This window comes from Natrix helvetica (assembly GCF_964273705.1).
Source record: "Natrix helvetica genome assembly, chromosome: 2".
Lineage (NCBI taxonomy): Eukaryota > Metazoa > Chordata > Lepidosauria > Squamata > Natricidae > Natrix > Natrix helvetica.
In genome coordinates, this window is record NC_138552.1 from 119609629 (window position 1) to 119753807 (window position 144179).

The window sequence follows — 144179 nt, forward strand, 5'->3', positions numbered from 1 at the left end:
TTGTAGCCAGTGGCCCTTTTTTTTTTCTTACACCAATTACATCGACCTCTGCTTTGGGCTTTGGAATTATTTGACAATGCAACTGTCAGCAATTCAGCTTTACTTTGCATCCTGTCATCTCTCTTTCTCTCTTTTACTTTTCACAAAGACCTTTCATGCAATTTCCATTTTATTCAATCCACACAGACCTACATGCACAAATAGTCTGAAACAACACTTTCAGACCTGGGGAAGAGTCTCTCCCTTTTAATCTCCAATTTTTCTTTCCTTGGGAAACGTGGGTTATTCTCCAAGCATGGGAAAACTTAGAGATTAAAACTTTAAATCCCACTGTTCCCCACAACTTCCAAGTCCAAGCTGAGAAGCTTACTTATTTTGCCCGCTGGTCAAACATATCAAAATTAATTGAACACCATTCAATTCTACATGTTATTAGTATAGATACACACCTAAGAATTACATCAAATTAATCAAGTCCAATTGCCTAGATCTTCCTATTCAATAGGCTTTACCTTTTTTTTTAATAACCTGCTAAATTTCTTACTTTTGCTCGAAGTTATGCCTGTTTGTTCTATCTCCTTAAGCACTAGATGATTAATACCTGTCTCTGCCCTGGGTGTTCCGTTTTCTATCTTGATCTCCCAGCTGCGCTGGCATATTTTTAAAGATCAAGATGTATACAGACAATGTATAGAGATGTTTGTCCATACATTGTTTGCATTCAGCCAAGGTTCTAGGTTGGATCTCCCAGCCACGCTGGCATATTTTTAAAGAGCTAGATGTATGGAGACTTTCATTAACACATCGTTTGCATCTGGGTGGGGCTCTTGATTCATCTGATGGTGGCCAGAATCTGAGGCCCTATTCAAAGGCACTCCAAATCTTGGCACAATGTCTTTTAGTACACACAAAACCAAGAGATCTCTAAATCTCACTTTCTGGGGAAATTGTGGGGACATCTATTTGCCACACGGCACCCGGGAGCCTTGTAGAAGGACCTCCAAGGGGAGTTTCCATCCTGTCTTTAGGTTGTTTTGTCACAACAGAGACAGGCTGCAGCAATCTGATTAACAGCATGTGTGCCTCTAACTACTGATCCCCGCAACCTCCTCGACAATTCTTCCGGCAGGTCCCCTTGCCTCCCACTCTATCTAAGAGCCTTGGCGAGAAAAAATGTGTTTCCTCTTGCCTTTTGAAGTTCCTTCTTATCTGAGGTTTTGAGCCCTTGTATGCTCATTCCACAAATTCAGAGATGCCTTTCCTGGCCCCCCTTTTTTCCCTAATGTCATCTGCAGAGTGACCAATGAAGATACAATACAATACAATAGCAGAGTTGGAAGGGACCTTGGAGGTCTTCTAGTCCAACCCCCTGCCTATACCATTTCAGACAAATGATTATCCAACATCTTCTTAAAGACTTCCAGTGTTGGGGCATTCACAACTTCTGGAGGCAATTTCTGTTCCACTGATTGATGGTTCTAACTGTCAGGAAGTTTCTCCTCAGTTCTAAGTTGCTTCTCTCTTTGATTAGTTTCCACCCATTGCTTCTTGTTCTACCCTCCGGTGCCTTGGAAAATAGTTTTTGACTCCCTCTTCTTTGTTGCTCTTTTCTGCACTCTTTCTAGAGTCTCCACATCTTTTCTACATCGTGGTGACCAAAACTGAATGCAGTATTCCAAGTGATCTTTATTCTATCCCTCTGTTTATGCAGCCTAGAACTGTGTTGGCTTTGTTTGGCAGCTGCTGCACACTGCTGGCTCATATTTAAATGGTTATCCACTAGGACTCCAAGATTCTTTTCATAGTTACTAATGTTGAGCAAGGTACTTGTGTATTTCATTTTTATTGCCTAGATGTAGAATCTTACTCTTTTCACCACTGAATTTCATTTTATTAGATAGTGCTCAATGTTCAAGTTTGTCAAGATCCTTCTGTATCTTTAGCCTATCTTCTGGAGATCATATTGACCATTCTCTTATTTTCTTCAACCTCAGGATCTAATGTTGTATATTGCCTGAAGGTTTGATAAATGCATTCTAGGAATTCCCCTGGATTTTCATCCTGTTTCTGTTGAATTTAATAGACCTTCCCTAAATTCTTAACTTTTGTTTGAATCCTAACAAAACTAAGGTCCAATAGTTTTGCAGCTGAATGTACTAGGTTCCTAATCTGGTTCCTTCAGTAACCATGTCCAGTCTGGATTTTTTTTTCCATGATCCTTCTGCAAAGGGTTAGGGTTAGGGTTAGGGTTAGGGTTATTCTTTTCTCTGTGGTTAATAAAATTTCCATCAGACTTTTTATGTCAGCTCAAGCAGTGGTGAGTTCAGAAAAATGGATGCAAAAAGGACATGCATCTCATCTGGATTTTCTCTATAAGTAGGAATTTTACTTTTCCAATTACATAAATCAGCCATTGAGAATGGAGCATATATCCAGACCTTACGTAGCTCCCCCTCAGCTTCTGGCAATAAAATTCCCTTAGGACAATTTGAGTTTTTATCTCAACTGCTCCCTTGGACCAGGTTTGTGGTCCACTTGATCTATCCCTTCAATAACCTTTTTTGGTTTTCTTTCTCCTGGCCCCACCTAATGGGACCGTTTGTTCTTTCTTTTTAACAAAACAAAAAAACACTTAAACACATCATCAAGGCAGGAACTAAATGTTTCGTTGAGACTCTCTCAAAGCTTTTTTTTTCTTTCCTCCTTGAGGCTTTTATAATTGGGGTCAGGGTAATTTCTCTGCCAGAGACTTTTTACTAAAACTCTCTCAAGGCTTTTTTCCCTCAACATGCATTGGAGAGGTGTTCAAGGAACGCTCCCCACCTTCCCATGTTCTATTTCTAAGACACTGTCACCGACCTGGGGTGCCGGAATACCACGGTCGCCTTCAGGAACTGCGATGACTTAACCACCCACACAAACCACGAGCCTCATTAGGATATGCCGGTTCCGTTTGGAACGGACGCTATCCCGGGCTCAGGGAGATGATCAGGCCCCCTCTTCCACTCCTAACCGAGTGGGTCCACAATTCTTTTAATACTTGCCTGCAGGCGTCTTCTTTCTCAGCCGGCGTAAATTTTATTAACTTGTCCTGATCCTGGTCAGATTCTTGGATCGGTGGTGTCCTCCGGATGCCCAAGAGGGGTCATCGGCCCCCTTCCAGAGAAAGATCTCCGTGGCGCCTGAAGAAGGGCGAGATGGCCTCGATGGGGCACCGGTCGGTCCGTTCCGTCCTCAGCGAAATATCGCTCTAAGTCCTGCCGCCACGGTCGCCAGAATTGTTGCAGAAAATGACAGGCTTAGACTTCTCAGGATACAGGAAAAGTTTATTTGGCAGCCAGGTTCAGAAAGCAAGCACATAGCTAGCATTGGAAATTCTGAACAATCTTTATTATCGAAGCATGCATTCTTATACATTCTCAAAGACAGTGTAACACGGAAACACTTAACTCATTTCTTATTGGTTACCTTGGGGAAAAAGCCCTATAAGGAGATGGGGGTCTTACTTCTCCTTTTGTTACAGGTAAGGGCTACATGTCATTAATGAATTTTATTTGAACCTTGTGGTTTTGGACTTTTGACATAGGGACTTTTACTGGAACATGTTGTGGTTGAGGGCTGATGACATTTCCCTGTCCCTTTAAGCAAGTTTCCAACTGTCCCTTTTATGCCACGTCTTCATTCTTATATTTTTAATCCATATTTTATTCCACTTTACAGAGGTATAGGGCATGTGATAATGAAAACATGGTACTATCACAGGTAGACCCATATTTTACTTTATTGTATTTCATTTTATTTTTATTATTTCTCAATTTATTCAGGGATGCTTCTCATTAATAGGAATAATAAGCCTGAATCTATTTCCATTCATTTCTGATCCCAAATCAGCATATCATCTGCTGTTGAATTTCAATGGCACGTCTTTCAATGACTCCAGGAGCTGCAGGAGGCCTGAAAAGAATGAATTGTCCACCTCTGGATACCCAATCCCAGCAGACTATCCCAAATATTCCTGTGGAATAAGGTTATAAGAGGTACAAGATCACATCAGCCATCAGAAAGAAATTTCCTATCAGGACGTCTTGAACACTAGATTGCCATCATGGAGGTTGGTTTAGATCAGTGATGGCTATGGAAGGCAGAGGCAGACAGTGAAGACCACGGTGCGGTGAATTCGATGATTTGTGAATACTGTGTGACCAGAGGGGACAACAAGATGGTGGGTGCCATTCCAGCTGGAGAGGCGAGCTCTCCGGTGTCCTCTGGAGCCCTCAGTCCAGGGGAGGGACCTTCACGGCCCATAGCTCCGAGCACTAAGAAAAAGCCTTCATACCGCAAGCACCCTTCTAGGGCTGTGGAGAAGGATGAGCAGTGCAGGCACAAGGCTCTGAACAAACATATAATAAGGACTGAAGCGGAAAGACTTACCAGAGGTAGCAGAATTAGCCCTTCTCCGTCCCAGTCCAGGTCTCCCTGCAGGCAATCCCCTCAGGCTGGGCACACACATTGCTCCCCAAGTTCCCACAGGGGTTCTATTAAAGGCAATTTTTTTCTTTCTTTTTTCTTTCCCCTCCCCTGTCTGCTGGGGATCCAGATGGGAGATTCTTTTGATTGCCTTGCACCAGGCTCGGTGCGTCTCCAGAATAGCACCAGTCTTGCTCCTCAAGCAGGCCAACCTGGACCTGACTTGGATCGCCCCAACCCTCCTCCTCTCTTGCCTGACCTCCCTGAATGCTTTAAACAACTGATTTCACAGGCTATAGCTCAGGGGATAGCCTTGGGGCTGCAGCATAGAGAGCCACCAAATTTGCAGTGGGAATCCCATGATATCCAATGAGGTCATCTAGACCCACCCAGCATTGAAGCAAGCCAGGATTGGAGACCTTCATCTCCATCAATTGCTAGTGAGGGTTCCCTTTTAGGGGAAGAGGGTCAGAGGGATGTTGACCTCTCGGATGATGAGGAAACTCTAGCTCCTGATCGTCCTGCATTCACTGGCCTTTTTTCTCCTGCTTTATTTAAATCCCTCCTTCGCAAAGCAAGAGCCACCACCAAGCTGGGGGGTGCTGCTGTTCCTGAAGAGGGCGCTAACACTCAGCAGGAGTTGGGCAGATGTCTTTTCTCGAAACCACAGATAGAGAAGAAGGAAATTCTGGCCCCACAATTTTTTCTGGATGTAGTCAAAAATCAGTGGGCATGCCCTGGTGCTTTTCCAAATCCTGGAGGTCATTATCACAAGTTTTACAATCTGGAATCAGGGTTTTCCCAGGCATTACAAATGTCTATCATTAATTCCCCAGTGGCTGCACTGGCTACTTCCACTTCCCTGGTCACAGGGGACATTGCAGATAACTTGAAGGCTGAGGACAAGAAGGTTGAATTATCATTACACAAAACATTCCAAGCAGCAGCTTGTGCCATTAAACGGCCACCTCAGCCTCATTTTTCAATAGGACGACCGACCACCTTTGGTTACACCAAATGCAGGAGCGCATTCCCTCAGATGATGTCAGACTACAGCAAGATGTAAGCAAACTAATCGCCGCCACTCAATTTTCTGCTGATGTATGCTTCCAGGGCACTTTCTTCTTCGGTCACCTCTAGAAAACTGCTGTGGCTTCGTGGCTGGCAAGCTGACGCCAAATCTAAGTGGAGATTAGCTTTCTCATAATTCTCAGGTGGGTTCTTGTTTGGCGCTTCTCTGGGTCCCATCTTAGTGGAGGACAAGAACAAGAGCAAAGTTTTTCTCACGGTGACCAGACGTTCAGATCAACGACCTGCCCCTTATTTTCGAAGGCCTTCTTTTGTCCTTCTGAGCAGGAATCACAATAGCACAGGCATTAGCACAGGTCAGACAGACAGACAGATAGGCAGTACCACAGGGATAGATCTAGATATCAACCCCAGGTAAGCAGCTCTTCCGTGGTGGAGACGGCCATTCTTTCCACTGGGCTAAGTGATCCGGGACTGGATCACCCGATTGGTGGTTGCCTTGCCTTATTTGTGGACTATTGGGAGTCCATCTTGTCCGAAACATGGGTCCTCAACATGGTCAAATTTGGACTAAGATTAGAGTTCCTCTCCCACCTCACCAGCTGATTCAGGACTTTATCTCCATCTTGGAACAGAGTCAAGTGACAGATTATGAAGAAGGCTATCCAGCATCTTCTGGATATCCAGGCAATTGAGCTTGTTCCTCTGGATCAGAAAGGATCTGGGGTTTATTCTAATCTTTTCATTGTTCCTAAAAATTTGGGGGGTTGGAGAGTGATTTTTGATCTAAAACTCTTAAATTCTCACCTAGTATACAGGCAATTCAAGATGTTCTCCTTGAAGTCTATCCTCGAAGGGATCAGGGATGGAAATCACCTAGCTTCTATTGATCTCATGGAGGCTTACCTCCACATTATGATCCTCCAAGAATATTGGAAAATCCTCAGATTTTCCTATGGGGGAATCCACTAGCAGTATAGGAGTTTGCCTTTTGGCCTTGCTTTGGCACCCAGGACCTTTACTAAGGTTCTGGCAGTCATAGCCACTTGTCTACATTCTGTCCCAGTTAGGTTGCAGTACTACTTGGATGATATTCTCATCCAGGCAGCCACACCAGGCCAGACCAGAAGGGATCTCTGGCTGACAGTTAGCACTCTTCAGGATCATGGGTTCTTCATTAATTTCCAGAAGAGTCACTTAGAACCTTCCACTAGATTCCAGCACTTGGGGGCTATAATTGATTCAAAGGGGGGCAAGGTCTTCCTTTCCCCTGATCGCAGAGATAGCATAGTGAAGTTGGTCAAACAGATATGCAGGACACGCTCTGTTCCTGTAGCGCTTCTGTCCAGGCTGCTGGGGAAAATGATTTCCTGCATCACGATTATTCTCTGGGCTTGTCTCCACGCCAGAGCACTACAATGACTCCTTCTGCCACACCAAAAACATGGAACCAGCGCTGCTGCTTTCAAGATCCGTGTGCCATCCCAGGTCTTTCTGTTACTACTCTGGTGGACATCTCTGGCTTTACACAAGGGATCAGTGTTCAAGGAACCAGTCCATCTGACCTTGACCACGGATGCAAGCCTCTTCGGCTGGGGAGCACTTCTGGATGCGTCACAACATCAGATTTTTCTCCCATAGCTGATTTTTCATCTAGCCTGGTTGTCGAAGTTATCGGCGTTTGGAAACTTGGAAGCCAGCGTGAAAAGTTTTCTGTCTCTGTATCAGAAGGGAGGGAACCATCGGAATGTGCCTCATCTTTGTTTTTCTTTTTCTTTTTTTAATAAATTTTATTATTTTTTCTTTTAAAAAGACAAAACAACACATACAGAACAAGAGCAAGGAGGAAAAAGAAAAAACACAATTTCATCAAGCATGTCGTTTGGTTACAAGTTTTTGTGCAACGATTTTTACAATTAAGAATTAAGTCACTGATTATCCATTAAACATAATTAAATATTTCATTGAGCATTGTGTGTTCAAGTTACCATTAATATTCTTTCATTTGTGACAACCCTTGTTTCCTTACATCCATAATTATCTACTAGGTAACAATAAGTCTTTATAAAATTATATCACCAATCTCTAAAAAATAAGAATAAAGATTAAATCAAAAAATTCCTATTAATTCATATAACACATTTCTACTTTCCGTTAACCATAGAATTTCCAATCATCCACAACTTCAAATATAATTTTCCATTATTAATTGTCAATCCATGTGGTATTTCAATCTATATTTATATCCATTATTCATTATATCATTGTTATTTCATTTTATATTATAAAATAGTCACCAGCTACAGTCATACCTAACAATTTAAATCATCTCACTCTTATACATTAAATACATTATTATTCTTATATCGTATAAGTAAGTAGTCTGTTTCATAGTAAAAGCTTAACATATATAGAAAGAGAAAAAAGAAAAAGAGATTTTTTCAAAACATTAAGTATAGCTTTCTATTATTATTACATATAAGATAAGATAAAGGGGAAAAAAAGATTCATTTCCAGGTTTTTTTATCCAGCCATTGATAAAACAAATCCCATACTTTATAGAATTGCTCATCCTCTAGTTCTCTAATTTCAAATGTAAGTTTACTCATTTCAGCACAGTCCATTATTTTCCGAACAATTTCTTCCTCTGTTGGTAATTTCTCATTTTTCCATTTTTTAGCAAATACAATTCTAGCAGCTGTTAACACATTTATGATCAAATATTTCAAGTCCTAATTGTATATTTCTGGTATTATTCCCAATAAAAAAAGTTCTGGTTTCAAGTCTATATGTTTATGTATCATTTTCTCCAACCACATGTGTATTTTAGTCCAGTATCTTTTAGCTTCAGAACAAGTCCACCACATGTGGACAACTTGTATGTTGACATTTCCAGCATTTTTCAGACTTATTCTTAGACATTCTTGCTATTCTCGATGGGGATAGGTGCCACCTATAAAACGTCTTATACAAATTCTCTTTATATGCAGTTGACATTGTCATTTTATAATTTTGAGTCCACAATTTTTGCCATTTTTCTAAGTCAATCCCATGTTCAAAGTTTTTTCCCCAAGCTAACATAGTTCCTTTCACTTGTTCTTCATATAATTTCACCTCTAATAGATAGGCATAACATTTTTGAATTACTTTTTCATCATTACCTGTTAAGATTTTATCTAATTCAGTCATTTTATCATAAAAGCCCTCATTTTTTCGATCTTCATTATATCTAGAATGTATTTGCACATATGAATACCAATTGAGTTCAATACCTTCCTGTTTCAATTCTTGTATAGATTTGAGTTCACCCTCTGTATTCAATAATTCAGCATATCTAACTGTTTCTTCCCTTTTATATACTATTGGATATGAAAAAGCTTCAATAGTTGATATCCAGACTGGAATTTTCAAGTAGTGCAACCTCTTAACCTTCTCCCAATTTGATAACAGAGCCTCTCTTATAAAATGCCTTCTGAAATAACCATGCGTTTTAGTTCCCTTATACCATAAATATGCATGCCATCCCAACAACAGGTCATGACCCCTAGATTCAGAAGCCTAGCATTTCTTAGCATTATCCATTCCTTAATCCACATCAGACTAGCTGCTTGGTAATAATACTCCCAATCGGGTAGGCCCCACCCTCCCCTTGATTTGGCATCTTGTAAGAATTTACGTTTTATTCTTGCTTTTTTCCCTTGCCATATGAATTTCAACACCATTTTATTTAATTCTTCAAAATAGCCTTTCCCCAGCTTAATTGGAATAGTCTGGAACAAATATAGCAGTCTAGGGAGGATATTCATTTTGATTGTTGCGATTCTACCAATCATTGATAATTGAAGATTCTCCCATTTTGCCAAATCTGTTGCAATTTGTTGCTTCAATCTAAGATAATTATCTTCTTTAAGAGTGCTGCATCTGGCTGTTAGCTGAATCCCCAAATATTTAACTTTATTTGTAATTTGCATTTCCAAAATTTCCGCCAATTCTTCTTTTTGTTTTAGAGGTATATTTTTTGTCAAGATCTTTGTTTTGTCTTTATTTATTTTCAAACCTGCAACTTCTCCATACGCCTCAATTTCTCCTATCAATTTAGATGCAGATTGAAATGGCTCCTCAAGAATGAAGACTAGATCATCAGCAAATGCTTGCAGCTTGTATTCTTCCTTTTTAATAGTCATTCCCTTTATTTCTTCCTCTTCTCTAATCTTTCTATTTAGTACTTCTAATGTTAAAACAAAAAGTAGTGGTGATAGTGGACAGCCTTGTCTCGTGCCTCTTTTGATTTCGATTGGATCCGTCAGTTCTCCATTTATCATTATCTTGGCTGTTTGCTTGTGGTATATCGTTTGTATGGCTTGAATAAAGTTCTTACCAAAGTTCATTTGTTCCATTTGTTGTATCATAAACATCCAATTCACATTATCGAAGGCTTTCTGCGCATCCAGAAACATCAAAGCCATTTGCTTCCCAGAGTGGACCTGATAATATTCCAAGGTATCCAAAATTGTCCTTATGTTGTCTCTAATTTGCCTCTTTGGTAAAAAGCCATTTTGGTCCGGGTGGATAAACCCATTTAAGTATTTTTTCAGTCTCTCCGCCAGTATAGAAGCAAATAGCTTGTAGTCTGAATTCAACAAAGAGATAGGTCTATAATTCTTAATTTGCGTATGGTCTGCCTCCTCTTTGGGTAGCAATGTAATATATGCCTCCAGCCATGAGTTAGGTATTTTGCTTTCAATCTTCATTCATAACTTCTAGTAGTGGAATGGCCACGGATTTCTCTAGTGTTCTATAGAATTCCACAGGAAGGCCATCCGGTCCCGGGGCCTTCCCATTATTTTGTCTTTTAAGGGCCTCGGTTAGTTCCATCATTGTTATTTTATCTTCTAATATAGTTCTAGTATCACTTGGTATTTGGGGGAGTTTGGCATTTTGTAGATATTGTTTCACTTCTTCCTCTTTTATGTTCTCTTGTTCATACAATTTAGCATAGTAATCTTGTATAATTTTCTTCTTTTCCATATTTCCATAGTGCAATTGTCCTTGTTCATCTCTTAGTTGTAGTATTTTCTTAGTCTCTCTTTCTTTTCTCAGTTTATATGCCAGCCATCTGCCTGGTTTATTTGCATTTTCAAAATAGTTCTGTTTAGCGCCTGGTTTTTTGAGCCAAGTCCTCCTTTTCCAGTAGGTCCATTTTGTGTTTTATTGTGTCCATCTTTATTTTAATCTCTTTCTTTTGTGGAGATTTCTGTAGTTCTTTTTCCAATGTGCTGTAGTCTTTTTCTAGATCCTTAGACACTTGTCTTTTCTTTAAATTTCTCTTTCTTGCATAGTCTATTATCAAACCTCTAGAAAAGGCCTTCATTGTATCCCAGAGATTCTGTAAGGACGTATCTTCTTTTTTGTTTTCTTTAAAAAAGAAAGTCAATTCTTTTTCCATTTTCTTTACAAATCTTTCTCTTTCAATATCATGTTATTTAGTGTCCATCTAGATCTTATTCTTTGTTGTCTCCAACCTATTGTCGTTGGATTGTGATCCGCCCAAGTGTTCGACTCAATCTCCACATCAAGTGCGCTGCTGGATATGTTCGTTGAGGCCCAAATCATATCAATTCTAGAGAGCGATAAGTGTCTATTTGAATAGAAGGTGTATTGTTTTTTAGTGGGGTTCCTTTCTCTCCAAACATCTTTTAGGTTTATTTCATCCATCATCCTGAAGAAGGACTTTGGGAGTGTTTTTCTATTTAATTTTGTTGTTTTATGGGTTTTATAGTCCATGTTCTGGTCTACAATGCCATTGAAGTCTCCCATCATACAAATATCAACATAGTCTAGGTCAGAAATTTTCTTGTGGATTTTTTTATAGAATTCATCTTGTTTTTCATTAGGTGCGTAGATTCCAATTAAAAGTATTTTCCTAACATTATCCATTATTTCCACCATTAAAATTCTTCCATCTTCGTCTGTATAGATTTGTTTCACAAGGATTTTATCTTTAATGTAAAAGGTCAATCCTCTTTGCTTACAATCCGCTAACGAAGTAAAATTTTTCCCCAGTTTTGGTTGTACTAATAGATGGCTATTTCTTTGCTGGATATGTACTTCTTGTAGGCAAATTACGTCTAATTTTAGTTTTCCTAATTTATGAAATATTTTCTTTCTTTTATTTGGTGAATTAAGTCCATTTATATTAATTGAAAGTAGTTTTATTCCTTCCATCCTTATGTTTTATATATAGGATTTATAGCTCTAGTTGATCTTGGTTCCCGTTGTGCTCTGATCTCTACACCCCCAACAGCACCTTCTTCAATGTCAATTCCACCTACAGCACCCTCTGTCCTCTCAATTTCAATTATAGGTAAATCCAGCAGTTGCACCGGTAGTTCTTCATTTCCAGGCTTCGCTGCCTTTCCTCTCAAATGTTCTGCATAGAAAGCTTCTGCCTTCTCAATTGTATCAATTCTGTATCTCTCTCCTTTCCATAAAAATATTAGGCCTTCCAGAATCAGCCATCTATAGTTAACTCCTATTTTAAGTAAAACTGTAGTCAAAAATTTGTATTTTCTTCTCTTCTCTCTCACCCTTCTTGGTATTTGCTTTAGAATTGCAATCTCCTTGCCTTTATATTCCAGTTTTTTATCTCTTGTATTTTGCAGAATTTGTAGTTTTAATGCTTTTTTAGTAAATCTTACGTGGACTTCCCTTGGGAGGGAGTTTCTCGTTGCACATCTTGTATTAACTCAAAATGTCTCATCTATACCATCCAGTATCTTCTCTTCAGGTATCTCTAATATTTCTATGAGAATTTCAGATGTTATTTGTGGCAGATTTTCTCCCTTTTCTTCTGCTATATTTTGAAACCTCAGAAAATATTCGGAATGCTCCATCTCCCATCCGATTATTGCACTGCTTTCTGTTTCCACTTCACTCAATCTAGAATCAAATTCTTCATCCCTCTTCTCTCTTTGCTTCTCTCTTTCAGCAATTTTTTGCATATCCTCTTCTTGTTTTTTGACCCACTGTTGTATATCTTTTATATTTCTCTCTGCTTCATGTGTTTTTTTTTCTATGTTCTCCATCTTCATTTCCATATTGCCCATTTTCTTTATAAGTGTATCCAATTTTTCATCGGAGCTTGTTTGTAGTTTCTGTATTGATTGCATAATTGAATCTAACGATATGGTCTTCTCTTTTTCCTGTTGGATCATAGATTGTATTGATCTTTGTCCTCCTGCCGGTGAGGAGGCAGGGGTTGTTGTTGTTGTAGAGCCCACTGGTGTTGGCTTTCTACTCATCTTGCTAATTTATTCTCTCTTCTTCTTCTTCTTCTTCTTCTTCTTCTTCTTCTTCTTCTTCTTCTTCTTCTTCTTCGTTTTGTAGTTCAATCCAATTGCAATAAACACTAGGAGAAAGAGAAGATAATAAGAAGAAAAGAGGAAGGGAGAAGGAGAAAGGGAGAAAGAGTATATAGTAGTTAGATAAAAGTAATAAGCAGAGAGATCAAGATTAAAATAGAGAGCACAGAATATGGGAAATATAATAAAGGATACGGAAAAGAGGTAGAAGAAAGAGAGGGGCAAGAAAAGAAAGAAAAAAGCAATCTGTATAAGAAAGATAAGGGTAGATGAAGGGAGTGGGAGGAGAGAAAGAAAAAATGGTATCTCTGTTATTTCAAAAAGAAGAGAAAAAAAGGAAAAATTTAAGGACCAGGAAAAAAAATTATTCAGCGCTTCCAGGCTTCAGGACTTCGGGAAAAAAGAAAAAAGAGATTTAGAGTGTGACAAACAGCACATGCACCAACCAGGAAAAGGAAAAATCATCACATCCCCAGCAGAATAGTATAAACACTCGATGTAGTTTCCAAAGTCACTCCAATTTTCTCTTATAAGTCTTCCAAGATAAGTTTCTAGACCTTAAAGCTCCACAAGAAACAGTCTGCAATAAACAGCTGTACTTCTTGCCTCTTATCAGGTCTTGACCTTGAGAAGGAGGTTTTTTCTCAAAATAGTCCCAGCAGTAGGAATTAGTAATAATGTTTCAAAGTCCGCTAGATGGCAGTGTTAAAATGTATCCAGTCCCTAGCCCCTTAAAGCGCTGCCTTTAGTAAAAGGGAAAGGGACTAGGCAAAAAAAAAGAAAAAAAGGTCTTTCAGGCATTTTCTTTTTCTTCGGCATTGTTAAAGAGGATTTGAATCGGTCTTCAGTCGATCGTAAATCATCCTTTCTAATTGGCCTATTACGCTTATCTGTTGGAAATAGCTAACAAGGAAAAAGCCATATATATAAAACCATCCTCTTGCTACCATTATTGTCAGGGGAAGTTTCACCCTGAATTAATGAGGCGTGGACCGTTGGCTCTCCTAGCAGTATATTTCCAAATAAGCAGAAATAAAACCCGGAGCATATTCTAATAAAAAACACTTTAATATAAAATAAAATAAAATACTAATCTTGCTAACTCAATTAACTACATTTTGGCAGAGTTATGTGCCTGCGTCCTCTTGGCAGGCGAACGGAAGATCAGAAGGAAAGGAAAGAATGTGTGACGTATTATGTCTGACATGCGCATTAATCATTGTCAGATTAGAAACAGTTCAGTCTACTGTATAACTCAGAATATAAGCACAAGTTGGCAAACCAATTAACGCAGTGACATGGAATTCCTTCGGGATGGGTTAGATAGGGATCTTTCACAAAGCACAACTTGTAGGCAGGTGGCTGCCCTGACCATAGTGCTTGATGGACTAGGGGAACGTTCGCTGGCTCACCATCCGGTCATCAAGAGGTTTTGTAGGGGTGCTGCCAACATTAGACCACCCAGTAGTTCATAGGTTTCCCTCCTGGGACCTATCCACAGTCCTTCAGTCTCTAACTGGGGAACCGTTTGAGCCATTATGGTCAGTTAATCTCCAACTCTTGATCCTTAAGGTGGTATTCTTGGTGGTGGTTACCTCTGCTACATGCATTTTGGAGATCAGTGCCTTATCCCCCTTTCATAGGGCTCAGGAGGTGGTGATTTCTGATTTTTGTCCAGAACCCTCCAGGGAGAGGGAGCGTTTATGGCATCACCTAGACATTAGGAGGGCTCTGCGCATCTATTTGAAGTGCACCTCGACCATCAGGAAAACGGAAGCACTTTTTGTTTCCTTCCAGCCTTTCACAATGGTGGAAAGGGTTACTCCTTCTACTATAGGTAAGTGGATAAGGACTGCCATAGTCAGGGCTTATGAGGTTCAGAGCCTTTCTGTGTCAGCAGGCATTACTGTACATTCCACCAGTAGTGCTGCCACCTCAGCGGTTTGATTGACTCAGGCTCCAATTAAGGACATCTTTAGGGTGACTACATGGGCATCTCCATCGCCCTTCATAAAGCATTACCAGCTGGGAGCTTACATATCAGCTGGGGTATTCTTTGGGCGAAGGGTGCTACAAAGGGTGTTAAGACATCTCAGGATCTCAGGACCAGTAGATTCCCACCCTAGGATGCCAGCTTTGGTATGTCCCATTCCTGGACCCTCCCACAAGCTACTCCAGAGAAGAACAGTTGGTCTTACCTGAACTGTCTTCCTCAGAGTCTTGTGGGAGGGTCCAAGCCCCACCTGATTTGTAGGTTCTTAGTGACCCAAGTCAGATAGGATAGATCCTGTTGACCTGAGACAGAAAGTGACCTGGGAGGGGGAGGTGTGTCTTCTAACCTTACCTCTCCAGGTATCCCAATGGAGCTAAGACCTCATGAATACTGGAGCCAAGCAGAGAGAGCAGAGAGGTGTGACTTCAATTCTAATTCAGTCTCTGGGCAGTGATAATACCCATTCCTGGACCCTCCCACAAGACTCCAAGAAAGACAGTTGGTAAGACAATTGTTCTTCTAATACAAATCATAAATACAAAATGTATACAGCTACAGCTAGGCCAGATTCTACAGTATGTATAAGCAACTCGAAGTCTGCTTAGCACACATTGGCAATGAGAAAATAATAATCTGAATAATATAGTTTGGGAACAAACACAAGACTACGTTTTATTTGGTTTTCCTGCACATTGCAGAGGGTTAGACTAAATCAGCGGTTTCAAACTAAAAGGCCTGGGGCCCAGATCTGGCCCAGGGGTGCTTAGATGTGGCCCGCAGGGTGGTTAGATCTGGCCCATGGGGCCGCCCTGGAAACAGCAAAGGCCTGGCCCGCAGTAACTCTGCCAGTGAAAACGGAGCTTGCAAGGCTGCGCGTGGCCCTCCTGAGCTCTGTTTTCACTGGCAGAAGATTGCAGGACACTTCAGCCAAAAATGGAACTCAGGAGTCCATTTTCATTGGCAGAATGCTTGAACTGCCACAGGCAGCCCCAACATGAGTGACGTCAAGCTGACCATGCCCACCCTGGCCACGCCCCCCATCCCTCCCCCTCCCCAAATCAAACACAACCCTGATGCGGCCCTCAGTGAAATCGAGTTTGACACCCCTGGTCTAGATTATCTTTGTGAAATATTCAAACTCCAAAAATATGTGTTTGTACAAGACTATAGAATAGAATGTTCTTTCAGAATACAAAGAAGGGATTTTATTGTTGTTATTTATGCAAGTTATGTAAATTATCTGCTTGTGAGCAACTATGCTAAAGATATTCTACAGCTGTGCTTAATCATAATGCTGTTTATTTTCTATTTTCAACCAAGTTCCCCTCCCCAATTCTGAAATATTCAGAACCTGAATTGCCTAATGTAAGTTAAAAGACTACTTTTTTGCCTGAGACTTCAGATTCCATTCTGTGCTATGTATGTATGTATGTATGTTCAAAATTTTTTAGAACCTATTCTGTAAGTGTGGGAGTGGCTTGGCAGTCATGTGACTGGGTGGGTGTGGCCAACTTGGAAAATGTGGTGAAACTCATGTCAGCGTTCCAAATATCATGCAGAATTAAATCAGAATTCAAGGCAGAGCTATCCTTAAAACTCCAATTTAATAAGACAGACATGTTGGCATTGTGCTATGAAATCCCAAATCTGATTTGCTTCCTGGGATTCCACCCAGTTGAAAGTTCATGATCTTATCCTCACACCCATAATCCATCACATGGTCCAATCTTCTTTTTCCACGCTGGCATCTACACCCTTCTGCTTCCGGTCAGGTGTCGAGGTGCAGAGACAAAAGATGATCTTGAGCTTCTAGAAAAGAATGACAACAATACATTCCATAATTCTACTCCTTTCTATTCCCTCCTCCCAACTACTACAATAATGAAACAGCATAGGAAAATATTAGAAAGTGTGGCAGGCCAAAGATCCTAAAAGAAACATAACTACAGGCCTGACAACTCACTTAACAATGCTCTTGCTTAGCAACCAAATTTTGGGCTCAATTGTGGTCATAAGTTGTCTTTCTTTTTCTTTTCCTTCCTTCTTTCTTTTTCTTTCTTTCTTTCCTTTCTTCCTTTTGTCTCTCTCTCTTTTTCTTTTTTTCATCTCTCTCTCCCACTTTCTTTTTCTATCTTTCTTTCTTTGAAAGAAAAGAACATTGGTCCTTACCTGAATGATTCTTTTCTGTAGCGTAGGCAGGAGGGGCTACAACTGGGTTTAGTTACAACCTGATTGGTCCAGAGACTGAGGAGTTTTTCTTAAGTAACTTCCTTTTCCTCCTGGCTCCCAGTTTCATGAGGTCGAATGGAAAAGCTGCGAGCGGTATGTAAGGAAAACCAAGACACACACAGATACATTCCCGACCGCCCCGACCCCTACTGATCAAGACAATGGGCGGGATGTAGCCCCTCCTGCCTACGCTACAGAAAAGAATCATTCAGGTAAGGACCAACATTCTTTTTCCTGTAGCTTCGGCAGGAGGGGCTACAACTGGGACTTACCCAAGCTAGGTCCCAGGGTGGGAAGTTGATCCCCAGGGAGGGAAGGTCACTACCTGTTGGAGTACCCTGTGGCCAAAGGCCACGTCCGCCAAAGAGAAGTGATCCAGACGGTAATGTCTGATAAAGGGGGATGGAGATGCCCAAGTGGCCACCCTGCAGATATCCTCTAGTGGAGCCCTGGTGGCCCAGGCGGCAGTGGTAGCCGCTCTCCTGGTGGAATGGGCCGTAATCCTCTGAGGTGGAACCTGATGTGAGGCCTCGTAGGCCTCCTTAATAGCCTGCCTCAGCCACCTCCCAATGGTAGCGGAGGAGACTCTGGCGCCCATCGTGCTAGGTTGAAAAGACACGAACAGGGCTTCTGACCGCCTGAAGGAGGATGTCCGCCTTAGATAGATGTGTAAGGTGCGACGAACATCCAGGCAGTGCCAGATGACTTCCCTCTCATGAGAGGGAGAGGGACAGAAGTTAGGGAGAATGAGTTCCTGTGATCTGTGGAACATGGAGTTAACCTTAGGGAGGAAGGTTGGTTCGAGTCTTAGGACTACCCTGTCTTGTTGAAATTGACACAGGTCCTCCTTAGAGGATAGGGCCCCCAACTCTGAAATCCGTCTAGCCAAGGTGATGGCGATGAGAAAGGCCACCTTTAAGGTGAGAAACCTAAGATGGACGGTTCAAAGGGGCCCCCCGTGAGAGCCCTAAGTACTAAGGGAAGATGCCATGTGTGGAATCTATGGACAGGGGGAGGACACAGGTTTACCGCCCCTTTTAGGAACTTCTTGACTGGGCTAAGGACAACCGACCCTCACCCGCCAGGACTAAGGAGAGAGCGGCCGCCTGTCTCCGTAAGGTATTATGTGAGAGACCCCTATCTAACCCGTGTTGTAAGAACTCGAGAACCTGGGCCTTGGGTGGTGAGATGTGGAATCTCTTGCACCAGGAGAAGAACATTGACCACGTTGAATTGTAAATGTGCGTGGTTGAAGGGCGCCTAGCAGCTTCAATTGTGGAGATGACCTTAGCCGACAAGTTTTCAGCCCTTAGGAGGCGCCGCTCAAGTGCCAGGCGGTCAGCTGGAGCCACTGGGGCTCCGGATGCAGCAAGACCCCCTGGCACAGAATGACCTCCTCCTGGGGAATCCTCCAGGGGAGCGAGATGGACAACTGGACTAGATCCGCGAACCAGGGTCGCCTCAGCCAGAATGGTACCGCCAAGATGATGTGGGCCCCCTCTAAGACAATCTTCCTTAGGGTCCCCTGAACAAGAGGGAGGGGAGGAAAGGTGTAAAGGAGGCCCGGAGGCCACGGACTTCGGAAAGCGTCTGTGTTCTCTGCATTGCGAGCTGGGAAGCGGGAGAAGAACCTGGGCAGTTGGGTATTGGATGGGCTGGCGAATAGGTCCACCAGTGAAGTGCCAAAGTGAAGGCAGATCTTGTTGAAAAGTTCTGGAATCAGTTGCCACTCGCTGTGGTCGACCGTCGCTCAACTCAACCAGTGGGCCTGGTGGTTGGAGATGCCCGAGATGTGTTCCGACACGATAGAAGCTAGGTTTTTCTCCACCCAGAGCCCGAGCTTCTGGGCTTCCAGCCATAGGTTCCTGGAGTGTGTCCCCCCCCCCCCCATGATTTATGTGGGCCTTCGCAGCCACATTGTCCATCAGAAGCAGTACGTGATGGTTGGATAATGAGTCCCGGAAGTGGAGAAGGGCCAGGCGAGCCACCTTCAGTTCCAGCCAATTGATATTGTGGCGCAGGTTGGATCTGGACCATCGACCCTGCTCTATGCTGGTGTTTATCATGGCTCCCTAGCCAAAGAGACTCGCCTCTGTCGTGATGATTGTGCGTTCTGGTTCCCAAAATTCCGCTCCGCGGTTCAAGGCCGGAGATAGCCACCATCTCAGGGACCAACGGAGACCTGGAGACAGACGAATTGAGCGCGATGAATTGCTCATGCGCTGTTGTTGGAATGGAATGAGCACCCACTGAATCATCCAGGAGTGTAGCCAGGCCCACGGAACAATCCCGATGCACGACACCATCTTGCCCATCAGGCGGGCAAAGGTCAGGATGAAAGCTGACCGACTTGTGCGGACGTGTCATGCTAGGGATTGAAGGCTTGTCAGGTGCTCTGGAGGATTCTCAAGGAGGGAGACAGATGACTGTTGATGGAAAACCCTAGGGACTATAGAGCTCTGATGGTGACGGAGAGGTCGTGAATGGCCTGGCTCCTTGACTGGGCTAGGACTAACACGGCATCGAGGTAGCAATGGAATCTCACCGGGAGAAAGCACAGGTGAGCCGCTAATGCCGCCAGTGTCACTGCATTTTTTGTTTGCCAGTGTGTTTAGATTCTAAGACATGCGGTAGACTGATCTGACTCTTATCACTAAACTCAACTATGCATGTATACACATTCTTCCACATTCCTTCATCATTATTATTTCACTTTCTTTGTCTTTTGTTTGCCTGCCAAGATGGTAGGCCAAAATGTAATCATTTAGCTAGTAAGTTTTGTTTTTACTTTCTTTACAATAAAATGTGTTTCTTAGAATATATCTCTGGTTTATTTTGCTTAATTATCAAGTATACTTCAAGAAGAAGCCACGGTTCATCCCTCGTTAAATACAGGGCTGAAATTTACACCCTGACAGGCAGGACCTTCGTGAACATGCGGGGAGCAGAGGCTAGGCCGAATGGGAGATCCCTGTACTGACCCCTGTGAGAGAATCGGAGAAATTTGCGATGGGCTGGCTGAATCGGTATGTGCAGGTATGCCTCTGTCAGGTCTATTGAGGCCATGAAGTCCCCCCGCCGGATCCCCAGGAGAATGGACGTGAGGGAAGAAATTTTGAATCTCCTGTAGACCAGGAAGGAATTGAGGCACTTCAGTTCCAGAATAGCCCTCCATCCCCCAGAGTTCTTCGGGACAACAAAAAGTTTGGAGTACATACCTAACCCCTGTTCCTCTGGGGGAACTGGATCAATTGCCCGAACGTCCAGCAGGTGTTGAATTGCCAGGAGCATTAGGCGTCGCCGCTCTGGATCCCTGGACGAAGGGAAGGTCCTGAAGAGCATCGGGGGAGGGGACAGAAATTTGAGCTGGAGGCCGTCCCTGACTGTTGACCTGACCCAGGCATCTGATGTTATCTGGTCCCACTGATCCGCGAAGAGTGCCAGGCGGCCACCTATGGGTTGACTTGGATTGGAGTCATTTCCCCCTGCAGAAGGGATGGCCGCCCCTCCTTCGAAAGGGCCGTTTGGACTGCCCCTGATACCTATTCCTGTCCTGGTAGAAGGGCCTCTGACTGTCTATCATATCTATACAGGGCAAAGCGTTGTTGTTGGTGATCCTGGTCAGGGGCCCTGAAGTAAGAAGAGGAAGAGGCAGAAGGCTTTCGGTATGAAAACGGATGGGAGTCCGACTTCTTAGAGTTAGAGGGGAGGACCTTCTTCTTATCCCTATTCTCCACAAGGAGGGGATCAAGTGGAGCTCCAAAGAGATTGGGACCAGAGAACGGGGCTGCTGCCAAGTTCCATTTGGATCAATTGCGAAGCCACAGAAGACGCCTCGAGGTAACTGAGGTGGCCAAAGCTCTAGACACAAATTTTATAGAATCTAGAGTGGCATCTGCAGAGAACTGGACAGCTGAAATGATTTTGGAGAGGTTTTGGTGAAGACGCTCATTCTGCAGTGGGATACGGTCTTGCAGTTGGTGTAGCCACATGACCGTAGTGCGATTAAAATAAGACACTGCAGCAGCAGATTTGATGGCCCAGGCCAAAGCGTTAAAGGTTTTGCAGAGGGTGAGCTCTGCCCACTTATCCTCCGGCATTAGTTTGTCTACCATGTCGCCCGACACCACTGTGGAGGCGTTGGTGAGAAGAGCGACCGGGGGGGGGGGTCCACAGTGGGAAGCTGAAGAGCCTGGGCGAAAGCCTGTTCCATATTATAATAGAGCCTATCATTGCTCCCAGTGTTAGGTAGGGAGGAAGGCCGGGACCATTGGTTCCTGACCACTTCCAGAAACAAGGGAGGAGCTCGAATCTCCTCCTCCTTGTCCATGTTGGGATTTATGAACATGGCCAAATTTGGATCCCTATGTTGCGAGACTGGGGGAGCCCCCATGCCAATTTGAGTAGTCTTTTTGGCCTTGTGTAGGAGAGGCTTGAAGGCCGGAGGAGGAAAGAGACGTGGGAAGGCGGGTGATTCGGGAATGACTAGGTCCTCATCCTCTGAGAACCCCAACTCTGGATGAGCCACCTCCCCCAGAACAGAAACTTCGCTGACTATAGAGGGGGAAGGGGGCCTAGGATCCCTACCCCTAGAGGATGATGGGGATCTATGCCTGGAGGTCATAAGAGGCCTGGATGGTCTCTGAGGTTGATGTTCCCATTGGGCTAGGCCTGAGGAAATGCCTCTTGAAATGGCAGCAGAAATGAGTCTCATAATACTATCTGGTAACAAATCCAAATCTTCCAGATCTTCCTCTGAAGGCCCTCAGGAGGAGGGCCCTCTGGGGGCTAGCTGGGCTGCTGGTAACTAATCCTGGGAACCTTCCTCTCCCAGATCCTCAACACACACACCCCTGAATGATCTGGGAGAAATAGGGGGAGAAGGAGAAGTCACCCTTCTAGGGGGCCTTGCTGAGGAGATGGATGGAGAGGAAGGACTGAAGCCCCTGAGCATGCTGTATGCAAATATGATCTTTTTGATAATGAATTCAGAGAACTGAGGAAAGCTTGAAAACCAAAACTAAGGACATAAAAGATTACAAACATTTTTTAAAATTATTGTTTATTAAAGCAAATCTATGATGAATGAAAAGTCAGAAAATTTGGATCATATATACAAAAGACAAGCATTTAAAAAGAATTCATTTTTTTTCTAATAAGGATCTTAATAAAACCAACTCTTCAAGGGGGGAGACAAATAGTGCACAGCGATGAAATATAGATAAATTGATGAAAGAAAGTAGCAAAACGAAGTAGGTATATCTTAAGAAATATTAAAAAAAGAAAGAAGGAGAAAAAATCTTAGGGTTAGGGTTATGCACAAGTAGGGCATAAAAATGACTGGACAGAATAAAGGTGGCTAATGTTTTTCCTCTTATTTCTACTTAAGAGAGGGGAGCTCTCAGTCAGAAGAACAAAGTTCCACAAGCCTTCAAGACTCCATATTTACATTTTTCCTCAGATGTGTTTGTTTTTGCCAGATTAGGGCTTTTTTCTTCCAAATGTAGCAGAATTTAGAGACACTTTATAAGGAGCAACAACCAACAGGGCAGCAGCAGGTTTTCATTGACTTCTCTCTTCACTGGTTCCTTGGAAAAGAGTCCCTTTGACTGGCCTCAAGTTACTGCCTCAAAAAGAATCTCAGACAGACTGCAAGATTGTTACAATGAAGCAGCAAATCCTAAACTATGTCTTTGGTCATTTCTGCAGCCAGTTCTTTCCTTCTATTTCTTATTGCCTTTGTTGAGCATTTGCCTGAAAGGGGGCTGGCAGGATATAGGGAAGAAAAGCGCCCCAGGGTCCAGACGGGGAAGACATTTCGATAGGAGCTGTAGCTGATAGCACAAGTCTTGTTAAATACACCTGCATTATTCTCCTGTAAGCAAAACAAGAAATAAAATGTAAAGCTTCCCTCTCATCTTTCCTGTGCATTTCATAGCCCAAAAGATCCTGCAGGAAAGGAAAATAAAACATGCGAGTCACCTGCAACTAACATACATGACCACATACGGGAAGCTTCTAACAAGTTGACTTGCCTTGTATATCAAAAAAATAAAAAGTCTGCATATTTTGCGGATAATTTAGGAATTCAAAAAGGAGGGACTTGCTGCGGTTGAAATGGACTTAACCAAGAAGGGTATCAGAATAAATCAAAACTGAACCCATGATATTATTGCAAAGTAAAAGGCAGTAGTGGCAGATGCTTTTTGTTTTCCATCCATATTTAAGCATGATGTCAGCAACTTCATGAGAGTTTGGGGACAACCCACTTTAATGTATTTTAATTCATATATTAATCATTATTTAGCATATAGTAATAGCTTTGGGGATGGTGTGGTTATCCACTGACTGAGCTGCCTTATTATGCAGGGAAAATAGCAATAGATGGAAGCCAGACCATCTGCCTTCCTGCTCAAGAATGGCTGTCCATTATATATATGTATGAATAAATATATATATGTATGAATAAATTAGAAGATGGGACTAATGAAACATTGTTAGGCTAGGAGAAATTTATATTAAGAGTTATAGATGTTAAATTAGCTTAGAAAATGATCAATGTGTTATTATTAATTTAAGAGAAATTTATATAGTGTTTGTTGGGAGGAGAGGGGTTATGAGTAATCTATTTTAAGATGGGGGGAGGGGAGGGGGTAAAGTGTTTGGTATAATATTTGAATGTGAATTTTTGCGGGGGAGTTGGGGGGGTATAGCATTTGTATGAGATTTATATTGTATGGCGGGGGGGTGAAAAGGGGGAAAATTTGTTTGTACAAAACTCTTTTAATAAAGACTTTCCTGTCACGCCAAAAAAAAAAGAAAAGAATGGCTGTCCATTAAGGTGATGGACAAGATCCAGGTACCAAGTTCTCAGGAATGCTTTTAGTGTAGGAATATTATTGATAAAAGTCTTAGCAAACCTTGTAAGTTGTGGTTGAACTATGTTACTTCTGAAATGTGTGCATGATGTTACTTTTAATGATTGGTTTACAGTGATGTGTGTTTCTGTGACTGGTTCATGGCAATGTATGATTTTCAAACCTGCATAAATGGGAATCCACTGTAAGCAGGGATGTGCCCATTTTGGAACTTGCTTCTTGGCAATCTTTTTTTTTTGCAAATAAAAGTCTTATTGCTTTCCATCTATCTGGTGTGGCTTATTAGATCTGCTTTCTAGGAGACTAGAACTTTGAGAACGAAGCCTTTTAAGCATTAAAAACTGTTGGCATGGCAGTTCCTCAAGAGTAGCCTAAGAGTGGGAAAAAATATACCACCTAGATCAGCGATGGTGAAGTTTTTTTGGCTCGCGTGCCATAAGTGGAGGGAGTGCAGGGGGGTCGTGTGTGGGCGTGCCGCACCCATAATGCAATGCGCGACCCCCAGTGCGCATGCACGCACTACAGGCGCTCCCCCTCCCATTTTTACATGCTTTTTTCGCTCTCCCCAGGCTCCAGAGGCTTTATAGGAGCCTGGGGAGAGCGAAAACAGCCTCCCCCGCCCACTCGGAAGCCCTCCGGAGGCGTCAGGGAAGCCTCCGGACAGTCCCTGAAGCCTTCGGAGCGCTCAAAACGACCCTTTGCTCGGAGGGTCGTTTTGAGCGCTCCAAAGGCTTCAGAGACTGTCCGGAGGCTTCCTGAGGTCTCCAGAGGGCTTCCGGGGAGACGGGGGAGGCTGTTTTCGCTCTCCCCAGGCTCCTATAAAGCCTCTGGAGCATGGGGAGGGTGAAAATGGCTTTAAAAAGGGTAAACTCAGCTGGCCAGCGCATGCATGTGCACTGGCCAGCTGAAAGGGCAGTGCCTTGCGTGCCCTGACAAATGGCTCCGCGTGCCACCTGTGGCACGCGTGCCATAGGTTCACCATCACTGACCTAGATGATATGGCGTGCAGAGGATAAGTAAAAACATATAAGTAAATCCTACAGCGCAACAGAAAAGGAACTTTTTTGATGCTGAAAAATCCAGGGAGAATGATTATAAGGGCTAAGTAATTGAGGCACAATGCTTTTAAGCAAAAGACAAGTAAACTGAAAAAAGAGACATTTTACCTGTGGCCAGTCCCCATTAGGCAGCTGTTTCTCAATCAATAGTTTAATTCCCTTTTCCAGAACTCCAACATCTGGATACCTGCAAAGCAAAATGAACCAATCTGATGTAGTAGTTAAGAGGCTGGAGAGAAACTGGAAGCCAGTAAGTTCTAGTGCTCCGTTAATCATGAAAGCTGGCTAGATGACTCTGGGCCAGTCACTCTTTCCCAATCTAATTCATCCCACAGAGGACAAGAGGAGGAGGTCAGAGCATAATGTGTATTTCCTTGAATGTGCATCATAAAGGCAGGATAGAAATCACCATCACCACCTTCCACTTCTTCTCCACTTGCTCCCTATAAAACTGCTACAAGCAGATTCAGGGAACTTAACTTGCAGTTAAATTTAGAGAAAGAAAAGGTAGCAGAGAAAACATCTATGTTCAGAAAAGCTCTTTTTCCATGTGCTGCAGTACCCCAAGCACAAAAACCCAGTCCAATCTCTTGTTAGAATTTCCATCAGAGACCTGTGATTAGTTACCCAGTTCATGGCAAATATTTAAGGTTGAGGGCATTGCTGAAGGATCTTGTGTTGTATAATAGGTCTTCAGATAAACTCTATTCACAGCTCAGCACACTTTATTTGAAATTATAGAAAATTGAATGTGGATGTGAGACTATGGAGAAAATTCTGTTTCAGGAGACATCCTAAGGATACTGTTTTGCACAATCAATTACAACACCTATACTGGAAGTGGTTGTGTGGACCAGTAGTGGGTTTCAAAAAAAATTGCTAACTATTTTGTGGGTGTGGCTTATTTTGTGGGTTTGGCTTAGCGGTCATGTGACTGTGTGTGTGTGGCCAACTTGCTGTCACTCACCAGGAGATGTCATGGATTGGGTAAAATGTGGTGAAGCTCACTTAACAACACTCTTACTTAGCAACCAAAACTTTGGCCTCAATTGTAGTCATAAGTCAAGACTATCTCTGCTTTCCTCTGCATGGCAGCCTTGTCCTAGTAAACTCATTCTCCTTTCTGGCAATTTTTCTCTCTGTTAGAGGCACCAAAATAATCCAGACAATGTAAGGTTTCCTGTTGCAGCAGGGGGTTGGACTAGATGACCTCTGAGTAGCCTTCTAGCCCTAAATTGCTGTGCTGTTTTCCCTCCCTCCCTTCTTTCTTTCTCCCTTCCCTCTGTGGGAAGCAACCAACACCCAAAGGCAATGGATCCTGCAAGCTCTTACCTAGCAGCCATGAGTCCCAAGAGAGCCCAACAGGTGTTATGGATCTGCGATGCAATGCTCTGGACATATCTGCGTTGTTCACAAGACTCAAAGTCCTCTCCCCAACCACCATCCTCCATCTGCTTGGAGACTAAGAACTCACAAGCCCGGGAAACTGCCTGACAGGCCACTCTAGGAGGAGAAAGGCAAAAGGATGGAAATTCAGAGCCACCCTTGCCAAAAGAGTGATTGGAAGAGCAAGGAAAAAGATTTTATCCTAAACTGCTCATGAGAAGTTTCTTCTACTGCCAATCTTTCCTTCTAACCAGAAATGAAAGGAGAAAGGAGGTGACTCACCCGCCACAGTAGGTCTGCTGCATACAAGCATGTGCTTCCAATCCAAACCATGTGCCATAAGTGAAGCACACACCCCAGCTTCTAAAAAGGAGAAGAAATCAGTCAGCCAATGCAGACTGCTCAGGGCAGAAAGGAGGGGAGGGTAAAATACTGGGCTGTCTGTTGTTCATTCTCTGCAGCAATGAGAGAGAGAGAGATGGAGAGAGAGAGAGACAGAGAGAGAAAAAGATGGAGATGTGCCTGCCAGAAGCAGGACGGATCTTCCAGGTCCACAGTGGGTATACTTCTGCTACAATGACAAAGGGCCACTGACAAACCAACAAAAGAGAAAATAGGATCTGTGAAACAAACCAGGGATCTCACTATTTGCAATGACACATTTTCCTATCCAAAGAAATGTCTGGAATAGATAGCCCTAAAACTGTCAAGTTGTATTTATTTAGAAGATACTCACCCTTCCCATGACCCATCAGCTCTCTGCTTTTTCTGACAATACCTCAAGCCCTTTTGCAGTATCTCTCTAAGTAAAAAGGAGAACACAATGGGAAACCATTTCAACATTTCCACTCCTCTGTTCTCTCCCTCCTAAGCTTCAATATTTTCTCTCCCCTTAAGGAATCATGATTTGTTTCCTCCCCTGCCCTGATTCTGCAGTTTGTCCTCTAGCAGACTTTCTCAAAAAGAAGGTCCAGTAAAATAGAATAAAGTAAAATAAAAGTAAACTCTGAATCTTTCCTTCTATCCTCACTCCCCTTTGTTTACCTGATTTCCAGGGTTCTGTGTTCCGGGAAGCACTTGTGGAAATGCTTCAGTGCCTGCATCACAGCTGAGGTACATTCCACATATGTATAGTCAACCATGATATCACCTAAACACCACACAGCAACAAGTAGGTCAGCATGATCTGGATGTTGGATGCGGAATATACCATGTTTTCCAGAATATAAGACGCACCTTTCCCCCCTTAAAGAGAGTGAAAATTTGGTGCGTCTTATACACTGAATGTAGCCCCACCCACTGGCCCCCACCCTTTGGTCTCTGCCTCCCAGCAATTTACCTCCTTGCAGCAAATGGGGGAAATGGGGTTTGCGGAGGCTGCAATAGGCTGTGGCAATCCCTGAAGCCTGAAACAACTGATGATCGGGAGGGCCATGCTTAAACTGAAATTGAAAGTGAAACTTGCTTTTTGCTGCAGGAGGCAAATTGCTGGGAGGCAAAGGCAGATTTTTTTTCTTGTGCTAATCAGGCTGTTTGCTGCAAGGAGGTAAGTCAACAACTATAAATGCCTATAGAATGTTCAAATTATTAGACTTATTTTTTAAAGACTTTTTAAAATAAATGCTTGATCTGAAGAGGCCCAATGCTATTGTATCTTTTTTAAATAGCAGAGAAAAATGTATACTTCCAGAAAGCCATCAATTTTAACAGCATCTGTACAAGTATAGTCTGAAATGTAACACCACAAACAGTGTATATCATCTGTACTGTTTGCTGTTTGTTGCAAGGAGGCAAATTGCTGGGAGGCAGAGGGAGATTTTTTTCCTTGTTTTTCTCCCCAAAAGCTAGGTGTCTTATACTTCAGAGCATCTTATACTCAGAAAAATATGGTACTTTTCTTTCTTCCAGTGAAATTCTGGCACGTTTTACATGGTGAAGCCATCAAAAGGCAAGAAAACTACTGAGCAGTGGGAAAGTGGGGGAGGGACGGTAGATCCAACCCATCTTTATTCTACAAAGGCAACCATCCCTTGGACAGAATAAACAGTAGCAGAGACTGACATGAATTTTATTTATTTTATTTATTTACTAAGCGCTTATAGACCGCCCCCTCTCCCAAAAGGGACTCGGGGCGGTGTACAGTCCATATCAGAAATACATCATGAATAGCTATAAAATTAAACAATTAAAATTATTAAGTAGATAAATAGATAAGAGGAGGATAAAAAGGTTTAAAGAACTGTACAGCTATGTAAATAATTTAAAACCCCAACAAATATCCTATAAAATTAAATTTAAAAAACAATCCCCCTAAAAAACCAGTAAGAAATATGTTTGCCAGGAGGTAGACGTTATAATTATGCCAGGCCAGCCAATCGGAACAGGTGTGTCTTCAATTTTTGTCAGAAGGAGCGGAAGTCGGTGGTGGTTCTAATGTCGGGGGGGGAGGTCATTCCAGAGGGTTGGGCCCATCACAGAGAAGGCCCTACTCCTTGGTGTCGCCCGTTGGCATTGCCTAGTGGACGGCACCAGGAGAAGCCCCTCCCTGTGAGAGCGAATTGTCCAGAAAGGGAGATGAAGGCCCTCTAGAGAAAGTAAAGAAGCCATATAAGTTTTCACTCTTACCAAATACCTCTGAAGGATTCAACAGCTCCAGCAACCAGCCCCCGCGCATGGTTTCATAGGTTGAAAAGCCACCATCCACATTCTGCATGTTTAGCAGCTAAAGAGAGAGAGGACAAAAAACAATCTGACTTGGCCAAAGAGGAGTCTTCAGGAAGCTGCAAAAAGTTTCAGACTTTATCTGCCTTGAAAATCTTCTCTAATGGAGCCATCACTCCATCTAGATCAGTGGTTCTCAACCTTCCTAATGCCGCGACCCTTTAATACAGTTCCTCATGTTGTGGTGACCCCCAACCATAAAATTATTTTCGTTGCTACTATGTAACTGTAATTTTGCTACTGTTATGAATCGTAATGTAAATATCTGATATGTAGGATGTATTTTTATTGCTATAAATTCAACATAATTAAAGCATAGTGATTAATCACAAAAACAATATGTAATTATATATTGCAAAATATTTATTTCTAATTACAAATGAAATTTTGTCTTGAAGCATGGTGTAGCACAGGGGTCAGCAATCTTAAACACTCAAAGAGCCAACTCAACATCACTCCCACCCAGTCACATGACAACACCCCCCCCCCCGACAGGTCTACCCAGGTTTCATGGCTCAGTGTTTTCTGTGGGAATAGGGTCTCTCTTCTCTCCCTCTCATTTCTGTTTTTCTCTATTTTTCCTCTTCCTTTCTCTTCTTCCTTTCTTTCTTTCGTTCCTTCTCTTTCTCTCTTTCTTTTTCTTTCTTTCTCATTGAATACGATAGCAAATCGAAAATAAAGTTACTAATTGTAGGAAATTGCTTCTCTGTAATCTTTTCATAGTGAACTCTAAGTTGATAGCAGCTGGCAAGATTGTATTAACAGCAATAGGACATACAGTATATTTTGATTTCTTTTGAGTTTGACAATATAATACGTTATCCGAAATTATAAATAATCTTATTTTCAGCTGCATTTTTTTCCATCTGTTATTTTCTTTAAAAAATATCAGACTTGCTTCAAATTTGTGCCTTCTGGAAAACTGCAGTTTTCTTGATAAGAGATCTAGCTTGCGATTGCTTTTGTCATAGGTCTGAGAAAGTTACTTTCTTTCTTTCTTTCTTTCTTTCTTTCTTTCTTTCTTTCTTTCTTTCTTTCTTTCTTTCTTTCTTTCTTTCTTCTATCTTTCTTTCTCCTCTTTCCTCCTGAATTGTTTCCCTCTCTTTTCCCTCTCTCATTCTCTCCCTTCAGCTCTCTTTCATTTCTTTCTCCCTCTCCCCCTTCTCCCTCTAATTTGTTTCCATTTTCCCTCTCTTCCATTCTCTCCTTCCAGTTCTCTTTCATTTCTCTCTCTCTCTCTACCACTGTCTCTCCCCTTTTCTCTTTCATCTCCTTCTTGCGCGTACAAGCAAAATACCCTCCTGGGCCAGGATCACAGCGGCGGGGACAGCAACTCCTTCCGCTGCCGCCACTGAGAAGTGAGTAGCTGGCTGCGCTGCGCAGGAGCACCATGCTGCGCAGAAGACTCCTCAGCGCCAGACTCAGGTCAGCGCCAGCCGCGGTCCCCTTCGTGTTGGCTCAGGAAAGAGCCGGAGCAGCCGTCTCTGGATGCAAAGAGGGAAGAGTTCCAGAGCCCTGAGCAAGGAGAGCCCTGTGCAGCGCAGGAGAATTGGAGCTCTTCCCTCCCTGCACCCAACCAGCTTCCTGAGCCAACACAAAAGGGACAGCGGCTCGCGCCGACCTGAGTCTGGCGCTGAGGTGTCTCCTGCGCAGCATGGCTCCCCTGTGCTGAATATCCAGTTACTCACCTGATTGCGCAGTGGTGACAGTGGGAGGAGAATCGTTGTTCCCTCCGCCTTGATCCTGGCCCAGGAGGGTATTTTGCTTGTGCGCGCGCAAGAGATGAGCAGCTAACGGTCTCCCCCTTGGATCCTGGCGGAACTAAGCAGAGCCGGCTCAGCAGAGCCAGGCCTGTGCCGGGGGCGGGAGCGATGTCAGGTGGAGACTCGGTGACCGTCGCAGCCTCTCCTCAGCCATTGCCCTTCTCGCTGCCCAAGCCTCCCCCTTTGATGCAGCTCAACTCTGGTGAAGGTGTGCGCCCTGTAGGAGCTCCCGGGCAGGAACAGTTGCTGAAAAATGCCTACTGGGAAGCCCATCAGTCTTCTGGCACTTCTCCTTCCGCAGCGCGGGGAACCCGAGCTGCTCCTTCCCTTCAGGCTAGTTTCTTGCCAGCCTCTCCGCGGGAGGCTCCTTGGCGACCCTGTGAAAAGGTTGTTCAACCCCCAAAGGGGTCGCGATCCACAGGTTGAGAACTGCTGATCTAGATGTATATTCAGTCCCATACTTCCCTGTAAATCACAAGGTATGAATTCAGTCTAAGCTTATTGTTTGTGGGCACACCTTGTACTGCTGCTTTTTTTAAAATTTTATTTTGTTTGTACAAACTTCACATCTTTGCAACACATTACATTTTTTAATCTATCTATTGTGTCTGTTTTATTTATACAAATAAATCTTTTATAACTATGACTATATATAATATTCTATATGTTCTATGTATAGCAGTTTTTATTACATTTATGCTGTTTTGTATAATATATAATATATTAAATCTTTTATAACTATGACTTTATATATTTGTGCATTTACATTATTTCATACATTTTTTTCATTCTATATGTAATATTCTATATATTCTATGTATAACAGTTTTCCCTACATTTACGTCATTTTGTGTAATATTTATTTGCTATAGTCTATCTCATATTTCAATCTTTTAATCCTTTTCCGGTTTTGTAGTTGTCTATTGTTTTGTTGATCTTTCTTCCTTTCTTTTTTTCTTTCCTGCTTTTTCCCTCCTTTCCTCTAGCCAATTGTATAATAAATCCCATACGGAGTAATATTCAGATTCGTCTTTCTCTTTTAGTTCTTTCGTGAGCCTATCCATCTCTGCACATTCCAATATTTTTTTAATTACCTTTTCTTCTGTTGGTATATAATTATTTTTCCAGTTTTGTGCGAATATAATTCTTGCTGCCATAATGATATGTAAAATTAAGTATCTAGTATTTTTTTCATAATTTCCTTTTATAATCCCTAACAAAAATAATTCAGGTTTTAGTGCAATTTGATGTGTAGTAATCTCCTCTAGGCAATCTTTTATTTTTTTCCAATAGTTTTTCGCAGCTGTGCACGTCCACCACATATGGTAGTATGTTCTATGTTGCTTGTTGCATTTCCAGCAGATAGGTGAACACTCCGGGAACATTTTTGCAATTCTCGTTGGTGGAAGGTGCCATCTGTAGAACATCTTGTACATGTTCTCTCTATAAGCCGTTGCCATTGTCAATTTGTAGTTTATTTCCCATTTTTTCCCATTCCGCCAATTCTATACTATACCCAAAGTTTATCATCCATGTTATAATCGTTTCTTTCAGTTTCTTCTTCTATTTTAAATTTTAATAAGTAGTGATATATTTTTTAAATCAATTTTTCTTCGGTTCCCTGTAAAATTTTATCCAGTTCTTGTGGCTCCTTATAGACTCCATCCCTTTCCCTGTCTTTTTTATACCTTGCCTGCATTTGTAAATAGGGCCATCAGCCAATATATATTCCCTCTTCTTTCAGTTCTTGCCTTGTTTTTAGTCTTTCTTGGTTGTCTAATATGTCTTTATATCTTATTATCTTGTTTATGTCCAATATGTTCGGGTATATCAGAGCTTCCATGGTGGTTAGCCAGGTTGGAATTGTATTGTAATGTTTTGATTTTTAACCATGTTTGTAGTAGAGCTTTTCTAATTAAATGTTTTGGGAAATAGCTATGAATCTTGTCTTTCCCATCCCAGATAAAGGCGTGCCAACCCAATTTCAAATTATAACCTTCTATTGTTAATAATCTTATGTTTTTTAGATTGATCCAGTTCTTTATCCAGGTGAGAGCTGCTGCTTGATAATAAAGCTCCTAATCAGGAAGTCCATATCCTCCTCTTTCTCTACTGTCTTGTAACAATTTTAATTTAATTCGTGTTTTCTTCCCTGACCAAATAAACCAATTAATTTGTTTAAATCTATGAAAAAAAAATTCCCTAAGCTAATCGGCACCACTTGAAATACAACTAAAAATTTTGGTAGTATATTCATTTTAATGATGGCAATTCTTCCCATTAAGGATATTTGTAGTTTCCTCCAATTTTCCAGATCTTCCTTAATTTTCTGAATCGTTTTAACATAATTATCTTCTTTAATTGTTCAGCATTTCCCTGTCAGCCAAATTCCTAGGAACTTTACTTTTTTTGCTATTTGCATTCCCATGTTTTCCTCTAATTCTTGCCCTTGTTTTTTAGTAAAATTCTTCGTAATGATCTTTGTTTTGTTCTTATTAATTTTAAGTCCCTTACCGAATTCCTCTACTTTTTGGATCAATTTAATTCCTGATTTTAATGGATCCTCTAATATAAATACCATATCGCCCGCAAATGCCTGTGTTTTATATTCCTCTTTCTTAATGTTTAATCCCTTTATTTCTTGATTGTTTCTAATTTCTGTTAGTAGAACTTCCAGTGATAGTATAAATAATAAAGGTGATAATGGACAACCCTGTCTCACTCGTTTCCATATCTTAACTTCTTCTGTAGTGTCACTATTTATTATTATTTTTGCTGTCTGGGCCGAATAAATTGACTCTATCATTTTTATAAATTTTTCTCCAAATCTCATCATTTTTAACTGTGATTATGAAATGCCAATTCAAGTTATCAAAGGCCTTCTGGGCATCTAAAAAGACCAGTGCAACTTGTTTTCCCGGATTCTCTTCATAATATTCTAGTGTATTTATAATTATCCTTATATTGTTTTTTAACTGACGTTTTGGTAAGAAGCCGTTTTGATCTGTGTGGATAATTTCATTTAATACTTTTTAAATTCGCTCTGCCATTATTGATGTAAAGATTTTATAATCTGCGTTTAGTAAAGAAATTGGTCTGTAATTTTTTATTTGTTGATGATCCGAATCCTCTTTAGGTATCAATGTTATATATGCTTCCCTCCATGATTTTGGTAACTTTGCTTCTATAAGTGCTTCATTAAATAAGTCTAAAATCACTGTTTCTGTCTGCTCTTGCATGACTTTATAAAATTCTATAGGTATACTGTCTGGGCCTGGTGTTTTATTATTTTTTTGTCTCTTCAATGCTTCCTTTAATTCTATCACTGTGATTTTTTTTGTTTAGCATTTCTCTTCTCCCTTCTTCAATTTCATGTAGATTCCTTGTATTTAAGTATTGTTCGATACTGTCTTGTAATATATTTTCTTTGCTGTACAGATTCTCGAAAAATTTCTGTACTATATTGTTTTCCTCTTTCCGGTATCGTATGTTTCCCCTTTCATCTTGTAAGTGATTTATTATTTTTTCTTTTTTCAATTTGTGTGCTAACCATCTTCCCTGATTTATTCGCATTTTCAAAATAGTTTTGTTTTGCAAATTTGATTTTTTGGGGCCATCTCTTCTTGTGTCATCAAATTTAATTTGTGTTTTATTAGTTCTTGTTTCTCCTTTATTCTTGATTCTTGTGGGGGTTTTTCCAGGTCTATTTCCAATTCTTTCAGTTCTTTCTCGAATGTTTCTTGTTTTTGTCTCTTTTCCTTGTTTTTCCTTGCCAAATACGCTATTGTCAACCCTCTTGTAAAAGCTTTTGTAGTATCCCATAGATTTTGTAATGATGTTTCTTCTTTCTTATTTACTTCGTAGAAAAATTTCAATTCTCCTCTATCATTTTAATATATTCTTTATCTTTCACTATTCTTTGATTCATTGACCATCTCTTCTTCTTCTTCTTCTTTTTTTTTTTTTGGTCCTTTGCATATTATTTTTATTGGGTTGTGATCCGCCCAGGTGTTTGTCATTATTTCAATCTGTTCTGTATCTCTTTTCAATTCTTGGGTTGACCAAATCATATTTATCCTTGACCATGATTTGTGGGGATTTGAATAATATGTAAATTGTTTGTTTCCTATATTCCTTTCTCTGCATACATCTTTCAGGCTCAATTCCTGCACCGTTTCGAAAAAGGTAGATGGTAGCATTCTTTTTCCCCCTAATTTCTTTTGTTACTCTTGTAGTCATCGTTGATATCTGTTATAGCATTGAAATCGCCAATTAGACATATATCCTCATATTCCATTTCTATTATTTTTTGGTGGATCTTCTTGTAAAATACTTTTTGGTTTTTATTTGGGGCATATATTGCTGTGAGAAGAGTTTTTCTTTGTTCTGTTTCTATTTCTATCATTAAAATCCTCCCCTCTTCATCTGCATATTTTTTTTTGCATTTATCCATTCTTTGATGTATATTGCAATTCCTCTTTTTTTTGGTCCTAATGTTATAAATAATTTTCTTAACTTTGGATATTCTAGTAGTTTGTTATATTGGTTTTTAATATGTACCTCTTGAAGGCATACTATGTCCATATTCATTTTTTGTATCTAGTCAAAGTTTGCCTTTTTTCCAGTGAGTTTAATCCATTTATATTTAGTGAGAGTAACTTAATTTCTTGTTCCATTGTGTTATTTGTATGCCGTGCTTATTTTCCTTGCGTTTCTTGTCTCTATTCCTATTTTACTACTTTCTTGTTCTATTTGTTCTCTTTCCTGTCTTCTTCTTTGTTCTTTTTCTTCCTCCCTGTTTTCAACTGACTATTCTTGACTTCTACTCTCTAGTTCCTCTTTACTTTCTTGTTCTTCCTCAGCAGTGAAATGATGTTTAAAGAACTCATGTGCTTTCTCAACTGTGTCTATTTTATATCTTTTATCCTGCCAGGTAATCATCACTCCCTCTGGTGTGAGCCATCTGAACATTACATTGTACCTTATTAGTTGTGTAAGGAACTGATATTGCCTTCTCCGGTCTCTCACTATTTTCAGGATTTGTCTCAGGATTTGTATCTCTCTTCCTTTATATGTTATTTGTTCTTCTCTCACTTTCTTATATCATTCATCTCTTACCAATTTTCTAGTAAAGCGTACGAGGATTTATTTTGGGAGCCTGTATCTCCTGGCATAATTTGTGTGGATACCTCGTCTATGTCCCTTCTTGTTTCTTGTTTGTTTTTTTGTAATATGTTCACAACAAACTCTGTGATTGTTTCCCCTAAATCCTCCTCCTTTTCTTCTACTATATTTTGAAAGCGCAGAAAGAAGCCAGCTTTTTCGAGTTCCAAAACCACTATTTTTCCCTCTAATTGTCTGTTTAGTATAGTCAGCTTCTAATCTACCATCTCTATTCCCTTCTCCGTTTTTTCTACCTTTGTTTCTACTTTTTGAATTTTTTGTTCATTTTTTGTTATTTCGCTTTGTATTTTCCCTATTGTATCATCTATTCTTCTAATCTCACTCTTCATTTCTCCCATTTCTAGTTTAATTTCTTCATGATTTCTCCTAGTTTCTTCGTGATTTTTTGTAATTGTTTCTTGTGTTTTTTAAATTGTTTCTTGTGTTTTCAGCATTGTTTCTTGTATCATTGCTAATGCATCTTGCATACACTGAAGGTTCGTTGTTGAGCTCGCTTTCTTTCACCCAGTGTGCTCTCAATTGTACGCTGGTTTGAGGGTGAAGACGTTACTGATGCTGGATTGGATGCTGCCTTCCTATTCATTTTACTAATTGTTGTATTTGTACTTGTCATTTTTGATTTTAATTTCCTACAATTTTTTCCCACAATAGCATCTGCCCACTGGCTGTTTCCACTCTCTTACCAGCCCCTTCAATCTTTGAACTTCCCCTCTTCCATGTACATTTCAATTCAATTCAATATCATTCAATCTTACAATCTAACAACTTAATTTCTATATATTCGGGTTTGTATGTAAGTCAATCCACACAATATTCATGCAATATTCAATATATTTAACCTAACATGTTCTTGATTTGATTCAGTATATAATCTTATATCGTCTCTTTAATAACTACAAACTATCACTCCCTAATTCAACACTATATTACCATTATTATTATATTTATATTCTCAAGGTATACAGTATGTTTAGGCTAATAGATCCTTAATTTTAATTCTTATATACTATTATATAATATTATGCCATCTATTTATAACGTTGATAATTTCAGAGTATCACAGATAGTTCATATATCCTCTACGCTCTCTCTTCCAATTATAATATGGTTCAATACAATTCAACAATATTTTATCTCACCATAGTTCAGTTTAGCTTTATATTTCTTCTTTCAAAGTTCTCCTTCAAAAGAAAATATTTTTTAGTCTAATTTCAGAGATCACAACAAAAAGAAAAGAAAAAATATTTTCAGCTTGCATCAGCAGATTTGTCCTATATATTGTTATTCAGTTATTTCTTTCTCGACTAGATGGCGCTGTTACTCTTCTTTCGTATAGGCTTCTTTTTTGCGCTCTTCAAACGTCCGATATTTTCGCTCAAGTATTCCAAAGTATTTCTCTCACTCTCTCTCAAGTATTCCAAAGTAATAATAATAATAATAATAATAACTTTTATTTCTAGACCGCACCCTTTCCTAGGCAGGATTCGGGGCGGTGTACAGTCATGTTAAAACCATATACAAATACATAGACATGAACATAGACATAGACATAGACGTGGACGTAGACGGAGGAGGTAAAAAATATACTGTACAATTCTTAGTTAAAATACAAATATTAAAATACCCTTAAAAATTCCCCAATAAAATGTTTGCCAGGAGGTGGAAGATGGAACTGTCAATCAGCTAAGCCAGCTAGTCGGAACAGGTGAGTCTTGAGCTTCTGTGGGAAGGAGCGGAGGTCATTGGCAATTCTAATATCGGGAGGGAGGTCATTCCAGAGGGTTGGGCCCATCACAGAGAAGGCTCTACTCCTAGGCGTCACCCGCTGGCACTGCTTAAAGTATTTTCTTTCCTTCTTCGCTGTTATCACTGATTTATCTGGCTCCAGTTTCTGTTTATTGTCCAAATTACTCCAACAGTCCTCTCCTCCTCTGCTTATTCCATTCCGTTCTAGAGTCACTCCAAGTCTTCTATTGCTACAGGAAATCATGTGCTTTCAGCCCTCCTTATAGCTGCCGATATTGAGCTGTATCCAGCTCGCTTCAAAGCTTTGAAATTCTAGCTCAAAGAGTTTTTAGTAGAATTTACACCGTTTTAATTTAGTTGTTTTACTTATTCTCACCGATGTTGCTGTGTTCTATCTTCTCTCCCTCATGTGCGGCTGTCACCACCCAAGCTCGGCCATGAATGCCGATTTCTTCTCCGATGAGTTCAAGGGGTTTTCCCTCGTCCGATAGGGAAGTTGCTTGCTTCCTCTTTCCGCACCCAGGCTCCCCCTCTCTCCTGTTGAACCCTCCAGGTTCAATTCATCCTTTTCCTGGATCTTCACCACAGAAACTTGAGCAAAGCTAGCGGAGATCCCATGCCTTCGCCCACATGGAAGTGACGTCACCGCAGGAAGTCTGTACTGCTGCTTTTATTTGGCTATTATTGTTTCTGTTTTGCTTTGTAATTTACCACCTAAAGTCATAATTGATCAGGGCAGCCTAAAAATACAATTAAGAGAGAACATATACATAGCCCTACTTCTTGTCTGGAAATCTCTACATGTAGTCCTCAGGTTATGACCCTAATTGGAATTTTTGTCAATAAGCAAAACAGTAATTAAACAAAACATTGCAGGACCGTGCCATTTAGCAATGGTCATTGGACAAGGACTTCCCACTTCTCTGCCCTGCATGAATTGCCTCTGCTTTAACCCCCTCCCCCAGCTATCCCCTCAGCATCTCTGCCCTTTTGGTCACTCTACACAGCATGGGCAAGATGAAAATAAGTGGGGGAGATGGATTCTCAGGAAGAAATTTACTTTTCTGTGCTCACCACATTTACAGCATCAAAGAGACGACTGGGGGTGATGTGTTCCTTGATGAATGGGCACTTTTCCTGTAACAATATCACAGATTTCAGACCTTCTGCAGTACAGTCAGCAACGATCCAGCCACAGTCACGAGTGCTGAAGGGAAATCCACCCTAGTGGTTATTAGACAATAGTGGTTTAATTTGGTTTGGAGCACAGAACACCAAAAGAGAACACAAAAGAAAACAAATATGCAAACTAAAATGGCAACATTCACCGAGGAGAAATAATGAATTACATATCCTGATTAACTAAAGTTTATGAAATATGGTGAAAATCAAAGACAGGTAAATACTTGTAAAAAGCTAGTGATTAGTATGTAAACTATTAGGAGTAATTAATATGTTGAATGAGGTGGGAAAGGTAACCTTGGGAAAACAAAAATGGAATTGCTGAATATAGAAGGCCATGATCTTGTTCTGGGATGGCATGCATATCTTTTTTATGAAGACAGGGTGGATAAAGTGTTTAACAACCATGTTCTCCGAAGTGTCTTGATGAGAATATGGAAGAAGCACCAGCCCAATTGGGATTATAAAATACCGCTTTGGTTGGATCTTGCAGACACCATGGGGATTATGAATATTAAGTCACTCGGGGGTTGTTTATATAAAGATGTGCTTATTGCTGATGGGGGCGAATGGAAGTTAAAAACTTTGGAACAGCTGTTGGAAGAAGGAATTACTTTAAATTGGTTACATTACATACAGCTACAGAAGAGATGGGAAGAAGATCGCAGGGTCGGTTTTATGGATAAAGAAGTGGAACTGATTAAGCAGATATGGAAGTCAAGCTCTCTACATGGGGCTTCCCTTGGGACGCATTTGGAGACTGCAGCTAGTTCAGAACGCAGCCGCGCGGGTTATTATGGGAAGTACACGTTACTCCCACGTAACACCTCTCCTGCGCGAGCTGCCTCTGCGCGAGCTGCACTGGCTACCTGTGGCCTTTCGGGTGCGTTTCAAGGTATTGATCACCATCTTTAAAGCGCTCCATGGCAGTGGACCTAGTTACCTGCAGGATCGCATCCTACCACACACGTCCCTGCGACCTATCCGCTCACACAGAGAGGGGCTCCTCCTGGTGCCGTCTGCTGGTCAATGCCAGCGGGCGACACCTAGGAGTAGATCCTTCTCTGTGATGGGCCCAACCCTCTGGAATGACCTCCCCCCAGACATTCGAACTACCACCGACCTCCGTTCCTTCCGGCAAAAGTTAAAAAGTTAAAAGTTAAAAGTTAAAAGTTAAAAACTCACCTGTTTCAATCAGCTGGCCTGGCACTTTCTTAATTGCACCTCCCAGGGATTTATTTTATTTTAGGGTTTGGGGTTTTAATTGTGATGTTTTAAGATTAGAATTATTTATTTCTTAGTACAGCCTATTTCCCCCTCCAAATGTATCTTAAATGTAGTTTAAATGTATTTAATTATTATGAATGTTTTTATTATTGACTGTACACCGCCCCGAGTCCCTTTTTGGGAGAGGGGCGGTCTAAAAATCTAAGAAATAAATAAATAAATAAATAAGATAAAAGAGACTGGTCCAAAAAAAGTTAAAAGAATATATAATGTACTGTTAGAAAGAGACTCAGAAAGTGAATTGGTTAAGGATTGTATGATTAAATGGGCTCAGAATTTTGGTGAAGTGGTTATGTTGGAAACGTGGGAAAAAATATGGGTTCAGAATGTTAAATTTACACAGTCACAGAATTTAAGGGAGAATTTTTATAAAATGTTTTACAGATGGTATTTAGATCCTAAAAAATTATCATGCATGTACCCAAATGTTCAACCAAAATGTTGGAGATGCGGGTGTCTAGATGCTACCTTTTTTCATGTATGGTGGACTTGTAACAAGGTTAAAGCTTTTTGGATAAAAATATGGTGGGTTATGCAGAATGTATTTAAGAAAAGAATACAATTCACTCCGCAAATGTTTTTATTGGGTATAGCTAAGGATTTTACCAAAGGGGAAACAAAATTGGCCTTGTATATGGTCACAGCAGCTAGGTTGTTGATTGCGCAACATTGGAAAAAAGATTTTTTACCGACAATTGATCAATGGATTCAGAAGGTGGCGGGGTTCGCTGAAATGGCAAAAATTTCAGCTTTCTTAAAAGCTCAGAAACAGGAGGATTACACACAGGAATGGGCAAAATGGATTGATTATATACAGAATAAATACCAGACTAGGAGTTATTATGTAGCCTTTAGGTAAGAATGTTTAGACCGATAGATGATTAGAGTAAATAGTATATGGGATGTTTGGAATTGTTAGAGTGGTATATAGCGGAAGTCAGGGGGGTGGGTTTGTGTGGGAGGTGGGGGAGGGTTAGGGTGGAGGGTGGGGCAATATATATGTATGAATAAATTAGAAGATGGGATTAATGAAACATTGTTATGCTAGGAGAAATTTATATTAAGAGTTATAGAGGTTAAATTAGCTTAGAAAATGGGATCAATGTGTTATTATTAATCTAAGAGAAATTTATATTGTGTTTGTTGGGAGGAGAGGGGTTACGAGTAATCTATTTTAAGATGGGGGGAGGGGGCAAAGTATTTGGTATAATATTTGAAAGTGAATTTTTGTGGGGGGGCTGGGGGGGTATAGCATTTGTATGAGATTTATATTGTATGGCGGGGGGGGGTGAAAAGGGGGAAAATCTGTTTGTACAAAACTCTTTTAATAAAAAAAAAGATATACATTGAGATTATAAAGGAAAAGTCAATGAGTTGAGAGAAAGGGGACAACTAAAAACATATATGGTGGGGGTCGAGGGCCAAATGATGTTCGGAGGACGCGGGTTTGCTGTTTAAGAGCGATTGCGTGTTCCAACCCTCATCGCCCTTCTCGCACCCCTGGGTGCTCGGGATTACAGGACCCTGGTCTCCGGCTGGTGTCGCTTAACGCCAGGTCCATGGTACATAAGGCTCCCCTCATTTACGACCTCATATAAGAGGGTAGAGCGGACCTGGCGTCCATTACGGAGACCTGGTTGGGCCATGAGGGGGGGGCCCTTAGAGAACTATGCCCACCAGGCTCCCGGGCATTTCACCAGCCGAGAGCCCAGGGCAGGGGCAGGGGGGTGGCGGTGGTTATTAGGGAAAGTCTCAGACCTCAGGAGGTCACTGTGCCTTAGATAGGCGGGTGTGAGTCCCTCTTTGTGAAGTGGGGCCTTGGAGCTCAGGTGGGCCTTTTTGTTACGTACCTGTCTCCCTGCTATGTTTCATCGGCCCTGCCGGAGCTGCTAAATATGTTAACTAGATTGGCGGTTGATTTCCCCAGGCTCATGGTCCTGGGGGATTTCAATCTGCCTTCCATTGGCAAGACATCCGAGTCAGCTCGGGAGTTCATGGCTTCCATGACAGCTATGGACCTAACTCAGTTAATTCAAGACCCCACCCATAATGGGGGACACACGCTCGACCTGATTTTTGTCTCTGGGCAGTGCATGAATGATCTAGATTTAGGGGATATTTCTATTCAAGCCTTGTCATGGTCCGATCATTTCCTCATCAGGCTTGACTTCCATACCGCTACCCCTCATCGCAGGGAGGCGGAACCGACTAGATGGTTCCGCCCCAGGCACCTGATGGACCCCGAAAGGTTCCTGATGGAGCTTGGGACTTTTCCTGAATCCCTTGCTCACAACTCGACCGAAGCCCTAGTGGAAGCCTGGGATAGGGCGGCCGCTGGGGCCTTGGATCGCGTTGTGCCTTTGCGGCCTCTGACCCGGTGTCGATCCCGGGTGGCTCTCTGGTTTACCGAGGAACTCCGGGAGATGAAACGCCGGAAAAGACGCCTAGAGAGTGGCTGGAGGGCCAGCCGGTCTGAATCTGATCGAACACTAGTAAGAATTCATATTAAATCCTACTTAGTGGCGATAGAAGCGGCAAAACGGCAACATTTTCCTGCTCTTATCGCATCCGCAGATAACCGCCCAGCCGCCCTGTTTAGGGTGACCCACTCCTTACTTAACCAAGGAACTGGGGAAGACCCCTTGCAGGGTGGGGCTGAAGAATTTGTTCAGTATCTGCAGGATAAAATCGCTCAGATCCGGACAGGCTTGGACTCTGACTGGGTAGTTTCGGGTGAGCCGACGGGGATGAATCTTGAGGAGACAATCTGGGATGGGTTTGACCCTGTGACCCCCGAAGGCATGAACAGGATTATGGGGAGACTCAGTGCTGCCACTTGTGTGCTGGACCCGTGTCCCTCTTGGTTAGTTTCGGCTTCCCTGGAGGTGACACGAGGCTGGCTCCAGGCGATTACCAACGCTTCATTGAGAGAGGGATTATTTCCCACCGCCTTAAAGGAGGCGGTGGTGAGGCCCCTCCTTAAGAAGCCTTCCCTGGACCCAGCTTCTTTAGCCAACTATCGTCTGGTCTCCAACCTTCGCTTTGTAGCAAAGGTTGTTGAGTGTGGTAGCACGTCAGCTTCCCCAGTACCTGGATGAAGCTGTCTACCTGGATCCATTTCAGTCGGGTTTCAGGCCCAGGTACAGTATGGAGACGGCATTGGTCATGTTGGTCGATGATCTCTGGCGGGCCCGGGACAGGGGCTGCTCCTCTGTCCTGGTCCTATTAGACTTCTCGGCAGCTTTCGATACCATCGACCATGGTATCCTACTGCAATGACTCGGGGGGGTGGGAGTGGGGAGCACTGTTTTATGGTGGTTCTCCTCCTACCTGTTGGATCGGTCCCAGTTTGTATTGACTGGAGGGCAGAGATCGACCCCCAGGCGCGTCACTTGTGGGGTGCCCCAGGGCTCGGTTCTCTCACCCCTCCTGTTCAACATATATATGAAACTGCTGGGCGAGATCATGGTTTTGGGGTACGGTATCATCAATATGCTGATGATACCCAACTTTTCATCTCTACCCCAAACCACCCAAACGATGCCCTCAACGTGATGTCCCGATGCCTGGAGGCTGTGCGGATCTGGATGGGGAGGAACAGGCTCAAGCTCAATCCCTCCAAGATTGAGTGGCTGTGGTTTCCGTCATCCCGATTTGTACATCTTGTTCCATCTTTGACGATAGGGGAAGAAATTTTAGCCCCCTCAGAGAAGGCTCGCAATCTGGGAGTCCTCCTGGATATGCGGCTTAGTTTAGAAGAACACCTGACGGCCGTGACCAGGGGGGGCTTTTACCAGGTTCGCCTGGTACGCCAGTTGCGCCCCTTCCTGGATCGGGATGCTCTGTGCACAGTCACTCATGCCCTCGTCCTTTCTCGCCTGGACTACTGCAACGTTCTCTACATGGGGCTGTCCTTGAAGAGCACCCTGAGGCTTCAGCTGGTCCAGAATGCGGCCGCGCGGGTTGTCATGGGGGTACCTAGGTGCTCCCATGTTACACCCCTTTTAGGTGGCCTGCACTGGTTGCCGGTTGTTTTCCAGGTGCGATTCAAGGTATTAATTATGACCTTTAAAGCGCTCCATGGCTTAGGCCCAGGGTACCTGCGAGACCACCTACTGCCACCAGTAGCCTCCCACTGTCCAGTACGATCCCACAGAGTTGGCCTCCTCAGGGTGCCGTCGGCCAGACAGTGTCGGCTGGTGACCCCCAGGGGGAGAGCCTTCTCTGTGGGAGCACCTTCCCTCTGGAATGAGCTGCCCACGGAGCTTCGCATAATCCCTGACTTCCGACGCGCCCTAAAAAGTTGGCTTTTCCAGCAAGCCGGCCTGGCCTGTTAATTTTAACTCATTTTTTAAATGTATTGTCCTATAAATTGGGGTTGTTTTTTTGGATATGTATTTAATTTCTTTTTAACTTTCGGGATGTGTGTTTTTTAATGTTGTACGCCGCCCTGAGTCCTTTGGGAGAAGGGCGGCATATAAATCCAATAAAAACAAAAACAAAACAAAACAAACAATATGCTTGTATGCTTGGATGGAGTTGACAAGATTGTAAAAAGGAAAAATAGTAAATTACACTGTATCTATGAACTAGTGTCAGAACATGGAATCAAGGATGAAAAGTTGGAAAAGTGAATGGTGGTATTAGGCTCAACTATTTTTCCTTTTTTTCTCATTCTTATGGTCTAATTTCTCTGGCTTACTATTTCTTTCTCTCTTTCAGCACTTTGCAAAGCACTCTTTACCTCCAAAGTGAGATGTATGTATATAAATCACCTGCGTGGTCACAAATGTTGATTTAAACACATTGCTCTAGCACTCAGGAAAGTATATGAAACCACCAACTCCTTCTTGGAGTAAGAATTACCAGGCAAGATATTCGATCTGCCTTTGTTTAGCATATGTGAGCTGCAAGCCTAGCTATTTGTTGACATGAATCTAGAAGATGGCAGCAATAAAACTCTGCTTCTCTAATGATGATGCAGATTTTTGCAGCATGGCTCTGGTAGCTTAATGTTAAATGCCTTGAGTAAATGAGAGTCCATAATGTATCATTACAATCAATTCCAATGCCACTCTCACCCTATTTTGCCCACTGGGGAAAAGAGAACAATTCTGCCACATCTAGAAGAAAGGGAAATGCTAAAAGATGGCCCAATGGCTACAACCTTTCACTGAACAATCTCATCCATAATCCTACAGTGTGATTGCCCCTGAGGTCTTACACTGTCAGATCATTCAGTGTACAAGCAGGAATGCAGAAGGCTCCTTCAAACAAACCCCCAAATCCACTTAACAATTACAAACCTGCTTTGCTTCTTTCCCCCTTTTTTTCACCCTAGCTGTTCTGTTCTAGGGCACAGAGAAGCTTTCGCAGCTAATTTAAGATCTTGTTTCCACTTTCTGTCACCTTGTACAATCATACCTTGTTCATCTGACGGTAGTACTTTTCATAATTAGGTGGATTATCTGGAACCTGGAGGAGATAAAATATTATAATGATATGCATCTTGCAGAAGTAAACCACAAAAAAGTTACTTAGTTCTAGCTATGGGCTTGAGGAGAGAGAACCAGTGATTAAGGTGCTAGACTAGGAATCTGAAGACTGAGAGTTTTAGTCCCACCATAAGTGTGAAAGTTGCCTGGGTGATTTTGGGCCCATCACTCTCTCTCAGCCCAACTCACCTTACGGGATAGTTGTTGTGGGGGGAAAATTGAGCTATTTACAAAAAAAAAACAAAGGCAAGATATAAAAAATGAATAATAGAATGAGAATGGATAGGAGGTATCATTTCCTTTCTCCATAATTCTATGTTCCAGATTCAGGGTTTTCATTTTTAAGAAGAGCTATGAACTTAGAATTTTTTATCCATCTATCAAGTACTTTGTAAGGATCTGGGATAGGCATATGATGTTGTTGTTGGGACTATCAGAAATGGTTAGTTTGTTCTCTGATGTGACTAGTTCTTTTTAATCAAATGTTCAATAGATACAATGTCTATAGTACATAGCTCAGTGGCCGCTGGGAAAAAATCCTTCAAGTATTATCAGGGACTAGAATGTGACATTTTTACCTGTGCTATTCTGAAGTGCTGATGTGCAAGTATCAGACAGTTGTCAAATTCAGGCTTCTCCTGGGCACCAGCCTTTAAATAAAAGAGTTTAATTAAGTAAAGCAAAGACATCAATTTAGATTCCAATCAATCTCTGTCATTTTTTAATATTTTATTACCATTAATTTCCACTTAGGATTTATTGCTAGAATACGATTTACACTCACAGCAAACCATAGCCAATATATATTAATTATATCCAGTTTAAAAATGTAAATAAAATAAGGAAGGAAAAGAAGCCAGAATAATTAGCACACTGAATGGATAGAGTGGAAAGTGATGTAATGTCATTTGTTTTGTTTTTCGCTCACAATTGCAATTTGAATCTGAAAGAGCTGCTTTGGGGCAGAGTTCTTGTTTAAATTATGATATAGGAAAGTGCAGCTAGTTAACTATTCCACAAAGTTCATTAAAATTAACAAGAAAAACTTGTGAAAAGCTGTTACCTCCAGAAAAGCTTGGACAGCAAATGCTGTATCCCAAACCTGTGATCCATTGGTGCCCTAAAAGAGAAGATAGTTTGAAATGACGCTTTTTGATTGCATTTTGAAATATACAGCACGCATACTGTTTCAGCCACAGACTACATAAAATCAATTCCAGCTGGTCTCCCTTCCAAGAGTACAGTATGCTAAGGGATACTCTTCCAGGAACCCTTCCTGTAGCACAGGGGTGTCAAACTCGCATCATCACGTCATTTTCATGTGACATATCAGGACTATTTCCCCCTTTGCTAAACTGGGTGAAAATGGGGCTAACACGTGATGGATGTGGCCCATGGACCGCAAGTTAGACATCCTGTTCTAGCACCAATACCTTCTACCTAGAACCTTACTGTACTCTTCAAGACAATTTATCTCTCCTGCAATAAAAACTTCGATAGTCCTTTGCTATTTAGGAATTACTTTCTAAATGTATCCCTTTCCACACATGGGACAACAAAAAAGGGTGTTAGTACTTACCTGATACACCTCTTCTAATAGAGTGGAGATAGCATCCAGGTATGGGTTAACACTGTCCGTTCTCTGATTGGACTGAGTCTGATTACTAATTAATTAATCACCTAAATAACCCGTCCCTGTGAGTGACTCCACCCAGCTTACGACGAAGAAAAAGACAACAGACTCCTCGTGTTATCCAAAGATCAATTTTAGTGAACGATTCAACTCAGATCCTGACCAAAAACACCAATAAAAAAACCAACATAGACCAACTGATCAATCACCTCCTTGATGGGAAAACAGTCTCCGTGCAGGGCGGGGCTGGATGCTATCTCCACTCTATTAGAAGAGGCATATCAGGTAAGTACCAATGCCCTTTCTCAATAGAGGTGGAGATAGCATCCATGTATGGGACATACCCAAGCTAGTCCCCGTTGGGAGGGAGGAGACTGTTGGTCTACCTGTCATCATGCACTGCTTGTAGAACTCTACGGCCAAAGGCAGCGTCCACCGAAGCAAATTTGTCTTATTTATAATTACAAATAAAAGGGCGAAGGGGACGCCCATGCAGCTGTCCTGCAGATCTCTCCCAGGGAAGCCTGCATACACCATAGTGGTGGCCAAACTCCTGGTTGAATGGGCCGTAATCCCTTGAGGGATCAGCTCCTGATTAGATGAATAGGCCGCGGCGATGCACTTTCTAACCCATCTGCCTATGGTAGTGACCGATACCTTTTGCCCCAGGGAGGAAAGTTGGAAAGAGACAAAAAGATGTTCAGTCTTTCTAAATTCCGATGTTCGGTGTATGTAGATTTGGAGAAGTCGCCGGACATCTAGGTTGTGCCACAGCTCTTCTAATGGCCTTGACGGTGATGGACAAAAGTCTGGTAAAACAATTTCCTGTGCCTGATGGAACCATGTACTGATCTTGGATCGGAATGAAGGGTCCAGCCTAAGTACCACCCTATCCTCATAAAAGGTACACAATTCGTCCCTCACTGATAATGCCTGGATCTCTGATATCCTCCGAGCAGAGGTGATGGCTACTAAGAATGAGACTTTCAGGGAAAGAAATTGTAGAGGAATCGTAGGGAGAGGCTCAAATGGAGACTGAGTAAGTGCGGTGAGAACCTTTGACAAATCCCATGTGGGGTATCTGTGCACCACAGGTGGTCACAGGTTGGACGCTCCCTTTAAAAACCTCCTAACTGCCAGGTGATGGGACAATGACTGACCCCCTCCCCAAGACAACAGGGTTGCCAGGGCCACCACCTGCCTCTTAAGAGTATTGGGTGACAACCCCTTGTCCAGACAGCCCTGGAGAAACTCCAGGACCTGGGGAACCAAACCTGAAGTATCCTTTCCCTCTAAAAAGAGTGGCGTGAGGGAATCCCTGAATAGGTCCCCCCCTTTGTACGTTTCTGAAGCAAGACGCCACTTGTCTCGGAGGTCAGTTTGCCACTTGTGCAGCCACAGGAACCTGTGGGATGCCATGGCCCGAGAGGCAAATCGCGTGGCACTCAGAGTGGCATCAGCCGAAAATTGCACTGCAGCTATGATCTTATTCAGGTCTTGGTGTGCCCTTGAATCCCTGGCCGGGATTCTCTCCTTCAGCTGCTGCAACCAACACAGGCTAGAGCGAGAGAAGGAGGAGGCTGCTGCCAACGCATGGACTGTCCAAGCAGCGACTTGGTGGCCACGCTGTAAAAGCTTATTATTATTGTAGGGTTTGATCCGCCTTCTTATCCTCAGGTTTGAGGTCCTCTTCCTGGGATCCGGGCAGTGTAGTATTAAGAGTGGAGGGCCGAAATCGGGGCATCCACCGACGGCCACAGCAGCAGCTTGTCCAGCCCATCAGCGTTGTAATAGTGCCTATTCGTTCTGGAAGGTACCGGGCCTGAAGTTGGCATAGCCCACTGCCTCTGGATGGTGTCCACAAATAATTGAGGGGCAGGGATAGTGTCTGTCTCAAGTTTATGTTCAGTAAACCATGTACTGGCTGATTTGACCCCCCAGGAGCTGATGGAGCCTCTGCCTGCCCCCCCCCCCCAAGTCAGCTGCAGTCTTTGCCTTGGACAGTAATGGCTTGAACAGAGCCAGTGGAAAAAGGCCTAATGTGACTGGCTTATCAGGGCCTCCCCCCTCTTCCTCAGATAGCTCGGCGTCCCTGATCTCCCCTTCCTCAGAGGCTGGGGTGCGACTGTGATGGGACCATCAAGGCGACTGATCTACCTCCAGGCTGGGGCCCAGATCACTTTGGGGGTGAGTCAGGTTGGTCGACGGAGGGGGTGCAAGTGCCCATTGTTGCTGCAACCCAGCCACAATTCCCTGCTTAATGGCCTCTGCAATGAAGGATTGGTAATCCGGCAGCATGGTGGAGGTCGGATACTCTGGCCGGAGGCCGGCAGCTGGGGTGTAAAAGTGGCCTCCATCTGTCTGCCAGGGAGGTGAAGTACCATGGGGGCTGGTGTAGCCATAGACTGCCCCCATAACCCTGAGGTATTAATGGGAAATATCGGGCTGAATGGGCCAGGGCCAGGATCCAACTGCAGCGGGGGGCTGTGACCTGATCTGCTGCTGCCTAGGAAACCCCTCTCCTCCCTGGAGGTGGAAGATTGGCGAGGGGCCCCGGTCTTGGCCTGGGGGTACAGTCAGGGCTGGTCTGTCAGCGTGCGTCCCCCACACACACACCTGCGGCTCAAGGCGGAATAGGAGTGCCTCAGCGAGCCTCTCCAAGAGAGCCCAAAGGCCCCTGCTGGCCAATTCTCCTGGCTCTGATGGCACCAGCCCAATCTTCTCTTCCACCAGTACTGACAATAAGTTCGAAATTCAAATTGACAAAGTCGCAGTTACTAATCTCACACTGGAAAAACTGGATAACACGACTGTCCTGAATGGACTGAGTCGGAAGCTGGGTGGAGTCACTCACAGGGACGGGTTATATAGGTGATTAATTAATTAGTAATCAGACTCAGTCCAATCAGAGAACGGAGAGTGTTAACCCACACATGGATGCTATCTCCACCTCTATTGAGAAATGTTTGTCATTCCTGATCTCAAAACTTTATCACTTTTACTTTCTCACACTTAATGGCTGGGGATTGGATGGGTAGGAATTTATCAGAAGAAAATCAATCAGAAGAAGAGAAACAATTCTCCACCTCCCTGATACCAACTTCCTCTTTGGAAATGAACTTTACATAGTCGCTCATGCCCAGTCACATCCTGGCTTGACTACTCAATGCACTCCATTTGAAAACTACCTGGAAGCTTTAATTAGTCTAGAATGTAGCAACAGTACAGATAGTGATGGACATGCCCATATCTAAAGCTTCTGCTTTACAAGCTACACTTGTCGTTTGTGTGATTTAAGCTGCTGTTACATATAAAGCACTACGTGGCATAGGGCTTGCTTGCTCTAGGGACTGCCTGTCTCTCCTCGCTTTTGCCTGGCAGATTTGTTCCTGCAGGGTTGGCATGCTGTAGGCTTCTTGGATTAAACAATGACATCTATTGGGACTCTAGAGTTAGAGCTTTCCAGTGGCAGCACTTGCCCTCTGGGAACAGATTCCCCCAAGATCCAAATGACCCCCACTCTGCTATTGTTTGAAAGAGCTAGGAAGACTTGGCTTTTCACTCATGTCTTTGACTTGAAGGACCCTTCACTTCATCATGCTTGCCATCTTTTTTAAAATTAATTTTATTGTACATTTTTATTGTTATGAGCCACTCAAAGTTGATAGTAGTAAGATGACAAACAAATTAATAAATTACTATTGTTATTGTAAATTTTAAGCAGAGCTCTTGGCAGAGTCTGCAGTAGTCATTACCCGGTGAGACAGGTTCAGACCTCAGCAAAATAAAAACATGCCAGGAATCATTACCTGCATCTTCATGCCATCTAGACCCAGCCTGCAAGAAAAGCAAAAGCAAGCATGAGAGGCATGGCAAAGAAAAAACAGGTAAGGGGCCTGTAAGTTTCACTATCATAAACATATTTATTTATCATAAACAGTGAACCATGAGTAGCATGAACATTGGGCTTCTAGTCATTCCTGGAAAGGCCTTTTGAATAAGAGACAATGGCTAAATTAGGACTGGATGTGAGGAAGGAGGCAGGCAGGCTAGATGACCCAGCCTTATATTTATTGACCTATCGCTAAAACTCTGCAGTGATTTCCTAGAGGGGTGAGCCACAACACAAATGGAAGGGGAAAAATGACTGTAAGATTTTCTACCTGGAACTTTAATGTGTACTTCTCATCTCAGGATATCTCTCTCCTACAATAGATAGTCCTTGACTTACAACTGTTTCAAGTAGTTAAATAAAATCCAGTTAAAAAAAACTATACAAGCCCTCATTAAGAAATTATATTTACATACACACACACACCAGGAACAGGAAGTGTCTCACAAGAGCAGATAGAGGTAAATCCTAGAGTGGCAGGAAATGCATCACAAAACAATAGAGATGAATGCTAGAAAGGAATAAAGCTGCATACAAGGCAGACATAACACCTGTAAAATCTTCCTCTTTTACAACAACGCACAACATTGTAAAAGTTCAGATGAGAACCAGTACCAACACTTTCTACAGATTTAGTCTATCAGGTGGTAACATATGTTACTACAGTTGAAGACTGGCCCTCTTGTGCAGACTGGCTCTCTTCGTACCAAGAGCTTCTCTGACCTCACTGAGGCTGCTGGGCTCTTCTCGACACTTACTGGGGCAACCAGCGTTTGACTGCTGTTGGGTATACTGGTCACTCAGAACTCTCATCAACATTGGTCTGAGGCATCATCACTGTGCATTCCTTATTGTCAGTGGGTAAATGTGGTGTGGGAATACCAGGTGCATCTGGCCTGTCCACTGGATATAGAAAATCTGACTGTTTAGCCACACGCAAATCCAACTGGAACCACAATTTCCATTGCTAAGCAAGACGGTTGTTAGATGAGTCATGCTGGATTTTATGATCTTTTTGCCATGGATGTTAAGCAAATCACTGCAATTGTGAAGTGAATCAAGAGATCCTTACATGAATCAGCTTCCTCCATTGACTTTGCTTGTTGGAAGCTGGCTGGGAAGGTCACAAATAGCAACCACGTGACCCTGGAATGATGTAACTGTCATAAATACATGCCAGTTGCCAAGTGCCTAAATTTTAATCATGTGGGGATGTTATGATGGGTAAGCATGAGGACTGGTTGTAGATCACTTTTCAGTGCCGTTGTAACTTCATAGGGTCATTAAACAAGTGGTTGTAAGTCGAGGACTACCTGTATAACCTTAGATAATCCATCTATATTCTGGAATTACTTTCTAAATGTATTTTGGAGCACATATAGTATCTTCTAAAGGAAAGTAGGCAGTATTTAAGAGTCATGTTGCACTTTCAAACTACATAACAGCTTTCATAACATAGTATCTTTTTTAGCTGTGGTGCACCAGACTAGAATTTACACTTTGCAAAGTCAACTCCCAAAATACCTAACCAGAATTGCTAATTCTATAGTTCAACACATCAGGAAGATTCAAGGTTAACAAGATTTGCTGGACAAGTTTTGATTTCAACAAAGCCTTACCAGAGATAGTCAGAGATTCTAGAAACGTGTCCCTGGAAAGCGGGAGACTTCTCTCCTTCGATATGCCAGCATACTAGCATGTTAATTGTTTTAGATATCTACAAAGGCAAAGAAAAACTTTATTATTTTTATTTATATTTATTTATAATTATTTTCCTTCTAAAGTCATCTGAGAGTAATAGCTGTGCTCTTCACAAATGTAGCTCTTCATCATTTCAGAAACTCCTGAGAAAACCAGTTTCTTCTGTTTAACTGTAGACACAGATGAGAAATATTTAAAAGTACAACCTTTTTTATAAAATCAAAGGAATATTAACTACTGAGCAAACTCCTGAAGTTTGCAGATGATAAACAGTGATTGGTCTCATTCGAGACAATGATGAAACCACATACCGATGGGAGGTTGAACAACTAGCCTTGTAGTGCGACCCGAACAACCTGGAACTGAACACACTCAAAACCATAGAAATAGACTTTAGGAGAAACCCTACCATACTACCACCTCTTATAGTACTAGGCAACACAGTATCAACAGTAGAGACCTACAAATTTCTAGGTTCTATCATATCTCAAGACCTAAAATGGACACCTAACATCAAAAACGTCATCAAAAAAACACAGCAAAGAATCTTCTTCTTGGGCCAACTCAGCAAGCTCAAACTGATACAGTTCTATAGAGGAATTATTGAGTCTGTCATCTGCACCTCTATAACTGCATGGTTCAGTTCTGCAACCAAGGAGAAAACCCCGCCCCCACCAATACTGGCAGGGCAAGCTGCTGAATATAAACAGGGAGCAAACCTTACACTCCCAAGCTCTAATGATGGTACTTGTTGAGTAATGAAACTTGGTTGCAAACAAAAACAAAAACAAAAGCACAACCCAAGCTCAGAGAGCACCAAGGATACCACAAACTATGGTGCCACTGATTTTCTGCAGAGCAATTTATGATACAATACAGTGTTATTGAGTTAATTGATGCTTAAAAATTACTTACAGGGCCAATGCTGATGAACTTGGTAAATTGGTCATCAGCCTTGATATGATCATATAATTCCTCCACGGCTCGCTGTCTCAATTTTTTGATGTGAAATTGCTCATAGATATTGGCTATTGCTGGAATAGAAGCAGAAAGACATCTATGGAAGACTCAGTTTACATTCTGAAAAATCAGAAGCAAATACAACAGAAACTGTATTCAATCAATTTGCAAACCCAGCATATGTTTCCATCGTAATTCAAGCTGTAACTGGGAAACACTTCTAATTTCCATTTAACATATTGCTCCAGGCAAACAATGTCTAGTTTTTACACCTTTCTTAATTTTCATTCCCCCCTCCCCACAACAAAGGCTTTGGTTTATAGCTTTGCCATTTCCTGTTAAATGTGCAGGTAGTCTTCAGGAAATGATGGCAATTGGGACTGAAATTTATATTGCTAAGCAATGTGATCATAAAGCCTAAGTCACATCACTTAGCAACAGCAATCCCTGCGGTCCCTATTGCAGTTGTTAAACAAGGATCATGGATTTTTAAGTGAGTACTTCCTTGCAACTTCCTGCCAACTTCCATTAATCAAGATCAGTGGGGAAACCAGCAGAAAGTTACAAGTCCCAGGTGCTCACAAGGCAGGTAGATAAGTGGCTGCTGCCAGGTGGGAGAGAGAGAGAGGGAGTGTGTGGGTGAGTAAGGGAGTGAGCAGGTGGTCAGGAAGGAGTGGCACAAATGCAGTGTGGCTTGGGATGGCTGCTGCCTCATGGGAGAGGATGTGCAAGGGTATGCGAGTGACTAGGAAGGGTGCTGTCAGATAGGAGAATAATATATCTGTTACTATCACTGTTATTTTGGGGAACCATTAGATACAATGAAATGTTAGGAAAAACACCTGTTAGGCTTATCTTCCTTATATTCTTAGGATCCTTTTGAAATTACAAAGTTGTTTCCTTGACAGTGTTTTTTATTCTGCAGCAAAATGGAATCTAGCAAGAACAAATGAGGGGGGCCCTTAGGCAAGAGGCAGGTTTACATACCATAGACCATGGTCAGTAGCCAACTATGTGGTGTGTATAAATCCCCAGAAGCAATATTATTTTTTTGTGCTGGCCAGTCAATACTGTCGTAATCTTGTACGTAGAGTTCCTACAAAAGAAACCCAGAAGAATAAAGAATTAGCATTTGAAGATCCACAAGAAATCTCAGTGGGTTTTGAACAGACAAAACTGTTTCTTAAGAAACATGCCAGAAGTGCTGACTTCCAAAAGACCTTTAGAGAGATTCCATCATGAGACCAGAAAAAAACAATTGTGCCTGCCCAATATTTATTTAATATTGTATCCTAAAAGAGATTGGACAATCATTTGTCTGAAATGTTATAGTTTCCTGTTTGAGTAGGGGGCTGGACTAGTCCCACTCACTTAAAGAGAAGAGCCTTTAACAGATTAACAAAGTTGGAAGGGACCTTGCAGGTCATCTAGTCCAACCTCCTGCCCAAGCAGGAGATCCTACATCTGCTTCTACCTAGGATCGAACTCACAATCTCCTGATTGTGAGACGAGAGCTCCACCTCTAGGCCACAGCAAACCGAGTTCCCATGTGCCAAATAATTTCTTTGGCAGGATCTAGGAGAAGAGCCTTCTCTACTGTGGCTCCCGACATTTGGCAGATTCTTCCATTGAAGGTAAGGTTGGCCCCATATTCCTGGCCTCCCAGAAGAGCCTTAAAACCTGGCTCTGTTGGCTGGCCTAGGGCTCCAATAAGGGTGCTTAATGCTGGGGCTGACTATGCAGAGAGAATATCCCCACCATGTCATATGTCCTCTTGGTTTGTTATCTGTATTTAATCTTTCTTACTTTTAAAATTGTTTTGTATTATCTTTTTATTATGCTGTAAGTCATCCAGACTTACTTTTACAGTGAGATGAGTGTCACATACATTTCATAAGTACATTTAATAAATACATTAATTATCTCACTGTAATGCCCTTCCACCTGCTCTTTTCAACAGCCAATTTAGCAACACCTCTAAAATATAAGTCAGGGAGAAACAGAAGCTGTGGGCCATGTCCTGCTGTGCTGCCTCTTGGTGGAGATATCTGGACTACAGGTAGTCTTAAACCATTTGTTTAGTGACCATTCAAAGTTACAATGGCACTGAAAAAAGTGACTTATAACTGGTTTTCACACTTATGACTGTATCAGCATCCCCATGGTCACGTGATCAAAATTCAACTTCTTAACAACTGGCATGTATTTATGACAGTTGCACTGTCCAAGGGTCATGTGATCACCATTTATTACTTTCCCAGCTGGCTTCAAAGAAATAGTCAATGGGGGAAGTGAGGTTCGTTTAACAACTGCATGATTCCAAAGTGTGGAAGGGTTAGCTGGCATCCACAAAGGAAAACTTTCTAAGGAATGAGTCACAGTACTGCTGTGCACTGACTTAACCGGAGAGAAGCTAAAACCTTTGGTGATCGGTAAATTGGCAAAGCCATCCTCATTCAAGAACCTGCAGCCCAAAGACCTTCCTGTCACCTGGAAATCTAACAAATCTACATGGATGACTGATGTCCTATTTGAGGAGGGGATAAGTGGTATTGACTGAGAAATGAAGAAGAAGAAATGGCCCATTCTTCTTGTAGTGGACAATTGTCCTAGCCATCCCCAAGTGAATCATCCTACAAACGTGAAACTGAAATTTTTGCCTCCAAACACTACATCAAAAATTCAACCTCTTGACAAGGCATAATCAAAACATTCTACTGTACTGAGTCCAGCTTCTGCAGAGGGTCAATGCTAAAATCCAAACCTATGGTTCATCTGCAGAAGCAAATCCCTGATCCTGACTCAGAAGCAGATTTTCCAATCAGTACCGACTGAGGTACAACCCAGTGGAAAAGTGCTGGAAGCAACTGATGAAGCAAAAGAATTAAATGAGGACACCAAAACTGCAGATATTCCAAAAGAAGATGATGTCAGTCATTTGATAATGCATTAAAGTCATTTGCCATGGAAAATTGCCCAGATATAGTGAGTGGTATGGCCAGCATTCAGAGTGCTTTCTCCACTTACCTTTATAACATGAATAAGAAACAAACTACAGAGCCAGGGCCTGAGACTGATGTTATGCAATGCCAGGTCCGTTGCCAACAAAGCCCCCCTCATTAACGACTTGGTGTCGGAGGGGGAGCCGGACCTGGCAGGAATTACGGAGACCTGGCTGGGCCACGAGGGAGGTCTCCCTCTCGTGGAAATGTGCCCGCCAGGTTACCGTGCATTTCATCAGTCACGGGCACTAGGCAGGGGTGGTGGGGTAGCGGTCATTGTGAGGGAAGGTCTTGAGCCGAGAGACCACTGTGCCACAGATAACCGGTTGTGAGTCCCTGTGCGTGAAGTGGGGCCCAGGGAGGCAGTTGGGCTTGCTGATTGTATACCTGGCTCCATGCTATGCATCAGCAGCCCTGCCCGAGCTCCTCGAGGTGATCGCCGAGATGGCAGTTGAAACCCCCAGACTGTTGGTCATGGGGGACTTTAACTTGCCATCGGTAGGGGAGGCATCCGAGGTAGCTCGGGAGTTCATGGCTTCCATGACAGCCATGGACCTGACCCAAATAATTCAGGTCCCCACACATGAGGGAGGACACACACTGGATCTTATCTTTGTCTCTGGCCGGTGGAGGAGTGATCTGGGAGTAGGGGATTTAGCCATCACACCCCTGTCATGGTCAGATCACTCACTTCTCCGGCTCAACTTTCCAGCCGCTACTCCCCACCGTGGGGAGGCGGAACCAGAATGTCCAAGATGGTTCCGCCCCAGGCACCTGATGGAACCTGATAGATTCCAGACGGAGCTTGGGCCATTCCCTGTAGCCCTGACCCGCACCCGGATGGTGGACCTAGTGGCTGCATGGAATAGTGCGGCCATTGGAGCCTTGGACCGGGTTGCGCCTTTGCGGCCTCTCTTGCAGCAGCGAACCACCCAGGCTCCTTGGTTCACCGAGGAGCTGAGGGTGATGAAGCGCCACAAGAGACGCCTAGAGAGCAGATGGAGATCGTCACGCTCTGAATCTGACCGAACACAGGTGAGAGCCCATTGACGGACTTACCTAGTGGCGTTAAGAGTGGCCAAGCGTCAGTATTGTGCCACTCTTATTGCGTCCGCAGATAACCGCCCTGCCGCCCTGTTTAGGGTAACCCGCTCCCTCCTTCAACAGAGGCCGCGGGAAGCCCCTTTGCAGGGTAGAGCAGAGGAATTTGGGGAGTATCTGCAGGACAAAATCGCTCAGATTCGAAGCGAGTTGGTCCCTACTAGTGGTCGGGAGGGGACGTTGGAGGCGGGTCTTGAGGTTCCATTCTGGGAGGAGTTTGACTCTGTTACTTCCGACGATATGGACAGGTTGCGTAGGCGACTGCGAGCCACCACATGTTTACTGGACCCAAGTCCCTCCTGGCTTGTACTGGCATCCTGGGAGGTCACACGAGGCTGGCTCCAGGAGTTAGTCAACGCTTCTTTGAGTGAGGGGTTCCTGCCGGCCGTCCTGAAAGAGGCAGTGGTGAGGCCCCTCCTCAAGAAGCCTTCCCTGGACCCAGCTTTGTTAGCCAACTACCGTCCCGTCTCCAACCTTTGCTTTCTGGCGAAGGTTGTAGAGAGTGTGGTGGCACAACAATTTCCACGCCACTTGGAGGAAACTGACTATCTGGACCCGCGCCAGTCCGGTTTCCGGCCCAGCCACAGCACGGAGACGGCATTGGTCGCGTTGGTGGATGATCTCTGGAGGGCCAGAGATGGGGGCTGCTCCTCCATCCTGCTCCTATTAGACCTATCGGCGGCTTTTGATACCATCGACCATGGTATCCTATTGCATCGACTGGAGGGGTTGGGGGTGAGGGGCACCGTTTTGCGGTGGTTCTCCTCCTACCTCTCTGGCCGAGCGCAATTTGTATTGGCAGGGGGGCAGAGGTCGACCTCGAGGCCGCTCACTTGTGGGGTGCCACAAGGGTCGGTCCTCTCGCCTCTCCTGTTCAATGCATATATGAAGCCGCTGGGCGAGATCATTCGTGGGTTTGGGGTAGATTACCATCTGTACGCAGATGACACCCAGCTGTACATCTCTACCCCAAACCACCCCAACGATGCCATCGAAGTGATGACCCGGTGTCTGGAAGCGGTACGGATCTGGATGGGAAGTAACAGACTCAAGCTCAACCCGTCCAAGACTGAGTGGCTGTGGCTACCGGCGCCCCGGTTCAACCAGCTTACTCCATCACTGGCCATTGGGGGCGAACATCTGGCCCCCGTGGATTGGGTACGCAATTTGGGCGTCCTTCTAGATCCCCAGCTGTCAATGGACGACCATGTGACAGCCGTGGCCAGGGGGGCGTTTCACCAGGTTCGCCTGGTGCGCCAATTGCGTCCCCTATTGAACCGGAGTGCCCTTCGCACAGTCACTCATGCGCTTGTGACGTCCCGGCTAGACTACTGCAACACTCTCTACATCGGGCTCCCCCTGAGATGTACCCAAAGGCTGCAGTTGGTTCAGAATGCGGCCGCGCGGGTAGTTTCGGGAGTCTTTAGATACTCCCACGTAACACCTCTCCTGCGCGAGCTACACTGGCTGCCTGTGGCTTTTCGGGTGCGTTTCAAGGTGTTGATTATCATCTTCAAAGCGCTCCATGGCACAGGACCCAGCTATTTGCGGGATCGTATCCTGCCCCATACATCCTTTCGGCCGATTCGCTCACACAGAGAGGGACTCCTCCGGGTGCCGTCCATTAGGTTGTGCCAGCGGGCGACGCCCAGGGGAAGGGCCTTCTCTGTGATGGGCCCGACTCTCTGGAATGACCTTCCCCCTGACATTAGAACGAGTACGGACCTCCGCTCCTTCCGCCGGAAACTTAAAACCCACCTGTTTCATCTAGCCGGCCTGGCTTAATTCCAGCTTTCCCACCTCAGTTTGTATTTTTAAATTTTATGGTTTGGTTTAAGGTTTAAGTTTTAATTCTTATAAATTTGTACAGGGGATATTTAATTCATTTTTAGTTATGTATATTATCGAGTGTATGGTTTTTAAATTTGTACCTGTACACCACCCCGAGTCCCTTCGGGGAGAGGGGGCGGTCTAGAAGTTTAATAAATTAAATTAAATTAAACTAAAATTGACTCTTTTTTTCATGAGAAAATAATATATACATAAATATATTGATTTTGTATGATGCAGTATTGTATGAATGAATGATTTTACTATGTTTTCATTATGTGTGTTTCTTTAAAGTAAAATGAGGCATGTGTACATATCAGTACAGTTGTTCAGTATGCTGGCCACTTTCATTCAGTCCCATTTTCATTTCATTAACTCCCATTTTCATTCAGTTTCATTTTCAGAGGTTTTATTCTATTTTATGAACAGAGAATTACAAGCTTAAATAGTTAGGCTGTTCATTCTTTGAAAACTATTTGGAAAGATGCTTTGGAATATGAAAGAGCACAAGCACAGCATCTCTTTAAAGCAGCACTAAATACAGGGGTGCTTTAATGAGCTGAATGTGTGGAAGCCTGAAAAATGTGGCTGCTTTAAAATGATGCCTTAATCCCATGCATTTCATAATACCGCTTTGAAATAATTTTTGAAGCATGTACACCTCTTCTAAATTGGTCTGAAATATATATTTTAGAGCAAAAAAGAGGGGGGGATCAAAAGGACATTTTCCTATATTTCAATTTTGGAATTCTTTGGGGACCGGGAAATTGAAAATGGGCATTGGTTCCTACCTGATACGCCCTTTCTCAGGATGGTGGAGACATCATCCAGGCATGGGTATGACTCCGTCAGGATCCAATAGGACTGGGTCTACAAGTATTAAAGACATGCCACCAGGCTACTCCCCAGAAATAGATGAAGGAGTGACTTGTAGACCACTGTGTAAGCAATCTGAAACGATATATAATATCTCTCCCCAAGGAATACAGTAGAAAGGAAAAGGTACACATTAGGAAGGAAAGATAGCAAGCCCCAGGAATAGGGTGGGGCTGGATGATGTCTCCACCGTCCTGAGAAAGGACCAACGCCCATTCTCCAGTAAGTGGAGACATTATCCAGGCATGGGACATACCAAAGCCAATAGTCCCATCGGGAGGGAAATAAATAGATAAGAGACTTAAGTGGCCACCACTCGCTGCAGCATGCGCCGTCCGAAGGAAGCATCAGCTGAGGCATATCTATCCAGCTTGTAGTGGAGGATGAATGGAGTAATTGAGGTCCATGTAGCTGCTCGGCAAATGTCCTCCAGCGGAGCTTGAGTCGACCAGGCCGCAGAAGTGGCCGTGCTGCGTGTGGAGTGCGCCATGATATGAGGCGGAACAGGCAGAGAGAGAGCGGAATATGCCCAAGAAATAGCAGCCCTAACCCAACGACCGATGTCCAAAGAGGAGGCCTTGGATCCCTTCTTACCTCCAGGTTGGAACTTGACAAAAAGGGCCTCAGATCGCCTGAAAAAAGCAGTTCGCTTAATATAAATGCGCAAAGCGTGATGCACATCAAGGTAATGCCACTTACGTTCCAGCTCGTGTGATGGATGAGGGCAGAAATCTGGAAGCACCAGTTCCTGGGTTCTATGGAATGCAGAATTTACCTTAGGCAGAAAGGTCGGGACAAGCCGAAGGACTACCCTGTCCAGTGAAAGATGCATAAGTCCTGTCTAGTGGATAAGGCTGCCAACTCTGAGACACGTCTGGCCGAGGTAATGGCTACAAGAAAAACCACTTTTAATGTTAACACATGCAAGGACACAGAATGCAAAGGCTCAAATGGAGACTGAGTCAAGGATTCCAGGACTTTGGAGACATCCCAGGCAGGGAATCTATGAATTGTTGGTGGCTTGATATTTGTGGCCCCTCTCAAGAAACGCCGGATCAGAGGTTCATGAGAGAGAGACTGGGCCGCAGTCAGTGAGAGGACTGAAGACAGGGCTGCGACCTGGCGTCGAAAAGTGTTCGGTGAAAGACCCAGGTCAAGCCCCCGTTGCAGAAATTGGAGAATTTGGGGAACAGACGCCTTGAGGGGAACAACACCTTTAGATTGGCACCAGAGAGAGAATTGAGTCCAAGTGGCGTCATAAATGCAGTTAGTGGAAGATCTGGATGTTGGCACGCCCCTTGCAGGAGTAGTGAGGGGCAGTTGCCATGGGGGGGGCACTGAGAGATTCATGAGGTCAGCATACCAGGGCCTGCGGGGCCACCGAGGAGCGATCAAGACTAGTACTGCCCTTACCACCAGCATCTTTCGGATCACCCTCTGAATGAGAGGTGTAGTTGGAAAGGCATACAGAAGGCCCGGAGGCCAGTCGTTCCTCAAGCGTCCGCTCCCTCTGCTCCCGGAGACACGTAGCGGGTGAAGTACCTTGGTAACTGAGTGTTGTCCTGGGAGGCAAAAAGGTCGAGGACTGGGGTTCCGAACCTGACCGTCAGCTGTTAGAATGCGCGGCAATGTAAACTCCACTCTGCTGGATCTATATGTGTGCGGCTGAGTTCGTCTGCCTGCGTGTTGTGGATCCCCGAGATGTGTTCGGACCGGAGCAACAACAGGTGGGCTTCTGCCCAAGATATTAGTTGAGAAGACAGAGTCATCAGATGCCGGGATTTTGTCCCCCCCCCCCCCCCTGCCGGTTTATGTGTGCTTTGGTGGTGGTATTGTCCGTAAGGACGAGCACGTGCGCATTAGCCACGAGAGATTCGAACCGGAGCAGGGCAAGAAACATGGCTTTCAGCTCCAACCAGTTGATACTGTTCCTCTGGTTGGAGCGTGACCAGAGCCCTTGGGCCATCTGGGACAGGATATGAGCTCCCCAACCTTGCAGACTTACGTCTGTCGTTAGCGTGATGTATGGGGGTTCGCGAAAGAGAGCCCAGTGTCACTGCAGGGGAGAGCCACCAGTGTAGAGATCGCCTTACCTCTGAAGTCAGGGGAGTTCTGTGAGAGGAGCAACTGCAGTTTGCCTTTTGGTATGGGAGTAGAAGCCATTGAAGTTGGCAACTGTGGAATCTGGCCCACGGCACGATGTGGAATGCGGACACCATCTTGCCCAGGAGTTGAGATAATTGGATGAGCGGAACCGCCTGCTGGTCACAGATGGATGAGACCAGGTCGCGAATGCTCACCTGCCTCTCTGGGGACAAAAATACCTGTTCCAAAGAAGTGTCTATTACTGCCCCGAGATGCGTGAGATGGGTCGTGGGCTGCAGATGACTCTTCTTCGAGTTGACCAGAAAGCCATGGTCTGCTAGGGTCTGGAGGGTGAGCTGGATGTCCCGGAAAGCCTGATGTGATGACCTGGATAGTAACAAAATATCATCAAGATAACAGAGAATTCTAACCGGCATAGATCTGAGATGGGTCGCCAAAGCGGCTAAAATCTTAGTAAAAAACCCCGGGGCCGATGATAAGCCAAATGGAAGTGCTCGGTATTGGAAGTGATTCCCATTATAAGAAAACCGGAGGAATTTTCTGTGATCTGGAAGAATGGGGATATGGAGGTATGCCTCTGTAAGATAATAGAGGAGAGAAGATCATTGGGCCGAATGCTCTCCAGAATGGACAACAGAGAATGCATTTTAAACCTCCTATAAACTAAAAATTTGTTCAGAAATTTGAGGTCGAGAATTGCTCTCCAACCCCCCGAAGACTTAGGCACTATGAATAGATACCGGGGTTAGGCCAATCCCCCGTCTGTCTTGCGAAAGGACGACCTGCGGAAAAAGGAAGAAGGTTTGGGGTCAGACTTGCGGTTTGCAGCAGGAAGCACCTTGCGTTTGTCCTTGGACTCTACCAAGAGCGGCTCCAGAGGAGGACCAAATAGCAGACCAGGTGAGAAGGGTGCGGACGCCAAGCACCACTTTGCTCTGGCCTCCGCCTGCCACTGCTTCAGCCAAAGGAGACGTCTCGTGGCAATGGAAGAAGCCATAGACCTGGAAGAAAAACGTGCAGCATCCAGAGAAGCATCTGCTGCATACTCCATTGTCGTCTTTAGTTTGTTCATGTCCTGGTGGGCGCGGGAGTCTCCAGGAGGGATCCTGTCCTGAATCTGCTTCAGCCAACGAAGGGCAGCCCTACTGAAAAAGCAGAAGAGGCGGCCCTAACCGCCCAAGAGGCTGACTGATGCCCCTTTACCAGTGACTGCTCAAATCATTTGTCCTCAGGGGCGGAGAGCGTCCTCTGGAGCATTGGTGGCCGCGTTGGGCGATGACAAGGACACCACTGGAAGATCAATGGAAGGAACCTCCAAAAGTTTAGAGAGCTCTGGGCTGACATTATACAACTGCTTGTCCAGAAAGGGGCCCTGACCCCGGGGAAAGCCACTGGTTTTGAATCACCTCTAGAAACAGTTTTGGGGAGGGAACAATGTCCTTTTCGATGGGAGAACGTGAGAAGAGGGTCTGTGGTGTCCGATTTGTCTGCCTCCGTGGAGGAGGATGGTTTCGAAGCTGGAATACCAGAGACCTTTTTGGCTTTAAATAAGGGAGAACGGAACATGGCAGGCTTGAACAGTCCCAGCAAGGAAGAAGGGGCAGGAGTCAAGTCCTCACCCTCTGACAGGTCAGAATCACGAGTGGCCTGTTCCTCAGTGTCCACAGCAGAAGGGTGAGAGACGCCTGGAGAAGAAGACCTTTGGGCCTGGTTAGAACGCCCCTTCTTGGACTTGGTAGAAGAGGCACTATGAGGAGTGGCAGAAGCAGGGGCCCGATGTTGCAGGCCTGCAGCAATGCCCCGCTCAAGGGCAGCTGCTATGATGTCAGCCATATCATCGGGGTTGATGGTGACAGCCCTGGGTGCCGGAGAACCCACATCAATATCTGGAGTGACGCTGCCATCCCCCTCAGAATCCGATTCCACCTGATAACCAATCCCATTCTCTTGGTTCAAAGGAGAAGCTGGAGGGGAATCCATCTGTATCTGTGGAGAGGTCCTCCATAGGATTGAAATAAGAAGGGATGGAAGCTTTAGGAGCTGGTTTAGGAAGAGAGCAATGATTGGTCTTGGAAGTGGTCTTGCGAGGAGCAGGATCTCAGGCCTTGTCAGTAATTGCACTGGGATTAGAGGCCTCTAAATTCTTCTAAAGAGGGGCAGGCCTAGGGCCTTAGCAGGTTTGGGCTCAGAATGCTTGGTACGGGCTCTCTTTTTGCTCCTGGTGTCCGCTAGGGCTGGAACAGAAGGGATCACTAGATTGGAAGAATCCTCCCCCCTGGGGAACCGAGGTCTCATTAGTCGCCATTACTCACGTACTCTTGAAGCATCGAGAAAGGCTTTCCCGCCCAAACAAAATGGCTGCTGTTAGTTTGTGCGCCCAAATAACTGCTGATATGGTAGATAGGGCCCTGAGGAAGGGCTGAGGTGGCAAGCCGACCAAGCAGCTTGTCGCCTTGCAGTTAGCAGCCCACCAGGCGCTCTGTCGTCAGCATTGAAATTGGAGCCAGAAGATCATGCTGCGGGCGGCAAGAAGAAGTGGCGGCATGCAAAGTGCTTTTCGCGCCGAAACGAGGCTTCCAAGATGGCGCGGCTGCAGCAATTGTCCCTCGGGCGGCGCGGCTGCAGCAATTGGCAATTTGAAGGCTGGAGCTTTTCGGGCAGCGCAACAGCGGCGATCGGCCTTGAAGGAGCCTGAGGACAAACCTCATAGGCTGGCCAAAAGGCTATGAGCTGCTGAGGCAGCGAAGCCTGAGAAAGGCAAGCCTCGTAAAGGCTGTTGTGCCCAAATTGGCTGAGAAGGACCCTGATTGTAATAATTTGAAGGGGAAAGCCAATTGAAGAAATTTGAAGAGAAGTTTTTAGTGAAATAGAGAAATAGCAAGGATAGGGAGACACAGCTAATTAAAGGATCAATTGAGTCTATTTCTGGGGAGTAGCCTGGTGGGCGTGTCTTTAATACTTGTAGACCCAGTCTTATTGGATCCTGACAGAGTCATACCCATGCCTGGATGATGTCTCCACCTACTGGAAAATTGGCCCAACCCTGCATCTTAAACAAGATCAGAGATTCCATTAGTTGAAAGTCATTGGACTAATAGGAAAGCTATGCTTTGGCAACTACCTGTCGAAGGCTCAAGATAAGTTCATCTTCTTCTGCAGTGAGGCGGACAGCATAGCAGTAGGCCATTGGCAGGTAAACCTGGCGGCAATGACACCAAAGTGTTGAAGGGTTAGCTGGCATCCATGAAGGAAACAACCTATTGTGAAGTGAAAAGAATGAAAAAGCTCGTAACAGTGGACAGTTGCCTACAAAGGCAATGTTAACAACTTGACTGAAGGAAATGCAAAAAGATCATGACAACAAAACATAGAGTGGCTGCCTAAACACACTTCATCCAGCAGGTTTTGAAAAATTGGCCACTGGCATGCCCATCTCTAGCAACTATCAGACCTCAAAGAGTCTCCATGAAGTTGTCCAGTGTATAAATAATTTCACATTTGGGGACAGTATCAAAAATACTGGAATCAGATTGTACTCTTTTGGTTTTAGATGAAAACTGAGATATAGTGACCCTTTTTACTCTTACTACTCTAACAGGTAGACAAGTTTAGAGAGCCATTTGGTAGTGCTTAAAGCACCATACACTCCTTCTTGTGGGGAGGGGGTATTAGATTCTAATCTTAAACATTGAGGTGAATTTTTATAAGTAAATATAGGAAATTCCTCCTCAGCTTGTACAAAACAGAAGAGAAAGTAAAACAAGCATTTAGAGGACATTCAAGAGCCCATATCAGGGAAAAAATCCAAAAATACTTTCATACTAAATACTGAAACAGATTCCAATAATGTGACTTCTTCAGTCTCACAATGAAAATACGACTAAGAATTCATTGTGAAGCTTTCCCTATAACTCTTACCTTATAAATAAATTTTCAGCAGTTTAAACTTACAAGTGGTCTGTTTTGGAAGGAGATAGGGGGGGATAATGTGGAACATGGGTTGAAAGATAATAAACTGATCTGAATGAATAGGAAATTAACTGACTTGTAAACAGCATGTGTAAATTCTAAGAAACCTTTGTATCTTGGGAGGGGGGATGGTAAACAGGGTTGGGAATTTTTTTGGTCAAGTGCATCCATCCATATAACGAAGACAGACAGAAGCTGGGTATAATTTTCTTGATGATGATTTACACACCACATCTCAGGAAGCAACGTATTCATTCCTTCCCAACTGTAGACATTCAAGACAGCCAGCCAAAATTTACCCCAGGAAGCGACTCCTACAGCACCACCTGAAGAATTCCAAAATAGAATAATATCAAAACAGCTGCCAACTTTATAAAACATAAACAGTTCATAGTTATTACAAAGAAATAGAAAGGTGAGAAATGATCTATTTAAGAACTACGGTTCTCCTTTTTCCCTCTGCCTATGTGGTGTGTCTTGCCTTCTCAGTCCCGAAAAGACACTGCTACCAAATAGTCTGGCCTCATCCTTCCTCTTCTTCCATTAGCCCTGTTCATAACATCAGTTTTTATAGGAGTCATTCTTTACAGATAGACTTTTCATATCTCCTGAAGTTTCTGGCCAGGAAAATGTACAACATAGAAAATAAAAAGTAAAAGGGTGGCTTCAATTTATTCAGTCAGAGAGAAAGCAAGTAAGAGCTAGTGAGTAACTTTTAACCTCCCATAGAATTAATACAAATACCTACTATTCATTGGACTTGGAGCAGACCAGAAGAACGTATCTACTCACAAGGCTAAGTAAACAGGGAACTCTTAGGAAAGAAGAGATGGTGCTTCCTACTTAAGGACTTCCTAGGAAAATTGAACGATGTAAGTAACATTTAATTCACAAGTGGTCACATAATCATTCCCATTTCCTGCAAATAGCAAACTATTAATCAATGAACAGCATTAGGCATGTTAATTACTGAGCAGCTTCAATCAAGCTGAGAATATCACCCGAAGGCCAAAGGAAGCTCTTAGCTAGATATTTGGAAAAGGAGGCAGGTTGGCATGAGGCTGATCTTTTTTTCTTCTCCTTGATTTTCATAATAACAAACATGATCAAGGAGAATCAAGAATGCATTGAGAAATCTAAAGTAAAAATGTAATATTCCCCCTCAAGTCCTCCTGAACATGGGAAAGCTCAAAACAATGAAATAGGAAATGCATTTGCTACATGTTTAAGTCTTGGCATCAGCAAATTAAAATGAATGCCAACTGGGTACTTTCAGCCAGTTGCCCATACTGTTTACTATTCAGGACACAAAAACAAAGAAATTGCATTTTTTTCATAATCAGGAAGGATATACCAAAAGTAGTATTTGGGCATAAGGTAGCAATGATCAAATATTAGCCATTACACTTCCCGTACAACCTTTTAATAGGCTATCCAAGTATATTCTCCAACCACTGATGCAGAAAAAGAGGAAATTTTATGGTCCAGTGTTTGGATCAACTTGTCCAATTTTATGGACAAGTTTTATTATCCATTTTAATGTGAAATCAGTAGAATATGCAAACAAAATGTGCCATTTGGAAATTGGAATGTCAATGGTGGAAATCACTATGAAGAAAATATAGTTGGACTATATGGCTTAGGAAACTGAACTGGAACTATCAGGCATGAAAGACAGGACCACACATGAAGTTCCAATTAAACTGATTTATTACAATTCATGCTTATGCACAGGAATTTGCTCAATTAAACGTTAGCACTATTTTGGCACTAGTCAACGGAATTCAAGACAAATTGGATTTAGTCTGTTTGTGATTATGTAAAGACTCTAGGCTAATTCTTCTTTTGACTTGCCTCCAAGTTTTGCCATTCCTTCTCCTACAAGAACAGAACAATGTATCAGTTTCTGGTAATCTAATTACTTCACTGCTATCAAAATCTTCAAACATCTAAAGTGTTGGACATCATAGAAGATGAATACAAAAATGAAAATGACTACGCTATTGGCAGAAGGATATGGAAGACTCAGCTACAAGAGCAAAAATGTGGCCAGACACTGACTATGGAACAGATCATGACACTTTCGGGGGTGACGTCACATTGGAGCAGTTACAGGGGATGACTCTCCGTTCCCCCTGTCTGATTTTTCGTGTCTGGAGGCTGTTAACAGCGAAGCTGAGCCTTGGTGAGGACAGATTTAAAGAGGGGAAAACCCAGCGGTGACGGAGGAAAAGGCGATCCCTCGTTCCATAAGGTGAAATCCATGAAATCCGATACGGAAGAGACCAGCTGTCATGGCGTGGTCACGGCCTGGTCCGGAGATGTGACAGTCTGATTATCGGTGAAAGGAGTAAAAAGTGAGAAGCAGCAGAATCTATCGGCGGACAGTGTTAAAAAATTTGATACTCCGAGACACTTCTCCAAGTTGGTGGAATTTACGAATTTGCAATAAAGAGAAAACAAACGATGCCTGAACTGAACTGTGAGGAGCAAAAGCAGTAAGACGATGCAGAATCTGTAGAGAATGAAATGGATTGTAGTTGCTGAGTGGAGTATTTCTACTGATTTCTGAGACTGCATCTACGGTGATATAAACTGAGAGTTTTGTGTGGGTGGTGAACGAATTGTGAAAGAAGAACATCTCCTTTCCGCAATAGAAGAGAAAAAGGCAGAAGAAAGAAAGAGAAAGAAAGAAAGAGACAATGACTGTGCAATTCTGAATACAGAAGTCATTTTGAAAACACAGAGAAAGAACGTTGGTCTTACCTGAACGTTTTTTTCGGTTGAGTAGAGGGAGGGGTCACGCGAGGGTTCTACACAGCCTGATTGGTCCATTAGACTGAGAGAAAACTTCTTAACCTTCAGCTTCTCCTGTTGGTTCCCAGTTTCTGCGATGTCACGGCCAACGTCTGTAATGATGAAACAAACAAGGACAAGCCCCCCCGGGGCCACCCGATCCTGCCCCACCCTGGACCCTGTCTAACTAACTAGGGCGGGAACGTGACCCCTCCCTCTACTCAACCGAAAAAAACATTCAGGTAAGACCAACGTTCTTTTTCCAGTAGAGTAGAGGGAGGGGTCACGCGAGGGACATACCCACGCTAAGTCCCAGGGCGGGAAGACTGGGTCCCCAGGGGAGGATCGGCTGCCACCCGTTGAAGAACCCTTCTACCGAATGAGGCCTCAGCCGAGGCATACACATCCAGACGGTAGTGTCTAATGAAGGGGGTAGGAGAGGCCCAGGTGGCTGCTCGGCAGATGTCCTCGAGTGGGGCCCTGGTAGCCCAGGCCGTGGAAGCAGCCGCACTACGGGTGGAGTGAGCAGTTATACCCGAGGGAGGGGACTGTCCCGAGGCCCCATACGCTTCCACTATGGCCAGCCTAATCCACCTCCCAATGGTGGAGGAGGACACCTTCGCCCCAAGAGACCCCGGCCGAAAGGAAACGAAGAGCGCCTCCGTTTTCCGAATGCCCTCCGTACGTTTCAGATAAATACGAACGGCCCGTCGGACGTCCAATCTGTGCCAGACCTGTTCTCTCTCTCGAGAGGGATTGGGGCAAAAATTTGGCAGCACGATTTCCTGGGCCCTGTGGAAATGAGTATTCACCTTCGGAATAAATGAGGGATCCAACCGCAGGACAATCCTTTCCTGATGGATAAGACAGAGGTCACTGCGAGAAGAAAGGGCCCCCAATTCCGAAATGTGTCTGGCCGATGTGATGGCTACTAGAAAAACAACCTTAAGGGTGAGAAGACATATGTGCACCGTTCTGATTGGCTCGAATGGGGAACCCGTCAGCGCTTTCAGGACCAGAGAGAGATCCCAGGTGGGGAATCTATGAACCGGGGCAGGCCGGATATTGGCCGCCCGTTTGAGGAAACGCTTCACTAACGGTGAACGGGAAAGGGTATAGGACCCCTCCCCCCCTAACACGGTGGCCAGGGCCGCCACCTGTCGCCTCAGAGTGCTGTGGGACAAACCATCCTCCAGTCCCTTTTGCAGGAACTCGAGTACGTCCGGCACCGTGGCCCTAGAGGGATCCCTCCCCTGAGGCCTGCACCATCGTGCAAAAGCCACCCAGGTGGCGTTGTAGATTCGAGTAGTGGAGGGTCTCCTGGAAGCTTCCAAGGTAGCTATCACTCCTGAGGACAGTCTCTTCCCCTTTAAGATTCCCCGCTCAATAGCCAAGCGGTCAGATGGAGCCACTGTGGCTCTGGGTGATGTAAGACCCCTTGACAAAGAACCACCTCCCCCGGGGGAATTCTCCAAGGGTCTGCCACTGAGAGCTGGACCAGGTCCGCAAACCATGGCCTCCTCGGCCAGTACGGGGCTAACAGGATGACCCGGGTCCTTTCTGCTACTACCTTCCTGATAGTCCCTGGAATGAGAGGAAGGGGAGGGAAGGCATAAAGGAGGCCCAGGGGCCAACGGCTCCTGAGGGCATCCGTGCCCTCCGCTGAGGGAGTCTGGAACCGGGCAAAGAACCTTGGCACCTGGGCGTTGTCGGGGGTGGCGAACAGGTTCACTAATGGCGTGCCGAATCTCCGACAGACCTTCAGGAACAACTCTGGGGACAGTTGCCACTCGCCATTGTCCAGAGTCGCCCGGCTCAGCCAGTCCGCCTGGTGATTGGACACCCCCGAGATGTGTTCTGCCACAATCGAGGCCAAGTGTCTCTCCGCCCACAGCCCCAACGTCTGCGCCTCCCGCCACAGGGCTCGGGAGTGAGTCCCTCCTTGGCGATTCACGTGAGCCTTCGCGGCCACGTTGTCTGTGAGCAGGAGCACGTGACGCCCTTGTATGTGTTGGTGAAAAGTACGGAGTGCCAGTCTCGCGGCCTTCAGTTCCAGCCAGTTGATATTGTGGCTAAGATCTGAGGCAGTCCAGCGTCCCTGGGCCATGTCGCTGCCCATAATGGCCCCCCAGCCAAAGAGGCTCGCGTCTGTGGTGACAGTCACTCATTCCGGCTCCCCAAACGACCCCCCTTGTCGAAGTGCTGGGGATATCCACCACTTGAGGGACAGTCTCACCTCTCCCGGCAGTCGAATCTGACGCAGGGAGTTGCTCATCATCCTCTTCTGTGCAGGAATCAGGGCCCATTGAAGAGGTCGTAGATGGAGCCTGGCCCACGGGACTATCCCAATACATGACACCATCCTCCCCAGAAGTTGAGATAAGGTCAGGATGGAAACAGACCTTTTTCTTCTGACGGATGTCACTAACTGGTGCAGACTGACCAGACGATCTGGGGATAGCCGAACCCTCCCTGACTCGGAATTGATTACAGTCCCTAGGTGGAGGATCTGCCTGGAGGGTGACAAGTGGCTCTTTTGGACGTTTACTGAGAACCCCAGGGACTGGAGCCAACGGATCGTGACTTGGAGATCCGATGTGGCCCTGGCTAGGGACACTGCTTGGACTAGGACATCGTCCAAGTAGCACTGGAGTCTCACCGGGATCGACCGGAGGTGAGCCGCCAGTGCTGCCAGGACCTTGGTGAACATGCGGGGAGCTGAGGCCAGACCGAACGGGAGAGCTCGATACTGGTAATGTCTGCCCCTGTGGGAGAACCGGAGATAACACTGGTGAGCCTGAAGAATCAGGATGTGGAGATAGGCCTCCGTGAGATCTATCGAGGCCATGTAATCCCCTTTCCTTATGCCCTGCAAAATAGACTTCAGAGACGACATTTTGAACCGTCTGTATACTAGGTAGCAGTTCAGTCGCTTGAGGTCGAGGATCGCTCTCCAACCCAAGGCCTTCAGGACTACAAACAGATTTGAGTAGTAGCCCCGCCCCCTCTCCGGATCCGGGACGGCCTTGACCGCTCAGATTTCCAGAAGATGGGAGACGGCGAGGTCCATAAGGCGTCTGCGTTCCGGATCCCTCGATGGGGGGAACACCTTGAAGAACCTTGGGGGTTTGGAGAGGAACTCTAACCTCAGCCCGTGGCGAACCGTCGCCCGGACCCACCCGTCTGAGGTGATCTCGTCCCACTTGTCCGCGTACAGAGCCAGGCGGCCGCCGATGGGACGACTCGGGTTCGAGTCATTTCCCTCTGCGGAAAGGGCGGCCTCCCCCCCCTCGAAAGGGCCGCTTGGATTGTGGTTGGTATCTGGAACGGTCCTGGTAGTTCGGCCTATTGAACTGCCTATCCTGCCTATAGGGTTGGAATCGCTGATCCTGATCTCTATCATAGGGCCTGAAAGACCACCTGCGATACGGGTGACTACGGCTTTCTGACTTCTTGGTGGAGGTAGGCATGACCTTTTTCTTATCTTTGTTCTCCACTAATATAGGATCCAAATCCGCCCCAAACAGGTTTGGCCCCGTAAAGGGAGCGGCCACCAGATCCCATTTTGCCTTATTATCAATTTGCCAGTTCCTGAGCCAGAGCAGACGGCGGGAGGCAACAGATGTGGCCAGGGCGCTGGAACCAAATCTCACAGCGTCCAGGGTCGCATCCGCTGAATACTGGCAAGCAGCCATGATCTTAGTCAGGTCCTGATGGATACGGTCATCCTGGATCGGGATATGATCCTGGAGCTGGAGGAGCCACATTACCGTCGTGCGGTTGAAATACGAGGCTGCGGCTGCCGCCCGGACCACCCATGCGGAGGCCTTGAAATTCTTACGCAGAGTCAACTCCGCTCACTTATCCTCAGGTTTGAGTTTGTCTGCCGCATCCCCCGAGACCACTGGGGAGGAGGAGACCAAGGCTGCAATAGGTTGATCAATGTTAGGAAGTTGGAGAGCCTGCACAAAGGACTTCTCCATGTTATATGCGCGGCGGTCGTTACTACCCGGAAGAGAGAAGTTTGAGGGACGCGCCCACTGACTGGTGGCTACCTCCAAGAATAGGGGAGGAGCAGGAATTTCCTCCTTATTGGTAGCCGTGTTTGAAAACATAGCCATGTCCGGGTCCCTAGGTGGAGGGACCGAGGGGTCCCCCGTCCCTACCTTGGTAGTCCTTCTAGCCTTCCGGAGCAAGGGCTTGAACATGGCCGGGAGGAACAGGTTGGAAGAAGGGGGGGGATCAGGGGCTGCGTCCTCCTCTTCGGAGAACCCCCAATCGTCCTGGCGATGAGCCTCCCCCCTGGAGGAAACCTCGCTCATGAGGGAGGGGGAGGAGGCCCTAGATCTAGACCTGCTGAAAGGTGTGACCCTGCTATGGCGGGGGAACCTGTCTCTCTGGGCGATTCCCTTGGAGATGGCAGCAGAAATTAATTGTTTTAGGTTTTCTGGCAGGTGCTCCAGATCCCCTTCATCATAATCAGAATCATAAGCTGGTGGAAAAGAGCTTCTACTGGTTCTCCTATCACGGATTGGGCCATGGGAAGGGCCTTCTAAGGGATCCCCCCTATCAACCCCACTTGCTGCCGGGGAGTTGGCACTTGCATCGGTTCGAGGAGACCTGGATCTAGGCCTTGAAGCCTGGGCCTTCTTCTTTTCGGCCCTCTCAATGGCTTTTTCAATGGCCTTGGAGCGCCTAAGCTCATCTCGTTGCAGAGCCCTGGAAGGTCTGTCCTCTGCAGAGGGCCTGGGGGCTCGAGACCTAACTGAGCCTGTGGGGCCTGCTTTGTCCTCCTGGACTTGTGGAGGTGCGGCCTGTGGATTTTCGGATCTCGCCGCCATCGCCCCACTCATGTGACCAGAAGTAGTTGAAGAACTGTAGTCACTTGGCCCCGCGTTGGTGGGAATCGCTCAACTCGGGCCTTCCTGCCGCCTTGGTGACTAGGCCTGTAGGCCCTGCGTCTGGTGCAGGCCCGGCCACGTGGACAAAATGGCCGCCGGCTTCGCCCAATGATTTTCGGCCCTCTCGTGTCTTCAGGCGGCCGCTTTAAAGCGTGCGCCGCCAAAACGCCTCCCCAGTCCTTCCTCGAGCCGCCAAAAGCTTGGAAAAAGAGGCTCGCGCCGCCGCCGAGGGCTTCGCCGGCACGGGAGAGACGGCGCGGCCTGAGGACGGCGATCCGCCGGTCTTCACGTGCGGCAAATGCCGCCGGCGCTGCGGCTCTGTCGCTGGCTGCGTTACGGGCCGTTGGGGGAGGATCGGAGAGCTGTGAAGTCACCCGGCACACCCGAGGCCCCAGGAATCAGCCGGAGCGAAGGCCCGCAGGGAGGGAGGGAGAAGGTAGAAAAAAACAACGCCCCACAGGGCTCTCCCTGCCTGCCCAGGACAGCAATAGCCTGTCCTGCTAGGCACAGCTCTAATCTATTTTCTTTGTCTTTTTAAAATATCCAATTAGCCAAATATAAATTTGAAAAGGAACACTTACAATCTCACTAGGAACCAAATACTAAGTCTTTGGACCAGACTGAGAGGAAACTGGGAACCAACAGGAGAAGCTGAAGGTTAAGAAGTTTTTTCTCAGTCTAATGGACCAATCAGGCTGTGTAGAACCCTCACGTGACCCTTCCCTCTACTCTACTGGAAAACAAAATTTGCAAGACAGTAGAGAGATAGAGGAAAAGGAACTGTTGTATTCCAAACGTAGAACTTTGGATTGGACTCATTCATAATCAGCTCTGTGTACTTCTGATATCTCTACATTATTTAGGGTATTTTAATATTGTTATATTTACCAGATCAAAGAATTTGATATTTTATAAATTATGCATTTTATATATCCATATCCCACATATATTTAATGTAGATTTAAGCATATTTAAAACAAGATATAATTTATAGCCACTTCTTTTACTACTGCATATTAGAAAATTTACCTAGGTTTAAAATAGGAATTGTCAATTAATAATAACCTTTAATTAATTTAATTGACTGCATATATTGATTTATATATTTATGAACTTTTGGCAAATATAATATACAGCGAAAAGTGTAATTGATTATTTAACAATTTCATAGATATTATAAATATTTATCTATTTCTCTCCGTTGCTCCCTCTCCCCCTTTAATACAGTTAAGTTAGAACAATTTATAATAATTAACTATAATAATCTATAATTATGATTCAGTTTATAGCTGTTTATATAATTGTCTATAGAAAATTGAATCAAGGGTTGAATTTAATCAGTGACTTATATAACCTTACTATTGTTAAATATCAGATTTTTTTAAAAAGAGAGAGAGAGAAATAGGAGAAGGGACAGTACTTAGGGAAAGACCTTGTGTGAAAATTGGAAACTTAAGGTATTGTGGAATATTTTTTTCCAAAAGCTAAAGATGGCAAACATATCCATAGTTACCAAAGCTGTAAAGAAAACACTGCCAATGGTAGCCTCTCCAGCAGGGCAGAGGTTAACAAGACTTGCCAAGCAGTGAAAAACCAGGATCTGTACCAACCCTACAAAGCCTACAAGCCTCATTAAACATGATTCAGGAATCTATGGTAAAAACACAAGAATCAATAGTTAATAATCATGATGACATGAAAGGCGATCTAGAGGAAGTGAAAGGTGATTTAGTGGAAGTGAAAAGTGATCTAGGGGAAGTGAAAGATGATATAAAGAAGTTGGATGACAGAATGGAAAAGATACAGGAAACAATAGCTAAAAATGAGCAGAAGATAAAAATGATAAAAGCTAGGACAGAACAAACTGAAAAGAAATTGGAAGAAACAGAAGAAAGACTGACAGCAGTTAACAGAGAGCTCGGGGAGGCAATAGTCCATTTAGAATTAGAACGATCCTCTTTCTATTTAAGATTTCAGAACATAGTAGAGACAAAAGATGAGGATCTACCAAAACTCATGAGTGATCTTCTAGCTGACCAACTGCAAATGGACAAAAGTGAACTAAGGAACAATATTGATGAAATCTATAGAGTGCATGCTAATTATGCACGAAGATATAAGTTTCCCCGTGAAATACACATAAGATTTGCAAAAAAAAAGCTGTCAGAGACGAAATTTACAAAAGAACAAGGGACGAACAGCTTGTCCATAAAGGAAAAGAAGTCATAACCCTTAAACAAATACCAAAGAGAATCAGAGAGCAAAGAAGGAACTACCAATTCCTCTCTACACAACTGATAAAATATAAAATAATGTTTCACTGGTTGATACTGGAAGGCATGTTAATATCTTGGCAAGATAAGAAAATAAGGATTGACACCGAAGAGAAAGCCCGTGAATTCTATGAACACTACATAGAGGGAGAATCAGACAGCAGAGAGGAGTTGGAAACCCAAAGCCAAGAGGAGCAGCTGACGGAGGAAAAAGGACTAGACCAAGATGTGAAAAAGAAGACCGATACAGCAGCCCAGGAAAGAGAAGGAGTGAGGACAAGAAAGCAAAGGGAAACCAAACCAAGTAGAGGAATGAAGGCCATAAACAAGTAACAGGATGGAGGATGAAGTGAAATTAATATCAGTCAATATAAATGGATTAAATTCACCTATAAAAAGAAGACAATTTCTAAGCTCCAAAAACAAAACATGGATATCACATGTCTACAGGAAGTACATATTAAAAAAGGAAATGGTAGTATTCTGGAATCTCCAAAATTAGGAAAATTACATCTGGCCCTGGCTGATACAAAGAAAAGAGGAATTGCAGTATATATAAAGGACTAGCTAAAATCTAAACAGGTATACGCAGATGAAGAGGGAAGAACATTATTAATCGAAGTATCAATAAAACAAAGAAGAGTATTAATTGCAGTCATATATGCACCAAACACGAACCAGAAAGAATACTATAGTAAACTACATAAACAGATCGCAGAACTGGAACTGGATAACATATGTCTACTAGGGGACTTCAATGCAGTGGTAGATCCAAAGAAAGACTATAAAACGGATAATAAAGAAACTATGAAAGGAGAACTCTACCAAATACATTCTTTGAAATGGCCCAAGAACTAAATCTAAAAGGTGTTTGGAGAAAAATCAATCCACAGAAGAGTCAATACACATTCTTTTCAAACCCCCATAATTCATGGTCCAGGATTGACATGGTGTGGATGGATCCAGAAATGGAGAAAGATGTAGAAGAGGTAGAAATAACATCAAACATGTGGGCAGACCATAACACATTAACAATCAAATGGAAAGGAGAAGCAAAAAGGAAAAAGAGATGGACCATGAATCAGAGGGTTGTAAAAGAAAATAATTATGTAGAGTATGTGGAAAAAGAATTAGCATTTTTCTTATAAGAAAACTGGAATGAACAGACAACCATTCAGAACCTATGGGATACAACTAAAGCTTATGTGCAAGGCATTACGATAGCATATACAATAAGAAGAAACAAAGATAAAAAGAAAAGATATACAGAGCTTCAGGAGAAACTGGGCAAATTAGAATATAAACTCCAGAAAAAACCTCAAAACAAAAAAGCCAAAGAAGAAAAAGAAATAATTAAACATAGATTAAACTTAATTACACAAGAAGAAGTGGCCCAGAAAATTAGATCAAGTAGGCAAAATTATTTCGAAAATGCCAATAAACCAGGGAGATGGCTAGCCTATAAACTAAATAAAGAGAAAGAAAAGAAATTAATACAGCAACTAGAGGATGAAAAGGGGTGATACACCACCAATAGGAAGGGAAAAAAAGTATAGCAGTAAGATACTTCCAAGCATTGTACTGCCGAGAGGAAATAGAAGAGGAGGATATTAAAAGATATCTCCAGAGGAGAAATCTTCCAACCCTACCGGAAACAATAAAAGAAACATTAAATGAGAAAATAACGAGGCTAGAATTAAAAAGGGCAATCCAAAAACAAAAAAATAATAAAACTCCGGGCCCAGACGAAATTCCAGTAGAATTTTATAAAGAATTGCAAAAATCATTAGAGAACATATTATTAGAAATGTATAATGAAGTATTAGAACGAGCTAAGACACCAAAATCCTGGATGGAGGCACTAATAACACTAATTCCCAAAGACAATGCTGAAAACAAAAGATCCAAAATTATAGGCCAATCTCGCTGCTAAATGCTGATTATAAAATATTTATGACAATAATGGCAGAAAGAATTAAAAATATATTAAACGGAATCATACACCCAGACCAAAACGGATTTTTACCCAACAGACACATAAAAAACAATATACTAACAATAATGGACATATTAGAATACTACGAGATACATCCAGGAAAACAAACAGCATTGATATTTATTGATGCACGAAAAGCATTTGATAACCTGAATTGGGATTTTCTTATAAATCAATTAGCAGTAATGAACTTCGGAGAGAAATTCATCAGGATGATCAGAGCAATATATTCAAGTCAGAGGGCAAAAATAATACTAAATGGGAAAGCAACAGAGGACTTCAGCATAACCAAAGGGGTAAGACAGGGATGCCCGCTATCCCCCCTGTTATTTATCCTCTCATTAGAGACATTGATATCACAAATCAGCAAAATAAGGACATAAAGGGACTGAAAATTAGAACACAGGCATATAAAGTGCAGGCCTTTGCAGACGATCTTGCGTTTATCATACAGAAACCCCAAGAAACTGGACTAAAACTATTACAGGATATAAATCAATTCAATAAAGTGGCAGGGCTTAAAATAAATAAAGAGAAAACTAAAATATTAACTAAGAATTTAACCAAAAGACAAAATGAAGAACTAGAGGAGAAACTAGGAATTTCGAGGGCCAAGAAAATTAAATATTTGGGAATATGGCTATCGGCAAAATGTATTACACTAAAAGAAGATAATTACAACAAACTGCTAAGACAGATACAAAAAGATTTGGACAATTGGACTAAACTACACATATCACTAATTGGCAGAATCTCAACAATCAAAATGAATATACTACCCAAATTACTCTCAAACAATACTGATTAAATTAGAGAATTTTTTTTTCGAACAACTAAATAAAATGGTATCAAATTTATTTGGTCAGGGAAAAAAACGTGTATTAAATACAAACTTTTACAAGATAGTAGAAAAGAGGCAGCTTTGGACTCCCAGATTGGGAGCTGTTCTGACCCCCCTCCATCCAGTAATGAATGCCAACACAGGCTTAGCTGGATGCCACACTTTAATAAGAGAACTACAATCTTGGTGGCTGAAAGCCCAAACACGAACCCACAGGTAAGAACCTTGGCAGCAACCCAGACTCCAATAGATAAAGATAACAGCTTCTCCAGCATGTTACAAACAGGAATCCAAAACAGTTCAGACCAGACGTACTGCAGATTACTTTAAACAGTTGTGCCCTGCAAGAAATCTCCTCCCAAAATCTCTGTTTATATAAGCTCTTGGGAGGGGCCACGCCCCAACCACCTGAGCTTCATTATCTTTTATGAGCTTGTTTCCAGAGCAGCTGTTGCCTTCGTTTCTCTGCCCGTCTTAATCTGGCATCAGAGACAAACTCCCTCCAGTCTTCCCCACTGCTCCATGCCTCAGGTGCCTCCTGGTGGCCAACCAGCTTCTCTGGTCCCTGCTCTGTGTCTGAACCCTGCCCAGGGTCCTCCACCTCCTCCATAGCTGACTTATAGGGATCGTCGCTATTTGAGTCGCTCAGCAGCTGCAAAGGATCCTGCTGGGTCACCACAGGGAGCTATATTACCAGGCGGCAGCCCTAACATGGCTAAAAGACTGGATCCAATTAAAAAATAAAAGAATCCTTATGCTAGAAGGACACGATCTCCAACTAGGCTGGCATGGCTTCCTCTGGGAGGGAAAGACTAAATCCCATTCCTACTTTCAGAGACATATAATAAGGGATGCTCTGTTTAGGGTCTGGGGAAAAATAAAAAAAACTCACTACCTGAAAATCCCAAGCTGGTTATCAACCATGGAGGCAATGACATATCCATACACTATACACCTTAGTAAAATGGTAAGATATGCAGACCTCTTAGATGAAAAAGGAGAACTAAAATCAGTACAAGATCTGAAAGCACAGGGAATAAATATGGAATGGTGGCCCTACCTACAAATTAAAACAAGATTTTAAAAAGCGGAAACAATACTGAATATATGAGACACAAGTGGAATTAGATAAAATATTACTAGGAATGGTAGGAAAAATGATCACTAGATTATATAATTTTCTTTTAGAATATAAAATGGAGGAAGAGATGGTAAAGGAGACAATGATTAGCTGGGGAAGAAATTTTGGCCATAATATAGAGTTAGAAAAATGGGATAAACTGTGGGAAAGAAATTATAAATTTACGACAGCAGTAGCTTACAAAGAAAATCTCTATATAATGTTTTATAGATGGCATTTGCCTCCAGCGAGATTGGCCAAAATGTACCCAAATTTATCCCCTAATTGTTGGAGATGCAACCACAAGCCTGGAACATTCTATCACATGTGGTGGAAGTGCCCCATCACAAGGAAGTACTGGTGCAAAATTTGGAAGTGGTTAGAAGAAATTACTGAGCGAAAAATAGAACTCAAACCAGAAACATTCTTATTAGGACTGCTGGATAAAAAAATGGACAATCTCAATACATAATCACACACATACTCACTGCAGCCAGGATTGCCATCGCACGAAACTGGAAAAAAATCTATACACCCTCAGATGAAACTACAATCAGGAAAATACTCGAATGCGCAGAAATGGATAAAATGACAATAGAACTAAAAGAAAGAGAAGAATCGGACTTCTATAAAGTATGGAATAAAATGTACAAGTGGCTAGAAAACAGAAGCCAAGACAGAAAATAGAGAATACAAATATATGGATATAAATAATGTAACACTATTTATAGTTATACAATTAACACTATTGTAAGTGTTAATATTATGTTTGTTAAATCATAGGAAAAGGTTATAGTGAGAGGAAGGCAATGCAGAAGGGAGAATTATAAAAGCTAAGAAAGAAAGCTGCTAGAGAAAGCTGTAAAATTATTGTATATTGTTATGTATGTTCTGTGTTTTGTTTTGTCTTATTGTGTTTTTTTCTTTGCTGTGTCTTCCCTACTGTTTTTAAAGATCAAAACATTTAATAAAAAAATATTAAAAAAGGAACAGATCATGAACTGTTCATGTACAGGTTCCAAACTAACCTAAAGCATAAGAACAAAGCCAACTTGTTTCTATGATACAATCTTGAGCATATATCCACCATTTTAAAGAAGAGTGTCAGGAATTGCTTGGAAGCCCTGAACCTAATTTGACAGAGAATCAGAGGAAATGAGGAATAATATCAGAGAAATTGTTAAGAATGACTGTGAAAAAACACTGCCAAAAATAGAATAAAGAACACTAGATGTCAGAATAAGAAGTGGAAATTGCCAAAAAGAAAACAGTAAATATAGGCAAAGATCTCAGGAAGCAACCTAATAAAGAGTTTCAGAAAGCTGTTACAAATGACAAGAAGTAGTATTGACACTAATAAAGACACTGAATTCAATTCAATTCAATTCAATTCAATTCAATTTATTTGTGCTTCTAGACCGCCCCCTCTCCCAGAAGGGACTCGGGGCGGTGTACAGTCCATAGAGAATATCACAAAAATACAATAAAAAATTAAATATGTACAGTTTGGAGGAGGTTAAAATGCAATTAAAAGAACTGTACAAAGCTGAATAAATATAATTTTTTAAAATCCCTAAAACAGACACAACAGATTAAAAAACCCTAAAATAACCAGATAATAATACATTTGCCAGGAGGGACAGTTGTAATTATGCCAGGCCTGCTAATCGGAACAGGTGAGTCTTCAATTTTTGCCGGAAGGAGCGGAGGTCAGAAGTGGTTCTAATGTCGGGGGGGGAGGTCATTCCAGAGGGTTGGGCCCATCACAGAGAAGGCCCTACTCCTTGGTGTCGCCCGTTGGCATTGCCTAGTGGACGGCACCAGGAGAAGTCCCTCCCTGTGTGAGCGAATTGGCCGCAGGGATGTATGTGGGAGGATGCGATCCCGCAAGTAACTAGGTCCCGTGCCATGGAGTGCTTTAAAGATGAAAATAGGAAGACCTGAAGGGCCAGAATAGGGATAAATATTTCTGAAGACACTGTACCAATATGGTCACTAAGAGATGAAATCAACTTAATCCATAAACACATAAACCATAATTTGCAAATATTCTGTAAACAGAGAGTCATTTTTCCAAAGGCATCAAATGATGGTAAAATGAAAAATAAAAGCCACATTTATTTCCAGGCTCCAGCTGGTCATTCACCTTTGCTGTGGAGGTTATTTCGAGCCTTCACTAAATCTGGATCATCAGCGCTGACTCCAAGAATACGCATGGCCGTGTAGTTCAGAGCAGTAGAAAATACCTTAGACAAGTCCTCAATGTGTCTAACAGATAACAAACAATAAAAGTGTTAGGTAGATGTGTTCACACAAGAAAACCCAACTGTTCTTCAAGTTCTGTGAATTTTTAAGAACTGATTAAACCAAAGAAGGCAAAATAAAAGAGCATGGAGTAATTTTATTACAACTTAACTAACAATGACTATATTTTAGAGTTTTATTTTAAATGCATAAAAGAGAAATATAATGCTGCAGATTGAGATTAGGTAGAATTACAGTTTGCTTGCAGAATCAATTCACCAGAAATAGGAAAAATTAATACTGTAATCCCTAAGCATTCAGATGATAAATCAGAGAAGCAAAGCTTAATGAGCACTAGTGATAACAACTCTATGGATTTGTTTCCTATTCATCCAGGATGCCATATAAATATTAGGAGTATGGTGTTATGTGGGCTGTTTTGAGTTTCTTTCTCTCTTCTATTAATTAAACATTCCACCTTCCAGACAATGTGGAAGACAGAAGACAATGTCTTTTAGACAGAAAGTAATTCCTCAACCTCATTTGTGAAAGGAAGCTATTAGCGCATTTTAACAATGCAATAAATCTAAAATTTCTTTCCAAGAAATATAACTATAGGAAGGATAGCTTTAAAAAGAAAACAAAGAAGTCTGGACATTTCAGTATCTATAGCTACCATTAATGTATCTGTTAGAAGAAGCATTGGTAACAACTGCAGGAACCAGCCAGGAGTTCCCAGCCCATAGGTGGGTAGGAAGCATTTTAAAGTAACTCCACCTTAATTGATCTGCTATGAATTTGTCTGGAAGTTATTTTTATAGTTTTCAAGACTACACATTAAACTAGCATTAAGAAGTTTTCCTGAAATTCATATCATTTTCATTTGCTGAGTTTTCAAACTTTGTAAGGTTTAAGAAACATAAATAGGACTAAGCAACAGAATTTCCACCTATTCCAAACAAAGCCACTGTCTGTTCTAAGCCCTCCCTCCCATTCTCACACTTTTTTTCTACCAAAGTCATTCCCTCTGCCTTTATTTTATACTATTTTGGTAATAAAATCCTAGTGATGGAAGGAACCTCAGAAGTCTTCTAGTCCAATCCTCTGCTCAAGGCAATCCTCTCTCAATCTTGACGCTAGAATTACTGGACAGTTATTAAGAAAGTAGTGTTTTATGTAAAGGGAAACCTATGCTTATGTTTGAATTAGTGTAGATTATAACAGGACAAATGTTATTAATAAACACAGATGTGAACTATGTTGGACCCCCAAATTAATAAAAATTAGTCAACATGACCAAAGACATATATAAGATACAAAACAAAATAAGCTAGAGGCCATTGCAATAGCAGATAAATTGGATAAAACAAAGTACTGGCAGCAAAGGAAATAAGGGATAAAAAGCACAGATTATGCACAAACTTTTTTGGTTCAAGTTGATGTTTTGTATATTTCCTAGAGATAGAAAAATGTTAGAAATAACTATACAGGTAATTCTCAACTAACAACCATTTGTTTAGTAATTGCTAAAAGTTACAGAAGAACTGAAAAAAATGACTTATAACCATTTTTCACACTTATGACTGTTGCAGCTCCCCCCCCTCTCTATCCCTCTACCTACCTACCACAGCTTCCCTGTGGTCACATGATCAAAATTCAGATGCTTGGCAACTGACTTATAGTTATGGTTGCAGTATGCCAGGCTCACCCTTTGTGACCTTCTGACAAGCAAAGTTAATGGGGAACCCTTTGTGACCTTCTGACAAGCAAAGTTAATGGGGAAGCCAAATTCACTTAACAACCATGTTACTAACTTAACAATTGCAGTGATTCACTTAACAACTATGGCAGGAGAGATAATAAAATAGGGCAAAATTCACTTAACAAATGTGTTACATAAGACTGAGAAAGATTCTCCAAGGCTTTATAAAATATTTCACTGCAATAGTAGATTTTTGCAAGATACCAAATTTCTACTACCCTTTAAAAATGCAAAGTAATTGTAGATTTCTTACTGGTTTCTTAAGGCACTAAACACTCTTGGCCAATTCCTGAAACAGGTACCATCTTCTCATTAGGAATCCCAACCATTTGCTCCTGAAGTAATTGGCTAGGCATTGATGCCCATCAGCAATAAGAGCTTTTGCTTTTTTATGCCTTTGGTTCAAACATGTATGATATGCCACTGTGTAATATGCTTATGAATTCACACTGCCCACACCAAGAACGGCATATCAGTCCCTTCTGAACCAGGATGGCATTTGCCAGCTGGAAAAGGGGTGACTGTCAGATACTTACAACTGAAAAAAAAGATTCTGGGACATCTCTTTTTAGGTTGAGGAGAACTGAAATGTTGCTAGTGCTGCTGCCACCACCACTACCCCGATAATGAAATAGCAGAAAGTTGCAAAAGTCCTTCTGAAGCAACGGCTTTTAAGCTTTACTCACAGGCCCCATCCTCCATCTGGGAGTTGCACTGAACGCAAGTAACGCACCATCTCCTTCCTACTTTCTTCTGGGAGTGGAATCTTAGCAACATGGCATACAATCAGAAGTCCTGTTGGAAGAAGACCAGAAGGTAGAAAATGCAGTTAAGGCTGGAAAGCCTTTTCAGGCAGCAACAACAAGCTGTTGAAATAATGAATGGTCTCTGAGCTTCTGCTGAAATCCAATGAACTTAGCCTTAAAAGATTCCAAGAGGCCTGGAGACAGACCTGTCTTTTAAACTCATCACCCTCATGAGCCAATTTGTTCTAGCTGTCTATTCCTTTCATACTATTAGTCAATAATTGGTAGCATGTAGAGAAACATTTACCATATTTTTCAGAGTATAAGACACACTTTTTTTCCTCAAAAAAGAGGCTGAAAATCTGGGTGCGTCTTATACATCGAATACAGCATTTTTTTTTGCCTCCTGAAGCCCCACCCCTTCACCAAAATGGCAGTGCATGCCATTATGGAGGCTTTCAGAGATCCTGGGGGCTGGGAAGGGCAGAAATAAGCAAAAAATGGGCCGTTTTTGCCCCCCCCCCAGTAGTACTCTATAAGCCTCCATAAGCATTTTTTTTGACAAAAAATGGGCCCATTTTTGTGGAAAATGGGCCATTATTTGCTCATCCCCCCCCCCAGCCCCTCCAGGAGCACTCTGCAAGCCCTCCCAAGGCTATTCGTGCCTTTTATTTGAAAGAAAATGGGCCCGTTTTCACAAAAAATGGGCCGTTTTTGGGATGTTTGCATAGTGCAAAAACTTTTTTTCCCTTTTGGAAAGCTCTTTAACTAATTGATGAGAATTACATTGATCAAGTGCTGTGCCAGCAGAAACAAGTCTTAGGTGCTGCAGATTGTCAGTGATTTCCTTCTCCAGAACATGGATAAATACATCTGGAAACATCTACCTACCTATTCTCTCTCCCTGTCTACCTACTGTATTTCTCGCTCACTCTCTATTCCTCTATCTACCTACCTTCCTACCTACTCTCTCTCTCCCTACCTATCTACTGTATTTCTCTCTCTCTCTCTATTTCTCTCTCTCTATCCCTATACCTACCTACCTACACTCACTCTCTCTCCCCCTACCTGCCTACTGTATTTCTCTATCCCTCTCTCTCTCTCTATTTCTCTCTCTCTATCCCTTTATCTACCTACCTACCTACACTCTCTATCCCTACCTACTTACTGTATTTCTCCCTCCCTCTCTCTATCCCTCTACCTACCTACCCTCTCTCCCTACCTACCTACTGTATTTCTCTCTCCCTATTTCTCTCTCTCTATCCCTCTCCCTCCCTACCTACCCACACTTTCTCTCTCTACCTACCTACAGTATTTCTCCCTCCCTCCCTCTCTCTCTATCCCTCTATCTACTTACCTACCTATTCTCTCTCTCCCTACCTATCTACTGTATTTCTATATTTCTCTCTATCCTTCTACTTACCTACCTACACACACACTCTCTCTCTTCCTACCTACCTACTGTATTTCTCGCTCTCGCTCTCCCTTTATCTACCTACCTACCTACCTACCTACCTACCTACCTACCTACCTACCTACCTACCTATTATCTCTCTCTCCTTACCTACTTACTGTATTTCTCTCTCTTTCTCTCCCTCTCTGTCCCTCTATCTACCTACCTACTTTTTTAAAAAATTTGCATCTTCAAAACCTTGGTGCGTCTTATACTCTTGTGCGTCTTATACTCTGAAAAATATGGTAATTAATTCTGAAGTAGCTTCAACCAATATAGCTTAGCAGATTTTTTTGCCTTGGATACAAAACACTGATCATCTGACCAATGCATGACCATCTCTGAGAAAAAGCTATTGGGACCTTTGTTGTAATAATACCTGGCAACAGAAAGAGAGGTCCTCCATAATCCTCAGCCCAATGACCATCCTCTGCTTGTAGGCCTGCAAAAAATTTCATCCCATTTAGCGCTGCCTCTTCTGCAGTACAGGCTGTAGGCAAGATTGGGAAGACTTTAGTCTGCAAAGTAGAAAGAATAAAGTAATATAAATGACCAGACTGTAGGTCCATAAAAGTCTAAAGAGAACTGGCATATGTATAAAGATGTTTACTGAAGTCTCCTGCTTTATTCAAGCAGTACAACGTATGGAGGGGCACTTAGCTGCTCTCTCTCCCTGATTCTGGTACAACAGAAAGGATAGCAACTGACCTTGGATTTGCTCCCTAGGCAAACCAAAAACAGTTCTCAGATACCAGCCAGAAAAGATTCATAGTGAATTTGTTTACTTGTTCTTTGTTTATTATTTTTTACAAATGATTAAACATATTCAGAACACCTTCCTCCTCCTATTTTCCCCACAACAACCCTGTGAGGTGAGTTGGGTGGAGAGAGAATGCTTGGCTCGAGGTCATCCAGTAGGCTTTAATGGCTAATGCAGGACTAGAACTCAGTTTCACACTTTCTAGCCTGATGCCTTAAGCACTAGACCAGTGGTGGGCAACCTTTTTTTTCAACTGAGCCAAATCTCGCCAAAACCACGATTGAAATTTATTTTGAGAGCCACATTTTTAAAACCGAAAATACATAGGATGGTACACTGTTTTTAGTTTCAATAAACTCTGGCATTTGAAGCACGCAAGTCTTAAAGCTGTCAAGTTGCAAGACCCTTGCACCCTTAACCCTTTAGAAAAAAAATACCAGGGGTCTTCAAACCTGACAGCTTTAAGACTTGTAGACTTCAACTCCCAGAATTCCTCCTCCAGTCATGTTGGCTCAGGAACTCTGGCATTGAAGCATGCAAGTCTTAAAGCTGTCAAGTTGCAAGACCCTTGCACCCCTAACCCTTTAGAAAAAAAACAACCCAGGGGTCTTCAAACCTGACAGCTTTAAGACTTGTGGACTTCAACTCCCAGAATTCCTCCTCCAGTCATGTTGGCTCAGGAACTCTGGCATTGAAGCATGCAAGTCTTAAAGCTGTCAAGTTGCAAGACCCTTGCACCCCTAACCCTTTAGAAAAAAAAAACCCAGGGGTCTTCAAACCTGACAGCTTTAAGACTTGTGGACTTCAACTCCCAGAATTCCTCCTCCAGTCATGTTGGCTCAGGAACTCTGGCATTGAAGCATGCAAGTCTTAAAGCTGTCAAGTTGCAAGACCCTCGCACCCCCAACCCTTTAGAAAAAAAAAACCAGGGTCTTCAAACCTGAGAGCTTGAAGACTTGTGGACTTCAACTCCCAGAATTCTGAGAATTGAAGTCCACCAAGGGCATCAATCATATTAGCCCAGGGATCTGCAAAATTGGCTCTTAAGACTGGTGGACTTCAACTCCCAGAATTCTGAGAATTGAAGTCCACCAGTCTTAAAACAGCCAACTTTGCAGACCTCTGTGTTAGCCCAAAGCCTGGCGCTGGGCGGGCCTTGCTCCCCCATTGGTGGAGCCCCAAGAAGCGAGGAGGGAGAAAAAGAGACGGAGGCCAAGGAGCTTCCCCCCCGCCCCCTCCCAGCAAAAATCTAACAGGGGAGCCGCGCGGGCAGTAGCAAATTAGCCGATCACGCCGCGTGGGCAGTAGCAAATTAACAGATCACGCGGCGTGATCGGCTAATTTGCTACTGCCTGCCCGGCTCCCCGGTTAGATTTTTGTTGGGAGGGGGCGGGGGGGAAGCTCCTTAGCCTCCGTTTCTTTTTCTGCCTCCTCACTTCTCGTCCCCGCCCGACTTCAGGATCCTCCCTAATCATTGTGGGTCGAAAAGAAAAAAGGGAAAGGGGCGCTTGTTTTGAAGTGCCCGAGAGGAGGGAGGGGAGCGGGCGCCCGGCACACAGAAGAGCCGCATTAAAATGTGTAAAGAGCCGCATGTGGCTCGCGAGCCGCGGCTTCCCGACCACTGCACTAGACCAATCCTACTGTACGATAAACCACAGGTTATCTAGCCCTGCTTTCATCTAATCTACTGTTTTATGGAACCAGCCAGTATCTGTATGCTTCCTAAAGGGTAGTAAACTCTTTCATCTTGTGAGAATCTGCTGAGTATTGCTTCTGGACCCAGATCCAACACACTGATGCATGAAACACTAAAAGATACTGGTAAGAGAAATATATAGAATATGAGCCATCTTCAAACACTTTCTTGTATATACTGGGAAGTAATAGTTCTAATTACAGAAGATTAAAAGTTGAAGTCTGCCGTTTAAGTCATGTATTTCAGATGGTATCTTTCTAAAAAGAGAGCTGTAGATTGCTTTTGCATCCTTTCCCCAATTTACAGAGGGCCAGCACTGACATGTGTACATAGACCACCTGAATCCATCACATCTTATTACAGTTTTGTCCTTTCAGAGGTTTTTGCCAAGCAATTCAGTTTCACCATATTTGCCCCTTTTCCAAAAGAAATTAAGTAATAACAGACAAGCTCCCCAGAAATATGGAGCGCTCACCCACCATTACCATTTTCCCTTTTGCAAAGACAATGTGCGTCATGGGACAATTCCTGGATACTCATGTTAACAGTAGAGCTCCACAGATCTTCACAGTGCCTCACATGACCCAAAGATGCACTGTGAATTTGCTCTCTTCCATGTCTGCTAGAGCACAGAAATATTTTGCAACAGACAAGCTGGCCTGCTTCCTAAACTTAAAAAAAATTGCTGAGAGTTTTGCAAGCTGCCCATCCCCCTCCTATCTCATATTCACAACAGCATCAGTCACTTACTGTGTCCAGCCCTAGAGAATGAGCCTCCAGTGCAGTCTGCTCCCGCTCCACACCCTCGCCATCTGCTAGATATCGCCACTGCTGCCGACCTTCTTCATTACTCAAACGCCAGCGGGTTAAGTCTGTGGCTGGTTCTGTCTTATATGGGCCTCCTCTTTTCCGTAAATATCTAACAGGAGTGAAAAGCAAAAGAGAGACCTCAGGTAAAGCCTTCATCCTAGCATTGCAAATGAAAAATGTCCAAGCATTAGGATCCAAGCAGTGTCTGAAGCTTGTTTTTTAGGATTCCAGCTTAAAACTAAACTATGAAATAACTGTGGATAAAATAAAACTAGCTACAGCCACATGTAATAGAAAATGTAAAGAAATAAACCCATTGGATAAGTAAAACAGAACAATTAATCAGTAGAACAGCTTGCCTCCAGAAGTTATGAATGCTCCAACAGTGGTAATTTTTACGAAAAAACTGGACAATCATTTACCGTATTTTTCGCCCTATAAGACGCTCCGGAATATAAGACGCACCCAATTTTAAAGGAGGAAAATCTAGAAAAAAAAGATTCTGAACCAAATACTGTAGTAAAATATTTTATATCAACTGTATAAAGTTAACAGCAGTTTAAGAACAATTTTATGTCCCCCATTTTTAGATTACCCAGGCAATGTTCCCTCTAATTTTTTTTCAGTGTGAGCAGAAAAGTATAGTATTTGAGCGGCACATTTTTATGCCTGAGCAGCACCTGAATTTTTTTCACAGGCGTCACCTAAGACAACAACAAAATCAGTATTATTTGAAACTCAAAGTTATGTTTATTCAAGGTACCCGCTTAATTAAAAGTGTTATATAGTATCACTTAACAACGCTCCTCCTTAGTAACCAAAATGTTGGGTCAGGAACTCTGGCATTGAAGCATGCAAGTCTTAAAGCTGTCAAGTTGCAAGACCCTTGCACCCCTAACCCTTTAGAAAAAAAAACCCAGGGGTCTTCAAACCTGACAGCTTTAAGACTTGTGGACTTCAACTCCCAGAATTCCTCCTCCAGTCATGTTGCAGCGATGTCATCTGCGTGGATCTGCTCCATCTTCGGTTTTTTTCACAGGGGGCAGGGCTGCTGCTGAAGATGCCGACGACGAGCCCCTGCCAGAGTAACAGCTGCCTCCTCCTCCTCCTCCTCCACCACATTTGGAGTGAAGCCGCCAAAGCTCCCACTGGCGCCCCCACCCGTGGCAGCGGCGGCGGGGCGTCCCCCTCCACTCGGAGCATCTGAGCTGGGCACCGCGTTACCCTGCTGCCCCCCCTCCTCCGCCGTGCTTTTGAGAAGCCATGAGGCTTTTTTTCCCCCTGCTGCCCTCCGCCACCTTCCTACTGGCTCCCGCGGCTCCTGGCTCCTCAAAAGCACAGCAGAGGAGGAGGGGGCAGGGGTAACGGGGCTCAGCTCAGATGCTCCGAACAGAGGGGGAGGCGCTGCTGCCGCTGCCACGGGCGGGAAGGCGGTGGAGGGCAGCAGGGGGAAAAAGCCTCATGGCTCCTCAAAAGCACAGCAGAGGAGGAGGGGGCAGGGGTAACGGGGCTCAGCTCAGATGCTCCGAACAGAGGGGGAGGCACTGCTGCCGCTGCCACGGGCAGGAAGGCGGTGGAGGGCAGCAGGGGGGAAAAGCCTCATGGCTCCTCAAAAGCACAGCAGAGGAGGGGGCAGGGGTAACGGGGCTCAGCTCAGATGCTCCGAACAGAGGGGGAGGCACTGCTGCCGCTGCCACGGGCAGGAAGGCGGTGGAGGGCAGCAGGGGGAAAAAAGCCTCATGGCTCCTCAAAAGCACAGCAGAGGAGGAGGGGGCAGCAGGATAACGCGGTGCCCAGCTCAGATGCTCCGAGTGGAGGGGGACGCGCCACCGCCGCTGCCATGGGTGGGGGCGCCAGCAGGAGCTTTGGCGGCTTCACTCCAAATGTGGTGGAGGAGGAGGAGGAGGAGGCAGCTGTTATTCTGGCAGGGGCTCATCGTCGTCGGGAGCTTTGGTGGGAGCTTTGGCAGCTTCACTTCTCACTGTCAGGAAATCTGCCGCAGCGTCGGGCAGCAAATGTGGTGCTGTTAGAGGAGGAGGAGGCGGCAGCAGATATTCCAGTAGCGGCAGGGGCTTTGAGGGTTTATTTTAGCCGCAGCGCCGGGCGCAAGCAGCTAGGATTGGCCGCCCACAAAGGACCTCCCCGGGCTTGCTTTGCTGAACTAGAGTCAGTCACCCCGCGCTCACCAAAACAAGTCCGGGGAGGTCCTTTGCGGGCGGCCAGTTCTAGCCGTCTGCAAAGGACCTCCCCAGCCTCCGGCGCCTGTGACAGTACAAAACACCGCGCGGCATTTGGAAACTGCCGCGCGGTGTTTTGTTGCCGCGCACCTTAGAGGGAACAGTGGACCCAGGTGGCTACATTCGGCTTATAAGACGCACTCAGATTTTCACCCTCTTTTTGGGAGTAAAAAAGTGCGTCTTGTAGGGCGAAAAATACGGTATCTAAAATGGTATAGGATTTCCTGCCTGAGCACTAGAATACCTCCAAGGTCCCTTCCAATTTTCTGTTAGTCTATATCTGTTTAAATGTGTAATCTCAAAATCCAATGAAAAATTAAATCAGGAAATAAAACCTCTACTGCTTCTCCCTGCATGCTTCCAATGTGAAGCTGCTTGGCTTGTGGATGGGTTCAGCTCCATTCCTGCTTCTCAGCATTTGCATCCCTTCTATTAATCATACCATGATATGCAAACAGCCAATTATGGGCTATTCATCCAATGGTAATTCAATGTGCCTTAGCTTAGTTCAATATTTATATAGGTAGTCCTCAATTTACAACAGTTCATTTATTGTCCCAAGGTCATATGATCATGTTTTGCAACCTTCTGACAAACAAAATCAATAGGGAAGCCACAACCAGTTAACAACCAGGTTATTGACTTATCAGCTTCAGTGATTCACTTAACAACTGGTCATAGAATGGGGCAAAATTCACTTAACAAATGACTCACTTAACAACAGAAATTTTGGTCTCAATTGTGGTTGTAATTTGCGGACTATTGTACTCAGCCAATATTCTTAAACTGTGAAGGATAAAAATGCACCAGTAATTACTTGCACACCTTCTGATGGTGTGATACTGGGGATTGTGTCAATTTCAACAGATGCTGTGGGAAAAGTTACAATGTTTTAATTTAATTTAAAAGGGCTTCTATTTTTGGACAAAGTTCTAGATCCTTCAAGTAGATGAACCAAAGAAACATCTCTGTTGACATCAAATTCCCCTCAAACGGCTTTTCTCTGGGACTGCCATTTAAAGAGCTACATTGGTGACCTTTTTACATGTTTGGGAATGATTTGCTTTCCAATAGCTGAGAATATATGAGAATAATGTTAAAGTGTTGGGTTCTTGATGTTTTCTGAGCTCAGAGTACCAAGAATCCAGGCTCCAAGCCGATGTGCTGCAGGCATTCTTACCAAACCAGCCTTTTTACATCAGCCTTCTTTGGTCACTAACTCCCTCGGCACCTCTATTTTAATGGATTATTTTTACCATGTATCTTTTTATTCTGCCATTTATATGGGATTTGTCAATTTTACTATGTTTAATCTAGAAAAGGTTTATGGCTATTGCAACCAATTCAATATTTTCTATGATATACTAGTGAAATATAATACAGAACAAGAAGATGATGTATAAAAATACAAGAATGAGTTTGATGACTAGATTATATGAAATATTATCAAAATTAACTTTTTTGTGTGAAACGAAAGGACAACCAAACCACAAACAGCCTCTTTATGATTTAAATTGTTTAACAGAGAAAGAGCACATAGCAATAATTTATGTATCACATCATATATGCATAGTACAAATATCTGTTTTTAATCATTCCCATTTGTTAAAAAATTAACGGGTAGATGATCACAGAAGATTCAAATCCCTTCTCAGACCATGGGAAAATGTGTCATTTTTAATTACCAATTACGTCCTGGACTTTTCATTCCTTTCTTTCTTTCTTTCTTTTGCGTCGCCATAAGTAAAGCATCCTAGTGATTTTTTCAAACAAAGCTAAAAAACGACCAGGAAGCTCTGGAAGAATCTTAAAATAGGAGAGATGCCAAAATACTCACGTCCCATCCATCCTGTCACTCTGAGCTAAGGTTGAAGCCGGCAGGCAGTAGCATAAGGACCGGCATAAAATAAAGTGCAGCCAAGGCTGGACTTATCACACACCTCACAGCTCGACTGTTTCAGCGGCACGCTGGGATATGAAGTCTTTTGTGTAAATCGTGGCCCAAAGCAGTTCCTTCTTGAGGACTACAATTCCCAAGAAGCTATTGGAAACATCCGATCTGAACTGATATAAGCCCATGAAAGTGTGAGCCAATCACGAGAGTTTAAGTACAATTGAAGGCGGAGTCAGTTTCCAAGTAAAGCTTGCTGTTGGTCTCGACGCTGCAGGAAAGGAGAAACCTTTGCAGGGCGTAGTAACAGAAAAATGAGTTATTGGCTGTGGAACAGTAACAGGCGCTGGTAGCTTTAATGGAGCAAGCGAGAGGATCCAAAGAAATGCAGGGACTCAGCAAGTCAAATTCCGGCGCTTTCACCATTGAAAATTTAAGGCCGAGGCCACGGAGGAGCGCCAGCCCTTCCGCGCTTTGCTCTGGTTTTCCTCCTTGGAGCTTAAATGTGGCCTGCTGCAGAGCTTCCATTTGAAGAAAGCGAGTCTGGCTCAGATCAGTGACAACAAAATGGGGATGGGAAGAAAGCCGCGAAGAGCACAGAAGGGATGCTTCTACATTAAGAAGTACAAAAATCATGTTTTGGGGCTACAGCCCTTTGCAGTGTAGGAAGTTATCACCTAGCCCTCTCCCAGAAAAATGAAATATCCTAGGAAATATTGATAAGGCAGAATATTATATTTTCCTGGATGTGAAAAAGGGAGAAACACATTTTAAACACAAAGTAAATTCCTGCAGCTTCCTGCCCATCCCCACTTTGTCAATGGGCCATTAAGAAGGCCAAGCTAGTCCACTTTACATAATAAAGAGTTCTCCTCTTCAGCTGTGATGGGATTAAGGCAGGATAATATTGCCTTTTACTCAACTGACCACATGGCATCTAAACTCAATCAAACCTGGATTCAAACTCGGCCTAGAGCAGTGGTTCTCAAATAGTGGGGCGCGCCCCCCTGGGGGGGCGCGAGGCTCCATAAAGGGGGGCGCGAAGGCTCCCTTTCCATCTGGGTGCAACGGCGGCGGCGTGGGCGAGGCATAATATATCCCGCCTGGAAGTGGCAGCACTTTGGACTGGATTTTCATTGGAGCCGCGGGCTGGAGCTGTGCAAGAAGCCTGCTCGGGCGGGGGTGGGAGGGAGGGAAGCATGGCTGTCCCAGGCTTCCCTCCCTCCCCCCCCCCCCAGCCCAAGCAGACTTTTTGCACAGCTCCAGCCCGCGGCTCTGATGAGTCTCTGAGCAGTCCCCATCGCTGCCACTTCAAGCCGGGATATATTCTGCCATGCCCTCGGCGGCGTCTTTATGCAGGTAGCTCGCCACCCCGCCAACAGCTCCACCGCCAGCATTCCGTCTGGAAGCAGAAGCGCAACAGCCGCTGTTGGGGAAGGGACAAAGGGGCGGCGGTCGCCCGATCTTGCCACCGCCACCCCTTCGCCCCTGGTAACGGTGACTGTTGTGCTGCTGCTGCCAGCTGGGATGCTGGAGGAGCTGCTGGCAGGGAGGGAGGGAAGAAAGGGAGGAGGGAGTAAGGATAGACAAGCAAGAGGGAAAGAGGAAAGGAGGCAAGGAGGCAGAAGGAAGGAGGGAAGAATGGAACTGGAAGGGAGGCAGGGAAGGAGGGAGGGAGAAAGGAAGGATAGGAGGATAGGGAAAGAGGAAAGAAGGCAGGCAGGCAGGGGGAAAGAGTGGAACTGGAAGGGAGGCAGGAAGGAAGGGAAGGAGGAAGGGAGGGTGGAAGGAAGGATAGACAAGTAAGAGGGAAAGAGGAAAGAAAGCATGTGACTACGGTGGGAGACGAGGAAAGACCGGTGTGCTATGTTATGCAGAGGTGTACTTATAACAATTTTATAGACAAATTATACTATTTACAGTCGCGCGGGGGGGGGGCGCGAAATGTTTTCTTCTTCCTAGGGGGGGGCATGACAGAAAATAATTGAGAAGCACTGGCCTAGAGGGTTGCCCTTGCACGGGCCCATGGGAGTCTGGCAACCAATCAGAATACATTTCTTGCACAGGAACAGGAAACAGATAGGTGGGGCAGAACAGATTATAAAAGGCCCTGCAAGCCTCTTCTCTTCCCTTTTTCTTCTTCTCTTCCCTTCTCCACCAACATTGAAGCATGTGATTACCTTTTCTGTTCAGGACTCAAGCCATGCGGTCCTGTCCACCATTAAAACCATCTTTCCAAGCAGCCTCCATGTCTCCAGTGTCTTTTTCCCCACTTGGAGCCGAACCCAGAAGGACATTTCTTCCAACAGCAGGATATGAAGCAAAACTACTTTCAAGCCAGCCAAACCAATGTAACTTTCCAGATATAGATAGTTGTAGGGCATTGACACCAGGTGGAAATCTTCCGGTGAAAAATCGCATCATGCTGGCATCTCTGTAGAATTTAAAGTGATTTACAGCTTCACAGCAAACCAAACGTGTTCTTTGATTATGCCTGTGACATTGTAGGTGGAGGGAGGCAGTTAACGATTGAAACAGTTTGAGTTATTGAAATTAACCCGTAGTAGTGTCATCTAACGAACTTACTATTTGCTTTTGTTAAATAAAGAGGCTTGGCTGGTTCATAACAAAGTTGGTCATTATTGGTGAGATGTTCAATTAGCACCAGTAGGCTGAGGATCATGGACCCAGCTGCTGCAGTGTTTGTGCAAACACGAAACCCTTAAATGAATCCTGAACTGTAATGTCAGATAGATCTTAAATTCTGCATTCTGAATGTTGTTTCCTATTGATGAAACTGACAGCTTTTTCCATTTAAAGGAAGCCATTGAAAACATCCAATAATAATTCTGTATGTTGATGGTAATGAGGCAGATTGTTCACCATATCACATAGATGTCAAATTATATGCCAAGAACAAGTACCCATCTCTTTCCATAAAGTTGAACTGAAAAGACTTCTATATCAGTACATGTGGTCCTTGACTTATGACCACAACCAGAATTTCCATTGTTAATTAAAGTGGTTAAGTGAGTTGTGTAAGTTTATGACATTTTCTGCCATGGTTGTTAAGCAGTTAAGTGGCTCACATGGTCATTAAGCATATACAATTTACTCCATTGACTTTGCTTTTGGAAGCTGGCTGGGAAAGTAGCAAATGCTAATCATGTGACACAAACACCCCCCCCCCCCCCAATGCTCCAACCCTCAGAAATATATGCCAATTGCCAAGCTCCTAAATGTTGATCATTTCACTCTGGGGATGCTGCAATAATTGAGTACTGATTGTAAGTCACTTTTCAGTAGTAGTGTAATTTCAAATGGTCAGTAAACAAATGGATGTAAGATGAGGACTACCTATACTTTCACAACAGGATGAAGTCCAAAAAGTAAGAATTACACTAACTGCAATAGGAACTTCTAGCTCTCATAAGTATGTTTAAGGCAGAGTCTGAACATTTTGAATCTTTTCTTCCTTCAAAACTGCCTTTTGAAAGATAGCTGCTAACAAACTCCTATCTGCTAGTTGTGATTCCATCCAAAATTTTGGGTCTAATATTAATAAAAACCATGTGACTGATTAATTTGGCTGGTCTCAATATCTCAGAAACAGATTATTTTTTGTATGTTTTTCCCTGAAATGATGTTTTGCCAAAAAGAAATATTTCAGTGGAACATTCCCTTGCTGCAGTTATGATTTCTACTCATGAGTTGACAAGCTTGTTTTACTGGGATATGTTTCAGGTTGTTTTGCTGAAATATATTTCGTCAGAGCAGAGCATCATTCTGTGGGAGTGCTGTATTTCAAGAATCATTCTGTGACAGAAAACTATCCTGCTTCATTTTGCATGTTGAATAGAACATACTATGCAACATAACTGGTCTAAACTAGGATTCTGGAAATTCTTTTGATCAAGAGCCTGATCCTACCTCTGTCTTTGCAGTTATAGATGGCAAGACTGCAGGCCAAACAGCACAGTAGCCATTGGACAGTGCCGGCCTGTCAGAAAGCAGGCTGACTGATAGGCCTTTATGGCCACCTAGGATATTCACGCACCCACGGCCCTTGGCTGAAATATGGCACTGGTAATCTGCGGCCCACTTGCCTGTTCATTCATGGCTCATGGGCTGTATAAAAACAAATGGCGGGTCAGATTTAGCCTGTGGATCGTAGTTTGAGGAAATAAAGTCTTCAGATTTGGTGTGAATATAGTTATTTATTACACAGTATAAATCTAAGTTGGAAACTTGTTCTAATGCATTCCCTCAAATAGAGCATTTTGACATATATCAAATTGCTAGGTGCCCCATTCTTGTTGTCCTAATTGTTTGTGTTAAGTCGGCACAGACGACAGCGGAGACCGTGAGGCAAATTCAAAGGCTTTATTAACATACAACAGCAAACAGCAGATACAGGAGAGAATCCCGGCTGGGCTAGTCTGACAGCTATTTATGTGAAGCTGTCAGACGAGCCAGCCAATCCGAACACCGGATTTTCCCCGCTCTCAGCCAGGTCGCGTCTTAACCAATCAGACGCGACCTGGCTGTTGCTATCGTAGATGCCGGCAGTCAGGGGGAAATCCCTGACGTCATCTGCCAGGATATAACACCCCTTCCCCCCCAGTGAGTGCGCATGTGCGGACGTCGCACAGACGTACTCACGCAAACAGGCTGGGCGGCACCGGACCCGCCCAGAACGCCTCAGTTCAGCAGAAGGCGCTGGAGAAGGAGGTGCCCGTGGTAGCTCCTCCCGCGAGGGAGTGGAGCTCCAGGCACCATCTTGGGGGCCTACCTTAGGAGGAGGACTACAAGGAACAGGTAGGCAGGGCCGAGGGGGCGCGGCCGAAGGCGGGCTTGAGATGGGAATGACTGGGTAGGCCTGGCCTGACTCGGGGAAGGCCAGAGGGAAACCAGGAGGAGCTTGCCAAACGGGCGGAGCATCCTCAACTAAGGACGGCCGGAAGGCGGCGTCCGTAACCGGAGTGGCCCAGGGCAGCTGGACCGGGCCGACTGGACTTGGTGGAAGGGCACCAGGTAAAGATGCGGCATTGGGCGCTGGCGGAGTCACGATGATGGTCGACTCTGTGGGGACGTCGTTGCTGTTGGGCGGCTGGCAGCGCCTCAATTGATCCAGGTGCTGCCGCCATTCGGTCCCATCATGCAGCTGGACCCTGTAAGAACAGGGGGCGGTTATGGAGGTGACGGTGGCAGGCACCCACCTAACAGCCCCTGAGAACGCCTGTGCCCATACCAGATCTCCCACCGCAAAATCTCGAGAGGGGGCCCCCAGGTTGCCAGGCTGCTCCTTGGAATAGAGCGGGTGCAGCCTATCCAAGGTGGTCCGCAGGCACCTGCCCATCAGCAGTTCAGCTGGAGACCTTCCGGATAGGGGGCAAGGAGTGGCATGCTGTACCAATAGGTAAGCAGCCACCCTTGACTGCCAGTCCGCCCCCTCCATCCTGCCCAACGCCTCCTTGGCCGAGCGAACCGCCCGTTCCGCTCGGCCATTACTAGCAGGATGGTAAGGGGCGACTGGGGCATGGCGGATGCCCTGGGAGGCCAGGAACAGCTGGAAGGTGGTGGACGCGAATTGAGGCCCGTTGTCAGAGACGATGACGTCCGGCAGGCCGTGGGTGGCGAACAGCCTAGTCAGTTCTCTGACCGTGGCCTCGGCTGTGGTGGACCTCATAAGGATGAGTTCCACCCAGTGCAAATAGGCGTCCACCACTACCATGAAGACCTGGCCTCTGAACGGGCCCGCAAAGTCCACGTGCAGACGGGACCAGGGCCCACGGGGCATTTCCCATTCCCGCGGAGCGGCAGCCGGGGGCGCCGGTTGGGAAAGTTGGCAGGTGGAGCAGCCAGCCACCCAAGCCGCTATCTCGTCGTCCATGCGGGGCCACCACACATAGCTGCGCGCCAGGCCTTTCATGCGCACTATGCCTGGGTGGCCCTCATGAAGGCGGGACAGCACCTGGTGACGCAGGCTGGGTGGAATGACCACCCTGTCACCCCACAGGAGGCACCCACTGTGGAGTGACAGCTCCAGCTGCCTGGCCTTGAAAGGGCGAAGGTGCTCTGGCACCGGCCCCTCAGGCCAGCCCCTCTGGACCCACAGCATGACCTGGGACAGGTCAGGGTCAGCCCTGGATTTTGCAGCCACATCTCCGGAAGAGAGTGGCAAAGCCAAATCTGCTATGGCCAGAACCGACAGGCACGGCACTGTCGGAGGGTCATCAATGGGAAGGGGGCAGCGGCTTAGGGCATCAGCATGCCCTATATGCTTGCCCGGACGGTAGAGCAGAGTGTAGCTGTAGGCAGCTAGGAACTCTGTCCACCTGGTCATGCGAGGGGAAAGAATGGGAGGGGTCGGCTTGTTTCCCGCCAAAAGCACAAGGAGTGGCTTATGGTCGGTGAACAAAGTAAAATGCCGCCCATAGAGGTAATCGTGGAACCTCTTAATCCCTGACACTGCAGCCAGAGCCTCCTTGTCAATCTGGCTGTAATTGCGTTCCGCAGAAGTCAGTGTCCGGGAATAAAAGGCAATGGGGGCCTCCGAGCCATTGGGCAGCACATGACTCAGGACCGCCCCCAAACCCACGGGGGAGGCGTCACAGGCAAGAGTCAAAGGCAGCTTGTCCGTATATTGGACGAGGACTGCCTCTGACGTCAGGATGTCTTTGACAGCCGCGAACGCATGCGCTTCGCGGCTGCCCCAGCGCCAGGCTGCCGATCGGTCGAGCAACCGATGCAGCGGCTCGGCTAGTGACGCCTTGTGTGGTAAAAATGGCACGTAGAAATTCAGCAAGCCAAGGAACGCCTGCAGCTCCGTTTTGGAGGCAGGCGTGGGGGCGTTCCTGATGGCTGCTACTTTAGAGGGGGTGGGGTGAATTCCCTGGGCATCAATGGTGAAGCCCAGGAAATCCACCCGCGGCACAGCAAACTAACATTTGCTGCGCTTCAATTTTAAGCCCGCGCCCCTGAAACGTTCGAGGACCTTCTCAAGTATTTCGATGAGGCTCAATCGGCTGTTAGCAGCGATCAGAACGTCATCGAAATACGGAACCACGCCAGGGAGCCCATGGAGCAAACGCTCCATAAGGCTCTGGAAGATCCCCGGGGCTACGGAAACGCCGAATTGCAAGCGGCGGCAACGGAAGGCTCCACGGTGGGTGACGATGGTCTGGGCAGCCGCCGCCTCGTCATCCACCGGGAGCTGCTGGTAGGCCTGCGCCATATCCAGTTTTGCAAAGATGCAGCCTTGTCCTAAAGAGTGGAGCAAGTGCTGCACTACTGGAACTGGATAGGGGTTCGCCTGGAGGGCAAGGTTAATGGTGGATTTAAAGTCCGCGCAGAGACGGATAGAACCATCCGCCTTGACCGGGATGACCAAAGGGGTCTCCCACTTGGAGTAATCCACCGGCTCCAAGACTCCCTGCGCGATGAGCTTATCCAGCTCCGCATCAACCTTGGCCCTCAAGGCGAAAGGCACCCTACGGGCCTTCAGCCTAATGGGGGCAACCTGGGGATCGAGATTGAGGGAGATGGGTGTTCCCTTATATGCCCCCAGCTGCCCATCAAAGACATCAGCGAAGCGAGTTAGCACGTCGGCCACGTCAGGAGGCGTGGCCACTACTTGACGTATCCCGTGCACTGACAAGCCTAGTGCCGGGAACCAGTCCAGGCCCAGGAGGGCCGGCAAAGGGTTTTCTACAACCAAGAGGGGGAGGCACCCCACAAAGTCCCCATACTCCACCCGCACCAGGTGACAACCCAGGGTAGGAATCAAAGTCCCCTGGTAGTCCCGAAGGGTTGCGTCTGGGGAGGAGAGCTGAGTCTTGGGGATGCCTGGGCAGAGGCGAGAGAACTCTGCCCACGAGAGGAGTGACCGGGATGACCCTGAGTCCACTTCCATGGTGCAGGGGGAGCCTTCAATTAGGAGCGACGCCTTGATGCGCTCCGCACCTGCACCAGTATGGAAGGCCGACTCTGCAGGGCTGGCGTTCTGGTCGACGTCCACGGCATAGCAGCCTCCGCGTGATGACTGCTGCTGTCGTCCGGGTCGGGCTGCTTGTCTCGGGGCGGCAACTGCTGCAGTCGGTGGTTCCTCTTGGCGATGTGTCATCGGCAACGGCGCTCTGCAGACCTGAGCCAGGTGCCCCTTTTTAAGGCAGCGGCGGCAGACGGCAGCCTTAAAGGGGCAACCCGAGCGGTCGTGGTTGCCTCCGCAGCCCAGGCAGGCAGTCGTGGCTTCTCGGGCTCGCTGAGGAGCGCGTCTTCGGGCCGACTGGCCGATGCGGGCCACTGCTCCCTCTTCTGTATAGCCGGCCGGCAGAGGGACCAGCTCGTCCACTAAACAAGTGCGGCCGGGCGAAGGCGGAAGGTTGAACATCTCCGCCATCGACTCGTCCGAGAGTTCAGCCGCCCTCGCTTGTTCAATGGCCCCGGTGAGTGTTATGTCCGCCTGGGACAGAAGCCGCCGGCGAAGGTGCAAGTCTTTCACTCCGCTGACAAATTGTTCAGTGAGGTTGCGGTCCAGATCTGCGAACTCACACCTCATTGCCGCTGTGCGGAGCGACTGGAGGAACTGGCTCACAGATTCCTCCGGCTTCTGGACACAGCGCCTGAAGGCATAATGCCTCGCGACCAAGGACGGGGTCGGGGCATAGTGGCGCTGTAGGCGCTCAGTCAGAGTGGCCCAGTCCAGTGAGTGGACTGGTTGTGGAGCTGCGAGGGAGCGAGCGGCGCTGAACATTGGCGTGCCGCAGCAGCTCAGAAAAAAACATTTTTCGTCGTCTGGCACATCTCGTCTGCCGTTGGCGATCAGGTAGCACTCGAAGCGCTCCAGGAACGCTTCCCAGGTCTCGCCGTCAGAGCTGAAGAAGACGAACGTTGGCATCGCCGACATGGTCTCCTCAGAATTGCCGGATGGTCAGGCAGAAGAAAAAAATTGCCCGGTCAGGTTGTGCCGAGGTGGTAACGTGCGGTGGGTCAGCAGCGGCTGAATCCCATCCTCGTCGCCAGTGTTAAGTCGGCACAGACGACAGCGGAGACCGTGAGGCAAATTCAAAGGCTTTATTAACATACAACAGCAAACAGCAGATACAGGAGAGAATCCCGGCTGGGCTAGTCTGACAGCTATTTATGTGAAGCTGTCAGACGAGCCAGCCAATCCGAACACCGGATTTTCCCCGCTCTCAGCCAGGTCGCGTCTTAACCAATCAGATGCGACCTGGCTGTTGCTATCGCAGATGCCGGCAGTCAGGGAGAAATCCCTGACGTCATCTGCCAGGATATAACAGTTTTAACTATACATTTCAAAACTTTCTAGTTCTATATGGCTTGGTTTGCCTAGTTCTTCATGACCTTGATTGTTAAGGAGTTAGTAATAGTATAATATTGAGTGACATTGTTCTCATGGTAAGACGCTGAGCCTGCGCTCGGCAGCTTGGCGGTCCGATTCCCATGAGCAAATAAACCACGTAGGGACAGGAAAGGAGCCTCCCCCGATTGTCTATTGGCATTCTGGCATCCTGCGGGTAAAATAACACCGCCCGAAAACAATCCTTTCACAGAGGCAGCCAGCCGCTTCGGTGATCCCTGGCTAAGACGTGCCATACGCTAAAAAAAAAAAGCAAAAAATGAAAAGCAAAAGGATGCACCAATCACCCAACTTGAAAGAAATTGGTGGCATGAGTTGACTGAGACCAGAAGATTGACATTCTCAGTAGTATCCCACTGCCTCTGGAAAAGCTTTCTTACTAAGCATAGGTGTATTCTTATCCCAATGTTTTAGAATATAACGAATAGTCCTTTAAGACAGCATACTGATTTATTTGATAGCAGGTATAGATTTATAGTTTTTCTCATGTGTTGTAAGCCGTTAGAATAAAACAAGTACAGGTAGTCCTCGACTTACAACAGTTCATTTCGTGACCGTTCAAAGTTACAACGGCACTGAAAAAAGTGACTCGACTGTTTTTCACAATTACCAGCTTTCCAGCATCCCTATGATCATGTGATAAAAATTCAGATGCTTGGCTAATGAATCATATTTATTACCATTGCTATGTCCCAAGATCATGTGATCCCCTTTTACAAACTTCTGATAAGCAAAGTCAACGGGGAAGCCAGATTCACTTCACAACCGGATTACTAACTTATCAACTGCAGTGATTCACTTAATAATTGAGGCAAGAAAAGTCATGAAATGGGTCAAAATTCACTTAACAAATGGTGGGCTCAACTGTAAGTTGAAAACTACTTGTAGATGGCATATACATATGGGCAGTTTGAGACATCACACATGCTTTATCTGTTTTATCTGCTCTATTCCTACTTTATTTTAGAGAATATAGGTAGTCCTTAAATTACAACCACAATTGAGCCCAAAATTTATGTTGCTAAGCAAGTCAGTCAAGTGAGATTTGTCCTGTTTTACAATCTTTTTTGCCAGTTAAGTGAATCCTGTTATTAGTAACATTAGTAATTGATTTCCCCATTGACTTAGCTCGTCAGAAGATAACAAAAGGGGATCACAAGACCCCCAGACACTGCAATCATCATAAATACAGGCTGTTTCCAAGTATCTGAATTTTTATCACATGACTGTGGGGATGCTTCAATGAGCATGTGTGAAAAATGGTCATAAGTACATTTTTGCAGTGCCATTGTAACTCCAAATGATTGTTAAACAAATGGTTTTAAGTCAAGGACTATGTATATTCGGTAATAGAACTTTTTAAAATTGGATTCACCAGGAGTTGCCATCAAATCACAGAGTTCATCTTTCTTTATTGACTGAACCATAGTATTACATTCGGTCTGAATCCAAGACATAGATGCTCAGTTTTAAATGGAATCCCCCAGTAACCAGCCACTTGATCTTAACACTCTCCTGCAAAATGGGCCATCTGCAGCTCTATAGGCAGTTGTGTTTCATGAGCCTCATTTACGAGCTCTTGAACTAGTTTTTTGTTATCTGGAGGGGAAAGGGAAAATGGTATAAGCTGTAAAGAAGGCATATCACAATTAACAAAGAATGTCCATCCCACAAAAATCACCCTGCAATCTCAGGTAATTTGTAGCTCATACTCCAATTCCCCAATTGGAAGTGTTCAGTAAGGCACTTGTCTACCCGTTCTATGGCAGACAACCAAACATATATGTAATTGAAGTCTTCCATTTGCCTAAAAACATTTCCACTTTATAATTGTAAGCTCCCTTAGAGAATGGATCAATGAAACTTGTGATTAAATTTAAAAGTGTTTCAATCATTTTTAATGTATATCATCAGCTGCAAACCTTATGTGTAATTTTGTTTTTGTCTTAAAGTTTGTAGCTGATATACATTAAACATGATTGAAACATTTAAATTTCATTATAAAGTTAAAATAATGAAATATCAACCATAAGAACTGCAATTTCACAATTTGGATGTATTATATTATTTATCTTTCTAGCAATAGTTTATAATAGTGTATCTTACATATATGGTAAATGTGTATATGTGCAATATCTGTTTTATTTACATGGTAGTTTTCTTTTGAATTTTCTATATGTTTTCTTTATATGTATCTTGGATTTTTTTTAGTATAATTAACTGATATTGTGTATTAATCATATTTCAGTAAAAACAATGGAATAATAATCAGATGCAAATTATAAAAAAATGTACACCCTATGCAATATATCAGAAAAAATGCAAAACCTGGGGAATAATATCTGGTCACAATATAAATACCTCTTTCAAAACATTATACTTAGCTAATTGTTTTAAAAGATAAATATAGTTACCAAGTGTCTTAGTCTTAACAAGCTACTGCCCACTTTACAATCTGTATATTTAAGAATATTTACATCAAATTGATAATATTTTCTGGATAAAGACTCATTAAAAATATATTCTAATGTTTTAATACAGGTAGTCCTCAACTTACAACAGTTCATTTAGTGACTGTTCAAAGTTACAATGTCATCGAAAAAAGTGACTTATAACCATTTTTCACACGTCTGTTGCTGCATTTCCATGGTCATGTGATCAAAATTTGGATACTTAGCAACTATTGCTGTGTCCCAGGATCATTTGATCACCTTTGGCAATCTGACAAGCAAAATTCAAGGGCGAAGCTAGATTTAATTTACAACTGTATTATTACATAACTGCAGTGATTCACTTAACAATTGTGGCAAGAAAGGTCATAAGATGGGTCAAAATTCTCTTAGCAACTGTCTCACTTAGCAACAAAAACTTTGGGCTCAATTGTGGTCGTAAGTCAAGGACTACAAAGTCTGAAATCACTTCATAAAACTCTTCCAAAAGAATGAGCTGAGTTAGTCAACTCAGATTAGGGTTTTTATAGATCTCAGAAGACAAAGGATAGAACATTTATGATAAAAAAATTTCCAGGGTCTCATGGAACAGAGGTTGCTAATATCCTAATAAGGTCTTGGATGGACCACCTGCTGTAGGGCGGCTAGCTGGAGCCCAGAGAAGCGGCGGCAGCCGTTGGGGGGTTTCCAGCCTCGCCTCAGGAGCCGGGGAGCGAAGGGGGGTGCATAGCGCAGCTGTCAGCTGCCTGCGCCTTTGCCGAATGGATTCCGGAAGGAAATAATCAATTAGAAGTTGTAGTAGAAGTGCCGGAGGTGAGAAGTTTGCTCTAATCTCTTTTAACACCATTTAATTGATGAGCAATAGCTTTTTGCAAGTTGTGGATTCAATCTATTTGAAGTTGCAAGATTGGAGGGGGGGTTTCATTCCCCCCCCCCCCCGGGGTAAAGCGGCATTTGGATTATCTCTCGATCTCGGAATGGAGTGAGAGAGTAAAACGTTGAATTACCCACTTGTACTAACTGTGAGAAAGATTTACATCACAATTGCAAGAATGATTCCTGAGCTGTTTTAAAAGCCTTATGGAAACTTTGGATGCTTTGCTCCCTGGTTCCCTGTGAAAGGGGGAGCCAAGATGGCCCACTTCTGTCTTCCTCTTTGCTGTTATAAATGAAACTAGCCTTTTGAAACTACCTTTGAAGAAATTTCTGGCTTTATATTATTATTACCTCCCGAAGGTCTCCTGGAACCCTCCCTGTTTTGTGGTCTTTCTGGATTTGGATTATTTGATTTTCTTCTTTTGGCTTGAACTGTGACTAAGGATTAACATTCACTTCTGGGCTTGTCTGCCTCCACGGCATCACCCACCTGCGCATTCCAGAGACGCCATTTCTTTTGTATAAGACTTACACTTATCTCTGAACTTAACAAATGGGGCCCAGAAAACCACCTCCTGGTAAGGCAGCCTCGGCGCCCACCTCCTCTATATCCAGCCCAACGACCCAACAGATGAAAATTTCATCATTCTTACAACAAGAAGGGACTGGAGAGAGTTCAAAGGACTTATCTGCTACCCAAATGTTCCAGGCTATTATGAAGGGACAAAATGAGTTGAAAAAAGAGGTGACAGATTTTAAAGAACAGCTCAGAGATGTACAGCAGTAAACAACAGAAAATAAACAGAGGGTTGGTGTGCTGGAGGAGGGCGTGGCTGGGCTGAGGGAGGAGGTGAGGGCAACTCAGAAGGGGAATAGAGAATTGGAAAATTTCATGGTAAAGATGTAACTTGAAAGAATGTCCCTTTTCTCTGATTCCAGAACCTACCTGAGACAGAAGATGAAGATCTTAAGGATACTATGTGTACAATCTTAGCAGAATATATTAAGAGACATAAAGAACAGTTGTGGTGGGATATGGACCTGGTTTATAGAATCAATTCAGAATATGCCAGAACACATAATGTTCCAAGGGAAGTCCACATTAAATTTCTTAGGAAGACCACGAGGGATGAGGTTTTGGGAGCCCAAAGGGGTGGACCACTAAAATATAAAGATAAAGAAATTGCCATTCTTAAACAAATTCCGAAAAAAATAAGAGATAAGAGGAAGAAGTATTCCTCCTTATCAAAGAAATTATATAACAAAGGAGTTTGGTTTAGATGGTTATTGCCAGATGGAATTTGATCTTCTGGGAGGGAAACAGAATTAGAATCAATACAGTTGTGGAGGCAGAGGCCTTCATGAAAAAACACAGTGCCCTACTAGAGGACGAAACCATAAGAGGTAGTGAAAAAGGTGATAATACACAAGATATGAGGGAGGGAGGGGTTGTGGCTCCGCCAGGGGACAGGGAGCAATATTGAAAAGACTCAGGTCACAAAAATAAATGTATTTGAAATATCATTGTAATTGTTGATATATTAGAAAGTGGCAAAAGAGATGATTGAACATATGGTTGATACAATGTATAACAAGATGCTGTTTGCTTATCTTTTACCTTTTGGTTTTTTTTTTTCTGTAAAAGTTGTGAGATTTGGAGAGATTTCTACTTCCAGCACGATGTAGCTGCCAAAAATTTTTGTATATCCACCTACCCTTCCCTATAAATGTTTAAAAACCAATAAATTTTTTTAAAAAGAAAAAAAAGAAAAAAAAAAGATGCCAAATGTTCTTGGATTCTCCACTAGACTTCAAGTCTCTTTCATGACTGAAAGTAACTTCATCTGAAATTCAAATCTCTTTTCAACCATGAAAACCAATACACATGTAAAAGATATATTAAGGCCACAAATTCATTCCAATATTCATATTGACAAATGCTAACATGAGGGAACTTAAGGAAATCCAAAGAACGTTTTTACCCTCCTCTTCTGCTTCATTCCACATTATCCAGAAAACCCTTTCCCAAATCATAGGGAAAGAAACTGGAAATGCTCTGGCCATGAACTTCTTTATATTAACTTTTTTTAGAATTCAAGCCTTTGCCTACATAGCACACATTACATGTCCATAAGGTAGCAACATACAATTTACAGAATACAGTAAATTCTTACATAGAAACTATGACTATGTAAAAAGCAATCATTAGAAGTTGTTTAATATAAGCTCTATAAAATAAAATTCCCATAAAATGCATCATGCAAAGAATGTTCCACTTTTCACAGTAGAGTTCCAGATAAAATCCAGAACCTGAAAATATGATTTGTAATCTAGACTGGAAATAGGAACTTCATTCTGAATTGTAAAGCAGAAAAAGAGGTGCACAATTCATAAAAAAATAACAATTGGCTTTCATAGGAATAAATACTATTCAGATTAATGGAGCATTCCCAGGTATACATATATAGTAAAATAACCAGGTCAAAGAGCAAGATCAAGAGATGCATTCAACTTCATCAAGGAAGTATTGCCTGTGCAAGAATTATCAGACACTCATCCATCTATCGTGGCTTTTTTCAAGCAAACTCTTGTTATTCATGTCTGATGTCATACATCGTCAGCTGTCTTGTTCTACAGTTTAAGGAAATGCTGATCAAGCATCTACCATGTCTAGCAATGTAGACATGTGGAATTCACAAGCTGTTTCTTCTTCTTTATTAACTTTAATCAGTTGTTTCAGCAATGTCAGTCTGCCGAATAAAGAGGAATCTATGTCTCTCTTTTCCATCCCAACCTGAATAGGAGAGAAGCATAAAACATTTTCAAAATCAAAGTAGATAAGCAGTAATGAAGTGACAAATACCTAGAGACTTGAATAGGATATAATGGTTGTAAGAAACCTGGGTTATATATGTTGGATCAACCCAGTTAATTCTAATATTCTCAAATATGCTAAGTACTTTTTACATTCAAACATATGTAAGAAAAAGCTATTTTCAGCACAGAAAACATAGAACTGAGGAAACAGGAATCCTAAATCAACAATTTGTTCTCTAATTATGGTTGGTTACATAATCAATAATATCTGGCAAGTCCTTCCCAAGAATTTGGAATAGACAGATTGTCATTTAATAATATTAAATCTATTCTTGCAGGATGTTATTATAATTGGTTGCATGATTAACCAGTTATTAAGAGTGGATTTGGCATTTTCATCCACTTACAGAGTCCTTTCCAAGAGCCTGGGATAGGCAGAAGGGAATGCTTGATGGTGTTAAAGGTATTGCCACAGGATGTAGGTTGTTGCAAGTAAAGCTGCCTTATGCAATTGACTGATGATGATTTTGTTGATGTCAATAGTGTTCAAATAATGTTCCAATTGTTTTGGGAATGCACTCAAGGTGCCTATTACTACTGGTATTTGCTTTCTTTTGCAAGAGTCATTCTATTTGAAAATGCTATTAATATTGATTATGTTATACTGATATTGATTAAATAATAGAATGTTCATTAATATTACATAAATATTAGTTCAATGAAATCTGCATGAAAGAATACAGTGCATCAAGACCTAAACATTACATTAAAAGGAAAAATATATCCATTAACCAAAAAAAGAGGAGGAGGGAGAGATGGAACCTAAGAAGTAGAGAATGCCAGCATTTGAGTCAACAATACCTTTTTTACACATTGCCATACCTTGTATTAATGTAATGCCCAAGTAAGATTTTAACTGGATACTGAGCTCAATTGAATGGCCAAGATAAATCATGTTTGGATTAGAGGAATATGTTAAAAATTACTATGAATGGTGAGGTCAAAAAGATTAAAAGTTATTGTGGCAGCATTATTAAAGCTCTATCCATTTTTATGTGTTATACAAAAGGGGTGGGACATAAATTGTTATAATGCTATTGCTATCTTGACATTTTACTCTGTCTGTGGATGTGCTGACTACTATATAATATAAGCTATCATAAAAAAGGTAACTCTATTTCTAGAATATAGAAATATGCTTGAATCGTGCCACAATTTTATATGGTTTTATATTATGCTGATTCTGCCTGAGTTATAGTCCCACATCTTCCCCAACTAAGTCAACCATTGAGCATTAATGGACAAGAACAGCACTATGGATTGAATACTTAGCTTCACTGAGCTTTGAGATTGCTGTTGCAGGTAATATACAACTCAAATCTGGTGGCTTTGATGCAGCCAGAATACAAGGCCTAATCATAGCAGTTCCCCTGCAATAAAAGTGCCAGGTTTACAGTTTGCTTGAGATACCTAACAAACTGATTGGACATAAATTAGTGTTATTGTTTCTGGCTCCTTTCTGTAACTGACTTGCACCAGTTCTCAAAAATAGGAAGAGAGTAGTCAAGAGAAGTGAATAGAGAGTCTACTATTACAGCCCACCACCATTATATTTCAATTTATATGTTACCTCTGGACTTCTTGATTTTGGAATTCTAGTGAATGGCTGAATAATCTGGGGCATAGATACTAGAGATTCAGGAAGATAAAGAGGCAGAGGCAAGGTGTCCTCGAGTGTCTCAGAATCTTTAACTAATAACTGCTGCAGTTGTTCATCAAATCTAGACAAAAGAAAATGAAACACATAAACAAACATTTATTATTTCCCATGACAGTTCAACAGAGGTTCAAAAACATTAATAATGAATATAGACCATCATCATCATCCCACTGGCCCAACCTGGCTGTGGCCAACACCAACCTTGCTAATAAGAGGGCTGGCAAGGTGGAATGGCATCCGGGAGGAGGGTACGATGGGACAGGCCCAAAGCTGAGGAGCAAGCACGAGCTGCGGAGGCAGCTCCCTGAATCCCCGCTCGTGCGCACCCTCCCAGCTCCACAACAACTGGCCAGGAGGTCGCATGAAGAGGAGGAGGAGGGTCATCTTTGGGGAAGCCGCCACTGCCACCGTGGCTCATGCTCGCTCAGCCAGCCCAGATTTCTGAAAAGTTGCCAAGAAAAAAGAAAAGGGGTAGCGAAGAGCCCCAAGGAAAGCTCACCGTGTTGGCACAGCCCTGACCTAGAAAAGAGGAGAGAGAGGAGAGAGGAGAGAGAGAGGAGAGAAGAGGCAAAAAAGAGAAAGAGACAAATGAGAAAATGATGGGAGAGAATGAGGAAAAAGAGGGAGAAACAAATGAGAGAGCTGGAGGGAGAGAATGAGAGAGGGAAACGAGGGGGAGAGAAAGAAAGAAAAAGAAAGAAAGAAAGGGAGAGGAAAAAGAAAAAAATGAGAGAGAGAAATGAGAGAAAAGGGTAGAAAGAGAAAAATGAGAAATGATGGACGGAGAGAGAGAGGAAAAAGACAAAAAATGAGAGAGAGAGAGAAGGGGAGGGAGAGAGAAATGAGAGAGCTGGAGAGAGAGTAGGAGGGAAACAAATAGAAGGAGGAGAGAAAGAAAGAAAAGAAAGGGAGAGAGAGGGGAAAAGGAAAACAGAAATGAGAGAAAGAAAAATGAGAGAAAGGGTGAGAAAAAGTGAGATGAGGAAATGATAGAGAAAGAAAATGAGTGAGAGGAAAAAGAAATAAATAAGAGAGAGAAGGGAGAGAAAGTAAAGAAGGAAAGAAAAGAAAAGAAAAGAAAGATGGAGAGGAAAAAGAGAAAATAGAAATTAGAGGGAGATAAAGAGACCCATTTCCCACAGACAACAGCGGGGCCCACAAAACCTGGGTAGGTGTCCATGTGACGGGTGGGTGTGACATTGTTGGCCATGTCCACCCAGGTTTTGTGGTTCCCTGTGTTTTCTTTTCTGTGGGAAACGAGTCCAAATGGCTCTTGAGTGTTTAAGGTTGCAGGCCCCTGTTCTAGGAGGTGCTGTGCAACTAGATGTCAGTTTCCAGGTGTACATATATTACCATTTGTTGGGTATCTGATAATTTGAAAAATGCAGATTGGTATACTTTTCTTTCTCTTTCTCTTTCTCTGTTACTCTCAACATTTATTCAGTAAAACACATTTCAGCATTTCACCATGAGCTGAACCTACTATTTTAAAAAACTGAAAAATATGCAGTCTTTTGGCTAGCAATACGCTATCATGACAAATATATGACTGCTGATCAAAGAGAAGTTCAACATATGTATTACAGCCCTCAGTTCTAAGTAATTGAGCCTGTGATTTGTTTCTCCTCTGGCCATATCCCCTAGGTTGGTGTACTAGTCCCAATACCTAATGGATTGAGATTATGCTTTGGTACAGAATTTAAAATAAAATCTCTATCTTATTTCACTTTTTATTTTGCATATTATAACCTTTCCATTTAATCCAACATATCCCACACAGTCAGCATAGGCTATTTGTGTGAACACTTTTCACAATTTTCTAATATACATTTTCTCCTTTATCATCTTTCTCAACTTTCCATCTTTCTTCCATATTATTCTTCTCTTATTCCTCTTATTCCAATCAATATATAACATTCCTAATGTTATTTATTTATTGATTTGATGCCTCCCAACTCTAAGCGACTAGAATATCGGAACTAGAACTAAATAAATGAATATTGAATCCTATTATTTTATGTTTCTTCTGTTCTTTCTACCCATTCATATTCCCATTCTTAGCATTTCTCAACATTTGTAAAGAAAGAGAGAAATCTTACCTCTTGCTCTCTACTTTCTCCAACTGTAGCTTAACAGACAGGCATTCTGGCAGAAGATCTACTTCTGAAACTGCCAGTGTGAGATCTCTACCAGAAATATTGAGTTCCTTGTTCTTTTTAATTTCTTTGCTGACACAATGTTCAGTTGGAGATAATAAAGGGGAATACAGTTTTCCAATAGTCTTTAATTTAGACCTAGAAGACAGGAAAACATGGCTGTTGTTGCTGCTATTATTATTACTATTAAACTGTGTATGCCATCCAACTCCCTATGACTCTGGGTAGCTCACAAGTAAAAATATTTAAAAAGAGAGAGAGATGAAAATAAAATAATAAATGATGGCAAGGATTATTATTTATTATTTCTTGGATTTCTAAACCGCCCCCTCTCCCAAAAAGGGACTCGGGGCAGTGTACAGTCAAATGCAGATAAAAATACAATAATATAAAACAGTTAAATACATTTGGATGGAGGAGATAAGGCTGTACAAGAAATAAATATACTATAAAAACCCTAAAAACATCCCCAATTAAAATACCCAAACCCAATTAAGATATATCCCCGGGAGGTAAAACTAAGAGAGTGCCAGGCCAGCTGATTGAAATAGGTGAGTCTTTAATTTTTGACGGAAGGAACGGAGGTCGGTGGTAGTTCGAATATCAGGGGGGAGGTCATTCCAGAGGGTTGGGCCCATCACAGAGAAGGACCTACTCCTAGGTGTCGCCCGCTGGCATTGCCTAACGGACGGCACCAGAAGGAGTCCCTCCCTGTGTGAGCGGATAGGTCGCAGGGACGTGTGTGGTAGGATGCGATCCTGCAGATAACTAGGTCCTATGCCATGGAGCGCTTTAAAGATGGTAATCAATACCTTGAAACGCACCCGAAAGGCCACAGGTAGCCAGTGCAGCTCGCACAGGAGAGGTGTTACATGGGAGTAACGTGTACTCCCCATGATAACCCGCGCGGCTGCGTTCTGAACTAACTGCAGTCTCCGGATGCGTCCCAAGGGAAGCCCCATGTAGAGGTATGAATACCAGAGGGAAGGAAAAAGAAACCAACCCACCCATGCAATCCAAGAGGGCTTCACGCACTTTCACCAAACGACTGGATGAAGAGCCAGGTTTTTAAGGCTCTTGGAAACACTGGTAGGAGGGGGAGGGGGCAGCCAAGGGAAACCTCATTCCAGAGGGTAAGTGCTGCTACAAAAAAGGAATACTTCTGGGGTTGTTTAATTGAATTGGCTGGGCAGATACCATGGGAGACAGGCAGTCCCACAAGGCCAACTGCCATGTATGGCTTTATAAGTAACAATTGGAACTTTGAATTGCACCTAAAAACAAATAGGTAACAAGTATTACATGAGCATATTGAACATCACAAACATACCAATATACTCAGTACAGATAGGTTTTTATTGTCTTGCAACATAAAAAGCAGCAGCCTATTTAGAATGATAAACATACCAATTCTTTCCCAAATCCCTGTGAGAAAGCAGGAAAGTAAGAATCTTCCTTAATTATCACCAGTATATTTGCAACCATCCTGGCTTTCAAGAAAGAAATTCTATTAAATTATTACCATTAAGTTAAACATTACAATACTTCCTTATGTTTGTCCTTCATTTAATCCAACTGCTTTCTCTTGAAACTGAGTTGTAGCATTAAAGCAACCAACCAATAATAAATCATAAATACCCAACGTGAAGAAATAAAAATACGGCAGTGCATTTTCTTTGAGGCCATGAGATGAGAAAGGAACTTTACACTACCAAAATGAGGATAAAACAAAATAATAATCCAAGATTATTATGAGCAAGAGAAAGTTTCAGAAGAGAAAATTAAAGAATATTTTGAAAAAGCAGAACTACCAAAAGTACCAGAAAAAGTAAAAGATATATTAAATGAACAAATATCCAATGATGGAACTGTCAGAAGCAATTAAGAGACAAAAGAAAAATAAAACATCAGGACCAGATTGTTGCCGGCATAATTTTACAAATGTTTACAAGATACTTTAGGTCCAACAATGTTGGAAGTCTGTAATGAAGTATTGATTGATGCGAAGGTGCCATATTTGTGAATGGAAGCAAATATTACTTTGATTCTGAAAGAAGACTCAGATTTAATGCAAATAAAAAACTACAGGCCCATATCTTTACTGAATGCTGACTATAAAATATACGCTTCAATAATGGCAGAGAGACTAAAACGGTTTCTAAATGAATTTTTACATTCAGACCAAATGGCTTACTTACAGATTAAAAACAATATGAGAATGATTTTAAATACATTGGAATATTATGAAGCACACACTGGAAAACAAATGGAGTTGATCTTTTTAGATGCGCAGAAAGTATTTGATAACGTAAATTGGCAATTTACAAGTTATATAACGATTAAAGAAGATAATTATTATAAATTGGCAAAATAAACTAAACCAGATATAGAGAAGTGGAAAAATCTACAACTATCATTGATGGGGAGTCACCACAGAGAAGGCCCTTCTTCTGGGTTCTGTCCTTAGGGGATGAAACTCAAAACATTTTTTGCCTCCCCGCTCTACTGGGTCGAGTGCATATGATTGGCAAGAGACAGTCTCTCAGATAACCTGGTCTCAAGTCATGAAAGGCTTTAAAGATAACAACCAGCACTTTGAATTGCACCCGGAAGCAAATCGGCAACCAATGTAGCTCCTGCAGGAGAGATGACACATGTGCACTCCAAGATCCATACAAAACCATGTAGGCTGCTGCATTTTGCAGCAACAGGAGCTTCCAGATGCTTTTCAAGGGCAACCCCATGTAGAGTGTGTTGCAATAATCAAGACGGGAAGTGACTAGGGCAGCGATGGTGAACCTTTTTTGGCTAGCGTGCCATAATTGGGGGGAGCGCAGGGGGGGTCGTGTGCAGATGTGCCGCACCCATAATGCAATTCGCAACCCTCCAATGCACATGCGCACACTACAGGTGCGATCCCCCATTTTTTGCATGCTGTTTTCGCCCTCCCCAGGCTCCAGAGGCTTTATAGGAGCCTGGGGAGGGCAAAAACAGCCTCCTCCACCCCAACCCCCCCGGAAGCCCTCCGGAGGCTTTAGGGACCTTCAGGAGGCTTCCCTGAAACCTCCAGTGCAGTAAAAACGACCCTCCGAGCAAACCGGAAGTGACTTTGCTCGGAAGGTCGTTTTGAGCGCTCCAAAGGCTTCACGGACCTTCGGGACGCTTCCCTGAAGCCTCCGGAGCAGTCAAAACGAACCTCCGAGCAAACCGGAAGTCACTTCCGGTTTGTTCGGAGGGTTGTTTTGAGCGCTCCGAAGGCTTCAGGGACCTTCAGGACGCTTCCCTGAAGCCTCCGGAGCAGTCAAAACGAACCTCCAAGCACACCGGAAGTCCTTTCCCAAACTTCTGGTTTGCCCGTAGGGCTGTTTTTTGGCGCTCCGGAGGCTTCAGGGAAGCTCATGAAGCCTCTGGGGGCGGGGAAGGCTCTTTTCGCCCTCCCCAGGCTTCTATAAAGACAGTGAACAGGAAGAATATGTCTTGCTGATCTCAGGGACATCGCAAAGTCCCTGATTGATCCAAGAGAAGTTCTTCAAGCCAATGACAAAAAAACCAGCCATTAGGCTGATGAAGTCGGGGCAGCTCCAACACGGAATGATACGGAAAGAGAAAGTGTTTCCAGCTGGTGAGGAATTTTTACCGTGACTGTCTATAAAAAACTTAAAATTAATTTAAATTGGAGAACAGAAGAAATAAGCAGCGGAATTAAATTTGGAATGGTTTTGGACAGTGGGTTATCTTACTTTTTAAATTCTATCTTCAAGGATGAAATTTATGCAAGCCTTTTAAAACGAATGGATTAAGTTTTCTTCTTCTATTTTTTTTTTCTTTTACTATTCTTTGTAACTTATGGACTAAAATTCTCCTCTTTCATTACTGTGGGTGTTTTTCTAACTCATTTAAGAATCAGACTTTTTTTTAAACTTAAAATACAAAAAAGATACAAAAGAAACAAAGAAAATTGCAACATTGCAACAATAACACTGCTACTCGGAGGCCAGAGGTTTGTATATTGGAAACGAAACACTTTTATTTTTTTTCACTGATTATCCTGGCTTGGCACTTCAAGGTCTCACTGCTTGTTTATAGAGTGTTCCTTTGAAGTATATAGAGAAAGGTGAAAATGAAATGTTATTGTGAATCTATGCTTAATCTTGTTAAAACCTTCTAAGATAGAGCAGCAGTGTTTGTTAGCTGGAGACAATGGCACAACTTCAACAGCAGAAAGAAGTTTTAAGTCTGCAAAAGATATTCTCAGAAATACAGAAATTATCAAATACACATGAGAGGATAGAGAAGAAGTTGGAAGACTTAGTGCATCTAACAGCAAAATATGATGAAGAAGTTGAAGATGTTCATCAAATGGAAAAAATGGCAGTTAAAATCCTAAAAATTGAAGAGGAAAATGAATATAAAGAATTTAAAATTGCTGATATTTATGGTAATTGGTTTGTTTCTGAAAATGGAAAGAGTGGAATACTGAAAGAGGAATTAAATGGAGGGGAAATCTACCCCAAATGGCAAGATACAGAAGAAGAAAAAACAAAAGAATTTATGGATTTAAAGAGAGAAATCTTATTAGCAATAGCATTGATAACACTACCGACAATCAAAGATAGCTGATTAAGGAAACAGAAGAAGGGCATCGAAATTACATGAGAGATTTTATAAGCAAAGAGTTGCTAAGAGGAGTCCATACAAAGTTGATTAAGGAGATGATTAGAGGACTGATACCACAAATGGCAGAAGATATGAGACTGTTTTGCTACTGGAAAGATACAGGTTGATAGATGGAAGAGTATAATTTAAAACTAGTTAAACTTAGTGAAATTTAGGACAATAGATATAGTTAAATAAATAATTGATAATGATAATAATGTATACAATGTGTAGTGTTATGATAAGCAATAATGGGATATGAATATTGAATGGTACCCATGAAAGGAAGATTAGAAATTCTTTTGAATTATATATAAAGGTTAATAAAAAAGAACTAAGTTAGATACAGTTAAATCTTGAATATTAGGGGGGAAATGTTATGATACAGGATATAATTAAATAAAGGAGGGATAATGATAACAATGTATATATAGGTATGGGTACAACATAAGGAAATTGGATGTAAATTGTAAACAGTGATTTGGAAAGAAGGATTAGAAAACTTTGTTATTAAATATTATGGATATTTAGCTAGAATACGATATAAGGATTCAGTGTTATTGGAGGAATTTAGAAATAGTAAATGAAATGCCAGTATGTGGTTATGTATTAAATCTTGGTATATTTTATGATGAAGGACGTTTAAACAATTATAGTCAAATGAAAATGGAGGTATGATGATGGTAACATGTATAAATATCTGAGTTAAAATACTTGAGTTAATATGAATTATGTTTGTTGACTGTGGAAGAGATGCACGTAAGCCTTTTTGTAACCAACTGATACACTTTCTACAGTATGTAAAGAAGGATGTGTTATGTTTTTTTTTGAAAATTAAAAATAAAAAAAAACTTATATTTTTATATATATATATATATATATATTTGTTTTCGTAGATTTTCACGGGTGTAGGTATGCTGGTTTTGTTGTATTCGGGTCTTTTCCCGTGTAAGGTTGAGATTGTCTTTGCAACGTTTCGGCAGGATCACACCTGCCATCTTCAAGCTGTGGGCTTAAAATGTGATCGGAGCTGCCGTCTTTCTGTAAGTCTTGGTGGGAGGGGATGGGGTGCTGGCTTTGTTTCAGTAAGTGGAATGATTGGTTGTGTGGTTGTATCATGATTGGTAGATTGGTGCTGATTGGTGCAGGTTGTGTGTGCATTGTTGTTTTGTATTTTAACGGCTTGGGTGGTGGGTGGTGTTCGTTTGTTGGCTAGGGCTGGTTTCCAGATGTTTGGTAGGCGGGAGGTATCATCACGTTTGTTCATGCTGTGGGGGTGTTTCTCTATTTCAATGGCTTCCATGATTATTCTCTTGTGGAGGTGTTCTGTTTTGGAGATTAACCTGGCTCCTTCAAAGTTGATTTCGTGTCCTGTAGCTTTAAGGTGCTGGAAAAGGGAAGAAAAACTTATATATATAAGTTTTTATATATATATATATGCTGGTTTTGTTGTATTCGGGTCTTTTCCGTGTAAAGTTGAGATTGTCTTTGCAACGTTTCGGCAGGATCGCACCTGCCATCTTCAAGCGTGGGCTCAAAATGTGGGCTTGAGCCCGCGCTTGAAGATGGCAGGTGCGATCCTGCCGAAACGTTGCAAAGACAATCTCAACTTTACACGGGAAAAGATCCGAATACAACAAAACCAGCATACCTACACCCATGAAAATCTACGAAAACAAATATATATATATAAAATTATACAACAGGATGGGATTCAGCTATGGCTTCTTGAGAAGAGGGCAGACCATAGCCTCCTTAAAGTGCTGGGGCTCTACTCCTTCCTGTAGGGAAGCATTAATCACCACCAGAATCCACTCGCCTGTCCCATCCTGGAAAGCTTTCACAAGCCAGGAGGGACATAGATTAAAACACAGATGCTTGCCAGTTCCTCAGGAGCAACAGGGTCAAACTGTTTTCAGATAACAGGGCAAGAACCAGCCCCAAGGGCCTGCAGTGGACTAGCAACCATGCTGGCATCTAACTGGGTTGGTTTACCTGAACGGTTGTTTTCTGGGCGCTGCAGGAGAGTCCAAGCATGCATTAAATTCAGTCTATTTGCCCTAGGACTGAGTAGAATTTTCTTTAACCACGCCTCCTTTGCCTCATTGAGGTCAGTTTAAAAATGAAGTTCTTATCCAGTGTAGGACGCCCTACCAATATTAATGACTGTGATGAATAGATCTGGACACCATGCTAGACCCTGGGCGGGTTTGGACTCTACTGCAGTGCCCAGAGAACGACCGTTCAGGTAAGCCAACGGTCATTCTCCTGTGCTCTGCTTGGAGAGTCCAAGCATGGGACATACACAAGCTATTGGGTCCCAGGGAGGGAAGAGTTCATGTCCAGATTGTCCAGAGCCAAGGCAACTTTCTGCAAAACACGTCTTCCAAATGAGGCTTCAGCTGAGGCAAAGGTGTCAGTCTTGTAATTCCTGATGAATGCTGTGGGGGACACCCACTTAGCAGCTCTACAAATGTCAATGATGGAAGCCTGGGTCACCCAGCGACCCAGGATGAAATGCAACGAAGAACGACTCTACATTCCTTGGTTCTTTTAACATATGTGCAAGCAGCTTATCTGACATCCAACTTATGCCAAGCACGATCCTTGGGGTGCGCAGGTTTGGGGCAAAAGTTGGGAAGTATCACTTCCTGGGCTCTGGGGAAGTGAGTATTCACCTTTGGGATAAAGGTGGGTTCAAGCCTCAAAATGACCCGATCATTATGGATTATACATAGTTCCTCCGTGACTGAAAGAGCCGCAAGCTCTGATACCCTTAGCAGACATAATTGCTACTAGAAGGGCAGTTTTAAGAGTCAAATGACGAAGACTGGCAGTCTGAAGTGGTTCAAAAGGCGTGTTCATCAGGACTCGCAGAACAAACGGTAAATTCCAGGAAGGGTATCTGTGTATAGTCTGAGGGCGGATATTGGCTGCGCCCTTCAGGAAACACTTGACCTGAGGGTCTTGACTCAGGGATTGGGATGACTTTTTCGCCAGGATGGTAGACAAGGCAGCGACCTGGCGACGGAGAGTGTTGGGAGTGTTGTCCAAGCCATCTTGAAGGAAATCTAAGTTGAGGTATGGAAGCTGAAACGTCTCCAATACCACACTCCTTGCACCAGGTGATCCCAGGTCGCTTCATATATGCGTGTTGTGGAAGGTCTTCTGGACGCTTGAATGGTCTTGACAACCTTGTCAGAAAGATTTTGCTTCCTCAGGAGATCCCCCTCAAGTGCCAGACGGCCAACTCAAGCCACTGGGGATCCGAGCCACTGGGGATCTGGGTGTTGGATGGCCCCCTGGCTGAGGGAGATCTGACCCTGAGGAATTCTCCACGGTTTCCGAACCAAGAAGCTGACAAGATCCGTGTACCAGGATCTCCTGGGCCAGTGAGGAGCGACCAGTAGAATTTCTGCCTCCTCCACCAGAAGCTTGGCGACTACTTGCAGAATGAGTGGAAGGGGCGGGAACGCGTAAAGTAGGTCCGAGGGCCACCTGCACCTCAGCGCATCCATACCCTCTGCCTGAGTCAACTGGTAACGGGAGTAAAATCTTGGAAGTTGCGTGTTGGCTGGAGTGGCGAATAGGTCAACCTGTGGGAGCCCAAATCTGCGAGTTATCTGCTGGAAGAGAGTTGGATCCAGGCGCCACTCGGAGTTGTTGATCTTCTGACGATTCAACCAGTCTGCTCTCACATTGCTTGTCCTGGATATGTGGTCTGCTCTGACTGATTGCAGATGTCACTCTGCCCATCTTCCTAGAGATTCCGCCTCTGTCATGAGCATCTGGAGTGGGTACTGCCTTGCTGGTTTACATGAGCTTTTGTTGCTATATTGTCCGTAAGCAATAGGACATGGCAGCCTACCATCTGTCTGTGGAAGTGTCTCAGGGCTAGCCTGGCGGCTCTCAGCTCCAGCCAATTTATGCTGTGAGCTGCTTCCCTCCGTGACCATTTGCCCTAGGTCAGCTGATCTTGGCAGTGTGCCCCCCAGCCATAGAGGCTGGCATCTGTGGTGGTGACAACCCGCTGGGGCTCCTTGAACAGAAAACCCTTCTCGATTGCTCTGGACTGCCACCATTTGAGTGAGTGGAGTACCTTTTGGGAAAGGCAAACTCTTCTCGGAGAGTTGATATCTCTCGACCTCTACAGTGGTAAAAGAAACCATTGTAGTTCCCTGGCATGAAGGCGTGCCCAGGGAACTACTTTTAGGCAAGAGATCAGGATGCTGAGAAGCTGTGATAGATTGACAGTCGGTACCGATCTGTTCTTTTGGCATTGACGAACCTTGTTCCTGATTGCGCAGGCGGTCCTGTGAGAGGAACACCTGGCAGGTTACAGAGTCTATGATGTTGCCAAGGTGTTGTATGCGAGAGGTTGGTCCTAGGTGGCTTTTCTTTCGGTTTACTGAAAAGCCATGTCATTGCAGAGTGTGTATGGTGACTTGCACATCTCGTAGGGCGTGTTGATGACTCGATGACTGGATGATGATGTCGTCTAGGTAACATTCTAGGTGTATCAGTCAGGCGCAGAGGTGAGGTGCCACAGCTGCTAGAAGCTTGGTGAAGGTCCTGGGCGCGGACGAGACGCCGAAGGGGAGCGTCCTGTACTGGTAGTGCCTCCCGTCGTAATGGAACCTCAGGATCCTTCTATGCAACATGTGGATGGGCACATGTAAATAAGCTTCCCTCAGATCTATGGAGGTGAGCAGGTCCCCCTGCCTTATGCAGTCTAGGATGGACTAGAGGGACTGCATCTTGAAGTGTTTGTAGGCCAGATGTTGATTTAGCTGCTTCAGATCCAAGATGGCCCTCCACCCCCCTGAACTCTTAGGGATCAGGAAAAGAATGGAATAAAATGCCCTCTTTTCCTGCTCCTTCGGTACAGGTTCTATGGCCCTTATTTGCAGAATTTCTGCCTGCATGAGTGACCGCTTGAGGGTTCTTGGGGAGCGGACATTGTCTGAATGTCCGCGGGGGAAAGGACAGGAATTCCAGGACCAGGCCCTCCTGATGGTAGAGGACCCACATGTCCGTGGTGGTCTCCTCCCATGGGTCGGCATTCAACAGTCACCTGCCGCCTATGGGAGGGTCACTTGTTGTGTCGGAATTGGCGGTTGTTGGAACCGCCACGAAAGGGCTTCCAAAAGGGGTGCTGCTGCCTAATGAGGATCTATCTTGGGACCTGTCACCTTACTAGGAGTATAGTCTTTGGTACAAATAGGAAGTAGAAGGTTGTGCGGCATCTTGCGCACGAAATGGCTGTCTTCTGTTGTTCAAATTTTTATTAGTTTTAAAAGTTTTACAAGGAAAAGGGGTTATAGGGTTATAAAACATTTTGACAGCTACATCGTGGGGGGGGGAGAAGCCCCCCCAGGTCTTGCAACTTTTACAAACGAAGATAGAAAAATATCAACATTTACATAAGTATTAGCAGTATTGAGTTTAACACAAAATCATCAGTGTGTTTCAATCATTTGTTTTGTATCACTTCCATAAAGGTACATTGTAACAACAATTGCAATAATGTTTCAAATCACTTTTGTGATCTGAGTCTTCTAGTTGTTGCGTCCTCCCCCCCCCCCCCCGCCGTCCACTGGCTGAGCCACAGCCCCTCCCTCCTTTGTTTCTTGTGTAGCATCCCCCATTTCAACCTAAGAGAGCCACTGTATTTTTTAGTGAAAGCCTCTGCTTCCACTACTGTGTTGATTCTAATTCTACTGCCCTCTCAGAAAATCAACATGCCTTCTGGAAACAGCCACCTGAACCAAACCCCATTATTGTATAATTTTTTTGCTAAGAAAGAATATTTCCTTCTGTTGTCTCTTACTTTCTTTGGGATCTGTTTAAGAATGGTTATTTCTTTATCTTTATATTTTAATGGTCCTCCCCTTTGAGCTCCTAGAACCTCATCTCTTGTAGTTTTTCTAAAAAAATTAACATGAACTTCCCTTGGAACATTGTGTGTTCTTGCATAAGCTGAATTAACCCTATAGATCAGATCAATGTCCCACGAAAGCTGTTGTTTATCTCTATTAATATATTCTGCTAGTATTGTGGTCATAATCTCCTTAAGATCTTCGTTCTCAACTTCTGGCAACTTTTGGAACCTAAGAAAAAAAGACATCCTTTCAAATTCCATTTTTAACATCTGATTTCTAAATTCTACATTCCCCCTTTGGATTGTCTTCATCTCATCTCTCATCCCAACCGCCCCCTCTTCCAGCACACCTATCCTCTGTTCATTCTGTGTGGTTTGCTGATTCGTCTCTCTGAGCTGTTCGTTTAAGTCCTGCAGCTGTTTTTTAATTTTGTCCTGTCCCTTTAAGATAATTTGAAGCATCTGATGAGTAGAAGTCTTTGCACTCTCTTCAGAGGCTTTAGGTTGTAAAAAAGATCCCATTTGTGACTGGTGAGCGGGGCTGGACGTGGAATATGTTGGGGCTGATGAGGCCTTACCAGGCGGTAATTTCTTTGGACCCATCATGAGGCTCAGAGATAGTTATTGTTCTGTACAAAGAAATGGCGTCTGTGGGAGAGCACAGCCAGTAGGGATCACCAAACAAACAAGTCCAAAGGAGAATAAGTCTTCTAGTACAAAACTAGAACAAATAGGTGGGTCAGAATATTCCAAATCCAGGGGAATAAAGTGCTTGAAGAGGCTCCTGGAGATCTCTGGGGTGGAAATTAGTTGAAAGCCATAAAGTTTTCCAAGGGAGGAGTCTCGTTCATGAAGACAAAGAAGGAGGAAGTTGGCCATATTGGCTCAGCCAGTACAGGTGGTCAGGAAACAACAAAGTCAAAGTTCCCATAGATAGTTTAGAGAAGAATCAGTTCAGCCATCCTTTCTCTCGCAGTTGTAGTCAAGAAAAAAATCCCCCCCCCCCATTATTTAAGGGAAGTGAAAGTAGATTTCAAACTTTATCTCTCCCCCATAAAAGGGAGAGATTTTCCAAGTGCCACTTTTCCAAGAGGGGTGGAATTCCCCCCCCCTCCAATCTGAACTCCTCCAGAAGTTGAAACAAAGTCCCCAAAAGAAAACTGCAGAACAGTCAAAAGAGTAAGAATAGTAAAAGACCTGGGGAGACCCCTCGCCCCACCGCGCTTCAGCTGTTTCATTCCAATTAATTGTTTCCTTCCAGGCTGCATTCGACGAACCGCGCAGTGGCATTACGTGCGCTCCCTATGCTCCCCGGCTCCTGGGGCAAAGCTGGAGACACACACACCCCCGTGGCCGCCACCGTTCCAGGGGGGCCCAGCAAGCCGCCCCTATGGCAGGGCGCCACTCCAAGGCACCCTGTGCTCCCCCTAGACTTAAGGGGAGCCCACCGGAGCAGCGAAATGGCGGACGCGAGCATCAGTCACCTTCGGCTGCCGGAACTCATCTCTCGAAATGGCTGTCTTCTGAAGGCATTGGACCCCTTACGCTCATTCTTTTTGAGCGTGGATGGGAGGACCTTTCTTTTGTACTTGGCCTCAATTAACAATTTGTCCAGGGAATCCCCGAAGTTGACCCCCCCCCCTTGAATGGAGCTGAAGCTAGCTTCCATTTGGCTTTCATATCCGCCTGCCAGTGGCAGAGCCATAGCAGGTGGCGTGAGGTGGCATTGGAGGCCAGAGTGTGGGAGGCGAACTTTGCTGCATTTAGCGACGCATCAGCGGAATATTCCACCCAGCAATGATCTTATTTAGATCATGGCGCCACTTGGAACCTTCGGAAGGGGTTTTTGATCTCAACTGGTGTAGCCAGAGTAAGGATGCCCTCTTGAAAAAAGATGCTGATGTGGATGCCCTGATGGCCCAGGCGGCTGCCTGGTGCGTTCTATGACAGGCTTTCTCTACCTTCTTGTCCTCCGCCTTGAGATCCGCCGGCAGGGCCAAATTGGAGGTCAAAGAAACCACAGGGGCATCAACCTCAGGCAACTTCAAAATATCATCCATCTTGGGCTCCAAGGAGTATAAATTCTTATCTTCGCCACTGGGTTTAGCTCGCTTGCGTCCAATGGCGCTGGACCACGTCCATGAACAAATCAGGGACTGGGATAAGATCCTGAGCTGGGGCATTCTCCTTAAAGAGACCTGCCTTGGGCTCCTGAGAAGTGGAGGGAACCACTTTCTCCTTCAAGGGTGGACCCAATTCAATGGAGGCCTTAGCTTTGCGTAAAATAGATTTAAACACAGAAGGCTTGAACAAGCCAGTGAAGGCGGGATTATCTGGGGGGAGATCTTCGTCCTCCGACATTTCATAATCATCCATGGTCTCCTCCTCCCAGATGGACTCTTCTGTCGCTACCGAGGTACCAGGAGACGCTGGGTAGGAAGTGGTGGCTTGAGCAGGCGGAGGACGAGCCCTGGATGCCTTGCTGGATTGGGATTCCTTTTGACGGATCCCCTCAACAATTCCCTGGGAAATGGCTTGGGCAATGATCTCTCTCATTTCGGCCGACAGAGCCAGCCCCTGGTCCTCCATGAGACTAGTTCTGGATGGGCCCTGGAGAGCCCTCTCTCTATTAGGCCTTGAATCCTCCTCCTCAGAGATGAAGCACTGGAAGGGCTCTATTTCTTCCTTTATAGAGGAACTGGGTGAGTCCCAGATACCCTCTGGGTATCCCAGAGAAGCAGCAAGGGACCCTTCCTGAGACCCCTCACCTAATGGGAGAGGGCGATTGTTCCCCTACAGGTGGAGGTGAAATCCCTCCCCCAGACCTAGCAGGTGAAGGACAAGGCAATGAGGCCCTATGTTCAGGGGATTTAGCCTGTCCCTGGGTCTTGTCAGAGGCTTTCACTGGTGATCTGTGTTTCCTAGACTCCTCCTTATGAGAGCTTTTACTCTCTGAGAAATCCTGGGAAGCTTTCCCTTCGGTGTCCTTCCTTCCCTTTCCCCTTCGTGGCAGAGGATCTGGCCTACTGCGCTTCGAAGAAGGCCCAGCCAGGTCCTCCTGTGTCATCAAAACTCCTTCTGCCATTCTGTTCCTGGCTGGAAGTTCTTCGCAAGTTGACAGTGGCCGAGGATCAAGGTGGATCAGCAGCAGTAGGAAGGCACCAGCAGTAGGAAGGCACCAGCCAGCTCCACAGCGCTCGCAGATCTGCTTCAGGAGCTGGAGTATGACCAGGTGGCCAACCACTCCAATGCCACAGCTAACGTTCGGGGGGGGGGAGAGATCTTGCCAGCGCCCCGGACAAGATCAGCTACTCCCCAGTGGCGATCTGCAGCTGAGAGGACTAAACGCAGCTCTTCAGAGGCTTCCGAGGCTTTCTGTGTGAAAACGGTGTGAAAATGGTTTTAAAATATCCTCCACGTCGTTTTGCTGCGATGGCAAGCCTCCATCGACAGTTGCAGCCTTCGACAGCTGTTACAAAAAAACATGCGAAATCGTGCCTTCAAAATCGCCACCGGACTCGTCAGAACGAAGGGAGAGCTGTCAAACGTGACCGCAGCTTCAAATGGAAGCTCCAGAGCCAGGCAAAGTCTACAGACAGCTGGGGAGAGTCAGGAAGCCCCCTGAAACCCCCGTGCTCGCCAGCAGTCATCAGACGAGCACCTCCACCCCCTACTGCTGCTTGCGACCAGCAGCAGCCAAGAGAACCGACAAACCTCTCAGCTACAATGAATGGAAAGAAAGGAACATAAACTGACTAAACTAAATCCAAGAAACTACTAGACAAAAACAAAAAAATATTCTAACTGCAATTGAAGAGTCCCAGTCTGCTCAGAACTGAGGAGCTCACCAAATTTAGTCCAAACGGGCGGACTGAGTTTTTAAACTGACAATGAGGCAAAGGAGACCTGGTTAAAGAAAATTCTACTCAGTCCTAGGACAAATACACTGAATTTAACCCATGCTTGGACTCTCCTTTGTCTTCGAGAAAATCTGCAAATTCCTCAGCATGCCCCTTCAGGTGGACCTCAGTCTCCTCCTTCCCCAGGAGATTTCTCACCTTAAGGAGGGTCGCTGGTCGATTATTGTAGCTTAATAATCGTCATTTCAATCCCCTTCATTGATATTTACAAATTTTGCCACAAAGTACATCATATTACATTTTTTTTCTGTTAATACTAACTTACTTCTGAATAAGGATATTGAATCAAAAAGAAAGGAAAGGGACTCAGGGCAATAGTACTAATAAAAAATGGTTTATGTCCAAGGCCAGCTATGCTTAGCTTTTAGGATAAAAAGCAATGAAACAGAAATCTCTTGTTCATAAATACACTTACACAAAAAGACAATCCTACCTTTCTTGATTTTGTTGGATCTCCTTCTGAGTTTTTAATCTGGCTTCCTCCCAAGAGAAAGGGCAAACGAATTTTTGCAATTGCTCCTTTAAAAAGTACACGTGTATCTGCCCATCTTTACTAACTGCTTCTAAACATGCAAAAAAATACAACCATCAGGAAATTAACATCAAGCAGATTTTTCCAAGTTCATCACAATTTATTTATGCTTATTTATTTACAGTGCCCAACTCCCAATGACTTTATTCTTAAAATAATAATTGTATCCATTTATATAGAATGCTAGCTTAACTAAGCAGGGAGACAAGCAATAAATCTATCTTTCTATCCTTTTATTTTAGTCTATGCAGACATAGAATATGAACCGGAGAGCTTATTTGTTTAACTTTTCTCCCCTATTCATCAAATTTCAAAGAAAGTTTAGAATACAGGAATTGACAAAAGTATTTAATATGGTAATATAACAGCAATACAAACTTTTAGCTCTTATTTACAATGAAATTTATAAAGAAATCTGAGTACACTTAACAATTTGTTATAGAAAGAATACAGCAGTTTTTTTTTTCATGTTTTTCATTTTATAAGATTTTTTCTTATACAAAAGTAGAAAAATTAATTTAAAATGGAAATGAATAAGCTTGGTATTTCTAATGAAGTTATTCTTTCAGAAATTTTTATTAACATGCTACAAAGAAGTTGATTTGACTTTTTCTCTTAATAGCATAAATACTTGTTTTTCTCGATGCAATTCTAATACTTTTTTAAAATATCAACTTCTAAAACAGGTTAAACCAAAAGTCTGAAAACATAAAACATTTTCTTTATCAAGAATAATGAGACTTTTACACGTAACCAAGAGATAAGGGAGGATATAGTTGAGGCACTTAAAGGATTATTTGGCTACGTGGCATCTCTCAATGAGAAGGTGGAAGAAATTAATGAGGCTAATACAAAGTTGGACAACAAACTTGTGGAGGCACAAATTAAAATTGATAAGTCGAAGGCGGAGCTTATGATGATGCAATATAGAACAATGGAATTTGCCTTGAGGATAAGAGGGTTGAAGGAACATACCCAAGAACACTTAAGAGAGATTTTTGCAGGCGCTTTTGTCCAATTAACTGGGGAGCCAAAGGCCGAATGCCTCTGGCAAATTGACAAAATTTATCGAGTTAATTCATGAATTGCCAGACAAAGACAACTGCCAAGAGATATCGTAATCTATTTTGTTACCAGGAAAATTAGGAATGAAATATTGCAAGCAACCTATAAAAACAAACTGCAAGTGGCAGGTCAAGATGTGATAGTACTGAAGGAAATCCCCCCAAAAATGTTGAGATCTAGAAAGGATTATGCATTTCTAGTGGACGAACTTACAAAGCGCCAGATTCAATACAGATGGGAGACCCCAGCCGGATTGGTGGCGAACTACATGGGAGAAAGACATCGCCTCAATTCTGTTTGGAAGGCAAAAGATTTCTATAGCATAGTACTAAAGGCAGGTCACCCTCCATTTCCAGGTCCCAAAGAAAGAAAAGAGACAGAGGACCCCAGGCAGCAAGATAACCAGGCACAAATTGGGGTTGTGAGTTTGCTGCAAGAAACAGAAGAAATTATGGAACAGAGACAAACCTGCGCGGCTACCAAGAGTAAAGAACAAGAATTAATGTCTCAACAAGCCCAGATGGCAATTCGAGATAATATAAACATGAGCACAGAAGCAGTGGGAGGAGCTAGACCGAAGGTGAAATCCCAGCAAGATTTCCAGGCAGCTCTTAAAAAGCTTCAGTGTGCTAAAGATGACAACTAAATTTCTAACATGGAATGTCAATGGCTTAAATTCACCACAAAAAAGGAAAAAAATATTTCACTACTTGAAACAATTTAAAAATGATGTAATTTGCTTACAAGAAACACACATTGGAACACAGGATCAGAAATATTTGATGAGCGCTAGACTGGGATCGCATTTTGTAGCATCTGCTCCGGAGAAGAAAAACGGTATAGTTATATATTTAAGAAAAGACTTAAAGGCTGAATTAATTGAAGCAGATCCTCAAGGTAGATATATTGCAATTGAACTATTAATAGAAGGAAAGAAAATACTCTTAACAGGAATATATGCTCCCAATCAACAACAAGAAAAATTTTATAAGTTGCTTCACACCAAACTAACACAATGGGGTTACAGATCCTGTGTTTTACTGGGCGATTGGAATGGAGTACTGGATCCTGTTCAAGACAAGAAGAGGTTTTTGCAAAATACCCAAACACGAACAAGATTACCTAAATCTTTTTTGATATGATGGAGGACTTTGAATTGAGAGATATCTGAAGAGAACGGAATGTTAAAGAACGGGATTTTACTTTTTTTTCTGATAGGCACCAATCCCTTTCCAGAATTGATTTTATACTAATTACAAATGATTTTTTTTCCAGGGTAAAGAAGACTAAGATATGCCCGAGAACTTTAACAGATCACAACCTGGTCTGGATGGAACTTGAATATGGAGACCGACCCAGGAGGTCTTGGAGATTAAATGAAAATCTATTTAGATATGAGAAAAATGTTACGGAATGTAAAAAACTATTGAAAGAATATTTTGCTTTTAATATGCATAAGGGGATATCAATGGAAATGGTTTGGGACGCAAGTAAAGCATACATGAGAGGCGTTTTAATAAATCTGAACAATGTTTATAGGCGCAGACAAAGGGAGAAACAAAGGGAATTAGAGGAAGAGATTAAAAAAAAGAGCAGGAGTTAATGTCTAAACCAGATGATAAGAAGACAAAACAGATAATTACTTTATTGCGAGGGCAGTTCAATATGTTAATGTCGGACCAGATAGCCATTAATTTTCTATATGCTAAACATAACACTTTTTGTAATGCCAATAAACCAGGTTGATGGCTAGCATATATGTTAAGGAAAAAACAAAGATTCCGTAATATAGAGAAAGTAGAATATAAAGGGAAAGAAGTTTTCCAACAGGATATGATTGAAAAGACTTTTTTAGAATTTTACACCAGATTGTATGCTGGTGACAAAATACAAGGGTCAGATATAGACCGATATTTGGAGAAAGAGAAAATTCCTATATTTACAGATGAGCAAAGGGGAAGATTGAATCAACTTGTAGCTGCAGAGGAAATCCTCCTGGCAATTAAGCAGTTAAAATCAGCAAAGCGCCTGGCATAGATGGCCTGACAGCAGTTTATTATAAAAAGTTACAACTAGAAATGATGGAACCTCTTAGGGAACTATTTAATAAAATTCAAATGGAAGGCAGGGCTCCACCATCTTGGAAAACAGCTTTTATTTCATTGATTCCAAAAGAGGAACAGGATCTTACCCAGCCAAAAAACTACAGGCCTATTTCATTACTATAAAATATATAGATATAAAATTTTTGCTAAAATATTGGTAAATAGGTTAATGCCAATTGTGCAACAAACGATTCACAATGATCAGTCTGGCAAATGAAGGCAAATGAAAAGTAATGTAAGACAAATCATTAATATAATGGAATACTTGGGAAAGTATAACCAAGTCCCGGCAGTGCTTCTATTCTTAGATGCGGAGAAAGTATTCAACCAAGTCAATTGGCAATTTTTAATAAAAATACTACAAAAGATGCAGTTCGGAGAGCATTTCATGCAATCTATCAAAGCAATATACCAGAAACAGACAGCACAAATTATAGTTAATGGAGGCTTAACAGAATCTTTTAAAATTGAAAAAGGAACAAGACAGGGGTGTCCCTTGTCTCCATTATTGTTTATCTTAACCCTGGAATTGTTATTGAACAGAATACGTGGGTCTGACGAACTACAAGGAATTAAGACTAGGCACTACGAATATAGAGTAAGAGCATTTGCGGATGACTTTGTTGTAACTTTAACTCAGCCGGGGGAATCAGTTATAGGTCTAATGAATATAATTAACCAATATGGTCAAGTATCTGGGTTCAAAGTAAATCTACGGAAGACAAAGATGGTAGCTAAAAATATGACTGCAAACCAAAAAAAAAAAGAATTAGAAAGAGTAACAGGATGTGAGATAGTAAAAAAGGTTAAATATTTAGGAATTTATATTACAACCTCAAATGGGAAATTATATAAGTACAATTATGAAACATTATGGCATAAAATACAGAGAGAAATGAATAATTGGAAAAAAACTACAATTGTCTTTGCTGGGAAGGAAAGCAGCAGTTAAAATGAATGTTTTGCCTAAGTTTCTATTCCTCTTTCAAATGATACTAATACTTTAAAAAGACGCAAATTTGGAAGAATGGCAGAAAGGTATTAACAACTTTGTTTGGGCAGGAAAGAAACCAAGAATAAAACTTAAAATAATGCAAGATATGCGTGAAAGAGGAGGCTTAAAAATACCTAACCTAAAATTATACTATGAAGCAGCAGTTTTAGCAACAATTAGCGATTGGATCAACCTAGCAGAGGATAGAATATTGAATATTGAGAGTTATGATTTGGTATATGGCTGGCATGCTTACTTAATATATGACAAGAAGGTTGATAAGATCTTTAAAAGTCATATTTTAAGGAATGCCTTACTGCGTGTTTGGAAAAAATATCAACATAGGTTAAACGACACCTATGTGGGGGGTGCCTAGACATGCTATAGAGAATATAAGTATAGAGCAAAAACAAGATCTAACTACATATGCAGAACTCCTTAGTATGGATAGAGGTGCACTGCAGTTGAAATCTTTGAATGCACTAAGAGATGAAAGGGTAATTCAAACCTGGTTCCACTATGGTCAGTTGCAGGCTAGATGGAAAAAAGACCAGAAATCCGGTATTATTCAAAATGAGGATAACTTGATAAAACAAATCAGGGATCAGGGTCAAATGCACATAAAAAGGTTGTATAATGTTATTGATAGAAATAGACTCAGAAACAGAATTAGTTAAAGATTGTATGATAAAATGGGCACAAAATTTTGAAGAACCAATAATGATGGAAACATGGGAAAAGATTTGGGTAAGAAATGTAAAATTTACACAGGCTCAGAACTTGAGAGAGAACTTCTATAAGATGTTGTACAGATGGCATTTAGATCCAAAAAGGCTAGCCTGTATGTATCCAAATTTACAATCTAAATGTTGGAGATGTGACTGTGCTGATGCCACGTACTACCATATTTGGTGGACTTGTAAAAAAGTTAAAGCATTTTGGATAAAAATATGGTGGGTTATTCAAAATATTTTGAAAAAGAGGATAAAGTTCACACCCCAGTTGTTTTTGTTAGGCATAGTTTCAGACTGTACTGTCATAGAGACTAATCTGATCTTGAACCTAGCGACGGCTGCAAGATTGTTGGTGGCGCAATACTGGAAGAAGGAAGAGTTGCCTACTATCCACGAATGGACGTTAAAAGTAGTAAACTTATCAGAGATGGCCAAAATCTCAGCGTATTTGAAGGACCATTTGGATGAGAAGTACAAGCTGGATTGGAGAAGATGTATTGACTATATTCAAAACAAATACCTGACTAAAAAATTCCAGTTAGCTTATGAATGAAGGCATAAAGAACGTTACAATTTATTCAAAGTTAGTTTAATAAAGGGAGAGTTAAAGCACAAGAATAGTAACATGTTAAAATTAGTTAGCTTATGCTAGCGTATGGTTGTTAAATGTTTATACCCTGTATTTTGCTCTGGGAGGTCGTGGGGAGGGAGGGTGGGAAGAGGGAAGGGTAAGGGGGGGTGATAATTGTAAAATTTATTTAAAAAATTTAATAAAAAAAAGAATAATGAGACTTTTAGAGCATAAAAACAATATCCCTCTGTGAGGCTTCTAGAGTTACTACTGAGATGATTTTTAAGTTTGGGTGGGAGTAGTAAATAATAATAAAGTATAATATTAAATTTAAATAAGACTGTGTTTCAAGCCCATGCATTTTTATGAATATTAAGCTGGAAAGGGTTGGACAAGCATTTCCCAAATCAGAGCTACTAAAAATTACTACCAAAAATGTTACCTCGAAACTGGTGGTAACACTGAAAGTTCAAGAGTAGTAGCCTTTGAAACCCTGGTTTCAGTGGAAGAAACATTTGAGAGGAAAAATCAACTTTCTCCATTCCATGCATAATTTTATATATCTTGATCATGCCTCCCCAAATAATGTTTAATGAAAAAACAATACTTTTTCTAAAGTATAGGGTTCCAAAACTAATATATCAAATACAATTTAAAAAGAAATCTGTAACAAAACTGAAAAATTATTGCTCAAATAATTTTTATTACCTGGTGATACTGAAAGGTGAGGAGGGTTCCAGTCTCTCAATTTATGATTAATGCACAATGCCAAGATTTGATCCCAAGGAATTTCCCAAACAGAAGGGCCATCTTTTTCTGCGCTGGCATGCTTCTGATCCTTCCACTTCAAGTAAATGTTGCTCAACAAATTCTCTACCTGAGATTGGAGTATTTCCTGGGTCTGATGAGAGCTAGCTGTTTGGGACACATACTGGAAAATCATGGCACAAACAGGAAGCCAGGGAGCTGTGAGAAGGTGGAACAGAAAACCATTGATTTTACTATGCCAAATTATGGGGAAATCACAGTTTTTATTTTATATCCCAACTTTACTCAGATAAAATGTCTACAAGAAATCTGGGAATGTCCTAACCGAATCATTGCAATTCCTTCGAGACACACATTAACCTATGGCCGCTTATTCAATTTTAAATCTCTATGCACTTTAAAATTGTGATCTGCCCTTAGATAGAAGGCTCTTACCACCGAAAGGAGGAACATCCATTTGTGGAATCTGAAAGGACAGCAGCGCCTTTTTTAGCCATGCAAGATGGCTGGGTTTGTTCCATTGGAGGTGGGGAAGCCACTTGTTGCCTCCAGCCTCTGCAAATTCAGTTACAGGCCAGGACAAATCCCTGAGATCTTCTGAAGTGGCAACTTCAGCCAGAAACTGTATCACACTGTTGTACAGCTCTATTATGATGCCAGGGTCTTGAGAGGGTAACCCAGTCATATGTCTCTCCCACTTATCTTGGTAGAAAGCCTGGGTGAAATTACAGTGAAGGCCATTTTCAAGGTACTGCATGATCGTCTGGCAGCAAAGTCTGATAGACTGTGGACACTGAGTGACCAACCACTGTATTGCCTTAGAGAGCTGTGGATAAAAGCAGAGACAATAAATTCACAATCTGCCAAGAGAAAAGATAAAGTGCAAATCCTGTGTCAAATCCTTCCCAGATTAAGACACTTGCTTAGACTGAAACATTATAGTCCAGTTCTTCTTTTATACTACCGTGCTTCCCTGAAAATCCGACATGTCCTGGAACTAAAGCCATGCCACATTTTTCAGGTGGGCAAAAATATACCCCCCCCCAAATAAGCCCCCTGAACAACCCCCCCCTCCGGCCAGGCAGAGCGACGCTCACCAACCTAGCGGTATCCTGAAGGCACCAAGACGCAGGAACTGTGGGGAACAAAGGTGCTCACGTTGCTTGGCGTCTTCGGGATAACGCTAGGTCGGTGAGCGGAGTTGTGCCCAGCTGGAAAGGGTGTTTGCCGGTGGCTGTTCCCTTCCTCGATCACGCGCCTCCCAGCCTCACGATGCCCTGGCCCAGCTCTCCCTGCGGAGCCAGGGCCCCTCCGCTGCTGCCACCCGCCCTCACCCCCGCCATCCCAGCATGACTTTTTCTGCAGAAGTAGGCTGCCAAGTCTTCCAGCAGTAGCCGCTCTGGGAGTACACTCTATGGTTGTACGCTCTGCCGGCAACCGGCCCACAATTTCTCTCTCTTTCCTCTGCCTTCGTTTACCCCTCCCCATTCTCTCATTTGTTTGGAGTCTCACAAAGATTCATTTCTAGCAACTTTTACTGATATAAAAGGGAGGGTGGCAGGTGGGGGGGGGAGAGACGCCAGGCGCATGTCCTAGAGCTACCGGAGACTGACAGCTCTGTTGCATTCCTTGCCCTTTCGTCCAGGGAAGCCCTTTGTAAAAAAAACCTCATGAGTTCAACTTGCAAGATTTTTTTTACAAGGGGCTTCCCTTGACGAAAGGGCAAGGAACGCAGGGGAGCTGTCAGTTTCCGGTAGCTCTAGGACATGTGCCTGGCATCTCTCTCCCTCCCACTTGCCACCCTCCTCTACTTCAGTAAAAGTTGCTAGAAATGAGACTTTGTGAGACTCCAAACAAATGAGAGAATGTGGGGAGGGAAATGAAGGCAGAGGAAAGAGAGAGAAACAGAAAAGGGAAGCAGGCAGGCAGGCGTTACCATTGCGGGGGGGAGGTATTCTTTTTGCGCTGGAGGTGTGTGGTTGGCCTGCCACCTCCCACTCCACCCCCAATGGTAAAGGCAGCTTGACTGGTTCCATTCCCCAACGTTCCTTTAGCAAGGGGTGGCAGGTTGGGGGAGTGGGAAGCGAGATGCATGTTCTAGAGCTACCGGAGACTGACAGACTCCACTAAGTTCCTTGCCCTTTCATCAAGGGAAGCCCCTTGTAAAAAAACCTCATGAGTTCAACTTGTGAGGGTTTTTTTACAAGGGGCTTCACTGGATGAAAGGGTGAGGAACGCAGCGAGGCTGGACAGGGAGAAGCATGCTTCGCTTCTCCCCCCCACCTGCCACCCCTCGCTAAAGGGATGGTGGGGAAGAGAACCAGGCAGGCTGCCTTTACCATTGGTGCGAAGTGGGCTGTGTTGGGCCGCGAGTTCAAGAAGTTTGATTGAAATCGCGAGGATTTTTTTTTACCAGGGGCTTCCCTGGACACAATGGTGAGGACAGCAACAGACCTGGAAAGGTAAGAGGCGCGCCTCACTTCTTGCCTGCCCCAGAAAATAATCCCTCCCCCTATAATAAGGCCAAGGCCATATTTCGTGGGTCAAAAAAAAATAAGACCCTGTCGGCACGACGGTGCTGAGATCGCAGTCGATATTTCTGCCGCTGAACGGTCCATTTGGACCTAAACTGTCCCGTAGAGATGGTGATTGAGAAGAACACCTCCTGCTGATCTCAGGGACACCGCAAAGTCCCTGAAAGATCCAGGAATAGCCTTTTTTTCCAGCAACAGAAACACAGCTAATGAAGCTGCTGAAGTTGGGACTGCTCCAGAACGGGAAGAAAGCAGAAAAAAAAGTATGTCGAATTGGTGAGGAAATTTTATTATTAAAAAAAGAGACTACCCCCCCCCAAAAAAATTAAGTTAAATTAAAATTGAAGACAGAAGACTGTAAGTGGCGAAATTAATCTACATTAAACTTAGTGTGTTACCCTGTTTCTAATTTTCTCTGTTTTGTATTCCATATTCTCCAATCTCTTTTCAATTCTCTCTGTCACAATTAATAGATTTTGAATTTCAAACATAATCATTTGCAATGTTACAGTTTCTTTTTCCTGCTGAGCCTTTCTTTCAATTTTGCAGACACTGCCATTATATATATAATGCTTGATTGGATAGTTTTTGATCTCTATTTAAGGGTTTTCTCTCTCTTAAGCTTGGAATATAAAGAAGATAATAAGAAGGATTATAAAGAGGGTTGTAACAACAGGAGGAAAAGCAGTTACGCTGCCACTTAGAGACTGGAGGCTGGGTACATTGTTTTTTCTTCTTTCTCTTTGATCACTTTAGATTCAAGGTTCTTTCAGCTTGTTTATTGAGAGTGATAGTAGAAAGAGCACAAGTTGTTTATACAGATGCCTTTTGGGAGTTCTATCACTAGCTATTGGAGGGAAGACAACATTTTGACTTGAAAGATAATAAATGAACCTGTTTGAAGTTTATTAAAATAGCTGTCATCGTTCTAAATACCATGAGGTTGTTGGCCCAGATGACTCTTCTGTGGTGGCATCTGGGACCCTCTCTTTACCACCGTGGCGATTGGTACACACGTTTGTTCTTCGGCAACTCCCTCTTCCGAGGCCTCCCCCTTGGTAGGACTCTTTGTCACCTTAAGTTGGGGATCCTCCTCCAGAGATTGTTTGCCCTTTTCCTCCTCCGAGGCCTCCCCCTTGGTAGGGCACTTCGTCACCTTTTGGGGATCCTCTTCCAGAGGTTGGTGGCCCAGATGACTCTTTTCTGGTGGCATCTGGGACCTTCTTCTTACTGCTGTGGCGGTTGGTGCACACATCTGTGGCATTGGGGCTGGAGCGAAGCACTCTGATGCCCTGTGGACAAGTTGACAGCAATGGTGGCATTTTATTGGCCCCCTGAGGAAAGAAACCTGGTTACATCTCTAAACTTCAGAACCTCCTCATCACATTGGACTGCTCTCCAATTTGCAGCTTCCCCCGTGGTAAACCCTTCTTCCCTTGTGGAGATTGCTTCTCTGTAGGAAGGTGGGGTAAGAACCTTTTGGGGCATTGCAGGTGCACAATTTGCCGCCATCCATCCTGCAGGCCTCCCTTTGGTAATACCTTCTTCTCTTTTTGAGATTGCTTCTCTGTAGGAAGGTGGGGTAAGAATCTTTTGGGGCATTGTAGGGGAGACTGGAACCGGTGGGGAGGTCAATCCCTCGGTTGGCCACTGCCCAGTTTTCTGCCATGGTGTCAACTGCTGAGGGAGGGCAGGTGCCCACTGGCATTCCTCCCATCCATGACCTGGGGTTAAGACCCATCCCGGGGTTGCCTGATTCACATGTTTCAGTTCAACCAATGATGGCTGGCTAGGGGGGGTTATGTGCCAAGGACCCTCCTGCTGGCTTGGAGGAGTTATGGGCCAAGTAGGTGCCCTCTGCTGGCTTGGAGCATTTTCCCATGTTGATGGAGAAGGAGGTGCTCAGTGGCATCTTATCCATCCATACTCTGGGAAGAAAACCCAATCTGGTGGTGCTTCATTCACTGGTTCCAGCCCAATTTGTGGCTGGCAAGTGAAAGATGCTGGCCAAATCCCTTCTTGCTGGCTGGGTTGAAATTCCCATTTTGATAGGGAATCTGTCTCCCACTCAGTTGCAGGGTAATAGGTCATTTCATTTATTGCTGTCTGGAAGGAGTCAAAATCTCCACTCCAGATTTTTTTCCAAGCCTTGCTTCCAAGTTGGGGGGAAGGAGGGGGAGCACACTCATGTTTAGTTGTCGAAAATGGTCCGGGAAGCCCTTCAGAGATGATTGCGTGGGAATGGCTTGGATCTCCATTCCTTTCATCTTCTAGTTCTCCTCTAACCGGGTGTAGAAAAAGTATTTTCCAGCCCACTCCATCCTCTTGCCAGATGCAATAATTCTTGAAGCAGAATTCCTTTGCCTTTGAAGTTAGCAGAGAAGCATCGGCTCTCAGCTTCTTATCACCAAAAACTTACTCATAATTGTTCGCTGATATTTTACGCTGTCCCGGTCAGCGTTCGGAATTCATCACCTCCTCACCAGCCCCCCCCCCCTGTGAGGGGGGTGCTAGTGATTTATTTTAAAGAGAGAGTTGGAATAATGTCATCGTTGTAAATACTATGCATGAAATCAATCAGAGACCAAGGCAGAATCATCCTTAAAGTTCCAATTTAATCATACAGGCAAGTTAGCACGTCTATGGAATTCCAACTCTGATCTTCTTCCTGGAATTCCACCCAGTTGAAAGTTCATGATCTATCCCCATACCCACAAATCCATCACATGTTCCAATCATCATCTTCCACACTGGCATCTACACCCCTCTGCTTCCGGTCAGGTGTCGAGGTGCGGAGACAAAAGATGACCTTGAGCTTCTAGAAAGAATGACAACAAAACATTCCACAATCCTACTCCTTTCTATTCCCCACTCCCAACTACTACACTAATGAAACAGCATAGAAAAATAATAGAAAGTGTGGCAGGCCAAAGATCCTAAAAGAAACATAACTACAGGCCTGACAATAACCTTGAACTCTATAATGGCAGTGTCTGCAAAATTGAAAGAAAGGCTCAGCAGGAAAAAGAAACTGTAACATTGCAAATGATTATGTTTGAAATTCAAAATCTATTAATTGTGACAGAGAGAATTGAAAAGAGATTGGAGAATATGGAATACAAAACAGAGAAATTTGATGGAGAAACTGAGGATGTTTATCAAATGAAGAAAGTGGAGGACAGAGTTCAAAAGATGGAAGAAAAAATGAGCAAAGAGATAAGAAAACTGTGGATATTGACAAGAAAGTGAGCATGGTTGGTAATGGCAAGAGCAGAATATGGAAAGGGGAGATAGATGGATTGGAACTTTACCCTAGACATCAAAGCACAGAAGAAGAAAAGAGAAAAATTGACGGAGATAAGGAGAGAAATCTTGACAGAAGCACTAGCGATAACCAAAGATAAGCTGATAGAAAGAACAGATGCTGGGTTTCAAGTTTTTATGAGATACGAAAGGAACAACATGTTGCGAAGAGAAGTTTATACAAGATTTATTAAGAAAGTAACTAGAACATTAATGCTACAAATGGCAAGAGATATAAGACTGTACTGTTACTGGAAAGATACAGGTTGATGCAATGAAAATGTATAATAAAAATTAAGCTAAATTTAGTTTACTAGTAGTATGTATAAAATGAAGTGGCAATAGCTATAGTTAAATAATGATTAATAATGATAACAATACATATAGATATATTAGTTTGATAATATGAACTTTTATATAAACAACCCGTGGAGAATATGAGAGGTTTAAAAGCTTTATCTAGAATATGTTATAAAGATGTATTGTGATTGGACGATTTTAGGATGATTTAATAGAATGTTATAATATAATCCTATTCTAGATTTTGAATATTATATATAAAAGGATGTAAAAACAATTATAGTCAAATTAAGGTTGAGATATAATAATCGTGATATACATGAATGTAGGGGAATTTAAAACATGCGATTTGATATGAAAAGCAGGTGATGACTATGGAAGAGATGCATGGAAATACTGTAACCAACTGACACACTTTCTACAATTTGTAATGGAAGATGGTTTTTTTTAATGTTTGTTTCTCTTTGTTCAAAAATAGATAAAAATGTTTTTTTTAAAAGAATAATGTTCTCCTATTATAACAGCTGAAATATGCATGACAAAGTTCAGTTCCATGTATGGGTGCCTATGGTGCATCTGTCAATAATTTCTTAAAAGAACTGTGATCTTTTCAGGAATCATACAGCTGCCCTTTGTTGCTGCAATTGGTTCCTGGAAAAAGACATGTTTGTTCTGGCCATGGTTTACAAACTTCATCCATAAAAAGTTCTTACCTTGCGGGAACCCTGCAAATCATTGACAGAATCTGGGATTTCAACAACACTGTAGTTTGATATAAGTTTAGCTGAAATCAAGTCAGGCAGCATCAAACCTTTGAAAACAAAAAGTTGCACTTTATTCATATAATGCAGAGAATAAAGAGGATGATCTTGATGGAGGGAGAGGAGTTTTACTGCCAAGGCAACCAGTAAACACTGTTTAAACTCAGATGAGGAGGGACAGTTATGAAAACATCTCAAACAGACACTTCCCTAATTCGTATGATATATACAGGTACTCCTTGACTTATGACCACAGTAATGCAGTTGTTAAGTGAGTAGCACTCCATTTTATGACCTTTCTTGCCATGGTTATTGAGTGAATCACTGCAGTTGTTAAGTGAATCATGAGGTCATTAAGTGAATTTGTATTTCCCTGTTGCCTTTCCTAGTCAGCTAGGAAAATCACAAATTGCGATCACATGATCCTGGGATTCTGCAACTATCATAAAAACATGCCAGTTTCCAAGAACCCAAATTTGGATCATATAACCATGGGAATGCTGGATTGGTTGCAGGTGTGAAAACCAATCATAAATCACTTTCTTCATTGCTGTTGTAACTTCAAACAAACTGTTGTAAGTCAAGGAGTGTGTTAGGGTTCTAAATACCATGCAGAAATAAATCATTGTCCAAGGCAAAACATCCTTAAAGGTCCAATTTATTCTACAGGCATGTTAGCACCTCTATGGAAAATTCCAACTCTGAATTACATCCTGAAATTCCACCCAGTTGAAAGTTCATGATCTATCCCCACACCCACAAATCCATCACATGTTCCAATTATCATCTTCCATGCTGGCATCTACACCCCTCTGCTTCCGGTCAGGTGTCGAGGTGCGGAGACAAAAGATGACATTGGCTTCTATAAAAGAATGTCAACAATCCATTCTACAATCCTACTCCTTTCTATTCCCCCCTCCCAACTACTACACTATTGAAACAGCATAGAAAATTATAAGAAAGTGTGGCAGGCCAAAGATCCTAAAAAGAACATAACTACAGGCCTGACAGGCGGCCTCTCCTCAAAAGAAAAACGGTTCCTGCAAAGAGAATAACATAAAAGTTAACATAACAAAATTAACCACCTCTTCTCCACCCAGGGGAACCCTTTGACTTTTCGGGAAACTTCCCATTGAATTGCTTTACTAAATTCTCCACTTTTAGGTTCCCACTGTTCACCTAAATAGCTTCAGACCAAGGGTAACCCTTCCAATGCACTAAGTACTGTAAGCGACCCCTATTCAGCCTGAAATCTACAATTTTTTCCACCTCAGTTTGTGTTTCCCCTTCTATCACTACAGGAGGAGATTGAGCTTGGGTGGATGCTCTTCTGTTAGACCCAATTACTGATTTCAACAAGCTACAATGAAATTCTGTGTCAATTTCCCCTAGACGTCTGGGTAGACTGAGTTGAACTGTAACTGGGTTAACTATCTTCACTATTGGGAATGGACCTAGAATTTTTGGACCCAATTCCTTGCTAGGCATTTCTAATCTTATGTATTTGGTAGATACAAAAACATTGTCCCCCACACGGTAGGGGTTTTGGAGCGAGCGATGTTGATCATCTTGCTTCTGGTAGGCTTCTGCCGCAACTGCTAGAGCCTTCTTCGTATTCTCCCATCCTTTCTTTAGCATGTCCATCCATTCACTCAAAGACATGAAGGAAGGAGGTTCTCTAGGCAGCTCAGGCATGGCAACAACTCCCATGCCACTGGTAATCTGGAAACCTGCTAATCCAGTGCTGCTGTGGACCGCATCGTTGTACGCCACTTCGGTGAAGGGTAGCAAGTCCGACCAGTGTCGTGCTGATAGTCCACAAAACACCTGATGTATTGTTCCACCACCGCATTGGCTCCCTCTGCTGCGCCGTTCATGCTGGGATGAATCTCTGAGCTCAGTTCTTGTGTGGACCCAATGGATCTCAGGACCTCTCTCCAGAACTTGGCTGTGAACTGGACTCCGCGGTCTGAAATGATCCTCTTGGGTACTCCGTGCAGGCGATAAATGTGTTTCACAAACATTTCCGCTAATTCATTTGCGGATGGCAATCCTGAGCAAGCAATGAAGTGTGCCTGCTTAGAAAACAAATCAATAACAGTCCAAATTACTTTATGCCCACTGCTGTCTGGGAGTTCCACGATGAAGTCCATTGCGACCTCTTCCCATGGCCGTTTAGGGCTCTCTGCTGCAGGTGCTGTAGGTTCTGGGCTCTTGGATTCAATCATCCACGGCTGGCCTTATTCCTCCTCCGAGGCCTCCCACTTGGTAGGACTCTT

General features: G+C 43.4%; 2 protein-coding genes across 5 annotated transcripts in view; both read right to left on the minus strand.

Annotated features, from left to right (window-relative positions):
* Positions 1 to 22124: 22124 nt before the first annotated feature.
* LSS (lanosterol synthase) lies at positions 22125 to 94517 on the minus strand. Of its 4 annotated transcripts, none has more exons than XM_081944016.1 (22): positions 94425 to 94517; positions 90188 to 90356; positions 87361 to 87499; positions 85469 to 85577; positions 82923 to 83044; positions 67079 to 67175; positions 66002 to 66137; positions 54953 to 55061; positions 53921 to 54039; positions 52924 to 53021; positions 51222 to 51249; positions 46843 to 46899; positions 46358 to 46429; positions 45709 to 45759; positions 38890 to 39039; positions 29027 to 29123; positions 27446 to 27551; positions 27138 to 27203; positions 26684 to 26764; positions 26348 to 26518; positions 25124 to 25202; positions 22125 to 22954 (listed from the first exon to the last, which is right to left on the minus strand). In XM_081944016.1, the coding sequence occupies exons 3-22, from the start codon at positions 87437 to 87439 to the stop codon at positions 22760 to 22762; spliced, it is 2022 nt and encodes a 673-aa protein (XP_081800142.1). In that variant the 5' UTR covers positions 87440 to 87499; positions 90188 to 90356; positions 94425 to 94517; the 3' UTR covers positions 22125 to 22759. The 4 variants fall into 4 exon arrangements, with proteins under 4 accessions (XP_081800142.1, XP_081800140.1, XP_081800139.1 ...); XM_081944014.1 differs by having other exon boundaries at positions 38890 to 38952; positions 94322 to 94497; XM_081944013.1 differs by having other exon boundaries at positions 94322 to 94497.
* Positions 94518 to 106275: 11758 nt separating this feature from the next.
* MCM3AP (minichromosome maintenance complex component 3 associated protein) overlaps positions 106276 to 144179 on the minus strand; it is a 146491-nt gene continuing 108587 nt past the window's right edge. Inside the window, exons 23-29 of the mRNA XM_081944009.1 lie at positions 141853 to 141950; positions 135438 to 135828; positions 134943 to 135200; positions 128667 to 128796; positions 113720 to 113914; positions 111531 to 111681; positions 106276 to 109877 (exon numbers count right to left, since the gene is read on the minus strand). Of these exons, the coding sequence (XP_081800135.1) occupies positions 109737 to 109877; positions 111531 to 111681; positions 113720 to 113914; positions 128667 to 128796; positions 134943 to 135200; positions 135438 to 135828; positions 141853 to 141950 (1364 nt within the window). The 3' untranslated portion in view covers positions 106276 to 109736. The remainder of the gene's footprint in view (positions 109878 to 111530; positions 111682 to 113719; positions 113915 to 128666; positions 128797 to 134942; positions 135201 to 135437; positions 135829 to 141852; positions 141951 to 144179) is intronic.

What these genes read in the sequence shown, in the direction of transcription:
- LSS (XM_081944013.1), bottom strand. An exon ending in ATTCTCTAGGGCTGGACACA is followed by an intron (nt 87,500 to 90,187) that starts GTAAGTGACTGA and finishes TCTACTTTGCAG; the next exon opens with ACTAAAGTCTTCCCAATCTT. An exon ending in TCTTTGATGCTGTAAATGTG is followed by an intron (nt 29,124 to 38,889) that starts GTGAGCACAGAA and finishes CTCTCTCTTTAG; the next exon opens with CTGCTAAACATGCAGAATGT.